Source organism: Haliotis asinina, chromosome 11 (assembly GCF_037392515.1).
Source record: "Haliotis asinina isolate JCU_RB_2024 chromosome 11, JCU_Hal_asi_v2, whole genome shotgun sequence".
NCBI classification, from domain to species: Eukaryota; Metazoa; Mollusca; class Gastropoda; order Lepetellida; family Haliotidae; genus Haliotis; species Haliotis asinina.
The window spans coordinates 12,071,219-12,214,140 of record NC_090290.1 but is presented as its reverse complement, the minus strand read 5'-3'; the positions used below and the strand labels follow the sequence as shown (position 1 = coordinate 12,214,140).

Below are 142,922 nucleotides of genomic sequence, written 5' to 3'. Positions count from 1 at the left end.
TAAGACCTGGCATTGACCGAAATTCTCAAAACAAATACTATTTGCATCCTATATTTGGACATATGGTCCACAGCATAACCATTACTCTTGGAGGACATTCCCAGATTTCACGGAACTGTAACAGAATATATGTCGGATACATCCGTCTCAAGACCTGACCCACATATACTCTTAAAAAAGGTAGGGGAACTGTACTTTTAATGTACGATCGTCGACACTGGAAGATATATGGGATTGAATCAATGTTGATACAATAATAATGGATGTTTTGAGAATGTATCACCACATGGATTTCATTCAATGCAAAGCTGTTCGTTCAGTTATCTCCCTTGTTAGGTGACTGGAGTATTTCATGGAAATTTTAGGTTTACAATTTTCCGTCAGTCGTGTGTGTTTTGACCCTGAGAACCCTGACCAAGCACAGATGCAAAAAAATTATCGGAAAAAATGGTCTACAGTGATTTATCGACCTGCCTGAAAAACGCCAAGTTTCATAATGATACCTCATGTAGGAGGCTCCCACGTTGTGCTCGTGTTTCCCATGCTTTGTGTTTCCGTGTGGTGATAACGAGAAATGATGCTGCATACACAAGATGAATGTCATTGTAACGTTCCTCAATGGGTCTTCTTTCAACCAGACTTCAAAGTTCAAGTTCCCATACGTTTCTCGAAGAGGATATACCCGTGCTGATATCACTATGTGATTTACTTTATCAGTCAAAGCGCTGGTCGAATGGTCTTCACAGCACAGATGATCTCATTGTAGCAAATTGAAACTAATGCCGAAAACCATTTGGGGGTGACTCGGAAAATATACATATGAGAAGACACAACCAGGAACCCAAACCAATGCCCAATAAATGCACACCATAAAATATACTCAAGACATCGGCTGAACCCGAATCAAACTTGTACGTAGAACTCGCGCTCACACTTGCTACATGCTATCAGGTTAAAACAATCAGGTGAAACCGTCATTGATTGCTACGTCTACAATATCAAAATGACCTGTGGAAAAATATGGAATTGGGAAGAACTGTGTGTGGCTGTGCGTAGGTGTCTGTGTGTGCGTATGTATCTGTGTGTTCATCTCTATCTGTGCGTGTGTATACGTGCGTGCTCAATTCAGTTCACGTGGGAAGACCATTTCTCACGTCCCTGTCTCGATACCGTGAGAATCTAAAACTCCTCAAACTGACCATATGTGTTATTTATTTGTAGTCTCGTCGGGTGAAACCTTTAATATCGTCTAAACTGCTCTCCCGCAATGAAACATTCACCCACAAAACTGTAATGGTAATGTTATTATGACCATTTGCCCAACCATCAATAATTCCCAATTTACAAGAGTAATTTTATTTACGATCAATAGCACAGCTTGTTTAAACAGTTTCCCCATAGTCTCACAAGATACCGTCGGCACCACGGTATAATGGCGGTTCATCAGGTGTCATTTTTTTACCAAATTGGCCAGCTTTAATCTATGTGATGTTTTAAAAGACTCAATAAATCAATGACCTAAGAGACTGGAAACTTTGAAATGGCAAAGTTGATTCTTTCACCCTCGCCGATGCTTTTAAATTCCGTGAAATGTTGATTGATGCCACGACGCTCTGATACAGTGATGCTTTTAGTGGTACTGTGCGTGGGCGAGAGGGGCTATGGACATTAATTGCTAACCCAATAACGGACGCGTTTTAGACGATTTGTTCCTTTGGGAAAGGCCGTTCAAACACGAATGGAGGAAGGGGCGATTGTCCATGTGTCACGGTGTACAACGGTAAGTGTCATCGACACCTGGTTGTATCCTCGTCCTAATTCTTGTCGTGGTCATGATTGCGTTCGACGTTAAATATGGCTGCAAGTACGTTCACCGCGCAACTCGAACTGTCGTAAATTGCCGGATTTTACGACATGATGTAAACCAATCCGAAGCAGATATGAGGCAGTGAGGCTGACACTAGAAGTCAAGTCGTTATCGTTTTACATCAAACATTACAAGGGTACACAGCATTTTCTGATATGAACATTACAACAAACAATAAGGTTGTGTCTCTATAGTAGCTTTGATATCACATTTGGGATTTTCTAACATCCCTGTCTCAGATGTGGAGCGGTGGCATAGCCTAATGGTTAAAGCGTTCGCTCGTCAAGCCAATGACCCGGGTTCGATTCCCCCCATTGGAAAGATATACGATTGGGGTGCTCCTACGCGTATACAATTCATGTAGTCGAGAGCGTCTGCGTTTAGACGGAACCAAGCTGCAAAATCGGTCACCAGATGGGCACGAGACGCCCATATAGCTGTTGTCCCAGAAACGCAATAGTTGAAGATGAGTGGCGTCCACGCGCATTAACAAGCTCGCTAACGTCACAGGCAGCAGTCTGACTTGTGCCTGCATCATGTCCTGGTTTCTACTTTCGGATTAGTGTCGAATGTGGAACTGCAGGGCTGTCAGCAGTCACAGAGTGCAACCAGTTACTGTCACATTAAACAAGATTAATTAATTTTCGTCTGCAGATGTGAGAGACGTTTTCAGAAAGTCCCACTGAGTCGGGCTAATCGTCAACGCCGAGTAGATCGTCAACGTAATTGAATGGCCGATTGTTGAGAACTCCCTCCTGTAAATGATCAAGAAAAAGTGATAGCTGTCGACAACGCCCTATGAAGGAAGTAAGTGAGTATGTTTTTACGTCGCTTTTGCGAATATTCCAGCAATATCACACCGGGAGATACCAGAATTGGGGTTCACACATTGTACCCACGTGGGGAATCGAACCCGTGTCTTCATTGTGTCGGGCGAACGCTTTATTCACTACCTGTAGGTTACAAGGCATGATTACCAGGACAGCCTCGGCGTAGCAATTGATACAGTATCTGCCCAGAAGGTCGCTAGGTTCGATCTCATCGTGGACAGTAGGCAAACAGATATTATTTCTGACTACCACTAGCACATTCACTAAAGCACGCATGCACGCACGCACGCACTCACGCACGCAGACATACACACCTCTCAGTAACCATTACGTAATGTTAAACCTCAGTTCCCCGTGGCAACCTTTGGCAACTGTGATCGCCCAACCCAGACCAAGAGCGAAAGGGGGTGGTGGGGTAGCCCAGTGGTTAATGCGTCACGCCCAAATGCCTGGTTCGAATCCCCACATGGGTACAATGTGTGAAGCCCATTTCCAATGTCCCCCGCCGTGATGTTGCTGGGATGTTGCTAAACATGGCGTAAAACTATATTCACTGACTCAATGAGCGAAACGGCTCTCTACTTTCTAAAACGATTCGCCCTCACACATTACACTTACGACAATTTTGATCGTAGCAACAGAAAACAATCATTGTATTAACGACAATACATACATTTGAGCGTAGATGAAATGACGTTCAGAAATATTGAGGTGTATGCGATATCCACACCGATAATGGCGTGAAGTCAAGAATATGTTAGAATGAGTTTACGCCGTTTAAAAAATATTCTAGCAATATCGCGATGGAGGACATCAGAAATGGACCCCACACACTGTACCCATTTGTGCAAGAGGGGAATCGAACCCGGGTCTTCGGCGTGATGGGAAACGCTTTAACCACTGCGCTTCCCCCACCACTCAGTCGTGAATAAATTCTGAGACAACATGCTTTAGTAACTCCTCTTTCACTGGATTGTCAGGTCCAGACTTGATTATTTACAGACCGCCGCCATATATTGATGATTGCGGTGTAAAACTAAACTCACTTACATGTTAGCATAATTACAGACTGCCTGGCTGGACATCGTCAGATAGTACTAGGAGTCTGGAACACTTTGACGAAACCCAGATCGGTGGTGCCAGTCGGAGGATCAGCGATACGGGATTCCAATATCCACTCTTTCATTGTTCTCTGAAGCAGCAAGAAGACCGTGCATAATTACAAGTCATCTCTCTGACAATCCCAATAACAAATACGTACACGTTGTAGACCCGATGGCATTGTGACAAGCACCATGGTATTGACACATCCGTATTATGTGTCTACAGCCACACACGACGTTATCAATAAAACACACTTCTCGAAATGAAATAACGCAAACGTGGAGATAATTACGTCACAACGCCAACTGAACCGATGACAAGTTCTAATTATATATCACAGGCGACAATGACGCCCTTGCTTAGACCATTGATGGTCTATGCCACTCTCGATGGCGAGATCTGGACAAGAGGGCCCTCCAATCGCGGCGCTCGGTCGCCAATGTGCACTACTGTTGTAAAGTGTTAAAATCACGCTATTCTGGCTAAGCCTTGTTTATACTGGTTCGCGAGGCAGGCCGCTATATGGAACCCCGTGCGTATACCAAACCAGGCGACATGGCTCTTCTCGGTTGTGGGCGGTCGTGCCATGGTAATATCCGCTGTTGTTGAGAACTAATCAGAAATCTTCCTTTAGACATCAGAACTGAGGGCGATGTGGCTGAAAGGTAAGGATTGTTTAAAATCGGATCATTTTTTTATTCTTGAGTCTAGTTCAAGTTTTCTTTCTCATAATGACACTTGTATTTACAGGTTGTATAATATTTGATATATTTACCGGCTTTTTCAAATGAAATGGAAATCCATTGCTTTCTCTTCAGCGAAGGATTTCCTCGACTCACTATTTTCAACATGAAAAGCAACAACATATATATTAAGATATCTATGACAATGTTGGTTTTGTTTTTAGTGTGAAGTCAAACAATTCTGTATGATTTCAGTACGAACTAAACACTGTATTCTCTTGGTTACTTACTTTGAAGAAAGTTTACTCACTCATGTAATACTTCAAGAACACTTAATGATTTGCATGTATGCTCGTGGAGCGAAATCGTACATTTGGTTGTGCTTTTAGCAGAGATTTTCTTACTAAAACTAAAAACAAAAGTATCTCCCAAGAAATTGATTTCTTCCCTCAGCTAAATATTTTGTTTGTTTGCACTGTTGGACAACAGGCATACTGTTGTGCAGCATTTGGCAAAATATTTGTTTAGTGAAGCTGTGTAGCTACGTTTAGAGCAGGATATGCTTACTTCGTGGACGTACGGTGTTATCACCACAGCTTTCCTTTTTGCGCCCTGGTTTTGACGGTAATTTAAGCGCACGAAAGTCATTTTTCTTTATTTTCATTTTTTCAGATAGCGAAGCATTAAAGACTATAACGCTAAAGAATGAGAATTATCATAGCAGTTTAATTATCGAAATATTAAAATATTACTTCGAAGATTAAACAGTACTTGTGTCTTTCGTGTTAACGTAAATCTATTGTTTATATGAAAACAATTGATGATGAAAACATAACATTGCTTTCTTTCGTATTTCGAAGATAAACGAATCTATAAATACGACGTACATATATTTATGCACGTTCAGATTTTGTGACAATGATTGCCGGGCTATAGATTTCCTTTCAGTTTTGTGGGTGACCCAAATATTTATCTTTTTTCGATGAATATAAACGAAATTATTCTATTCATCGCATTCCTGTACATGTTCTGCAGAACCATTATGGCAAGTTCCACATACCGTTTACATTGTTTGAAAATAGGAAAAGATTTTTCCCGAACACCCGGTGTCGCCAGTGATCCCGTTTCACTGCAATGCGCAATGGGGACGGCGGGGTGGCCTAGTGGTTAAAGCGTTCGCTCGTCACGCCAAAGGCCGGGTTCGATTGCCAACATGGGCGTAACATATGAGTCCCATTTCTGGTGTTCCCCGCCGTGGTATTGCTAAAAGCTAAGACCAAACTCACTCACTCACTCAGGCACATTGGGTCTGTTTCTGGAGACAATGGGCGTGACCATAGAGAGAGAGGGTGTGTGACAAGTATAATCGCCTTTTATGACAAGCATAGGTTGCTGAAGGCCTATTCCCGGACCTTCACGGGTATCATGCTGTTGACCACTAGTCTCTCCCTAAGTTGCGATTACCACAGGACATAATGATATTGTAAGTAAAACAGCCTTCTCTCACTCAAATAATGAAAGTACCCGTGAAGGTCCCGGGGTAGAATAGGCCTTCAGCAACCCATGCTTGCCATAAAAGGTGACTGTGCTTGTCGTAAGGGGCGACTAACGGGATCGGGTGGTCAGACTCGAAGACTTGGTTGACACATGTCATCGATTCCCAGTTGCGCAGATCGATGCTTATGTTGTTGATCACTGGATTGTCTGGTCCAATCTCGATTATTTACAGACCGCCGCCATATAGCTGGAATATTGCTGAGTGCGGCGTAAAACTATACCCACTCACCCACTCAAATAATGAAAGCGACAAAATATTTTCAATAATAGTTAGAATAAACGACATGGACAATTGCGTTGGCTGGATTCGACAATGAGTACAAATCACAGTTTGTCGGCACTTCACTAGGTTTCTATAGCATCCTCAATCAAGAATCCATTACTTCGGGATTTCCTCCCACGGCCAACAGGCACGCCGGGATATTACTGTCGAGATACAATGTCATACGTCCACCAAGTCACCAAGCCTCTCGACAAGTATGGGTTGCTGATGACCAGTTCTATTCCAGATCTTCACGTGTCCACCTAGTGGTAAAAGGGTTTGCTCGTCACGCCGAAGACCCAGGTTCGATTCTCCACATGGGTACAATGTGTGAAACCTATTTCTGGTGTCCTTCTGCCGTGATATTGCTGGAATATTGCTAAAAGCGGTGTAGAACCCTACTACCTCACTCGCATGTCAATTTTACTCCAATACCACTGAAATACGTTCGGACATCGTTTTTTCTCTCTCTCTCTTGTTATTTTTTTCTCTCTGATACACTGATAATTCAAACTGGAGATGTTCGCCCCTAGACAACCATGAAGTGGCTTGACAGCCTTTCTCTATCCTTTAATCCTCTAGAGCTGTCTCCCTGATCAAACAACCTTTGAGCAGAATGACTCTCTTCCTTATCTTTGTATAAACAGTCTGTTGAAACGTAAACTCAAATTGCTCGCCATAAAGAAGAAACTGACCTTTCTTTCTTTTTAAACAACGGAGAGTGTTTTATCACTCTGAATGCATCTATGTACGAAACATTGGACTAGCTAGTGTCGTTTATTCACAGTTCATATACTAGTAGGTGAATGAGTGAGTGAGTTTAGTTTTACGCCACACTCAGCAAAATTCCTGCTAGATGGCGGCAGTCTGTAAAAAATCGAAGCTCGACCAAATAATCCTGTCATCAACAGCATAAGCATCTACCTTCAGAATTAGGAACGGATGACATGTGTCAAGCAAGTCAGCAAGCCTGACCACCCGATCCCGTTAGCCGCCCCTTACGACAGGAATAATCGCCTTTATGGCAAGCATGGGTTGCTGAAGGCCTATTCTACCCCTGCGCTTCGCGGGTCCCCAGTTCATTGGAGGGAATATCGCACGGGGTTGACTGTTCCAGATTGAATTGAAGCGTGTATGTATCCACACTTCGAAAATGTATAAGGGAGGTCAAAAAGTTTGCAGAAGTCACAACCTTAAGTTGTGAAATGTTGTTATTTACAACTTTTAGAGTGAGTGAGTGAGTGAGTTCAAATTTAAAGTCACATTCCAACCATACAGTCAGGCATTTTATGAATACCATTAAGAAGTTGTAAAAGGTTATCCATCTGTAAAGTTATCCATAAATGTTGACTATGATATTATTAACAAACAGGCCACATTTGTCTGGATTTCTTTAAAAACGTTTTTTTTTTAACTTCTGTAATTTTGCGCGTTTTCTTTCCGACCAATTCTCAAGTTATAATTGATCAGAAAAATTATATCAAACTCTTTCATTATGGAAAAGGACATATAATTTGCAAGCCAAAATATGTGTCATTAGAGACGATGTTGTCAAGGTGTCTTTAACTGTACAACATTATATGTTTGGTATCAGTTTCCATGGAAACCTTATCACATTGAGCGTGGTGTGTAAATCACGTTCATCATAAGGTCAATGACGCGCGTGCCGCTTATTACCTCCTCCCGATCTTTTATATGTATTTCACGGAATTGAGAATTCATTACCATAGTTGTACTTCCGTTACTCACATAGAACAAAATCCTACACCCTATCTCTGTCTTACAGAGACCTAGAGACATTGCAGTCTGTGCAAAGGTAATTCGAGACGTCAGACAACAGTGTGTCTGTTCACAAATAATACGAATACTATTGATAATGGATTCTGTGGCGCCGGATAGCTAACTCGGAGCTATTCACTGGCGTATCACAAAGTCTTACCCCGGAGAACCTAAACTGCCTGTTAAGAGCAAGAAGATTGCAATTACATGACTTTTCCCACCGGATACCCATTTTCTGCTGGGTGAATTTGGAACAAATAGACAACGCGTATTGCATATTCTTCAATATTCGAATTGCAGCAAGTAGATTATGGGGATCTCCACGACGTTTAAAGCATTATACTCATGTAGACGTACGAGAACACATGGAACTGAGCTGGCGTCTTCCCCACCTTTCCTCTGCATACACCTTGTAAAAACATTCTCACAGAGCAGGATAAAACCCCAGGAGTACCAGCGCTTTTAAGATCATGCATGGATTCGATTTAGGTGCAAAATCCCCTTTTTAATACACCAGTTACCAAAAGCTGTGGCAATACACACACTAACACGCTCAAAAAACACAAACGCGCACATTCGCCGTTTGTTATGAGGCAATGTTATATGTTGTGTACCAATGTTTCCTCTGTTGCCCAGTGTGCCTTTAGAGGCAGCGAGTGTCAGCGTTATACGTTGTGCACCAATGTTTCCCCTGTTGAACAGTGTTCCGGTGATGTGCAGTATTTAGACTCTGATTTAGACTTATATTACACCAGTTTTTCGAATTGGTTAGACTGACCTTTTAATTATCTCCCTTTAGTGTAGAATATTCTGGCATCTTTCTCTTAGAATATTAGTTGAGTAGGTTATTTCTTATCGTACATAACATTCCTAGTCACCAGACGAAGAGTGTTGTGTGATCACCATACCCTGCCTAGTCCTAGCTGCGTGCTTAGTTACTGGTGCTAACGTGAATATTCGTTGCTTAGTTACTGGTGCTAACGTGAATATTCGGTGCTTAGTTATTGGTGCTAACGTGAATATTCGAACGTTAGAAAGCAATTGTCAGTTACATAGTATTGTCCAAGAGCGTCCGTCGTGGTCGTCGCTCTCGGGTGGTAGTTTAGGATGGTGGACAAGAGTAAGGGAGGACATGAGTCGGTGTTAGAGATGAAGACAGCAGCAGCCATGTTTTATTACTGTTTGGTCGAAGGATGGTCAAAATGGTAAATACAGTGGTAAACATGTGACAGAACGCACATCGGGAATGAATGGCCAGTGATCCCGATGTGGAGACCCGCTCTGTCACTTACACAAATTCAGAAGTCCGACGGCGATTCTTCATCGTCGACGTAGTCGTAGATGGGGCGACGGCCTTGGCCGACACCCCGACTAGACGCACAATCCGTCCACTTCTGTCGATGATCTAGTCTCCATGGTTGGTCTTGTGTCAGCTGCTAATCCAAATATCTGTCAGTACGTGGTCATGGCATTTACGACCAGACAAAGAGGGTGGTACGATGGTAAAGTTGATTTCCGATTACGGCCTAGTTGGTGGTATAGATGCTCCTGCTGAGATGGGCCTACCTATCTGCGCTTGACCATGGGATGTAGCCGAGAAGAAAGGCCAGTGCCAACACAGCTCACTAATTTCATCTGTGATTAATTAGTTAAAGCTGGCATGGACGCGTTTGCTAATTGCCTGACGCTTTGCTTGACAAGTTGTGTCATAAACAAGATACACTATGCATAGCAATTGCTCCTATACAGATTTCCTTAGTTAAGAATAAGTTTTGAAAAAAATAGAAATATATGAGGAAATATAAGCACTGTAACAGTATTGTGAAATGATTGTCCTCTGCTCTGCAGGTTATTTAATGCTATTTCAGTGCTTCAGAAAGTCAGATTTTTATGCTTACATATTTGGATATGTTTTGATTTGTAGCTAGTTTTTTTCTACAACTGCCATTTACCAAAGCAATAGCATTACCCTTGTTGGGGTCCGTGCTGGAAGCTGAATTGGGGAGTTCCCGTTTTGCCATACGTTTTTGTTCTAGATAAAATGTCAATGATGCGCGATAATCCCTTAAACAAAACTGGAAAAACTTACAGTCTGTTTCGGTCTAAAATGCACACCTCATATTCAACATAACTTGAACATTTTGGGTATAATTTCTTTTCATGGTAAATTCATGGTCTTCAACGTGGCAAGAAAGGTGTGAAGCTGAGCTTGATCTCGACGGTGGCTAGCTGAGTGTGTTCCTGGAACTGCTGATAACATCGCTGACGGTGCTGGCGGTTGCAGGAAAACTTGTTTTACAACATTTCCAATAAACTCGATCCCTTTTTGTGCTCTTAACCATATATTTGTGAACAAGATAGATTGTGTATCTGCTTCCACATGCATTTGAAAAGAAATGAATGCTAGCTTGTGTATTTGCCATTTTGCAATGAAGGAACCATGTCTACATTCTTTATATACAGGCACGATGACGGAAATAATCATTTAAATTAGCCTCGCACAATTTAGCTTATATAATTCGAGTTCACACTAATTAATTGCAAGAAATCGAGTCTGCCAAAAGCTCATGTCACCTAAATGAAACTATGGCTGTGAGAGCTATTTCTTATCGAAAACAAATATTTCTCGTCACATAATCAGAAATATTCCCGATGTGACGGTATTTTAACTCATTCATTCATTCTGTGAACATTCCAAATACGTACTTATATAAGTAGTCAACGTATCGTTTTCCCTTCGCCCAAATTGCACCAGCCGTCGATTGCAGAGCAACAGATTGTAGTTACAACGTTACAGATAAATCAGGATTCTCATTTACTTAACAATTATTACGGAAGCCCGCGGGTGCTATTTGTAACTCTTAAATTAAATAGCAGAGGCGCGAACGCGGCAGTCATTGTGAGAAAGCCGTATAACCAAGCTTGTGCCCGATCTATTTCACTCCGGGAGCTGCCTGTTGGTGGATTCACTCTCAAACCGGTAATCACGTTTGTAAAGAATTCAGAGAAGTTAGTGTTTACTTCGGCTGCGTGGGCGTGTGGGACGCAGAACAGTTGAATGGTTTGTGGATTTGTAGAGTGCATTGACAGGAAGACTTGGAGAGTATTGAAAGTATACAGAAAACACAAGATTGCGACTGTTACGTCGCGTATCTTCATTGCTTCAAGACTGCCTGCACTTACCTCTCCGTCTCAGTGTATGTATGTATGTATGTATGTATGTATGTATGTATGTATGTATGTATGTATGTATGTATGTATGTATGTATGTATGTATGTATGTATGTATGTATGTATGTATGTATGTATGTATGTATGTATGTATGTATGTATGCACACATACATGTATCCGTGTATTCCGTGTATTTTAACATCTCAGATCGAGATGACCACAGGGTGGTGGATACAAATGAGTGAGTTTACTTTACTGCCGCTTTTAGCAATATTCCAGCAATTTTACGACAGGGAATACCAGAAATGGGCTTCACACATCGCACACGTAGGGGAAATAGAACTGGACTGGACGAACGAACGAACGCCTTAGTCACTAGGGTACTCAGCCACGCCGGTGGGTATACAAAAATAACTTCCGTCGATCGTTATCGTATGAGTCACTATCTTCCAAAGTTTCAGACTCAGAGATTCAAAATGAATATGAATCTGTGAATGTTACCTTCCAGTCGTTTCTATCAGTGTGTCTGTCAGTCTCTGTCTTCCATTCACTTTCAATAGCCACTACGTCTTTAAAAAAGGTTCCATTAAGAAGACCGATGCAGACAATCTGGGATTACAGGGTAAATTGCCAGCGAATTATCCTACAATCAATGCAATCCCCAATTACAAGAGGTAAGAAATGTTCAGTGTTGAGAAACACCTTCATCTTAAGTCAATCTTCCATCTGGCTGAGGCAGTGAAAAACGATAAGCCGCCCCCGCTTCTTCTAATTAGTATTCATGCGTCGTTGTCCATATGGATGGGGTCGAGCTCGTCTCAGGCTCAGATTGTAATATCCGACACAAACAAGGAGCTCGTTTCTTCCTGAGCACTGTTGTTCTTCAGATTAGGACCGCTGTCTGTGAAATTTGGTGGATTGGGTTAGCGTTACTCGACTGTAACAGGTATTCGACAGATGCGTTCTGGCAGCTTCATTCTGCTGAAGGAGACTGAAAAGACATCATTGCATTCAGGCATGGGTTAACCGGGGTCTTGTTGGTCAAGGTACTTCATTCATCTATAATCACTGCATATAGTTGAACTCTTTAAGATGGAAACTACACAAATCAAGTTCCGTATGATTTGTATATGATGACATGAAATATGGTTCAATGATGCAGCCACTTACAAACTGACTAGACTGACACTCAGTCTCTGAATATGTATAATGGGGATTGTAACAAATAAAGCCAGTTAAATTAAATTGAAAAGGAGACCCAGTGACATGGGTGAAGTGAGGTGAAATAGGGTTTAGTCTCTGAATATGTATAACTGTGAAAGCTACAATTGTGAGTATCAAACTTTAAAACAAGCACCAGTGAGATGGAGATCCCGAACCTGGAGAAATTTGGACATACATGTTTTACAATTGCAGGGAGGGAAAATAGTGTGAGTGAGTTTAGTTTTACGCCGCACACAGCAATATTCCAGCTATATGGCGGCGGTCTGTAAATAATCGAGTTTGAACCAGACAATCCAGTCAACAACATGAGTATCGATCTGCGCAATTGTGAACAAAAATTAACGAGTCTGACCACCCGATCCCGTTAGTCGCCTCTTATGACAAGCATAGTCGCCTTTTATGGCAAGCATGGGTTGCTGAAGGCCTATTCTACCCCATGACCTGCACGTGTCTTCAGGGAAAATAGTCTGGTTGAGGGACTGTGAGGCATTTCCATGTTAGCAGGTAACACACTGCTGTCCATGCAAGTGTGAGGGTTGTATGTTACAGTGAGACTACTAATTTCAGTCGTCTCGTGAAATGATTAAGAGGGTCAGACATTTCGCGTAATAATGTGTAACAACAATCAATATACTTCATTTATTGTGTGAAATTTCATTTCATCTGTATGTGGAGGACAGGGGGTTGCGAGGTGTGGTTGCTGTGGACACAGCAAGTGTCAAACAAAGAAGGGAAAATGCTTCAGAGACAAGCTGAAGTGCAACAGTCACAATAGTTGTGTACTACTGCAGGTTTTATTATGCTAACCTACACGAAAAGCGTGCTTCGACAAAACCCTGCCCTCAGGAGTGACGATCGAAGGCCTGAACTACTGTACGACATACTTTACCGACCCTTTTGGCTGTTTCATGTCACTCCTTCAACTATACTAGCAAGTGTTCTTTTAAGATTTTTATAATATATGTATATTTTGCCATGAATGAAAAAACGATATGGACCCCGTTTGACCCTGGAGTCTACTTGTGGAGTGGAGTGTCACCGTGTCGCCATCAATCATCCATCAGCTGCATCAACAACATGGACGATAAATGATGCCATCAGCTGTAATTTGATGCCATATGTCTTTCCGATGCCGATACAATGTTTCTTTGATCTTCTCAGAATTATTTTTCTTCCTAATGGTCCTGATCTACATGCTGATGTGTGGGTGGGGTTATCGACAGGACAGCGGGTGTATTTCTGTATGATGCTGAATTAGGTTCACTGTCTCATATAGCGTACTCCATGTCTTTCAAAGTCATAGGAAGGTGTTAAGTAGCTGATGTGGATGTGACATGCGGGTATTAAGTCAGTGAAAGAGTGAGTGAGCGACCGAGTGAGTTTATCAATATTCTGCTGTATGTCGGCGGTCACTTAATAATCGATTCTGGACTAGACCATCCAGTGATCAACTAGAATTATTAAGTAGGAGATATTAAAGTTATAACTATTATGTAGGTGATATGGAAGTGATATACAGGTGTTGTGTAGGTGATATGGAAGTGATATACAGGTGTTGTGTAGGTGATATGTAAGTGATATACAGGTGTTGTGCAGGTGATATGTAAGTGATATACAGGTGTTGTATAGGTGATATGGAAGTGATATACAGGTGTCGTGCAGGTGATATGGAAGTGATCTACAGGTGTTGTGCAGGTGATATGGAAGTGATATACAGGTGTTGTGGAGGTGATATGGAAGTGATATACAGGTGTTGTGCAGGTGATATGGAATGATATACATGTGTTGTGCAGGTGATATGGAAGTGTATATCTAGGTAGACTCTAATGTAATTAGGTACCCATCAACGTAACTAGGTAAACTACTATGTAACTACGTAAACCTACAATGTAACCAGATAAAGTGTAAGGTAACTAGGTAAACAATATTGTAACTAGGTAAACTATAGCGTAACTAGGTAAACCGTAATGTAACTAGGTAAACCATAATGTAATTAGGTAAACCGTAATGTAACTAGGTAAACCGTAATGTAACTAGGTAAACCGTAATGTAACTAGGTAAACTATGATGTAACTAGGCAAACTATGATGTAACTAGGTAAACCATAATGTAACTAGGTAAACCATAATGTAACTAGGCAAACTATGATGTAACTAGGTAAACCATAATGTAACTAGGTAAACCATAATGTAACTAGGTAAACCATAATGTAACTACGTAAACCATAATGTAACTAGGTAAACCGTAATGTAACTAGGTAAACCATAATGTAACTAGGTAAACCGTAATGTAACTAGGTAAACTATGATGTAACTAGGCAAACCGTGATGTAACTAGGTAAACCATAATGTAACTAGGCAAACTATGATGTAACTAGGCAAACCGTGATGTAACTAGGTAAACCATAATGTAACTAGGTAAACCATAATGTAACTAGGTAAACCATAATGTAACTAGGCAAACTATGATGTAACTAGGTAAACCATAATGTAACTAGGTAAACCATAATGTAACTAGGTAAACCATAATGTAACTAGGTAAACCATAATGTAACTACGTAAACCATAGTGTAACTAGGTAAACCGTAATGTAACTAGGTAAACCATAATGTAACTAGGTAAACCGTAATGTAGCTAGGTAAACTATGATGTAACTAGGCAAACCGTGATGTAACTAGGTAAACCATAATGTAACTAGGCAAACTATGATGTAACTAGGCAAACCGTGATGTAACTAGGTAAACCATAATGTAACTAGGTAAACCATAATGTAACTAGGTAAACCATAATGTAACTAGGTAAACCATAATGTAACTAGGTAAACCATAATGTAACTAGGTAAACCGTAATGTAACTAGGTAAACTATGATGTAACTAGGTAAACTATGATGTAACTAGGTAAACCATAATGTAATTAGGTAAACCGTAATGTACCTAGGTAAACCATAATGTAACTAGGTAAACCGTAATGTAACTAGGTAAACTATGATGTAACTAGGCAAACCGTGATGTAACTAGGTAAACTGTAAAGTGTAAAGTAACTAGGTCAATCATAATGTAACTAAGCAACCTATAGCTTAACTAGGTAATATATAGTGTAACTAGGTAAACTCTAATGTAATTACATAAACTATCCTGTAACTAGGTAAACCATAATGTAATTATGCAAGCTATAATGTAAATAGGTAAGCTATAATGTAACATGGTAAAGTATAATGTAATTAGGTAAGCTATAATGTAACATGGTAAAGTATAATGTAATTAGGTAAGCTATAATGTAACATGGTAAAGTATAATGTAATTAGGTAAGCTATAATGTAACATGGTAAAGTATAATGTAATTAGGTAAGCTATAATGTAACATGGTAAAGTATAATGTAATTAGGTAAGCTATAATGTAACATGGTAAAGTATAATGTAATTAGGTAAGCTATAATGTAACATGGTAAAGTATAATGTAATTAGGTAAGCTATAATGTAACATGGTAAAGTATAATGTAATTAGGTAAGTTATAATGTAACATGGTAAATTATAATATATCTAGGTAAACCGTACAGTAAGTAGATAAATAATAATATAACTTGGTAAACTGTACTGTAAGTAGATAAACTATTATGTAACTAGGTATAGGCATCGCGATGAAGTCGTCAGAAGTCTGAAAGACCTCAGCCAAGTTCCGGTAGAAGACGATAGTTCCACGTTTGTATCAAAAGCATAAGAAACCATACTGAGTCAAAAAAGAAACATAACAAAATGCATTTTTTATGTAATGAATAATTATCCTCTGATGATACATCTATGTATCCGAAATGGGATCCCAGTCAAACCCATCCATTTGTCGTGCAAATGACGTTAGTGCCAAATCAGGTTTTGCACGCGCAGTCGATCACGTGATCTTCGCATCGAAGTTTTCTTGGCTTGCACGTGCTTGTATTGGCCTCAAGAATTGAAAAAACCCACTTTTAAACCACAGTTCTTTAAATGCCAGTGTGCAACGTGAATGTGCTGTTGGCATGTTGCAAGCGGGAAGATCGGTTATTAACGTCGCAAGAGCAATGGGATGCAGCCGCCGTACTGTGTATGACTTGCGAGGTTGTCTACAGAAAACTGACACCACTTCTGACCGCCCAAGGTCGGGTCGTCCAATCGTCCTACGCCACCTACGTGACAGATTTCTGCCGGCTACACGAACTAGGACTGAGATGTTTAGAGGTTGACTGTCCTCACAGATCATTCGAAATCGGTTGCGGGTTGACAGTCTCCATTCTTGACGTCGTGAGCCAATATTGACGCCGTTTCATCGACGTCAACGTCTGCTGTGGGCCCAACGTCACCCAGAGAGACCGGAATCTTGTCGTCTTCAGCGATGAATCCAGGTTTACCCTCAGATTCGCGGACGGAAGGCATAGAGTCTGGACGGTATGCCCAATGCTGTGTACAGGAAGTCGACAGATTCGGGGGCGGAAGTTGCATGGTGTGGGGGTGCTTTCTGTGGGAACAACCATTCTCGACTTCTGGTCATCCGTGGAAACCTCACAGCTGCTGCTTACCAGGTGCTCACCCCTGAACTCGTTCCTTTCATGGCGGCTCATGGCCCAGGTCTACAGTTCCAGCATGATAGTGCTCAGCCGCATACCGCGATTTTGACACGTAATTTCCTTCAAAACGCTGGAATCAACATAATGGACTGGTCATCGAGGTCCCCTCACCTTAATCCAATAGAGCACGTTTGGGATGCACTTGGGAGAAGGCTTCGTGGTCTTAGGAACCAACTTCAGAATTTGTAGGAACTTGGTGCTGCCTTGTAAGAGAAATGGCGCAGAATCTCCAACCACGTGTTCACAAGCATCAGGCAGTCGATTTGGCAGTGGTGAATGCATGGGGCGGCCATACACAATATTGAACTGAGAAATTTCGAATTTTTATTCTTGTGACTTGACATTCTGTATACCCATGTTTTGGAACGGCGGTTTAGCCTAATGGAACTGATTGTGGCACGTATATCGAGTACATCACACAGTTCTCAGTAATGAAATAAGAACAATTTAATCATCTTACCATCTCTCGTTCTTTTATATTGCCCTGAAGAAAGAACGTGAAGTTTCTTTTTTTGACTCAGTATGTTACACACTGAAGGTCTCATTACCGCCCTAGTTCTTGACACAACTTCCCCGACCTGAGGCGTTTAAAGCTAGTTGTGGGGGTCTTCGGGGGTAACACAATTCAAAAACAGACTTCTCTCAAAGTAAGTGTAATGTATAGCCACAATCCAACCATAAAAGACACGAATAGATGCGTTAAATCAATTGTACACACATTTGGATTACTACAGCGCGTACACAGATCCACTGCATAAAACATCTATGGGCTTTGAAGGCGTTGTACTACATTTATATTGGGCCTGAACCAAAGTGTCACCGCCAAGGATCTTCTCGATGGCAAGTCAGCAAATACGTCGGCGCCGTGATCGAACTTGGCACTGTGTGTCTAGTGATAACGAATTTAGAGCAAAATTCAATTAAGTGGGTCTTTCGTAGCTTAATTCCCCACTAAGGGAGGTATTCTGCATCTAGGGTTTCAATCACCGTGGCCATTGTGTCGAGGACAGGCTATAACGAGGTTCCGACAGAAGATCCGGTTTACAGCCTTCGTCTCACTATGTGGATATTCTGTTTGATGAGCATTGATAATATTACTTGATCAAACGAAATGTTTATGTATCATCGTGACGTACCGTAATCCCCCAGTTATACGTCTATTGTTTTTCCCACATAAGGTGTTACTCCCAAACAGTGTTTTGTTATGAGAATATATTAGGTGTTTTACATTTCCTGAATGGAAACGTTTATAAAACATTACATACCATAAGTTCGCGATTGTGGCCTTAGGTCGCTTTTACCAAAACATACAGCAATATGACTTTTTTGTACAAACCGTGTTTATTACCAAAACTATCATTAAATGTTTTACTTTACCTCTAAACTAACCTGATGAGTGAGTGTGGTTTTACGCCGCTTTTAGCAATAAGGCAGCAATATTACGGTGGGATGTACCAGAATTGTAACCAAATAGGGAATCAAAATCGGCTTGGCGAGAGCACACCTTAACAGCTACGCTACCCAAGCTTAATCAAACCAAACAAATCATTAGGACATAGGGCAGTATGTATGCACAACGCTGACGATGCTAAAATTACTTGCAGGACAAAATGTAAGCGCTGACTTTGCTGTTTAGTGCCCCTCTGTTCTTTCAAACAATAAAAAGTCGGGGTTTTTTAGCCTAGTGTTAGCAAGAAAGCCTTGGTCGATACTATCCGCATTCCTACACGCTGCCAGGCAACAATTCAAACCTGGACTTCACGTCACAGAGGAAAAATAATAATATTTCTGTTCACGTTCAAAGTGGGCCCGTGAAGGTCCGGAGTAGAATAGACATTCAGCGACCCATGCTGTCCATAAAAGGCGTTTATGCTTGTCGTAAGAGACGTCAAACGGAATCACTGACCTTTTTGACACATGTCATCGGTTCCCAGTTGCGCAGATCAATGCTCATGCTATTGATCACTGGTTCAGACTCGATTATTTACAGACCACCGCCATATAGCTAGAATATTGCTGAGTGCGGCGTAAAACTTAACTCACTTACGTCAGATGGGTTAAGGTATAAAACGAGGTATGAGTTATGAATTGGTAAGTTAGTGTTAGCATTAGGATGGTAACTCTGTCGTACAGACCCTGAAGCAATTATATCCAAGAATCCCACGCAAGTCTAGGAAATGTGGCAAGGCTAGATTTTCTTAGCTTCTGAAAATGAAAAATATCTCATTTCATTATATTATTTTTCTTTACTAGGGTTTTTTCAGTAAAATATGTTCATTTCAGAGACTAGTTGTTAGTCTCTAAGGAGGTAAGTGTTAGCAATAACGAAGAAAGACTTAGCAGTAAGCAGGTTAGTAATAGCAAAAAGGATCTAAGTGACAGCATGATGAAGTAAGTGTTAGCGATAAGAAGGTAATTGTTAACAACGAGAAAGTAAGTGTTAGCAATGAGGAGGTAATAGTTCACAAGAAGGAGGTAAGTGTCAGCAATAAGAAAGTAAGTGTTAGCATATGTGAGGGTTATAGTTAACAATAAGAAGATACTTGATAACAATAAGGAGGTAATAGTTAACAATAAGGAGGTAAGTTGCAGCGATAGAAAAGTAAGTGTTAGCGAATGTGACGGTAATAGTTAACAATAATGAGAAAACAGTTAACAATAAGGAGGTAATATCTAACAATAAGGAGATACCTGTTAACAATAAGGTGGTAAGTGTCATCGATAAGAAAGTAAGTGTTAGCGAATGTGAGGGTAATAGTTAACAATAAGGAGATAACAGTTAACAATGAGGAGGTAATGTTTAACAATAAGGAGATACCTGTTAACAATAAGGAGGTAATAGTTAACAATAAGGAGATAATAGGTAACAATGAGGAGGTATGTGTCAGCGCCTTAACAATGGAAATGACCTCTTTGGTAAACAAATCATAACATAATGGAAGAAAAAAACAGACACCCAGACAATTTTAATGATGCCAATCAATCCAGAACGCTAAGTTTTCAAGCACTCAAACTGTTTCCTGCAGTTATGTCACACGAACGTTAACAATCTATCATGTCTTTTAAATGGGATAGTTTAGTAACCACTGTGCACACAGACTTCCCAGATTGTACTATGCACGTTGTAAATATCAACTTTCGCCAGGTTATCTCATGGGACGATAATTCACTTACTAGGGTCTTGGTTTAAAAAGGGGCAAGAACAGCAAATATAAAGGGGATATTGTACCGCATTAGTCATTCTTGAATGGGATTAACAGGTGTGAAAACTCGATGGCCACTTCGGCATAAATCATTGTTTCAACGAGGCAATTACATATTCGCGGGTATTGTCACTTTGAACACTGATGCATTGTAGCATAGGTGTTGTTTATCATCTCATCTGGTACGCTGGTCTTTTCGGGCATGTTGATGAATTCATATTATGGCTCACATGTCTTACATTGTCATTATTGTATGTATGTAGTATATGTCCGGTTTCGCCTCTATTCCCCTCCAACGCATATCGCATGCAAAAACAATGTAGGCTTATTGGGATTGGAAAATACACCCCAATACTGTTAAATTAATCTTGCACGGCGTGATTCCACTAAGAAGCTATAACTGTGTTATAATGAAACGGATGGGAATAATGCATAAGCCTTCTAAATTGTAAAAGCTATAATGAAATACGGTCAAATTCACACTGTAAAATACTCGGTTGTCTGGTACAAATAGGCTTTAAACAGGGGAAAACGACATCATTTAAAGAAAGTTAAATCTTATTCAACTAAAATAATTCTGGTAGCAAAACAAAAATATCAGATCAGTTGATCACGCTAAGTGCTTATTACTTGGAATAAACACGAAACTACCACTCACGCAGCAGTATCATTACTTATACTCTAATTTTGTTAAATTAAGATAATTCTGGTAGTGAAATAAAACATTTCTGTCAGAAATTTCTGCTGGAAAAAAAATCCTGCCAGAAATTTCTGCAGGAAAAAATTCTGCCAGTAATTCCTGCAGAAATGCATTTTCAGAGCCAGTTTGTGAGCTTATTAACACATGAACACACTGGCACATGAACTTTTCGTGTTCATCTCCTTGAGATCTTTCCAATCATATAAAATATGTCTTTGTAGCTTGCTCCCTTCTGTGTGTCAAGTTAGGACTCGCTGGCCATTCCTAAGTTGTCCCGCCCGGACTTGTAACCATGCCAACAGATTCTGGAATCTGGACAATTTGAAGAAGGAAATGATTGTATTCAGCACATGGTCTGTCTGTTCATTAAATACGGTACAGACGTCGAGTCAGTAATCAGCCAAAGTGTGTTTGTTTTGGGTTTCCTGAGGGAACTATATATGCCACGATCCTTGGTCAATATTATGATATAATCTCTCGTCGGGGAAATCATACTCTTAGCCTTCAGAATTCTGGAGATATTAACATTATGAACTGTCAGTACTAGATATAATTTGTATGCGATTCGTGGGTTTGAGTAACATGCAACGTGGCTTTAGAAATATAAATACGATAGAGAAAACCTGATACAACAATCTCCGTCCTTCATCTTGGCAAAACCATCACTTCACACATTGAAACAGGCAGGATACAAGGAACGATTTCGTCTTGTTTCTAACCAAATCCTAGCAAATGAATGACATACTAGTAACTCTGTATAACCCCTCTGGGGTGTCTATTTGTTGTTAAACCATTACGGAAATTTATGTCCATTGTTCGAGGAAGTGTTTTATTAGCACAACTGATTAAGTGAACTAAGACAAATATTTTTATTTAAAAACATAAAATTGTACCTATTTAGTCTTCATCATGCTTAACACATTACACATGTATTAAATGCGGTGTAATCCGTTATGTCATCTCCACTACGGTAGCTATTTAAATAGACTCTGCTCGGACAAAGTCCTTGCAGAGTTTATTTATTTAACAACCTTGTAAGGTGTAATTCAGGCTGAAATGTTTGAAACAACAGAAAACAAATGCAAGGTTTCAAACACTAAAAAAATCTGCTTTTAAATCCCATTTATTACATTTTACTCATTGAACAGTTTAGTGAGTACGTAACATACGAATTCTTCTAATTGCATTATGGTGTTGTAAAGCCCCCGATTTTCAGAAGGCCACTGAACGCTCAAAGGAAGCACGGCGGGCGCAGACAGAACGTAGAGCCACCGTTATGAAGGTAGAAAGAAGAAAGAGCCAACGCCAAGGAAGGCTCACAACGCCACAGTAGTGTCGGTTGTATTGAATATGCTCAAAACCAAAAGCAGAGCACCGTCTTCATGGTTGATTGGTCGCAGGACGCAGAGTGGAAGGCAGAAAGAAGGTGGAACCATCGCCGTGGTCGCAGAATGAAGGCACAACGGCTGGCAAAAAGAGTACGAGTTCCTCAAAAAGGGCGTTTTCAGATAATTGTAGAATGACCCTTCATCTTCTAGACGCAGTTCATGCATTAGTTGGTTGTAGGCCCCGAATTGTATTGCATCAACTATAGGCGGACCCAGGGTTCTCAGTCTTCTTCTTCTTCTTCTTCTTCTTCTTCTTCTAATTAGAAGAGATGAGACATTGGGAAGGCAGAGAGGACGCCTATGACGTCTGGCATCTTACGTCGTAAAACAATGTTTTACAAAATTAAGATTAAGGAAGTGGTTTTGTCGCGAGTAATCAATATAAATTCATTTCTTTGTCCATGGAATGATTCTCCTACCACCATCTTCCAAATGTTTTCCTCATTGCAGTGAGTGAGTGAATTTAGATTTGAAAATGGTAGCGGTAAGTGAGCTAGGACATAGAAACTTGTATTGTGAGACAGCGAAAACAGTATGCTTGTGAACGTGGTGAAGAATCAATATAATATCAACGCCCACCCCGACACACAATGGCCGCTCCTGCACCGTAGGAAGCCATTAGCCAGCCTGACTAACGTTTTCACACCTGGAGACTAACGGTACCTTTGCATATAAGAAAGCAACTGTCACCAACTATGTCGCCTAGTCATTAACAGTGAAAGCCGATATCTTTTCTCTGTTGAATGACTGTGTGTATTTTTATACACGACCATTATCCGCATAGTAATCAAAACGCAAAGTGAATATTCACATAAACAATAGGCATGTAATTAGATACGCAAAACAGAAGTGAAAAGACTTTTTAAAAAAAACAAGCACAATACCTCTGAAGTATACAAACTCGTCAATTGCCAAATATGACTGACTTTGGAGAGCAATAATAGGGAATTTCTGCCACCCGAGACGTACTGACCAGATAGGAAAAAATGGCACCCTATGCACGCACATCAACGTGGACAGGCTCGGCAACCAGTATTTCATTCTGTTCTTCACTGATGAAAGTCGGTCTGTTGAGCGCTGCTGGAAGACAACGGAGAGATTGTGTTCAGAGGAGGTCAAGCCATATGGTGGACGGCATGTGATGGTGTTGGGAGGGTTTGTGGGGAGGAAAGGACGATACTAGTCATCGTTAACGGAGAGCTGACAGCTCACATCGACGCCATATTTCGTATAATTGCACTACCAGTTCTCCAACAGATGCCACGTTGTCCTCCTCTACCAACATGGCAGCACCAGGTCCAAATTGTACAGGACTTCACTTAACACCTGAGATGTCATCGATCGTAGTGTTCGATATCAACAACTTCTTATACCCTACATTAAATATCACCATGTAGCATCCAGCCTCCAAAATCCTACATCCAGCATCCTACACCCAGCGTCCTACATCCAACATCCAACACAATGCACCATACATTCAATATCCTACATCATATATCCAACATCCAACACAATACATCATACATCCTACATTATACATCTTTCATCCTTCATCCTTCATCCTACATCCAGTACTCCACAGCCTTCATCTTACACCTCACACCCTAAACCTACATTTAACACCATACATCCAACACCATACACCATATGCACCATATATTCAACATCCTACATCCAACATCCATCATCCATTATATACTTTCAACATCCTCCATCTTATGTCCAACATCCTACATCCTACGTCTAACATCCTGCATCCGGCACCCTACATCCTACATCTTACACCCTACATCTCATTCGATTCATCCAACACTTAACACCCTACATCCAACATCCAACAACCGACATCAACATCCTGCAAGCAACATCAAACATCCTACATCCCACTCCCTACACCTTACATCCTGCATTCTACATTCCACATTCTCAATTCTACATCCGACACCCTACATCCTACATCCTACATCCTACATCCCACACCCTACATCCAACATCTTACACCCCACACCCCACACCCCACACCCCACACCCCACACCCTATACCCTACACCCTGCATCCTACATTCTACATTTCACATACTCAATTCTACATCCGACACCCTACATCCTACACCCGACACCCTACTACCAATTGTTGTGGATAGTTAATATATCCTGTCATTACTAATCCTTCTAGGTATTTTTTAAGCGGGTTTTCCGTTTCTCAGATCAGAGCGTTCTCATCAAGGGGTTAAAATTAAAATCGAGTTGTTTCCGAGATCTGTGCTCTGTCTAGTACAAGAACCCACCCGAGTGACCAATGCTTGAGCAGAACACATCTGCCACACCCTGGATGTAAAGAGGCGTCACTAAAACTGCCCCGTCTGTGTCCTCCCGTAAATATCACATACTATTTTTAGCATGTTTGATATTCATGGAACCTTCACAGAGATCTTTCATGAGTGCTCGTATCATCTCCTTCAGTGCAAGAAGCCCGATATGAGCAACAAAGTGAGTGGGTGGTATTTCAGTCATATCGCGCCATGTCAGATAGACGTGGTCAAGCCATATGGTGGACGGCATGTGATGGTGTTGGGAGGGTTTGTGGGGAGGAAAGGACGATACTAGTCATCGTTAACGGAGAGCTGACAGCTCACATCGACGCCATATTTCGTATAATTGCACTACCAGTTCTCCAACAGATGCCACGTTGTCCTCCTCTACCAACATGGCAGCACCAGGTCCAAATTGTACAGGACTTCACTTAACACCTGAGATGTCATCGATCGTAGTGTTCGATATCAACAACTTCTTATACCCTACATTAAATATCACCATGTAGCATCCAGCCTCCAAAATCCTACATCCAGCATCCTACACCCAGCGTCCTACATCCAACATCCAACACAATGCACCATACATTCAATATCCTACATCATATATCCAACATCCAACACAATACATCATACATCCTACATTATACATCTTTCATCCTTCATCCTTCATCCTACATCCAGTACTCCACAGCCTTCATCTTACACCTCACACCCTAAACCTACATTTAACACCATACATCCAACACCATACACCATATGCACCATATATTCAACATCCTACATCCAACATCCATCATCCATTATATACTTTCAACATCCTCCATCTTATGTCCAACATCCTACATCCTACGTCTAACATCCTGCATCCGGCACCCTACATCCTACATCTTACACCCTACATCTCATTCGATTCATCCAACACTTAACACCCTACATCCAACATCCAACAACCGACATCAACATCCTGCAAGCAACATCAAACATCCTACATCCCACTCCCTACACCTTACATCCTGCATTCTACATTCCACATTCTCAATTCTACATCCGACACCCTACATCCTACATCCTACATCCTACATCCCACACCCTACATCCAACATCTTACACCCCACACCCCACACCCCACACCCTATACCCTACACCCTGCATCCTACATTCTACATTTCACATACTCAATTCTACATCCGACACCCTACATCCTACACCCGACACCCTACTACCAATTGTTGTGGATAGTTAATATATCCTGTCATTACTAATCCTTCTAGGTATTTTTTAAGCGGGTTTTCCGTTTCTCAGATCAGAGCGTTCTCATCAAGGGGTTAAAATTAAAATCGAGTTGTTTCCGAGATCTGTGCTCTGTCTAGTACAAGAACCCACCCGAGTGACCAATGCTTGAGCAGAACACATCTGCCACACCCTGGATGTAAAGAGGCGTCACTAAAACTGCCCCGTCTGTGTCCTCCCGTAAATATCACATACTATTTTTAGCATGTTTGATATTCATGGAACCTTCACAGAGATCTTTCATGAGTGCTCGTATCATCTCCTTCAGTGCAAGAAGCCCGATATGAGCAACAAAGTGAGTGGGTGGTATTTCAGTCATATCGCGCCATGTCAGATAGACGTGGGAGGAGAGCCCAAAAGGACACAAACTGCAGACGTCTATTTTGAGGACCAACTATGCTCACAGATATAAGATGATAAAACGCCAAGTCGGCTCTTCAACCTGCGGATCCTGGAACGGTTAATGAATGCAACTCTAGAGTCGATTCAGTGTCTTGAAAAACAGAGGAGTCATTGTTAGGCTAAGAACATTAGAAAAGACTTTGTAAAATAATAGTAAAAAGCTATGTTTTTGAAGCTTCAAAACATCATTGCCATGCTCATGATACAAAGTTCTGCAAATTTTACCGTGTGCTATATTCAATTGGCCGTCAATTTCAAGATGGCTGCCACAATCATTACAATAATTATGCAAACATATTTTCTTATTTATTTTCTTAATTATACCACGTGATATACCAAATGAAAGCTTGTCTCATAGGGCTTCCAAACAGATTGATATCATGACATATCTAGCTCAGTTATCGGTGGGACCTGACTAGATGTTTTATTGATGTCTGGTAATGTCTTTGTTCCGCCATTGTTCCGCCGATCTTCCGGTTTCATCAGCTATGACGTCGTGTTTGCGAAGAAAGACGGGAGGTTTGACCTGATTTACATGAATACTTTTGAAGTAAGATTATGGCATTATGGACCGTATTAATGACATGAAGTGTGTGCGGTAATGTACGCCTTCTGTTGATCTGATGCCAAACGCGAGAGAAGAAGGGACAACCACTTCCGTCTCATCAGACTATTTCCGCCATGGATGATGAGATGGTCCCTTAAAAGGGAATCTTTTCTGATACTACTATCAGAGCAACAATTTATACGTAGATACCTTACTGAGCTGTTCTTTCAAGAAAGCATTAGGCTGTTAGCTATATATAAACAGTTACAATTACTCACATTGTGTCCTTGTGTGTTTGTTTGGTCGTGGTTGTTGTACAGTGGTTGTTCTGTGAGTTTGTTTACTCTGGACTTTTAGCTAGCACAAACCCATATTTTGAAAATTGAACTTCCAAACTATTTAGTCCTTTCTTTCAGATAGAGTGGTTATTTTGATATTATTAAATATTTTTCACTTTGTTTGCACGTACAAACTTATGCCGGGGAGAAGTAACAATAACAACTGAACAATCATCCACAACGACTGCTCTTTACTGAACTGATTCTTCAGTTGATACCAAAATCACGGATATCAGTTCGGCAAATAAGTTAAACTGAAGCTTGTGGGACTTCCATTATCTTAAAAGGTTCACTGGTTTCTTTGAGTGACATTTAGAAGTTGGTATTATGAACAACGAGAAGATTTCCATGGTTGTGCAGCTTCTTCATTATTTATGTGAACGATGTTTGGGTGTAGATGCTAACAAAGTTATCACACAAGTTATCATGTCCCGTTATCAAGCAAGTGGTTATGGTGTTATCAGGTACACCGATACGTCGCTAACAATTACAATGAAGAACTTGTACACCCACAAAACACACCTTCTTGTTCAAGCAAGAGGTTACGGTGTTAGCAGCTGCAGCGATAGATCACGTGCATAATAAAGAACTTGTACACCCAACAATCTTGTTCAAGAACTGTCAAGAACTAAACAAATAACTCGTTTGAGTGGCATTAGTTAGAACTTGGAATGCAATAAATAAACAAACCTATATGGACGAAGAACTTCTTTATTCTGATGATGCAGAACACAGATTCTTGACTCGGTGTCAAGTTTGTATCAGATAGAAAACAGGGTATTATGTATACGGTACATACTTAACTAAAGCAACAAGGGCATTAATTGGGATATACAATGGCGATGTGATTACAAGGGGCTACATTTAAAAGCTATTAATAAGGGTTTCATGTAGAATCCAGCAGGTGGTTTCAGAATATATACAGACCTGTGAATTTGGCACATTGCATCAGTCCTTCCGCCCATTCATCCAAACATCACGCACTCAGTCACTTATTACACACAGGTGAATCTTAGTTTCGCTCTGATCATGTCATTTGTACATTTCAGTGATCTTCCTGCTGCTAACGGTGTACATATTACCCACTTCCGGTTTTGTCTTCAACATCCGGTCCAGTCCTGACCCCAACAGAAACCGGTGTGGACTGAGATGGATCAAAATGACAATTCATCCCCCGACAATGTACGCCAGTCGGTGTCAGTCAGCCACCGTGTACACTCGTGGATGCAAGGGAGGGTGTGAGTCCTACAGCAAAATAGATTATGAGCGCAATGCTACGAACATACAGAGATACTGCAGGTGAGCCTTTCTTACATGCCTGTGCTCAGAATCCCATTTGAGATCATTGTCAATGGAAATATGTGCGGTCACTCATTTCGCAATGTTCGATGTGACCGACATCATACATGTGCCACATGCAAGCCGTCATAACCAGCGTTTGAAATATCCACCGGGCCAGATGACCGGTTGTTATTGTACCGGGTTGGGAGTTTCAAATATGTGCAAGCCCATATGACCTTCAGTAAATTATCCTTCAATTATTTTTCAAATGGAATATTCCCCTTTCTTCTTTATTAACGTTCGGAAATCATCCATGATCCATCATTTTACAACAACTTACAGTTACACTGCCTGGTATTTCAGCGCATTGGCGTTGGAATGTCAACACAGGTCTAACAAATACAAACTCCTCCGTGTGCCATAGGCTTCGCTTGATATTGTAGAAACAGTGTACAATGTAGTCTAATTTTTCCTTATTGGTTTGCCTTCAACCAAATGGGTCAGGCAGATGTCATTCAGGGCCTGTAGATTTGAAAGCCTGCAGGTTGGCCAACTGCTGTAATTAAAGTATTGCAAATTCTGGTCTCCTTTTGTCACATCTTATACAATCCATTCCAAATAGTGTAGATATTTTTTTCAACCGCTTCATTTGTGACAAATTAAACATATGTAATAGTACTGGTTTACTTTCACTGAGGAAATATACATATGGAAATTAATTAAGCAACACCAAATTCAAAGACACATAAAAACTTAACAAAGTTTAACGAAGTAATTTTGATGATTGATTATTCAATTTTGATGTATTGACATACAGCATGAGCTTTTCATGGGTTGATATGACGCGCGTGAAGCTTGCACAGCGCACGTGCATTGCTTTAACCTCAACTTTCGAAAAATGCACTTTTTCCCTGGGGTGTTTACAAGCGCAGGTTGTCGATTGCATTCGGTTTTTCATTCATTTCAATGTCATGGCACGTAGGAAATTATCAGAGGCCACTCGTTGGCAAATAATCGGCATGAGGAATGCTGGTATGTCTCTAAGACAAATCGGGACTCAAATCGGACGACATCATTCCATAATTTCAAAACTTTTGAAAAAATACCGGGCCACTAATGAAGTTAAAGACCTGCCTAGACCAGGAAGACCCAGGAAGACCACAGTCCGGGAGGACAGAGCTTTACTGAGACTTGTACGGCGCAGGTCCTTCGACTCGAGCTCTCGGTTGAGACAGGAGTGGCTTCCAGGGAGACCCATCTCGAACAGGACTGTTCGGAATCGTCTGAAAGCTGCAGGATACCGGGCAAGGAGGCCAATCAAGCGACCCAGACTGTCTCCAGCCCATAAGGCAGCCCGACTGGCCTGGTGTAATGACCGTTTGCACTGGAACATTGCCTCTTGGAGGAAGGTCCATTTCTCAGATGAGAGCCGGTTCTTGCTGCACATGGTGGACGGTCGTACTCGGGTCTGGAGGCAGAGGAACACAGCAATGGCTCCACGGAACATCCAGGAGACTGTGGCCTTTGGGGGAGGTTCCGTTATGGTATGGGGGTGCATTTCCATGAACTGCAAGTTGGATATCATTACCATCCGTGGCAACCTTAACGGTGTTCGTTACCAACAGGAGGTTCTTGACAGGGCTGTGGTACCTCATTTTGAGAACCATCCTCTGGCAACGAGACCCATATTTATGGACGACAATGCTAGACCTCACAGGGCGCATGCTGTAAATGATTTTTTGCGGCAAAATGCAATTGACAGAATTCCATGGCCTGCCATGAGCCCTGACCTCAACCCCATTGAACATTTGTGGGACTTTATTGGCCGTCGTGTGAGGCAGAGAGACCCACCAGTCCATAATCTCAACGAATTGACGGCTGCCCTGCATGAGGAGTGGAACAGGATCCCCCAGAATCAGATCCGGAGACTCATCCAAGGAATGAGGAGGCGTCTGGAATCGGTGGTGCGTGCGCAGGGAGGACACACTAGATATTGATGAAAGTCGGTGTGCAGACTCTCAGATGACTGTTCTTTCTTTCCATGTGACATTTGTGTTAATACACCTGACAACAACGTCTGTGGATGAATAGTAAATTGTGTCCATTTTTTCATGAATTTAAGACAGTTTTAAGAATTTGGATTTCGTTGCAATAAAGCAAAGTCTTGATACTTTTTCCCTTTAAGTTGTTTGTCAGAGATCGTCTGTTGAATAAAAAAGTGTCAAACTATATCAACCCGGCATATTTTGATTGTCAGAACACTTCAAAGTTGCTCCAATAGAAAAAATTGGGGTGTTGCTTGATTAATTTCCAGGTGTATACTTCAAGTATGTAACACTATTTTCGACCCTGGAAGCTTTCCTTAGCTATGCAGAGCTGGTGACACAGTTACTTTCATGTATAATGAGGTATGGTCATACACCTTACTTTCGTGTATAATGAGGTATGGTCATACACCTTACTTTCATGTATAATGATGTGTGGTCATACACCTTACTTTCATGTATAATGAGGTGTGGTCATACACCTTACTTTCATGTATAATGAGGTGTGGTCATACACCTTACTTTCGTAGTTCTAGACATTTATGTGTATAACTATGCACACACCGAAGGTTTCTCATTAGGCCAGACTCCTCACATTTAGGAATAAGCGCTATTTTTCCAACCAATAGAAACCTTCGGTCACATGATGATGAGTGACACCTCTTGAACTCTTTCAACAAGTCAAGGTAAAATATGGGTTTATGCTCGCAGCACAGCTATGTGAGGTGGAACGAACAGTTTATCCAGTCAGACAGAGGGAAGGAAGTTAAAACATGCTGACAAGCTTGGGCAGCAGACGGACTGGATTCCATGGTCACTGTTCCTCTTTGTCCACAGTTTGTCCTTCTGGTGGACTCTCTGTGCTCTTGATCCTGTCTTTCAGCTCAGTCTTTGCTTGCCTGTCCTGTCTGCCTTAGAGGCAGATGTTCGACTGACACTCTGCTTATCTTCTCATATGTTGTACAAGCGTGACGTATCAGTGACAAGCGCAGATGTTCGACTGACACTCTGCTTATCTTCTCATATGTTGTACAAGCGTGACGTATCAGTGACAAGCACAGAAATAGCGTTACATTCGCCCTTTTCCCATTTATCAATTACCTATTCATTTGCATCATACCATACCTTCATTATTCCTCAAGTCGTTGTAGTAATGGCAACATGCACACAAGTATAGTGGTTTTCAAAAAGGTTCAAACCAACAAATAAGTGTCACTGTGGATTCACATCACTGTTGCCTTGTAAATAATAATGTATGAATTTACAAAGCCCTAAATACTCCAGGCACTCAGTGTCTTCTCTAAGTATTGTAAATTGTGCACAGTCACCTAAGAATATCATCAATAAATCATCAATCACCATCAAGGTTTAAAACTGATTTGGTGGTATTCAACAGCCCGAAGTCAATGCAGAACCTTTTTCGAAGATCTTACTTTTCCACTATACCAGAATAGAAGCAGGAATGTGGCCTAGATCTCCCGAACAAGTTCTTGGCCTTTTCTAAAGTACTGTAAGGAATAGGAAAAAGTGCATGCACTGCCCACCGGCACAAGGGGTCATCTCAAAGATATTTTGTGCTATTTCATGCGTGTTGAATATGTTTCATCTATTGATTAACATATTAGGTGTCTTTCTCTTATGAAGTTTATGCTGAAATATGTAAAATAGTATGAGACCTGATACCCATAGAAAGCATCATATTAAATGTCTCAGAGTATATAGTAGGCTTGACTGGATATTTTTATACATGCTAGGACATGTTGTGTACTACCCTGCTTTAATTCCCCTATGGGGTTACCATATATTGGCTGATATCTCCCAAACATCATCTGTTACAATCATCCTGGTTTTGCTTTTGAGAAGACTTTGACAAAATTCTCATTGCTCATTTCTGCAAAAATGTCTTTTGCAGTAAATTCCTTTTTTTCACGTTTCCTATCTCCCTACCACTGGAACTGTAGTTAGGCCAAACTTAGTTTAACGCATCTTTCACACTTTCATATATCATCTACATAAATTGCAGAGATAACGTGAAAAAGATATTTTTTCTATTTCTGACAGTGCTATTGTACCTTCCTTTTGTCAAGAGGTATTTCAATACAAACTTGATTTTTATATGAGGGTGGTCACCAGGGTCAGTTTTCATTGTTGCCATGTCTGTGCGGCCAGAAGACTAGGTCTTTATGGGAATAACAATTCAGCTTTCATACCTACTAGGTCCTGAATACTTCTTGATCGTCTCTTTATATCTAAATGATAACAGACTGTCATCTAACACAGCCTCGAATTTCTCAACTGCACAACACCCTTTTAAGTTGAAGGTGTTGGTAGTGTTTTTACTGGCACTGCCCTGTCTTTGTTAAGTCTCGCATACAACCTTTATAAAGGCTTTCCTCAAGATGGAATGGCCCACGCTTGACCTTTTCTGGACAAAAGCTTTTACTTTGGAGCTCAATGATCATGTCACTTGTCAGTAAGGTAATTGGCATGCTGCGTGTGTTCATCCAATGTTTTTCCCACTCATATAGTCTAGTAAAAGCAAAGTATAGTCAGTACCAATCAGTCCCTTTCCAGAAAAACATTCCTATTTGTATTACTTCCACTTAGAAAAACTGGATCATGGTTATTCTTCTCATGATAAAGGTTTTTTATGCATACTTGTATTTCCGTTTCCATTAACTTATGACAATAAAACATCCTTTTCCTCCTAAGTTCATTCATTTCTTTTAGACTATGAAAAACCTGCATGTTTATGATTGATACATCTGAGCCTGAATAAGTTAAATACCCGTTTTTTCCCCATTCTCATGTGGCATGAACTATGATTAACAGCCAAATTAGCTGTCATACCAAAATGAATGCGATTTAACCGCCCAACAGCATATTTCTGATTGACTCTGTACCGATTTATGATGCCAGGTGACTATCAACCCATTTCATTGAACTTTCTAACTTCTATTCCCGGAGGTAATTAGTGATCAGCATGCTGTCGTTTCGAATTTGGAACAGACTTGTCTGTCTTCATCCAGGACACGTTTGTAGTAGATGTGGAGGGGTTGAATACTGAAACTTTAAAGGGAACAAAAGGCAACAGGTTGATATTTGTGTTGTCACTGAAAGTCTAGAGCCTACCAGAGGGAGGCCGTTTCTGTGTTGCTGATTCAGACTATAACATGTTGTTGTTATTAGATAATTAAATTTAGACAGTTCTCTTACCTCAACACCTGTATGTGACAAGAGTTTTGACCGAACACAGTGGCACTAAGATTAGATTCACTTTATTATAATTTACAGCATGTTATGACCCGAAGTTTTGTTGTGTACAAAACGACTGTTTCAGTATGGAAACACGCAGTTTTAAGCTCGAAACAGAGAAGCACCATGGTGGCATTCATGAGTGACTTTGTACTCTTTGTCACTGACTCCATCTGTTTTTTTCTATAGCCTCACAATGATTCATGGCACTATACATCATCAACGTGAGTGGCAAAAGAACTAACAGATAGCTTCCTTTGATTCTCACACCATCTGTGCATACACCCCTATGTAAACATCCCATTGTACGACTCTGCTGTGAAGATCAACAGTATCTGTTATTGTTCCATTGTCTATCGTTACTAGATCCCCTCTTTTGAAATGGCATGATTAGGTTTGGCATTGTAGAGACATAAATGTTTTACGTTTTATAAGCATGGAAGTAACAACGGTATTGCAGAATGGAATTCTATATCTTGAACAATCTAATGTTCAATCACGGCCGCATTCTATCATGGGAGGAATTTCAGAAAAAATCTCCTGTTCTGTCCTGGATCTTTGAATAGAAGTGGTTAAGAACTTTATTGACCCCATCGAGAGAAAGTACCTTCTAATATGATAGCTGACTATGAAACTTCAACCACTTTACCATAATGTGATTTAGGAGATAAATATCATGTGTTGGACAATTTCCGGGTGGTATTGAGTATTTGGAACCGACGGCGTCAGCCGGAAATACTCAATAACACCCTGAAATTGGCCAACACATGATGTTTATCGACATTGTAAGCACAAAAAGTAAAGGAAAGTGTTTAACTGCTTCCACTTCTTTACATCGAGTACGGTACAGCGGTGAAGTGTCATCATCTCGTTCCCATGGTAGCATCTGGAGTTGCTCATTTGTGACGTCATTTTGACTTTACGTCACAATGTGATTTTAATGACGTCATCATTGTTGATGATGCAACAAAACAATTGTTTGTGATGTTTCTACGTGTCAGTACGCAGCGAACAGTCTTGCAGTTTCCGGGAATCAGATACCATTTGATCATGTTTTTCAACCAATCAGTGACTTTTGGTTTACAATGATTTATAAAACACTACAGACCCTTTTTTCCGAAAAAGTTCGATGAATTTACCATTAAAATGTGAAATGATCATTATAATTATAATAATATCATAAATATTTTGTTTCAAAATCATGTATTAATTCTTAGGTGTGAAAATTTTCACACCTCAAGTTTTTGTTTGTAGGGTGGTTATGTTCAGTGACTGTAAAACAGTGGCTTTGTCTTTTGTCTTGAAAAGTCACCTGGCGAAAAGGTATTCCTCTGATGTTTTTACTGAAGACTTATATTATATTTTTTGTACTTTCATCAGAGTAACAATCGTATGCTGTATGGTTCTTCTTTAATATCCGGGGTAGAATAGGCCTTCAGTAACCCATGCTTGCCACAAAGACCCGTGAAGGTCTCGGGGTAGAATAGGCCCTCAGTAACCAATGCTTGCCATAAAAGACGACTATGTTTGTCGTAAGATGCGACTAATGGGAACAGGTGGTCAGACTCGCTGACTTGGTTGACACACGTCATCGGTTCCCAATTGCGCAGATCGATGCTCATGTCGTTGATCACCCGGATTCTCTGGTCCAGACTCGATTATTTACAGACCGCCGTCATATAGCTGGAATATTGCTGAGTGCGGCGTAAAACTCACTGTATGGCTTTTCTGTAAACTATACGCAAGGAGAAACTAGTGTCATTGAATTTTCATGCTTCTATTTGTGTCAGTCCTATATTATCTTGAATGGAAATTTCATTCAAACATCTGAGAGAGATGAAAATGACCGAATCTGACATGTTTATAAACAAACAATAGGGCCAGCAAGTGTTCTGTATTGATACATAGATGCAGTGGTACATGGAATTTGCAGTCCTTTGATTTCAGTTTAATATGGTTCGTTATCAATCAGCCAATCAGAATCGTGTATCCCACAAAGTCGTGCTGGGATGTTCCAAACTGTATCAGTAATTGTCAACCAGAAACATTGTCATCTTCACATACTATTACGATTGTATGACGTCATGCTGATTCTGGCAAATTAACTTTCTGAAAAACTGAATAATAAGTTAGTAAATATCAGCCAATGACACCATCTGCCATGTTCTCAAAACTGTTACTGTTCAATTTATACGTTAATTAAAGCGTATTTTCAATGCCATGTTCCCAAAACTGTTACAGCTTTCACAGTTAAATTAAAACATATTTCCATTGCCATTATCTCACAAACTGTTACCGTTCTTTTCAAAGGTGAATTAAAATAAAATTTATTTTCATTACCATGTTCTCAAAACTGTTACTGTTTTTTCCAAAGGTTAATTAAGGCACATTGTCAGCGAAATGTTCTCAAAACTGCTACTGTTCTGTTTTAACGGTACATGAAAAATATTTCCATTGCCATGTTCTCAAAACTGTTAGTTTTTGAAAGGTAAATTAATTTAATTTAATTTAATTTGCAGCTGCTGCAGTCAAACGGAGGTTGCTTCCATCCGTAAACCTGCTCTACTTCCGTGTTCAGACGGAAGTGTACTCCGGATACCCGTCAAGATGGCCTTGACCTGTCACTGCCGACCTTGTTCAATGTCAGTTCAACAAATAGACATTTTCGACCTTCGGAGATTATTGGCGTCGAACTGGCCAAGCTCTGCTATATTCGGAGGCTGATGTTCGGAAGAAATATCCGTTCATGGATCACGAATGAAATGTATGATTTTGTGAACCATGTGTTTATGAACTAACATAATGTTATAATTTACGAACAGTATACATTGTGATTAGTAACTGATGTTATGGAAACGGCGAAAAAGGATCCTGTCTTGAAAAAAAGACCCACGGAACATTTTGATCCTTTGGCAGAAAATCACTAGACATGGATTGTACTGTTCTCACACATTTTGAACCAATCATAAAAGTATTGCCATACTTGGCAAAGAATGACTGGTTTTCGATCTTCAAGTTCGTGGCCAAGATGTGTTTATTGCTAATACTGAAAGTCCCTGAAATGGGCCCGTGCGACAACACACTGGCTTAACATGAAGTAGGCGTTGGTGTATATATAAAGACGATCATTTAAAGGCCAAATGTCTAATTCTCATAGGTATGAATATATCAAATGCAGTCTTGTCAATTTTTACATACTGGTCATAATTTAACTGGAAAACTGTTTAAAGCGGAGTTTAGGTTTCAAAGTTGATCCTCGCCAATTAGTTGTCACTGAACCACTAAAGAGTATGTTTGAACAAGATATTATTTGTTGATGTGCACAACCTGAAATTTGTGTCCATATATTTGTTACAAGCACTTGTTTATTTCAGAAACAGAAACCGTGTAACTTGACAAATCAACATTGTCCGATGTCAGCTTAACTGAATATCCTGAAACTAATGACATGTAGCATTTTGTCGTTTTTATTTCAGAATGTGTCGCACGAATATATTATTTTTAATGGCACTAACAGGTGTCCGTAGATTCGTGTTAATTTGATTGCAAACTGTGAGAACTGACGAAGACCCCACCATGCCTCACGTAGCCATGTGACATCAGTATCCATGGAAACAGCACAGTATGTATTAACTGTGGAGTGACAACAAATACTGTTTTTCACACCAGCCTCCATATGACTTTAACAAATAACAGGAAATAACTTTCCTTCAAAATGAAATAACTCAAGTACCCGTATCCATAGACACGATTTAAATCCATTGACAATTAATTAAATTGTGATGCCTGACACAAAGTGTGATATATGTTACCATGGAAACAATATATTGCTGAGTTCAAGGGAGCAGTTTAACAGAAACATTGAAACACTGTTTTTCGGGATAAACTGCATCAAAGTTTATTGAAATTAAAGATATATTGTTCCCCAGTCAGATGATGCTCTAGCTAACTTGACCTTGATATAATCTGAATCTTTTTGAAAACGATCTCAAACCTAACTCACTTTAAATAAGTTTAGATATTCGGATTCAGAGAAATTCAGACTTTGTGGTACTTTTTAGATATTTCTGCTTCGAGTTGTTTACAAGTGCAATTCATCTTTTCGACTTATCACAATTGTGGACTTACATTAGGTAAGTCTAGGAAACGTTAATCGAGGGCAAACACAGGACAAAGTAAACAACGTGGACAACGTCTCTGTCGGGCTGATGTGTACGGATTTCATGAAATTGTTGACGTTTATTAGAATTGTTAGTGCAGTTATCTGATATAATAATAATAATTATTATTATTATAGAAATAACCTTTTTTTCATTGCAGTATAAGCACAATTAGGAGATTTAAGGACACATTAAAGGTAAAAGTAGGAAACGTAAAGAAAGACAATTTCAGAATGTGTCATTTTCAGGGTTTTCAGGAATGATGTTCTCCATTTTGCAACACAAGCAAACACTGACCCAAGTTGATAGTTCAGGAGCTACAGATTATGGTAGAAAACATTTTGTGTATCCGAATTGTTTTCATTTTGACTCCTTGTTTAGATGAAATATGAAAGTTTGAACACGTCTGAGAGTTTTCATGTCATTATTAAAATCTTTTGTCCCAAACTAAAACATTCGTCGTTTCCACTGAGTCGAGGAGGAACTCGTAATGAAGCTAGTCGTACGATATTTAGATTATGATGTGTACAATGTTAGCATGTTAATATAATCCTAATTGCATGGTGACATGTCAGTTATTTTCATGATGTATATTACAATGCATCTACCCGAGCATGGACACAGACTGTGGGCGGATTCACTCGCCTGAATGCTGACGGATGTTGTAATAGTGCAGACAATCAATTTTGTGCAGTAATGAACATGATTCTAAGCAAACATGGTTACGCGAAGAAAAGAAGTTTAATGAATCCGTATGTCAACTTCTGTTTTTGCTTCTAATATTGTGACAAACTATAAACTTCATTAGATCTCACGTGCAGACTGTTCTCATTGGATTCCTTGCCAGCATACCAAGGTGAAGGTCACGCGTTGACAGGGGTTCACGTTCCAAGCCAATGTACATTTATTAATAAATATGTATGAACTGTGTGCTGATGACGCTGTTTCTGTTTGTTGTTCGTCTACATTCAGTTCACGGCAACCAAACAGTATGTTGATCTGATAAGTATACTCGGCCTCGCCTAATTCGACGTATATGACTTGGAATTGTTTCGAAGTAGTGGATTCACAAGAGACCCGCTCTATACTTACGTTGCCCTTGGCCTTGTGGTTAGAATTCACACAGAGCTACGAGACACAGAACAAGTTGGTTAACATTCTTTCAAAGGACACATGACAAACATTCACACATTGTCACGAAATATCCACACAGCACCACAGAAAACCAGAGGCAAAATTTCATACACAAAGCGAGAGGCAAACTTTCACAAACAAATCGATAGACTAAATTTTACACAGAATGCGAGAGGCTAAATTTCACACACGAGTAGTTAAACATTCTCCTAAAGCGATGTGGGCAAACATTCACTCAGAATGATGTGGGCAAACATTCACTCTGAACGGTTCACTCAGAATGATGTGGGCAAACATTCACTCAGAATGATGTGGGCAAACATTCACTCTGAACGGTTCACTTAGAATGGTTTGGGCAAACATTCACTCTGAACGGTTCACTCAGAATGGTTTGGGCAAACATTCACTCAGAACGGTGTGGACAAACATTCACACTGAACGGTTCACTCAGAATGATGTGGGCAAACATTCACTCAGAATGATGTGGGCAAACATTCACTCTGAACGGTTCACTCAGAACGGTATGGGCAAACGTTCTCTCAGAACCGTGTGAGTAAACATTCGTTCATGCTTTCACCACTTGGGATTTCGCACAATGAAATGTGACACACTTGAAGAAGCGATGTGTCAGAAGCATGTTGCCTGCTTTGTTTGGGTCGAGAACATTCATGAGAGGAACGCATATCTGGCAAACTGCCAGTCTAAGACTGCTTTATTCATGTGCCACAAATACGGTTCGGCTGCGCCAAATTGTATTTGTTCTACTGATGACCTGTAATTACACAGACACAGTGTCCCAGTTTCACAGTGAACGTTAATTACGTTTAAACTCCCAGTCTGAGAACCACTCCACACTGCAAAGTTTTCTTTAGTATCTACCTTTGCCTCATTAAGTCTTGTGTTATAGAGACAAATAAAGTATCTCATGTTAATATTCAAATGAGGACATCTAGCAGGACATACAACGTCAGTACACCAACAAGAGGCTACAGCTGATTACAAAATAGCCAGATAGCATGGAGTAAATGAGTTTAGGTTAACGCCGCTTGAAATAGTATTCGCGCGTGAGTGACTGAATTTAGTTACACGCTACTTTTAGCAAAATTCCAGCAATATCACGCCGAGGGACACCAGAGATGTGGGATTTCTGGATTGTCTGCTCCACTTTTGAATATATACAGACAGGTCGGTAATATAGGTGGAAGCTAATTAAATAGCACAATGTGCATCTAATATGTGTGTACCCGGTGGGATAAGTCATGTGTCTATTAACGCAGAAGATACGTTATTAATTCACAATCATTAAATATTGTCATCTATATTTAAAAGTTACATTTGTCTATGTAGACTAGATAAAACGTTCGTCCATACAAACACTGTTTTATGTATTTAGAAGTTATTTGCACCCACGCAAACTGTAATTACGCTTTATTATGCGTAGACGACACTCACATCAGTTTAGATGAGGTGAGGTAAGATGAGGTGAAACTTGAGAATATTTCCCCCACGTCGTGCAGGCGTGTGTATTTGTGGATGCTCGAACAAGCGAAGACTCAACCTGATTTTGTAGTGCTAGCTCACTGAGATAGCATGCCGCAGTTTTAACATCTTTTGGTATGAAGCGGCCGGGGATCGAACACGCGACCTTCCGTTCTTCGGGCGGACCTGTTTATAATGTCCCTATTCCACAGAAACCACGAATCTCACGTTAATCGCCACAAATTGACAAATTCGAGGATTCGCAGTTGAATTGTAATCAGTTAGTTAAGTTCTTAACTAATTCATAATATAGTCGTAGTTAGTTCTGGCAAGTCTTGACCAATCGGGAAGTATAGGAGAAAACACGCCTTCGAGATAGACAATGTAAACCGAAGGGGGAGGGATTTCCCGACCCCAATGGTTTTACATTGTCTACCAAAATCGAGGAGAAGTGTTTTCCCTAACATATATACCGTCAGTGATGGGTAATTACAATGTAGATGATCCTTTACTGAAGCTATATAACAATAACTGAAGTAAAATCAATGTAACTACAGTAACCCCCCTACCTTCGCCGAACTGGTGGCCGTGCGGTAGAGCCTCCGCCTACGGATGAGAGTACTGCGGTTCCAATCCCGCTTCGTAACACCTTTGAATTGTGAGTTTAATCTAATATTTTTCATTTGATTTCAAACACTCATGTATCATTTGAATCTTGATGCTCATATAAAGTTAGGAAAAATAATCCCTGAGAAGTGGTATTACTAACGAAAAGTAAAACCTGGGAAGCGGTCTTACTAAGGAAGAGTAAAACCTGTCCCTCCAAAACAAAAACCTCCAGTGCAGGTATTCTGTTGTTGACCTAATATATATTGAGAAGGACACTTTAGGTTTATATTTCTTGGGCGAAGTTTTAAACTGTTCAAAATTTTGGGCAGGAACACCCGCTTCCATAAAGTCGTAGTTAATTCGTAACAAATTCGCAATGCATTCTTACGCGTCTTAGATGAATCGTGATCAAATCGTATGCATTCTTCGATATTGTTAACTCATTCATTCAGCTTGACCACAGATCGACTACGAATCGGTCACGAATCCCATAAAATACACGCCGAAGACGGTATGAAGCAAGTGATGCCAGCCTACGAATTAGCTACGATTTCCGGCAAATTTGGTATCTAAAGAGTTGATTTGCCTTCAGGACCTAGATTTTCGAAGCTCTCTTAGCGCTAAGATAGTCGTACGTTAATCTTAATGTATGGTACTTACGACTACTTTAGCGCTATGAGAGCTTCGAAAATCTAGGCCCAGGTCATTAAGCTGCTGACGATTGTGCCACAAAATCCACGAATCAGCAAGATGGCAAGAAGTGTTGCAGGCAAAGGCAAGGGGACAGGTAAGAAAAGCAAGAAACCCAGGGAAGAAGAAGAAAGCCAGGGAAGAAGAAGAAAGCCAGGGAAGAAGAAGAAACCCAGGGAAGAAGAAGAAAGCCAGGGAAGAAGAAGAAAGCCAGGGAAGAAGAAGAAAGCCAGATGGGGTAGTAGGTGAAGGCATATTTTGAAAACATCTGTACCAAAATTCAGAGTAAAGAAAAATGGGCAGGCAACTGTTGAGATGACAGACCACAATAGTGGATACGTACCAGATTCCAGTTCTAATTCTAGGACATGTTATCCATCGCACAGTCAAGAGCCTCTGGAGTGGCGCGACCTCCAGCCAGGATACCACTATAGCTGGCCACATAAGAAATCAAACTGGGTGGTGTCAGCCACGGTCTAACCCACCACATTGGATCTCCTCCTTCGAAGTAATCTTCTTCTAGAAATCATCAGCTGGTGTTGCTCTTCCAGTTCCAGGGCCAGTGCAACAGCTGCTCTACATTGAACATCCATTTTGGAACTAATACCCAAACATCAGAGACGGCATTCACGAAGTTATCTATTCCTACCAGATTCGTACGTGAATTTTTCACCGATTCCACCTGGGTACAACGTGTGAGGCCATTTTCTGGTGTCCCCCGCCGTAATATCGCCGGAATATTGCTAAAAGCGGTGTAAAACCAAACTCACTCACTCTTCACCGATTCGTAACTGATTCCTAACATTCGTGCAATATTCGTAGTTGATTCTTGTGAGTCAGTGACAACAATCGTGCGAGTTCAACCGAATCCCACGAACAGCCTTAACTGTATCGTACCTGTATCGTAACTTAATCGTACAGCAGCACCAGCTGAACCAGAAAATGTGCGCAATATCATGAATGTTCACGAATGTTAAAATTTATCAATTTGTGGTGATTCGTTGGATTCGTGGTCTGTGTGGAATAGCGGCATTAGAGGCGGCATTAGAAGGAAGTTTGTTAAAGTCTCTTCTACGAAGGTGCATGTAGCATCTTCAAGATAAAAGCACCTTGGTTGGGTGAATTAAAAAAATAAGTCGGATAATCTTAATGGAAAAGACAGAAATAGTAAAGATTCAAAGTATTTGACTAGTGGGCTTCATGTGACATCTGCCCAGTATTGATCGATTTGAACAATCGGTTAAGAGTGTTGTGGACATGATTCCATAGTGCACAAGCAGTCACCATCGACCCGACTTGAATGGTAGATTGTAAGAGTGCTTCTTCAGACTCCGGAGGACGGTCTCTCTCTCTCTCCTCTCTCTCTCTCTCTCTCTCTCTCTCTGCATTTATTTATTTACTTATTTATTTATTTATTTATCTATTTATTTAACCAGTGAAGAAACCAAAACATGTGTTTTGTCGAAAAAATTGATTTGGTTTTGCTTTGTAGGTAAGAACCCGATACTGAATCACATAACTCACTTAATCCTATCTGCTAAGAGGTATATTAACAACTTGCTCTTTGAAAAAAACAATTCCAAAAGTTGACAATTACTTGAAGATACTGAAAGACAGGTTTACCACTGAAGCATTTATCTCCAGAAGAAATAATAATGGTGAAAGTTTTTTAGCCAAGTGGTTTCCTCTCATGCCTGAATTTAACCGGGAATGACTATTTAACCAAAACATGTTACTGACATTGAAAATTGATGTACTCATTGTACTCTGTATTGAGCCGACTAGTTGCTATGTACACTATGTTCTCATATTTTTGTGCTGACTATCTTTGGAGCAATGATTTTAAAAAAATAATTTAAAAAGTATTGAAAGCAACGAAGGTTAAGCTTAACGGGTATATTGGCAATGTTATCATTACATTGACACATATATGTGTCTACAAAGTACAAAAACTTACAAAAAAACTATCAGATCATGACAATCATCAGTCTAGACACAACAGTGTAAATGCAAATAGTTTTTGCAAGTCCAACTACAGATCATTGTGTTGCCGTTTAGGTAATCACGCCAGCAAAACGAAGCGATCATAAAATCTCTCTAAATGATCCGATCCGTGGGTTGTGCTCATTACTAAAATCCTAGCACAACAAAACGTTCGGCACGTTGTAACTATCATAGAACAGTGTGACCTACTGTAACTAATCACGATCTATAGATACAGTATTAACAGGTCTGTAATGCTGCCATTACATTACCAATTAATGTCGTTCATAACGACACATCATAACACATTTCACATTATTAACTTATTCAGTATACAATAAGATTATCATATTGTCCTAACACTAAGTGTACAGTCACATCATTACACCATTAAGTAATTTTAGCACTCTTTCCAAATTCTCTGAATAATGTCATTATCGCATTACCAAATTCATTTCATATTGCCATTATTGCATTACCGTCACATCCACAGGGAATGTCATTGTTACACCACTTCCATTATATAATGGCATTCTGACGTTACCTCCAGATTCAGTTTATAATGGTATTATTGCACTGTGTTCAACTCCAGTATATAATGCCATTATTGCATTACGTTCAAATTCAGTATACAATGTCGCTATTGCATTACGTCCAAATTCAGTATAAAATGTCGCTATTGCATTACGTCCAAATTCAGTATACAATGTCGCTATTGCATTACGTCCAAATTCAGTATACAATGTCGCTATTGCATTACGTCCAAATTCAGTATAAAATGTCGCTATTGCATTACGTCCAAATTCAGTATAAAATGTCGCTATTGTATTACGTCCAAATTTATACAATGTCGCTATTGTATTACGTCCAAATTCAGTATACAATGTCGCTATTGCGTTACGTCCAAATTCAGTATAAAATGTCGCCATTGTATTACGTCCAAATTCAGTATACAATGTCGCTATTGCGTTACGTTCAAATTCAGTATACAATGTCGCTATTGTATTACGTCCAAATTCAGTATACAATGTCGCTATTGCGTTACGTCCAAATTCAGTATAAAATGTCGCTATTGCATTACGTCCAAATTCAGTATAAAATGTCGCTATTGCATTACGTCCAAATTCAGTATACAATGTCGCTATTGCATTACGTCCAAATTCAGTATACAATGTCGCTATTGCGTTACGTCCAAATTCAGTATACAATGTCGCTATTGTATTACGTCCAAATTCAGTATACAATGTCGCTATTGCATTACGTCCAAATTCAGTATACAATGTCGCTATTGCAATACGTTCAAATTCAGTATACAATGTCGCTATTGCGTTACGTCCAAATTCAGTAATAGTCGCTATTGCGTTACGTCCAAATTCAGTATACAATGTCGCTATTGCATTACGTCCAAATTCAGTATACAATGTCGTTATTGCGTTACGTTCAAATTCAGTATACAATGTCGCTATTGCGTTACGTCCAAATTCAGTAATAGTCGCTATTGCGTTACGTCCAAATTCAGTATACAATGTCGCTATTGCAATACGTTCAAATTCAGTATACAATGTCGTTATTGCGTTACGTTCAAATTCAGTATACAATGTCGCTATTGTATTACGTCCAAATTCAGTATACAATGTCGCTATTGCGTCACGTCCACATCTATACCACACCACAGCACACAGTGGTAGGCAGTGTAAGAATGTTGTACAATGCATCTGCTTCCTAATGCCAGGCAGGGAGATATATCCTGAACAACAAAAGAAACGCAACTCTGTTTTTTTTTCAGGTGTTTCAATAAATATGAACGCGTACTTTCATGAGATTCAGTTTTTTCGAAAATTGCGTTTCTTTTGTGTTCAGTACACTGCAACGATCATCTATACAGACAATGATACTTTGTATAGTGTTAAGGAATCAATTGAATACTATCTAAAACATGTACAGTCCTTTATAAGCTGTGTAAATCTGGGTATATTGCTGCTGGGTTTTTATCCAAATTAAGGGTAAGTAAATACACGCAATCAAATGCATTGTGACCAAGTGACTGAAGCTGAATACGAATATAGCAACCACTTTTTGGTATAAGATGGTCAGATGTGATGACTTAGTTAATCGAGAGTCAGTGGATTCCAGCTGCTTTGATCGATGCTCATGATGTCAATCACTGGATTGTCTGTAGTGGTTATATATGACATAAGGTCTCAGGTCTGACAACACTTGTATCAGCTGCTCAAAAAACCAAAGTCAATATCGTAAAGGTTGCACCCCTTGACCGAGCACGTATTCGCAGGTTTAATATATGTCATACTTGGGATTTCACTTTCTTAGTAAAGTATAAATTCTAGTACTTTTGGGGGGTTGGAACCCGTAGCCTCAGAGTCAGGCACCTAATCGCCAGCACACAAAGTCAGCCGCCTAGCTCCTCAGCCACCGCGACTTCCACAAAAATCCCAAATATGACATATGTTGCATTTGACTACTTTCTAAATGGCATCGTCTTATCAAAGTATTCGAAGGCTTGAATCGATGATTCGATCCTGTAACTGTCAATGTTCTGTCCTTCCACACTGTGAGTACTCCTTGTTGTCAAACATCACTCTTTTCTTTTCTCTCACATAAAACTCAAGGTGAGATATCAACGAAATAGATGTTCTGTCGACCTTGAACTTAAGCTCTTTACAAATACCTGCATGCGATCTTCAGTGACGAATGGATTTGACCAAAATGCGATTCGCTTTGCAGAGGCACTTCATCTATGGGTTGAATCCCTATCCCTAAGTACATTCCTAATGACGAACCATATCAGTGTCCATGGGTTTAATCTAAGTGGGATTTGAGATTCGTTTCCGCCAACCTCTCTTTCAACACATGCCGCTTCACTCAGAAATGTCACAAAAATATAGTGATCAACACAGAAATAAACTAAATGCCATAACGTATGGTCTATGTGAACCTCAACCGTGAAGATCCAGGGTTAGAATACCGGCCTTCAATAACCCATGCTTGTCGTATGAGGCGACTAACGGGATCGGGTGGTCAGACTCGCTGACTTTGTTGGCACATCATCGGCTCCCAGTTGCGCAGATCGATTCTCATGTTGTTGATCAATGGATCGTCTGGTCCAAATCTGATTATTTACAGACCGTCGCCATATAACTGGAATATTGCTGAGTCACTCACTCACTTACTCACTATGTGGACCTCAATACAGAATGACAGCTTTTCGCAGGGTGGACCTGAGACAGGGCACCTGTTTGTAGCCATTGAAGTCTTTCCGGGACACTCTGTTGCACACTTTAGTAGCAATCTCCATCATGTTCCATCCGGCGCTGCCCCTGATGGTCGAGATGAGCTCCTGCATGAAGTGAGATCCTTCCACGATGTTGCGTAGGGCCACGTATCCAGGACACGTTGACATCAGCAGCAGAAAGTCTGCCTCGTCGGGGATGATTTCCACACGTCGAGGTCTTGGGACGACATCGGGGACGTCAGTCTCCAGCCCCATCATAAACTTGTCACCTTGGCATGCCTGTGGAAGAGAGGACATGTAAAAAACACAGACACCTCATGTAGACAGATAATCGACACAGACACTTCTTGTAGACAGAAGCATCATAGACAGATTCACGTCATCACAGGTACAGATAGGTTATGTAGATGGATATGTCACAGAAACAGACACTTCGTATAAAGTGATGCACACAACGTTAACCTTATTGTACGTCACTGAAACAGACACGTCATAAAGTAGGACATTTCGTGTAGACAGACACATCACAGACACAAAAGCGTCATAGAGACAGACACGTCATTGAGAAGAACCGTAGACCGTAATAGATACAGACCCGTCATAGGGGACATTTCATAGAGACAGACACGTCATAGAGAAGGGCATATCAAAGATAAACGTCACAGAGAAAAAACACGTCATAAAGACCGACACGCCATTTAGACAGACACGTCATAGAGACAGTTTTGAAATCTCCCGCTTAAAAGCACTCTTACAAACTACCGTCATAACCATTTATCTGTCCTACTAAGATAATCACCATTTCTAAAGATAATTTCAGCTGAAATACGTGGCATAGGCAATATATTTTATCGATGTCCAGACAATAAGACAAGACAATTGTCCAGATGGAAATTTGCTTTATACGATTAACATTCAAAACACATACCACGCAACAAAAGGTACATATACTTAAGGCCACACAAACATACACACGTGTGCCAGATATTACTAAACTAGCTAGCAACAACGCACAATATATGAGTTAAAGATGATTAACAGATAATAATTCACGGCTCAGAGTTAAAAAGTGGTGACATTAAAACCTTTGCTGAGGAACATTAGCACTAAAAGTATATTCATATAAAAGTTTGAAACAATTGATAAAGTATTGTAAAATGGTTAAAACATTGAAATAATTCACTTAAAACACTGATGCCTGCTGGGATGAAAGAATTTCGAACTCTCTTTGTTCTTATGTCGGCGTGCGCAGTTGACGGTCAGAAGGAAGAAGTTGAAATTCAGGAAATAGGAAATGGGTGCTGACTCTTAAAATTGTAATGCTCTCTTTTCAATTTGCTGATTGTAAATAATGCTGATATCTTGCGTATCGTAGAGGCATAACAACACATTATAATTTATCATCTGCAACTCCAGATGTTGTCATGAGTAATATTTATGGCATAAACAACAATTGTTATGGAAATATAGACGTCAGAGCTCCAGAAAAGCGTCACGAGTTTCTAGTGAAACAGATGGCACTGGGCGTCAAACTAAAGTAACGGTGAAATGACATGAATTTATAAATGGAAATCAGAGCATGCTGACAAAGAGTATTGATACCTAGGTCGGTTTCTGCAAACAGAATGGACAAATAGGATTTGTTTCTGTTATAACTGTTTGCCTGGGTATGTCGGAAGGAAAGGTGCACATTTAGCAAGTATACGCAAGACACAGATGTGGTAGGAATCATACCACATAAAAATATGTTCATGTTCGAAATTAGATGTACATAAAGTGGTCTATCAGTATTATAGAAACAGCAAAGGGACACAACGTACTTACGGCTGATTTAACAAGTATGTTAACTATTTCCCCTCATGAATATTTGGATTAGGTCGTTCGATTTCGGGGACAATTGATCAGTTCATGGGTACCGTCACTGGCTTAGCCAATCAGAAAACGACATTTATGTGTGAAGTAAGGTAAAGATTAACATCTGGATTCCCATCGTGTCTGCCGTTCATTACAGCACCATATCGCTGGGTATTTATACAAATGTACAATCAGTGTACAATGACATGGTCTCATTACATTCATTTTGTCCTTTGTCCTACAGTGCATGAGATTTATCCAAATTGCTGGTCTCGATGGCTACAGGTATTTGACATGTACAAACAAACTTGGCATCGTTTTATTTGTAACTCACATTATTAAACACACTACTGTAATACTGTTGTAATACTACTGAATGCAGTTTTGGAGCCTGATATATTTTGCAGCTGCATGACAAGTCTCTTCTTAGAGTAGTTTAGAGGTTAGAATATCCCTACATAACTTTAAAATTGGTTCTTTCAGGAGAGTGAGTGAGTGAGTTTGGTTTTACGCCGCTTTTAGCAATATTCCAGAGATATCACGGCGGGGGACACCAGAAAATGGGCCTCACTCATTGTACCAATGTGGGGAATCGAACCCGGGTCTTCAGCGTGACGAGTGAACGCTTTAACCACTAGGCTACCCCATCGCCCCTCTTTCAGGAGAAATGAAGACAATGGTATAATTAGTTGTATCTGTATAAATTGTAATTTTGGAGCTACTGAAGATGAATACATGTTTTTATGCAATATACAAAATATAATGAAATTCGTCAAAAGTACTTGCCGCAACTGAATGCCATGCCTCAATGTGAACAAAGCATGCTAAACGTACTACAATCCAAAGATTCCCATGTTAATAAATCAGTTGCTCTGTTTTTGAAACACCTGTTTAAGCATTATATTTGAAACTAACACGTGGCATTGTAAAATGTTGTATCTGTTAATTGTATTGTAGGCCATAAGGTAAACATTACTGAATAATTATCTGTCTGTCTGTTTGTCTGTCTGACTGGTATTGACACTGGTACTTAAAATATATTTGAAGCTTCGCAACAAACATATACTTGTCACGCAGTTTAACGGACAAAGGGTATAACAATCACAAAAATATATTTTTGAGACTACTGTCGATATTATACATTACATCTTTCTCTAATTTCAGGTAAATTAGTGACTGGCGCCAGAATGCTACGTCGTAGAATGGCGTGAGAGTTAATAAGTACAAGATGAAGCTCAGTTCTGCTTTAGAGGAAACAGTAACACTACATATTCTACTTTCATGTTGCATGGGCCTATAAATATGGTACAAACTGGTGCATGCATATGTTAGATCGATTTTCTAAGCCTGTGATTGGCTACTCCATGGTGATGACCTGGGGGCAGGTTATGATGGACTACTTTCCTGATGACAATTTATTGATAAGCTGACCTCCTACTCGTGTCAAACATCTGTACAACTATGTTTTATTTTCATGACGGTAACTATAAATAGCGTAACAGTTTCATTCACTCCGTGCAAACGAGAAAGTCGTGAATAGTGAACGTAACTCCAGCAGGGGTTCTATATATCTACATGGAATATCCTAAGTTGAGCACTGAACTTTCAAATGCTGTTTATGGGTTTTGATGTAAATCTGCTTACTGGGCGATAAATATGCGTGGAAAAAACACCTCCAAGGTCAAAGTCCCAGGTATTTTTCATCAATTATGAACATTTATTTATTGAATCGAAGTAAAATGTCAACATAAATACGACCAGCTGCATTGGTTCAGTGCTCAGGGTCACTACTTCATGCAACCGCACTGTTGCCAAAATGAAAAATGTCATACAAAATGTTGAGGGCCGTCGCAAGGGCAACTAGGACTTTCGATAACAGTTCTATTGTAAATGTCTCAAAGATACATTTTGTTGTATGCATATTTTAGGGATACATTGCGTAACATGCAAATCAAATGTTTACAAACACGGACAGGAAAACTGTTTAAAGGTTAAGGTCAAGGTCACATGAACAAGACTGATAATTTCCTTTCAAGTCAAACGTTAAGGCCAGCTTTTCAATAAAACTTATAACGTACTGACAGACTGTACACTGAACTACAAAAGAAACGTCGTACATGTATGTGTTGCAAACTGTTTTAGTTATGTGGAAACATATTTCTTATTTAAGGTTGAAATTGAAGGAACTGTTTTGTCCTGTTGATTAACAAGTACTCCAGAAACATGTTTGACAACACATGGTGCCTCATGATGAGGTCATGTCCTTGACATTCAGGGTTGAAGTCAGTAGCGTGTGTGGCCACCATTTGCGTTGATAACTGCCATGCAATGCCTATACATGGAGTGTATCAAGTGGTTGATGAAGGCCATGGGGATAGCATTCCACACTCTGAGAAAACCTGCCTTGAGTTCTGCAGCAGTTGTCGGCCTTGGTCGAAGGTCATTCATCCTTCTCTGAATTTCATCCCATAGGTGCTCAACTGGGTTCAGATCTGGACTTAGAGCAGGCCAGGGCAATGTGCGGATGTTGTGCTGTTGGAAGAAGTCCCTCGTTATCCTGGCTGTGTGAGCACGTGCATTATCCTGTTGAAACACGTGGTTTGGATGACGGGCGAAATGTGGCACAACGTGCGGTCTTAACACTTGATCGATGTAACGGACAGCAGTCACTCCATTTCCTCGACCTGGACCAATATTCTGGAAGACCTGGGGTCCAAGTTTGTGGTTCAGTCCAATGCCACCCCAAACCATGATGCTTGGTCCTCCCCACGAGTCCCTCTCCGTAAGACATGCATCAATGTACCGTTCACCCCTCCTTCTCCAAACTCTAGCTCTGCCATCTGCCACGAATATGCAGTAACGACTCTCGTCTGAAAAGATGACAGTCCTCCACTGCTGATAGCGCCAGTTCCGATGTTGTTGGGCCCACAGACGACGTTCCCGACGATGTCGAACTGTCAGGACAGGACCCTGAGCAGTACGTCGACAGGCCAGGTTGAAAGTTCTCAGCCGACGACGAACTGTTGCTGCAGATATGGGTCTGTTGTGGGTTCCAACAGTCGCTCGAGCCGATTCTGTCGCTGTGCGGAAGCGGTCCTGCAAGTACTGCCGATGAAGATGACGATCTTGACGTGCTGCTGTTACCCTGGGACGGACACTCTCGACCGTCCGAACACTACATTTGAAGTCGTTGGCAATGACCCGTGGACGTTGACCAACGTGAAGACGTCCAATAGCTTGTTCCCTCTGATTTCGAGTCAAACGTGGCATGGTGACAGAGATCAGGAATCGAATGACAGGGTGATGGTTTGGGGTCCTTTTTATACCCACTAGACCAGGGATTTGCACGTGCATCATGCTTTTCAGAATGTTGCGTTCGAGAGCATTACCATGTTCACGGAAAGGGTATGAGTTTGAATCCTACTCAGAAATCTCATTTCTTTAAAATGATGTTATGAATGGTCAATGCCATATTTGTAATGTTACAATAGCATAAACTGTGAGTCAACCTATCAAATTCCACATCAGGTGTGAGTAAGATGACTTTGAAAAGTGCGACGTTTCTTTTGTAGTTCAGTATACTTACAACTGTGCTTATAACGTACTTGCAGACTGCACTTATGATGAACTTACAACTGTACGTATAACGTACTTACAGACTGTAGTTATAATATGCTTACAACTATACTTACAGCGTACTTACGGACTGCACGTATAATGTACTGACAACTTTGCTTCTAACGTATCTACAGACTGTACATGTACAGTACAACATACTTACAGACAGTGCTTTTATAACGTATTTACAAACTGTACTTACATCATACTTAAGACTGCACTTATAGCGTACTTGCGGCTGAACGTATAACGTACTTACAGATTGTACTTTTAGAAACTCGTGTTCGTGCTTTAGTTAAAGGGGTGGTTTGGTGGCGTTGTAGGTATAGGTTCGCTCGTCACGCCGAAGGCACAGGTTCGATTCCTCATATGGGCATAATGTGTAAAGCGAATGTCTGGTGTCCCCAGCGTGATGTTGCTGAAATAATACTAAAAGCGGCGTAAACCTAAAGTCACTCACTCACTCACTTTAGCCATAGACGTTCTGGGCCAAACTGTACTGTACTGCACTATGCATGACGGAAGGGCAAACTGTATTTCTTCAATAACTACATAATGCCAGAATGATATATGGTGGCCGAGACTGGACAACGTTTTCTCGCCTTCAGTTACGACCGCGAGTGAGCGACAAAGCGATGTCCCTTATCGCCCACCATAGAATAACCCGCAGGCATAAAGGAAATACAGGCAAGATCGGATTGTGAGAGAGGTTGAATATTCTTACAGTCAGGTACTACAACAAAAACAAACATTACCTGTATGAAGAAGAGCTTGGGTTTGCCAGCCAGGGAGGGACAGTTGCGTGCCTGGAAGGGGTAGGTGAGGGAGGAGATGGCGATGTCACGGCAGTTGACCCCGTACACTGACCCATTATTATTTTCTGACCCATGGGACAAGATACAACAAACAAAACAGCTATATTGCGAATGATCCTCAGCGCAGGCGATCACATTCGACTGCCGCAGCATCTCTGTGTCGGTGAGATTGTCTTTCTGTTGGACCTGGAATCCTATGTCTTGGAACAGCTCGCGCAGCCGTCTTGCATCGGTATCAGTACCATGTCGAGTGGCTAGTCGCTGGTCCGGAGGGAGGTCAGTGCGGTCAAAATCTCTGTTGTTGATTATAAGACACAGGCCTTTGACTTCGGTGTTCATTTTATAAGTTGACATGTCCCGGCATAACTTTTGGGGACGTGCCCTGTCAGGTATGGTTTCGACAGGGTCGGTACCTCCTTCTGGAAAAGCATCAATGACGGCCATGCTGAACAAGCGCTCTACATTAAACCCCGTCTCCGCTGACACAACAACGTGTTTGATACGCCCGTGTTTTGAATCAATCTCCTCGACGTCAAACACACCCCTTTCAGCATCAGCGACGTCTACGTCTGCTCTGTTACCAACCAGGAACACCTTTGCTTTGGGTGCCTTGAATTTGATTGTTCTGGAGAATTTGTTCTTGATGGATTCTCGAGAACTCTCATCTGTAGCGTCGTAGAGCTTCAGGACAACGTCAGCATTCCGGAGAAGACGACTAAACAGAAGACGTATTTTGGGGCCGTGAACTTCGAAAATATTCATCTCAGCAGTTGTCCACGGAGCGGTCACTCTTCTCGCCCAGGTTGATGAATCTCCCATAGCCATTGTCTTCAACTTCTTGTCTGCCGTAAACTTCCTGATTAGGGTCGACTTGCCCACCGAAGCCCCCAGAACTACAATCTTAACCCCCTTCCTCTGCACATCCTCAATTTTAGAGTAACCATTTCGACTAGGTTTCCCACCCATTCTGAAGAAGGAGTTGTGACAGTGGCGTTATATCGTTTCTACGGTTGCATTCTGTTACTTGCAGAATTCAAAACAAGTGGAATTTCCACATATGCAGTCTCTGTGTGAATGCCGGCTTTCAGCTTCCTCGTATCATCTCCTACATCTGAAATAAAAGAAAGGGCGGGTTACAGTATGCGAAATTACTTCCGGGTCAGCATCACATCTCGACCTATATCCTACACAATAGGATATATTATTTACACATCAAAATATCTAATGTATATATCAACATAAATCCTGTACACATCAACACACCTCCTGTACACATCAACATATATCTCCTACTCTAGACTAAGGCTCAGTCTCTGAACATATATAATTTTGAGAGTAACAAACAAACCCATTTTAATTGAAAAGGAGCCCTAGGGAGACCAGAGATTCAGAACCCGAGGAAATCTAGACTTGCTCCATTTAAAACTTTTCACTGCAGAGAAGGCTTGGCATTAGGCAAAATATCCTGATTTAGGGACAGTGAGACTGGGGCTACTCCAGTCTATATACTTTGCTCAGAATTGGGCCTGGAAGTTATTGCTGTTTCAAAGTTGAAGGTGGCTCTAGTCCTTTCAGGTGTCTTTCCCACACATTGAAAATAGGAGCAGGAAAAGATATCCTACCTTTGGTGACTTACTGACATGGTAACATTTGAGTGTCACTTTGACATGAAATGCAACAGCGCAATTGGAGCAAAACAGGTTTGTTAGGATTAATATATTTACATATCCGTCTGTAACGGGCGTATTGATCAATGTTCTGTCAGATATCTCGCAGTTTCCTGCATCATCTATCACTTATTTCAAACCCTCTCACTATAACACGACGTTTTCAAACCGTACAAGCCAAACCTCTCTGCAATGCTAAAAGCCCATACGAAGTCTAGATTTCCTCTGGTTCAGGTTTGAATCTCCGTCCTCACTGGGGCTCCTTTTCACTTTAAAAGAAATTGTTTTGGTTTTTTTGTTTTGTTTTGTTTTGTTTTTGTTTTTTGCTGGGGTTTTTTTTGTTGTTGATTTTTTGTTTTGTTTTTGTTTTGTTTTTTATTTTATTTTTTTTTTTAAATGTGTTTTTTTTCTACCAACATTCTAAGTATTTAGAGGTTCAAGCATTAGTCTATAACAGTCGGTGCATTATACGTTGTTATGCTGAATAAGTGAATAAAACTAAGACAGTGTCAGAAAGACCATTTCACAATAAATACTCAAATCAGAGTGTGTTTGTGTGAAGGTCCGGGTTAGAATATTGACATTAAGTGTAGTTGTCGTACAAGGCGACTAACGGGAAAGGGTGGTCAGGCAGGTTAACTTAGTAGACATATGTCATCGGTTCCCAGTTGCGCAGATCGATGCTCATATTGTTGATCACTGGATTGTCTGGTCCAGACATGATTTACAGACCGCCACCATAAAACCGAAATGTCGCTGAGTGAAGCTTAAAATTAAACTCACTCTTGAATTAATCAGTGTGATATGCGACAGTTATTAGCTTTCTATCTGACGTGGCCCTGAAATATCTGTACCAGACAATCAGTGATTGGTGTCACTCTTAATGACCCATGTGGCGATGACCTCCAATAACAACATCAAAGAGACTGACCAACTGGTGTGCAAAGTCGCCTTGGACGTCCACCCAAGGTACGCTGAGGTGCTTACTGACGGAGGAGAATATTTGCAAAATTCCAGCACTCATACAGACACACTTTCCATGATTTTAGAAAGCGTCATGTGTTTATGAGGATCTATGTTAATGATTACACGGTCATTGAATGCGTGAGCTTTCTTTGTACTCGCAAGCATTGACAGATAATATCAAACATACCGCTCAGTATCGTCATTCTACAGGACACTTTTCAAAAGAGTCGCGACGACCGCGCAGAGAAAATAGTTTAGCTTCCATTGAAATACACACGGAAGAGAGACCCACAACACAAACACAAACCTCTCCGCCATTACTTGGCATATAAATTTAGCTCATACGTCAGCTTCAGGCTAGTCCATTATACAGACTCTGAAAGAAAGGGCACAGTGTAAAGTATGGAATGGAATTTGGAATGGAAATAAATGGAATATACTCATCTAACACTAAACAAACCAGAGTTGTGACGGCCTCCAAACCAAAACTAAACTGACAGTAAACAGTTCAGGAGACACTTTCCCTCCAGCTTACACCCCTCCAGATGGACGATAAGGCTAGTGGCAAACAGAGTTGTGGCAACAGCCTGTCTCACACTCCCTCAACTGCTTTATTTTCCACTGTGTCCACTTTAAAGCCTAACATAGGAATCTCATACACGATATGTAAACCATTTTAATTCTGGACATCTTGTTCTTATTATCTACATAACCTGGAAAGTATTATTTAAACTTGTTCCCCCAGAGTTATGTGCCTTCGGGCACGTGGTGGATGGGCCATGGCTGAAGAGAGAAACTGACACTCATGTCTCCTAGCTTATATCAGTGACCAGCTGTTAATAAACTGTCTCAGCATATTTGAATGAAGACTTGTTTACAAAGAGCAAATTTGTGTCACTCCAAACTCCATTCAAAATTTCATTCCATCATTCCAATCCAAAATCCATTCCATACTTTACACTATGCCGAAAGAAAGTCCACGCAAGTGTAGAAAATGAGGATTTCCACAGCTTCAGGCTGACAACGAAGAAAATTTCATGACTCCTTTTCATTATATTTTGTTAGTTTTTACCAAGAACTTTTTTTTTGTAAAATATGTTTATTTCAGAGAATCTAGTTGTTAATCTATACTGAGGCATTACCATTTGGCGTTCCTGGGTGTCGGGGGTTTGTAGCTGGGCGAGCAGGGGCGAACTGGTATTAACTGGTTTCCTTTCAAAACAAAACCCCAACTAATACATTGCATCCTTTACGTTATCAGGTTCTGCTCCAAAGTATTAACTGTAATAATGGACGTTCCAGAAAATAACTGAACGTCCATACGTTGTTTCCTTTCATAGAAATTATGCATGAAACATTGTCTGAACAAACATGACTCTAACTTATATAACTTTTCCCCTCCAACTCTTTAAGGGTTGAATGGTTGGTACCCCTACCTAAATAACATAGCTCTGCCAGAATGCGACATGATACATAGGCGGGTCCGGGAATTTTCAGTGTGTGTGTGTGTGTGTGTGTGTGTGTGTGAGAGAGAGAGAGAGAGAGAGAGAGAGAGAGATAGAGAGAGAGGAGTTCAAACCCCTGAACAACAGTCACACAAGCACACGCACACGCACAAGCACACGCACAAAACCCCTTGGATCCGTCAGTGTCCAGGTAGACAAACGCGTCTGTTCTACAACATTTACAAGTTTAAAGTAACGATTAAAAAATGAGAATGATAAACGTAAAGAAAGAGAGCCGAGAAACTTTCATCATTTTCACATCAAGATTTGCATGGAGGTTAGCGACATGGCCATCAACCCTGAAACCACTCTCGTCACATACGTGTATGCGTACACATGAACCACTCCACCGGGACGTAAAATGAAGAAACACTATGTTTGAATACTTCATCCACTATAAACTACATCACGCCTTTTCTCCAACTCACATAAATAAAATCGACCTAACGCTGTAAAACTTACGCAATGTTCGGAACTGTCATTTTGTCCAAAGCCCGCTCTTCTCCTTTGACCTTTGAAGTGTTTCACGAAAAATGTCAAACAGATTGCTTCACGTCAGTAACATGAAAATGTTTCACAAACGCTGTGATGATACTGTCATACTTTGGTTAGAACTCGAGGCCACGATGACTAATCCGTCGGGTTTACAGCCAGCTCTTACTGAACATCCTGGGTGTATATAAATAGACTTCTAGGAAAGCTAAGTTCCCTGGGAGTAGGTGTCATTTTCACTCAGGCCTTTGAAAGAGACTCCTCCCAGTCCTGGCTTGAAATTATCACATCGCTTGATCAGTAGACGTCGTGCCCAGCGCTACGGTCGTAGTCGACATTGTTGGCTTGGGAAGGAAACACAGACTGGGATTTCCACATGCGTCACAGGTTGATTACAGTATATATAAACACAGATCGACATGTTGCCTGTCGGTATAACGGAAGTAAACTCTTTGACCTCTGTAAGTTCAATTATACTGCTTACGCTGGGGGTGGTGTCAAAATATTTTTACGGCGTAAACTGAAAACATCCTCATCACATTTTCACTTAATACACAGTTATTTTTTACTTTTTAGCTGGCTTATAGCTTCATCCCGCAGCACCGGTATCGATCACCGCTACATGACGATGGCATGGAGCTAGTCGAGCCTGTTCTCTGTGAAGAAAAGTCATAACAGGATCTGACAGTAATGCACAGTATGACCTAAATTTCAATCGCGGTTTTGTCAAAGCATACACTGCTGCAAAAGGTTCGGTTGTAGTGACCTTAACGCTGACAAGTATTTCAGATATGAATCGGACCGGACACAGTCACTTGTGGATTTGACACCGAAACGTGGGTCGCACTATTCATCTATACACTGTTGTCCGTCCTCATTGCCTAACTGACTACACAAACTTGTAAATGCCCCTCAAAGAAGGAGGGAGGGGGTATGATTTTACGCCGCAATCATATGTCCCTGCAATACAACGGCTGGGACACCAGAAATGGACTTCACACATTTGTACCCACTGGCGGATGCAGGAATTTTGAAAGGAGGGGGTTCTACGGGTTCGAGCCCCTTGACAAACACGTACACACACACGTACACACACGCCAGCGCAAAAACGGGTCACTATACCCTGGATGCCTGGATGGGACAAACTTCCGTAAATATAGTCAGTGGCCGCCGGATCCACCGGAAGTGCAGATGGTTTTGACTGCAAGTCGCAACAGGCGTCGCACTTATGATCGTCTCTGTGACACTTGAGATGAGATGTTGACTTCCTGTGAGTGAGTCGCATCGGAAGATAAGCATCACGACAAAGTGACTCAAAGGCTATACAGATTGTCGCAAAGTCATCCCAGTCGGAGAAAGGATGCAAATGTTTACAACAGCACTGAATAGTTGTTTGAACATAAAGTTATGAGCTCGTTCATTACAAATTCAAAATACGTTTGTTGACATAGTTCCTTCTTCGAGAAAACATCCACATGAGCGTTGATCAAGCACTATCCACTTTTTGATATCAATAGATATTATTCTGACTTAAAAAAACAAACTAAACTAAAACTATAATTGTTTTAAGATTTACTTGTACTCGCCAAATCAGTCAGTTGTATTTATCATCCTCTGGTGATAATCCTCGTTACGACGTCTTAGTACATAACAGGACCGTTGGTCACACGTAGAACACAGCGACTTTCAACTGACCAAGGAATCTCACGCACTGTCATCAAGTTCCAGTTTTCTCAGGGCTTGCCCAACGCCGGAAATTACTCCCCGTCCATTTGTGACGAATGGACGTTTTGATCTCACGATGTCCCCTCAGGGCAGCAGCCCGCAGCCTCTCTCTGATGGCACGGGCGGAGTGTTAGACTCGCTGGGGCTCATAGGAGGACGTCTTGCCAGACGGATTATGTCATCGCTATCATTGGACCTCCTCGGTCTACAAGGTCTTACGTCCCACACCTTTGCCAGTGGTAACGTGAGTGAAAACTGTGGTCAATGTTCACGTTACCATCGGTGTTGCAGGACATCCCTACACCATGCATGCCAGTAACTTGCCATGGTGTATATCCTGAAGGTCATCGTCTTGACATGCCAAAAGGTAGTCTTTTAAATCACAACACGAAACAGTAGTGCCCATAAAGCAATATAAAAATTGTGCTTGGCACCCTTGCAACACGTAAACATACCATCCAAAGAATTTGACATATTGTGTTGAAAGATATGCGACACGCCGACCCCGACCCATTTAATAGTGAAAAACAGTAGCAGTTTGATTAGTGTAAATCTGTAAATCTATCACTACTGTTTTGTCGATATGTAGCCACAACTCCAATGAAATCTGAGTATCACAATACAACCAACATGTTCTTACATACAAAAAAACATGATTTTCCCAAATGCAGTATGATTGTGCGTGATAATTTCACTATTTAATGTGCTATTTGCCAATGGTTTTTCATTACCGTGAACAATTGCAAGTAGGAGGTTGTCAGAAGCAGAGAGATTTCAAATTATTTGTTGCCACACAGCAGAATATCCTCCAGGGCAATCAGAAAGCAAACAAGGGCTGCCATTACAGCGTAGTCAGGACAAAATGCCCACACTCATCAAGAAAACTACCGTCCACGTTCAGGACGTTCCCCTGTGACGTCACATCGTGAAGACAGAGTACTGGTGAGACATTTACTATCGGCATCCAGCACGGTTCATTGGCTGCGAAATCGCCGTCTTAGGTCCAGGACTGCAAAATATCGCTTAACATTGGCATCATATGGTAGTGTCGGAGTATGATTTGGTGTCAAGCCAGAAGAAACTTGACTCTGAAGCCATGGAGAAGGACCCACTGATCCGATGAAACCCGGGTCATTGAATGTTAGAGTGCGAGTCTGGAGGCATAGAAACACAGCCTATACTCCCAATCCTTCCATTGGTTCCTTTCGGGGGAGGCTCAACAATGATTTGGGGATGCTTCTTGCATGATTGCAAGTTGGACTTTTAAGTGATACATGGCAGTCTGACAGGAGAGTCGTACACCCGGGAGGTGCTGGATCCTATTATAGTTCTGACAATGACACTCTTGCCTCTGGATCATATACATGGACGCTACATCCCACCGTTCGATTACAGTGAACAGGTTCATCCAAAACAACGCTGTGTGTAGGATTGAATGGCCAGATATCAACCCTAACACATTTGGGACCTCCTAGTACGTCGTGGGCAGCCGAGGGACCTTCCTCTACAGAACATCGAGAACTGGAACATGCATTACATGAAGAATGTCACAGTCTGACTCGAAGGGTTGCGGCTGTCATCCGGGCTTGTGGAGGAAGAAGGCGCCACTGACTTTCAGCTCCTGTGAACACCCTATGTGACCTCTGTGACAAACTCCCGTGAACACCCTATGTGACCTTTTGACCAACCCCTATGAACACCCTATGTGACCTCTGTGACAAACTCCCGTGAACACCTTATGTGACCTCTGTGACAAACTCCCGTGAACACCTTATGTGACCTCTTGACCAACCCCTGTGAACACCCTATGTGACCTGTGACAAACTCCCGTGAACACCCTATGTGACCTTTTGACCAACCCCTATGAACACCCTATGTGACCTCTGTGACAAACTCCCGTGAACACCCTATGTGACCTCTGTGACAAACTCCCGTGAACACCCTATGTGACCTCTGTGACAAACTCCCGTGAACACCCTATGTGACCTCTGTGACAAACTCCCGTGAACACCCTATGTGACCTCTGTGACAAACTCCCGTGAACACCCTATGTGACCTCTGTGACAAACTCCCGTGAACACCTTATGTGACCTTTTGACCAACCCCTATGAACACCCTATGTGACCTCTGTGACAAACTCCAGTGAACACCCTATGTGACATCTGTGACAAACTCCCGCATTTAATGTTAGTTGATACTTGTCACTTCCATGGTTTCATGCAGTATTCAATTTCATGAAAATTACCTCATTTGCATGTCATATTCTGTAGCTATAAACGCGTTAGTGAATTCGTCAGTTCTGGTGTTCTTGTATTGCCAAATGTTTGTTCTCTGATATCTTTAATATCTGCACCTTTGTGTGATGTTTTCTTTGTCGTTGCTGCAGGATTACCATATGTGTTCTCCCCGACATCCAGAACGAGGGGAGCACGGGTTGATGTACTCTCGATGTTTATGTTCAATGAGCCCAGAGCGTCATTTATGAGTGAGGTATACGTAAGATAAACCAAGATATAGTATGACCAGAAATTATTGGGAATTAAATGATTGCATTTTTTCAATCATTACTCACGTATTAAATGTGAATATTAGCAGAGTATAACTCCAGATTCAAAGACACGTGAACAGCTAGTATTTTGTCAAGTCACCGTGACCAGCAGTGCAGGCTTCAGTGTGGTGACGCACTCTACTGATCAAAGAAGTTAGAACGTCGTGGTCCGTGCTGTCCCAATATCGGACCATCTCTTCTTTCCTTTCAGCAATATTTGTTAATTTTTCTTGTTGACACTTCCCTTCATAAGTTCCGAAAGATTGTTATTGGATTTAGGTCAACTCTATAGCTTGGCCAATCTAATAATATCACATTTTGGGTCCAAAACCAGGCCTGTGAATGTTTCGAACGATGTTTGGGATCGTTGTCCTTCTGGAAATTCCAAAAGTTTCTATAGAACACGTGAGAATACACAGAATATACAGAGAGGCGTTGCCCCTAACACACAGATTCCACCCAGTGTTCGAAATAGCCACCCACCACCGACCCGGAGACCCAGCGCCGGTTGTATCTAAGGGGCTGTTTCAAATATGTGCAGGCCTTCATGGCCTTCAGTAAATTATCTGTCAATCATATCCATGTGAAACTAACAGTTTCACTTCCTGGTATTTCAGAGTGGACTAGGATTGTCAACACCAGTCTGACAAATACAAACTCCTCTGTGTGTCACAGGCTTTGCTTGATCTTGTAGGAACAGTATGAAACCGCGTACAGTCTGTATGAGTCAGAAACGGGTCGATGAATTGTAAATTTTATCATTGTACAAAAGTACCACATAAATATAAATAGTACACGTTTGGGGGTATCAGCAAGGGTACTGACAAAGGTTCTGGAACAGAAACATTGTGAGGGTGATGCAAAGCAGGTAGAGAGCGTGTAAAAAATCACACAAACTTAGGCCTAAACCATTTCGACAACTTTCAAAGGAACCTAGTAAGGCAGTCTATCAAAAGGCTGTATTGTGAAAACAAATACATGTCGCTGAAAAATTGTATAGAGGCATTTGAATCACGAACACAGCCTCAGAGGATCACTCTGGTGACTCTTCCAATCTTTCGCGTATCGTTATAAGAAACATTCAGGGGAGAATAGGTCAGCACTCTGTGAACGCCCTGATATCGCTCGCTTAAAAAAAATCACAGGATAATAAAGAAGAAGCGCGAGGAAGGGTTCGAGCCAGTGTACTTGGACGAGACCTGGGTCAATGCCTCGCACACTGCTAGCAGTCAGTGGGTACCCGATGGGGGTGATAAGCGGTCACGTAGAAAGATGCCTCTAGGGAAAGGGGAGAGACTAATCGATCATTCTCTATGCTGGTTGCTCAGCAAAGGCTCTCTCCCAAGCTGCGACTTGTATTCAGGGCAAAGTCCACAGATAACAGAGCCTACCATTCCGAGATGAATGGTGCGGTTTTCCTCAGTTGAGTTAAAAACACGTTGGTACCAGCTCTACCAGAGAAGTCTTTCATCATAATGGACAATGCCCCATACCACAGTGTGCAGGACCCTGACAGTAAAGCCCCGACTTCGAACAGTCGAAAAGATGATATGATATCATGGCTCGATAAATTTCAGAACGCACGGCCTTCAGAGGCCACGAAGCCTCAGCTATATGAGATCGTAAAAACCCACAAAGGTGAACATTTCGACAAAGCTGAGTTAAATAAAAAGTAAAGGTCATATTAGGATATTATGCCACTTCCACCCTATCACTGTGACCTTAACCCCACTGAAATGATATGGGGTATTGTCAAAGGAGATCAAACACAACTTTTAGATTAACTGGCAAAAATTGTGTCAACAAGGTAGCTAACGTCATTGAACAAGGTTACTGGTCTCTGGATGGCTTACAACAGGCAACTGTGGCACCACTTGTCATCTCTTTAAGTCGTGACCATGACACTACGACAGACGTAGAACCGACAGGTCTCCCGAATAGATTTTGAGATGTCCCACGCCATGACTGGCTGTTCCGTTTCTGCGGTTTCACCCCGTCGCGACAGATAACAACTTGTGTTTTTTCATTGATGATAGTTTCTTAAACAACTTGTTTGGTGGTGTCCGGAAAATCTTCAAATACACGAAAGCTGTTGGGTATTAGCAAATGATGAAAATGTGCACTATGCATATTTATGTGGCAATTTTGTACAATGATAAAATTTGCAATTCATGTATCCTTTTCTGACTCAAACGGACTGTACAGTGTAGTCTATTTTGCTTTTATTGGACCTGCAGATTTCATTCAGGGCCTGTCGATTTGTAGATTTAAAACCGGCAGATAGCAGCAGGCCCTGGTAAATCAAAGTATTGCAAATTAACACTAACACCACACCGCATATTAAAATTCGGACTGTACTTTGGGCCCAAATACGAAGGTTTTTCAGTTTGTTTGATCCAGAATTTCATTTTTTAGGAAACAGCCACACAAAACTTTCATCTGAGAAAATCACATTGTCCCAGTTATAGTTTCTATGCTGTAAACGCCAGTTCAGCTTTCGCTCTTTTTCTTCAAGTTTGAAAATGGAATTCCTCGACTTTTCTGCCAATCCATTGCATGCAGCTCAGTTTTAATTGTCTCCTTACAGACAGCCACAGATCCTTTATTCAGTCATATCCAGTCTTAAGTGTTCTAAACTCCTTCGTTTGTTTTCAGAAACAAGAATACCAAGCCGTCTCCTGACCCCGACAGTAAAACTTCTGGGCCTACCTGCGCCTCACTCGTGCTCAGTGCCCTATCCATTTGCAATATTTTTCAAAACACGATAAACAGTGGACAAAGGGATGCCTGTCCTACTTAAAATCACTTAAGATGATCCAATACCCTTGTTAAAATACTCTAAAATCAACATCCTCTTCTCTAAAACACCCATATATACTGAGAATCACTGAAAATGTCGTCTGCTAGCATGTAAACAAAGGGGGATAACTCTTCACAAAACACGCACATAGATTAGGAATTAGGAATACGTATGCATTTCACTGTGTGTATTTGTGTTTGTGTGTGCGTGTGTGTATTTGTGTGTATAGCTACTAGGGTGTGTGTGTGCGTGAGTGCGTGCGGGTGTGTACACACTTATCATTTTCGCTATGTAGATACCAGGCCTATATTGTATATTGCATATATAGTATCAGTTTCGTTGTGTAGATTCTCAAGCTATACACAAGAACGGTCTGCAAAGTACAATGTAAGCTACATACACCTCACTCAAGGTCAACCCTACTATTTGACGGTGGTTTGCAACAAAATCTATCTGGACCAGACAATCCCGTAACAAAACCTTCTTCGCATTTTGGATACAATTAACCACATGCATCTCCCAATCGCTCCTCTGAAACCATCCCTTTGGTCGCCCCTGACGACTTACATTTCTCAGTAGGTCCTAGTAACAGTAATTATCGATATTGATTACAATGACAAGAAATTGGTAAAAGAAATCATTCGATGTCAACTTTAAAACATCATTATGGCATTAGTCACGGAGGCTAATGAACAGTGAGCTGGCAAACCATTAATATATCTGGCTTATCTTGGATTCGATCCCTCCACCGTTTAGATATATAGGTTGTGACACGTCCATGAGAGGTGCATTGTTGACGTTTATTTCTTTGATGTTGATCGTTGTCCCGACCAGTTCTACTCAATGTGCTGAATAAACCTGAGAGAGGAAGCTTGATCAGTGGTCCGCGCTCGACCACGTCGAACCAAAAAATGTTAGGACACGGTACTTGTGCTTACTAACAGCTAGCCTCTGAAACGAACATATTTTACTGAAAAAAGTTCATAGTAAAAATAACATAGTATAATGAAATGGTGCCCTGAGACTTTCTTAATTTTCAGAAGCTTTCGGGTCTGCACGACAGAATAGTTCTTACCCCGAATAAGTATGAGCAGGCTGGAATTTTAAGATGTGATCCACACGCACACGCACACGCACACGCACACGCACACGCACATGCACACACGTGCAGATGCATCGCTATATACATAGAAACGGAATAATCTTGTGTGGGTGAGGCGGGTTTTCCGCCGCTTTTAGAAATCTAATGCAAGGAATATCACAGCGGAGAACGCCAGACATGGGTTTCACACATGGACACTCATGTAGGAAATCGAACCCGGGTCTCCGGCGTGATGAGCGCACGTTAACCACGGGATAGGCTAGCCCACCACATCAGTAATAATGAATTCATCGTCAAAACTCTGTCACCTCACCTAGCTCTAATAATACCATGATAACGAATATAGCATCTACAATACTATATCCTGTAAATCATCAAATCCTGTGATCGAAATCACGAACAACTGCGACTGACGCTGAGTACATGAGGCCCGAACGCGAGTGTCAGTGACTCATGCAGTGAGTTCAGTTTTACGCCGCACTCAGAAATATTCCATGGCAGTTACACGGTGTCAGTCTGTAAATAATCGAGTCTGAGACAGACAGTCAAGTGATCAACAGCATGAACATTGATCTGCGCAACTGGCAACCTACGACATGTGTCCGCCAAGTCCCTTGTTGAGAATCAAACCCAGGTTTTGGGTGAGACAAACTTTCTCATCACCCACGACTGATTCTAATCGTTCAGTCCTGTACAAACATGTACTGGCCACGCCCACCGCTTGCTGCAAATACAGCCTTCAGCTACCTCAATGGTACAAGAACCATCAGATGTATCATATGGTACATTTCTGTAGTATCCCCTCTCAACCACCCCAAAAGAATCCTTGGATGGTCATAAGCCATACATATATGGCTTCATTACAGACAGCAGAATATATCATACATCCAACAACTTCCACCTGAGATTTGTCAAACGATACCTACTGGCAAACAAGGACAAGTCAGTGAGTCTCACCACCCGATCCCGTTAGTCGCCTCTTACGACAAGCATGGGTTACTGAAGGCCGTCAAAATTGTAACCCGATCCTTCGCGGGTCGAAAATCAGTAGTGCAATTAGCTGTTGTCATAGTAGTTAGCCGTGCTTGTTTTCTGTGTTTGTGTTGTTGTCGTTGTTCTTGGGAAACTACCAACAAGAGATCCATTGTGGCAATCGATGTCACTGAATATCAGCAGGTGCACATTTATTAGTCGACATCGGATCGATGGACAACCAAGTTCATTATTTTCTGTGGTCCGCCGTAAAACTAGAAATGGGTTATTTCCCTTCAGTCGATACAACATGGCTGTGCCTGAGCGGTTAGGGGTTGTTCGCGATGAACAAACAGGTTATTTCGACTTCGAGCGTTTATTCAGAGACTGATTGTGTGATGCATGATGCAAAACACCCAGCATATAGATAAATTGTGACGATAACGTTTTCTGGCAGTAGATTTGGATGGGGAACAATCAAAGTTCCACAGGCACATGTGATGATTTTTTTTCTGGAAAGTTAGAAAGTGAAATATGCAAGACAAGACAAGAATAGCGTTAAATGTTTCCGTTGTAAAAAGTACCAGTTTATCAATAGTTTTCTAGCAGACATACTGAAATACTGTTATGCTTCTGGGAAGTGATGTTTTGGTTATACTCCTAGGCCAAATGTAGAGATATCATGAAAATCAAGGTAATATGATACACCCAGCCTTATCACCCATACTGCATATCTTGACCATGTTGAACACCAGTGCTTGTCACCACACATTAGACAATGTGATCAATTCTCAAGCAGTTTTTTTATGAACATATGGACACTGTTTCAACAGTGAACTGAACCCAGTTAGTTTTTAGTAACCTGATACCTCCTCTAGCTATTTCCACATCAACAAGAATTTTTGGAGGGTGGGAGGTGTCACACTAATTACTGAATAACATGTTTACTGCTGCTGAGAGATCCTAAAAGATAGGCACTTTTCTAGTAATTGGCCTAGGACTAGTTATTAGAAATCATGCATAGACTTATATAGTGTAACATATTTCTGACCATCTAAGAATGAATTTGTTTGTCATTGTGACAAGATGATCGATGTTCTAGGTGTTACTTACTAATTTGCACTGGTTCGGAGTTAAGCAGTATGTACAGAGCCCCGTCATATGTCAGGGATATTGCTAAACGTGTCATACACAACAACCAACTAAACAAAACAAATATACAGTGGGCTCTTTAGTGTTTTGACATGATTATTGTGTATGATTGGATGTCGTTAACAAGATATCTCTGCTAAAATAACTTAAGATCTCCTGATTCTTTCATATTATTTTTTAATCATAGGAGGGATCAAAATTAAGGTATTTTTCCAAGTGTGCCTCACGTGCACTGTCATAATTTAAGTGTGCCATTTTATTTTTAGATGTGCCATAAATTCATGGTCTGTTAAAATGAACTTCTAAACATTTCATGACTTCAGGTAAATGTAGAAGTTGTAATTGTTACATTTACTAATAAATCATGAGTAATAAAACAATGCTTGGTATCTACTTTTCTTAGTTTACTGTCCTCAAACTTTGAAAAGACACTGATGATTAGCTGTCTGTCTGACCTGTACACATCATCATTAGTCATTGTTCATAATGTCACTTTATATCGTGAAAGATAATAATGGTCCAAACATTCATTAATACACCTTCAAACAAGTCAAATGTGCTATAAGTGCATGCTGATAAGAATTAACTGTGCCATTTCACTCTTAGCCGTACCATATGTACAATGGCACTAATAATTTCGATCCCTTCATGGGTTCTCAGTTCCATACATTTTTGAACAGCAATATTTACTCGCTCAATAACAGGGTATGTTGCATTTATAACCCAGACGGATGTTTTTACTAATGGCTAATGTTGATATTGAAGTTATTTTTCATAAGTTAGTGTGCTGATTTGTAGTTGTTCATGGCATGAGATATGTAAGACCAAATGTTTCTCAAGTGTAAGAGAACCCATAATACAAGGATAATGAAGTTAATATTAAATGACAGATAAAAATGTTTTCGATAACATACAGTGCCTTGTTGCCTTCCAAATTAATGCAAGGGCAAAAGGCAAATCCTTTGCGAAAATCAATTTTCTTTGTAATCTGTTCTGAAATTAAGTTGTTTTGGGTGGGTTTTTTTACTAACCAATACACTTTGTTAAGAAGGACTGTCAAATGACTATGTTCCACTATGCATTTGATTTTACCCCAAGCTACAGGGGTGTCATTGTCTTGTCTTGTGGTACAGCTGTTATGGTAAATATTGTCTCGATGTGATTCCTGTGAACAATTTTGATACTGACTTGATAGTGGCAATCTGATTCTGTCTTTCTAAGCAAGACCCTGGTGCAAATCTGCATGAAATATTATATGCTTCAGCAAAGCACATGTGTCATGATCTAATATGATTTACTTCATGAGATATTTTCCTTCAAATGCAAGTAATTTTGCCCTAGATTGTGCAGCTACATAGTTCCTCAAATGTGTAACAGGGTTATGGGTACAGTCTGTTCATAATTTGGAAACTATTTTGAAAAAGCAGTGGAACAACCTATAGCTCTGTCAGTCTGTGTTTTGCTATAAGTCAGAATCAAAATTGCTTGTAAGGATTCATATAGACATCAGAATATAACAGTTGGAGCATTTCAGTTTAGTGTGAGATCATGGTAAATCCATTTAGTGCACCTTCTCCTCATGAAAAATGTGTACTACTGTATCAACACACCTGACAATTGGGTTAGAATTGGGCTTCAGTTGCCCATGCTTGTCCTAAGAGATGACTTACTGAATTGGGTGATCAGACCTGTTTATTAGGTTGACTCATGTCATCGTATCCTGTGTAACTGCGTAGGGTAGTGGGGTACCTTGTGATAAAAGCGTTCACTCATCACACTGAAAACCCAGGTTCAATTCCTCATGCAAACTGTGAAGCCTATTTCTGGTGTCCCCTGCCATGACACTGCTGGAATATTGCTAAAAGCAGCATAAAACATTACTCACTCACTCACTCCCCATTCGTGCAGATTGATGCTTGTACTCTTGATCACTGGATTGTCTTGTCCAGACTATTATTTACAGACTGTCACCATATTGCTTGAATGTTGCTGACTGCTGCATTAGACAACAAACCAACCAACAAAATAGCATCGGTGTATTTTTAGTGGATAACGATGGCTAGCTGTATTGAATGGTGTCGTTCCAGGTGAGTTGTTGATTCCTGGGAGTCGACGACCTGACGGGTCATGGAGGAAAGCGAGGAGAGTAAAGGAAGGATATGTTCCTCAGGAGGAAGTACCCGTGTAAGTGTGAATGGCCCAGCCAGTGTATCAGTGTATGAGAAAAGGCCTGCCCAACCATCCAAGACGGGCTAGATTTTTTATGGGCGGTCAAGATTTAAAGCTAGCCTGCCCAATGCTTTCATAAGAAAAATTGTAGATGTTCCCTACGTCTGAGTAAATCACCATATCTTGGTGTCTGTCTTCATGCCTGGTCTGGTTCATACTATTTGGGCTGGTAGCATTCAGAAGTTACTAGACTGATGTCTGCCTGGCTTTTGGGTTTATTTCATACACTGGTTATCAATGATTATAATGACAGATTCTGATGTAGGTGACTTCATCCCTGGTCTAGTGCATGGTCATCTGTTGACTGGTGATTCAGTCCGTATAGTCCGTTTGGCTCAAATGCGGATTGATGTATTGCAGTGTAACTCAAAAACTAATAAACACAACGTAAACACTGATCATAATCAGAACATCATTCCAACTCTGTCAGGCTTTTGCTGATTTTTTTCCCTAAATAATAAAAAAGGTGTATAACAATTTATCATTAAAATATTGACACAGTTCACTGTTTATTATGAGGGAGGAGTGCAGAGAAAGGCACAACCAGGTGTTCAAGAAAAGTGCCGAGAAAGTTATTTCTTCATGAACCTGTACTGTGCTGTCTCCATGCTTTCTGGCTGTCCCTTTCTCTGCACTACTCCCTCATTACAATCAATCTCAATCTCAATCTCTTCAATGCTTCTTACTTACATCTTTCCCACAATCAGTCTACCAGTGTTTACAATTAAGAATAATGCTCAGATTCTTCTCCATATTGTCATAAACTTGAATGTTAAATATAGAAATTATTGAGGCCATTGATCCAAATACCACAGATTTCAAAGATTACAACCCAGTACCCGCTTCAAATACTACACATGCCAGATTCTTCACATTTACCAATACACACCTCACATTACGGCAGCCATTGAAGCCCCGCCATGACTACAGACGTACCTCTACCAGTGTGTCACATAGCTGGAATATTGCTGAGTGTGGCATAAAAGTAAATTCACTCGCTCACTTTCCGATAAGTTGGTAATAAGTATGGAAAGATTGAAGTGAACACATGCAATGAAGATTCTCTGTTTCACATTTGAACCCCAGGGGGTTGGGGTAGCCTAGTGGTTAAAGCATTGTCTCACCCTGGTTTGAATCCTCACATGGGTGTAATATGTCAAGGCCATTTTAGGTTTTGCCCACTGTGATATTGCTTGAATATTGATAAAAGCAGCGTAAAACCAAAAAGTCAGTCAGTTTGGAACCCCACAGATTGTTGAGAAGATCCAGTTTGGATGGCCTCTCTTGGCACCATATAGTTGGAATATTGCTGAGGGGCATTAAACAACAAACAAACAACCCCAGGCACTCTTTCTTGATATGTCTTGTTAATACTTAGGTGGTTAGAGTTATGTCCCTTTGATTTTCAACTTCTGATAATTCAGCTCAGTCGATAGCTGCCATACAAACATGAGAAAATTATCAACAATGATACAATGTATATCAAAGTAATAATATATGTCTAAGAAAGGTAAATTTTAACAGATAGCTAACTTGGCATGTCTGTTTTGAGTCCAGGGAGTTTCATTTGTGACTTGGGGGTCCAGAGCATCAAATAAGGGCATCAAGTTGACCATACACATATTTCTAAGAATTACTGATGTCATGTCGTTTGTTTGTAGTCAGCACCTATTGCTATGGCTTGGGTGGGTTCAGATTTTCTCAACCCATGCTTACCATGAAAGGCGACTATGCTTGTCATAAGAGGCGACTAACAGGATTGGGTGGTCAGGCTCGCTGACTTGATTGACACATGTCATTGGTTCCCAGTTGCGCAGATCGATGATCATACTGTTGATCACTGGATTGTCTGGTCCAGACACGATTATTTGCAGACCACCACCATATAGCTGGAATATTGCTGATTACGGCGTAAAACATGTATGAACATAAGTACGTATCTACGTATGTTCGCATGTATATGTTGCCCCACTAATACCCTTGTGAATGTTGTAGATATGAGAATAAAGGTGTCCAGTGGATGAAGAGTCGTCCTGACCATCCAATCGGTCTGTCTCCAGATGATGTAGAGAGACATCAACAGGCCAAGGAGGGAGAACTGCCCCAGGCTCCTATGTCCAAAGCAGCCAAGAAAAATGCCAAAAAACGAGAACGAAAAAAGATGTTGGAACAACAGAAAGTAGATGAAGTTTTGAACTCAGTAGAAGACATTCATATTGCTCCATCGTCCCCATCCAAATCAGCTGAAATGCCAGAAAAGAAAGACTCTAAATCAAGCTCCAAACAGAGCAAAAAGTCCGAGAAGTCCACAACGAAACCGGAAAAGCAAGACAATAAGGTGCAAGTGGAGTCAGCACCAGCGACAGGCCCATCCAGCACTGCCACAGATACAGTGAAGAAGATCAGGAACCTGAAGAAGAAGTTGAAACAGATCCAGGAGCTGGAGGTCAAAGCCAAGGGCGGCTCTGAGCTGAGTCCAGAGCAGAAGGAGAAGCTGACGAGGAAAGGGATACTTGAAGAGGAACTCAGAGCATTGGAGGATGCGTCATGACAACTAGACTTCTGAAGGAGGGACCGTCAGGTTAGGATTCAGACAAGTAGAATTTGAATTGTAACAACAAACTGTTTAAATCATGACAGAAAGACTGCTAACTAAGCTGTTTTGTGCTGTTTTCAAGTCAGGAGTATTGAGAGAAAATATACCACTATTTGGTCACACATTTAAATACTATGAAATAAAAATGTTAATGAAATTAAATAATCAATAATGAACCTGTTGAAAAAACTGCCAAAAATAAGATTGTATGGAATGAAAAATAACATTTCTTTCAAAAAAGGGTCCAATGAACAGTGATTGGCAACGTTGTGTTATATCTTTACTTGAAATAGCAAGTTTGTGTTTGTAAAACACGTAAGTATAACACACAGAGGTTTGAATTTAAAGCCATTATTGAGACACATATCATATTTAGACACAAATAAATTTATTGTTTTACATTTTTAAACATAATAAACTGTAGATATATTTTGAATGTGATGGTTAATATTGAAAATCTGCACAGTTAACATTGTAAAAAGATACCAGAGTATTTGATTGGGTACACCACAAAATATGCTGTCATCAAGATCAGATAGTTTAGTTACATTTCCTCCCTGGCAAGACCAAACCTCCAGTGGTTACTGTTGATGAAGATCTGCTTTTGATGAGATCAACACAAAGAACTAGGTTCCGCTGTGTTAGCAGTTTACTGTGGAGAGGGGTGATGAGGTAGCCTTGCAGATATCTCCAGGGCATACATTCTGATAAGTCTCCACTATACCCTGGATGCATCTACGGCCCTGCCCTACGAATTTATTACCTCCCTTGGCTGGCTTTTTACCCAATCAGGTGTCTATGCTAGGAAGTTGAGCGAACTTTTCGCAACTTACTTTCCCTTTTTAAATTACCTAACTGATTAAACTTGACAGAACCAATGATGTAGAGGTACTCTGAAAAGGTAGAAAGGGTTTGTGCATGTATTTTTTTTAAGTTTCGGACCTGTCAATTTGTCTGCATGATTTCCCTCAAATCCAAGTCGCACTGCAAACAAATTTTCGCAGTTGCAACTGCTATCTTTGTTGACACTGGCAAGCTCAGTTGTAACGGCAGCTTAGCCGATTGGTTACTGTGAGAATGCGGAGCCAGCTAAGGGAGGTAATAAAATTAACTGTCCGAGTCATAGATACATCCATGGTATAGTGGAGACTTATCAGAATGTATACCTGGAGATATCAAGATCTTACTAACTCACTGTGGAGAGGTCCATGCTAATAGTTTCATGGTGGTAAAGACAAGCTGTAACCAGTGTATGAAATCAGCCAAAACCCAGTCAGACATCATGGTTGGTAACTTCAAAATGGTACAGGCTGAAAATAGATCTAAGCAGACCAGAGACCAAGACATGGTGAAGTTACTCTGATGTATGGTCCTTTTTTCATACACTGCTGTATCACTTCAAACTGTGTCCCTCACAAAACTAACAATCCATGGCATAACTGGAAGACAGTTCCAGGTAGCATTAAACTCATTCATTCACTCACTCAACAATAATCACAAAAAATGATTCATATGAAAGCTCACTGATCTACTATCAACTATATTCTTAATATGAAATTATCTTTCATGTCTTTCAAGAGATGAACCATACTGATAGAGAAACTTGTGACCATAGTCACCTTCATGTTCATTGTGTAGTTTTAACTCTTGTGTTAATGAAAAAGTTGTAAAGATGATTGGATGGTGTCATACTTATTTAATGGTTCCAAGTGACTAAACATCAGCAGCTGACGCAATCAACAAACTACAGGTAAACAAGGATAAGTTGAACCAGTGCATGGCAATGACCAACCCCTTTTGCTTTGTGAAAGGAAGATCAGATGTAGGCTAATGCACATGCAGTGCATGATGATGAAATTGTTTCTGTGCGTAGATTCACACACCTTGCTCATAAGACTCTTATGTGGTGGTTTTGTCAAGTCAGTAATAACACTACACTGTTTGTGGACAACTTAGGGCCTCGCTCACAAGTGCAAGTGCCAGTGGACAGCACTTATACGTGGTAGTATGGGTTAACTGTTGGTGCTCAACTTATCCTTGTTTGTTAGTATAACTAGTTAAGAAATTTTCTGTAACAAATGAAATGTATTTTTTTATATCACAGGTACCAGGTGGTAAATACACTTGTACTACAATGTTTAGTTCATCTGGACAGCCTAGGGTCCAATGGAGTTCTGTGTTGTACATCTGTCAGTCTATTATGTTCGTTGAAGAGATGGCATTGAATCAAAATTTAGTGTCCCATAAAACAAAGCATAAAAAACATAATCTGCAAAATCTGCTTCTAATTAACACAGATAGTATGATTGTTAAATTCAGGAAGCATCAAGTTTTGAAAATATTGAGAAGCATATTTCAGTTTTCAGTCAAGACCCGTTTTTAATATCATTAAAGACATTAAAGAGCCAAAGTAAAGCATACTTACTTCAGATTTCTAGGTAGGGCCATGTTTTGAACAGATGTCAAGAGCAATGTTTTTCTTTCAGAATAGTAGAATCAGTCATATTATGAGCAAACACCCGATAATTTTCAACAAGTTGCCATCTTTGTTTATAACAGTTGGTTGGCTTCTGAAACAATGCCTCTGCAGGCTACATATATGTAAAGTGGGTTGGGTTGGCGGCAAGCATGTGTAAGTTTTGCGGACCAAGTTGGTGTGATACTTCTTTTTTGTTTATCATGGGTAGCTCATTTGGTCCAGGTCCAGGTCCAGGTCCAGGTCCAGGTCCAGGTCCAGGGCAGTATTACTCACTGTTGTGAATCTCATAAGAAAGAGTGGCTGTGGGTAGCCTGGTAGTTAAAGCACTTGCTCGTCACATGGAAGACCTGGGTTCAATTCCCCCACATGGGTGCAATATGTGAGGTCCATTTCTGGTGTCCCTTTACCCACAATTGTGCGTCTGATAACAAACAGTGGCAATGGGGTAGCCTGGTAGTTAATGCATGGGTTCAACATACGAAAGACCCTGGTCAAATTCCCCGCATGGCGTCCAATGTATTAAGCCTGTTTTGGTGTCACCACTTCCAGTGATATTGCTGGAATAAATATCGCTAAAAACGCGAAACCTTACTCACTTATAACAGAGAACAGAAATTTAAAATGGTACAATGAGGCTAAAGTTTCGCATGAAGTTAAGTGTTAGCTGAACATAAGTTTCAAGTGATGATTAACGATTTTAATATCACATGTTATGGGTGGATCCAAGAATTTTGTAAGCAGTGGGCGTGCAGGGGGTTTGAACCCTCTGAACCCCCTTTGGCACCATCCATGCAGAAAATTAATCTTCAGAGTGGTTCTGAGTCTTGTTTTTAGGGGTGGTGGTGTGGTGGTGGTGTTCGAACCTTCTGGATCCACCCATACACGTTCATTTCATGCAAATGACAGGAAGATGGGCATGATGAAACAAATTAAAAGTGCAAGAAAGACATACATATTTACATACATGTTCATTCTTTCACTGCTTGAAATATGAGAATGTCGTTGGTAGTGTTACATGGATAAGATTTGTTTAGTGACAAAAACATTGTCCGATGTAATCCAGAAAGTATGTTCGATGTTTCAGTCGTCAAGTACATTGTTGTACTGTCTGTATGTCTTGTACTTAGAGACCTCAGTCAACATTGATGTCCCATGATATATACTGCCTGGGACAGCTGTTCTTTGTTTTGTTATAATCGTGGTGTTCTTCATTTACAATCATCTAAGACACATATACTGTCAAGTAAACTGAGACAAAGTAAAACATTTTTGCAACGTTTGATTTCTGTTGTCTGTCAAAATGTGGTTTCTTTACTGTCTACATATGCCATAGTTTGTCATGGAGAGTTGTTTCCCTTGCCTCTTGCAGTATCTGCTTTTTTTGTTATTTATACATTATAATCGATCATCAGAGAGGTAGTCATGTTTATCGGAACATGTCCTGTGAGACGTATGGGACTTTCAGTTTTGCTACATCAGGGTCCACTTGAACAAAGCAATTTTAGCACTACAACTATCTTATGCCTATATTGGAGAACGGGCATTACAATAACTGTAGCGCTAATATTGATTTGTGCACGTGGGCCCAGGAATGTGTATCTATGGATCTGTCCGTCTGTACCCTAGTCTTTGGTTAAACAATATTTGATTATTGATACATGTACAGTCTGCCCACTTTTGCTCTAAACATGGATAAATGTGACCTCAGCTGGCACTAGATGTTGCTGATGTTGGGTGCTCAAACAAATCGCCATCACTACTTCCTATGTTAAATGGGTGCTTTGTTACCATAGTGGTTAGATTGTTCGCTCATCACACCGTTGCACAGGTTCAACTCCCTACAAGGGTTCAATGTGTGAAGGCCATTTCTGGTGTCCCTTGCCATGATATTGACGGAATATTGCTAAAAGTGACGCAATACCAAACTCACACAGACTGATGTTCAAACAGTACTAGCAATACTGCTGAGTATTCAAAGCCCATTCATTTGACTGGATTTTGAAATTCGAACTGTCAGCTTGTGGGTTTGTCAGCGTCGACTGAGGGTTGTAATGCAAACCACAAGACCCTTTCCTCCTGACGTATTACAGTCCATCTGACTGAACTGCAATCCAACTAAGAAACTAATAAACATAACATTCTCCATGAATCACTGATCATAATCAAAACTTCATACAAACTCGGTGAGGTTCAACAAATGTTTTGCTGTTTCATGAATTATCTGCTGTGGGTTTACAGGAAGTAGAGTCTGCATCTAATTGATGAAACATGCTTTGAAAACAACTTACAAGAATCATGACAACATGCTTCGGATATATTTATTTACAAATCATACAGAAACACCACATACACATACTGATCAACAACTATACTGACCCAACATCACAGAGTATAATTTATATTTGAACCATGGTCCCCATCCACATATCCTCATACAGAAATACGACAGGTCTTAACTTTATGAAAATTTAATGGATCAGGGCCTACACCCAATGATCTAGTCTATAAGACTACGTCACACTGAAACTGTCTTTGTTAGCCGGACACATTTCCTGGTAGAACAACAAATTGTTTTCAGATAACTTGGGTGTTCATTTATTATTAAATATTACAAGAAAACATTGAAAAATACAAGCTATGATATGTTTTTCAATTTCAAAGATACATACCAATTTTGAAGTCTGACATTGTTCAAAGATTGCCTAAGATCTTCCAACTCATCCAGATTCAACTCGCACACTGAAAGCTGTAGGCATTATTATCCCACTGAACCACTTAATTTTCAACTCCCACGGGAGTATACATGTTTACATGTCATCTTAATCCAAAATAGCATTCCCTTGATACACTTGCAGGGGTAACTGGTGTCAGTACGTCAACATGCTGTATGTACAATTAACACCATGGACCCATTCACAACAACAGAAACATTACCAGAACAGAACAGCACAAACAGACTCTTAACATGGGCGTTCCATACTGTACATCGATCACTCAACTGCAATATTGTATTTGTGAATAATTATTCATATTTTTTATTTCATTGCAAACCACATTTTCTACTCACTCATCTTTGAGATCTAAGCAATGTAGGACCTCTCACACGTTGCTAAAATGGCTGGGGACACCATAACAAATCTTCAATGGGGAACACAGATTAAATTTCCAAAACTCTGAGAAGTAATCATGTTCACACTTGATTACAAAATTTAATACCTGACTTAAGTTACAATTTGTTATTAATATATTTCTTGTTTAATGGACATTCTAGAAGATGGTGAGTCAAATGTGCAACATACAACTTCATGGGTTACAACTTCTTGTTTATTACATTGAGCGACATTTTGATGTAGATTCTTTCTTTCAACTCTCAGTAAGAATCTACAGTGAAACATCGCTCAACGTAATATACCAGAAGTTGTAATCCACAAAGTTGTATGTTTCATATAAATATATTTCTGTGACAAGGACTGGAGGTGGCAGAGACCTTGTTGAGTACTCAGCAAATTGCCTGCTTACATATCCCACATCTTGCACATGGCAGGTATGTTGAGAACTGTCCCAAACACTTGATTCATGGAAGCACCAGCTGAATCAGTTTTCTATTCACCTGATGGAAAAAACAGCATGCATGTTACTTAGATTTACTGTTTTCATTTATTTGTTTCTTTGTATGATAAGGTGTGTGCGGTTTAACACAATCATCCAAACTCTGGAATATGAATATGATAGTGGTCTGTAAATGATCAAGCTCAGATCAGACAATCAAGTGCTCGATATCATGATCTCCAATAACTGGGATATGATGACGTGTCAAGCATGTCAGCAAGCCTGACCACCTGATACGGTTAATCGCATCTTGCAACAAGCATGAGTTGCTGAAAAACAATCTAATCCAGATCTTCATGGTGTCCTTTAGTACTTGCAATGCAATATGTTTCAATATCATTTGCTACGCACCAAATACAGTTTCAAACTCATTGTTAGTGTTTCACAATTACACATTCCTATTCATAACCTGCAGAAAGAAAAACATCAAATGCCCTGACCAGTGAGTTCTCTGGTCAAAGGTCACAATACCTCAGTCAATCTTAGAGTTTGCAAAAATGTAATTTTCTGATTAAAATTGATATCTTATACTTATCCTGACTCATACATAAGCCAAATACCACATACAACATAAATTTAGTTAAAGGACCAAAATAATTCAAAAACTTATCACCATATTTGGGACCCCAGGTGCCTCCAGCCTCATCAGGCAATGAGGAGAGAGTAACAAGCATGGCTAATCATGTGACTGATTTGGCGCGAAAAGGGATCAAGGCTTGTTTGACTTCCATGGCTAATACATTGAGACTGACATGAGTAACAATATCAGTTACCCAGTATAACACAATTCAAACTTAATATTTGTGATGTAGTCAAAACTACTAATAACATTTGGATGTCCTTTATATTATTGTACATTAATAGTTTTGAGAATGTTAATTGGTCTTATAATTGCATCTGCATGACTTTTAAACTGTATGAATGAAAAATAGATTGGTGCCGGCACTCGCAGGGATTAACAAAACAAAATGGAGGATGCCGCTGTAGACGCTTTTTCTTGAGCTTGAAACCATTGAGCAACGTCTTCAATTTGGAACCATTTTCAATTCATCTCTTGTACTATCACATCTGGGTCCTGACAGTGGCCAGTGGCATTGTTTCAAAAGAAAGGAAACAGTAATTTCATTTCCTGAAACTATGTGTTTCAATGCGTGAAACCACTTTCACAATATATACAGGATATCATTTGTGTGCCCCTGTCATAGTATGTTTATGACACAAGTGCCTAAATGTTCTTGTGCGAGAGCGAGGGATGTACCAGCATTTAGGCACATGTCGTAAACATAGCTTGTCATGGGTACGAATATAATATTCTGTTTATTACCGAATTCATTAAATTGAAGAAATTAAACCCAAACATACTTTCAAACATGGACTGGCTACCCGCCACCGCTGCATGCAGAACACAACGTCACAGAAGAACCGTGACGTCATGGCTTTGTTCATGACGTCACATTACCATGACAAAGTGATATTTTGCCTTTGCCTTCGTGAAAAATATGAACCCTGATATGTTCACCCTCATAGGTAATAAATTGCAACACATACTGCAATATGTCAACGCATATCACAATATACTGCAATACGAAAATAATGGCAATATCCAACCCTACTAGTGGAGTAGGGACAGTGGTTAAACCTGTATCAGCTTGACGTACTTTTCCTGTAGGCATACTCCAGTGCACTTGATATTGTCCTCATGTCAGTCTCAATGCTCTTGGCCCAGTTCTCAACGTCACCAATTTCCTGGAAAATAAAACTGTTCTTATGGAATCCACAGAATTGTGTTCACAGTAAACAGTGTATGAAATATGCAAGAAACCTGACTAGCAATGTTAACAAATAGCGTCAGACCCTCTGATGAGTCCAGTTCATTCATCAATGGTCTGATGGATGTCTACCCAGCCCCTGTTGCTGACTGTATATTTGCCAATGATCCATGGATGTCTACCCATTGCCAGCCCCTGTTGCTGACTGTATATTTCCCAATGATCCATGGATGTCTACCCATTGCCAGCCCTGTTGCTGACTGTATATTTCCCAATGATCCATGGATGTCTACCCATTGCCAGCCCTGCTGCTGACTGTATATTTCCCAATGACTTTGACTAAACTTGTGATATGTGACACATCACAACTGTCTGCTGTTAACAATTTTACGTCTGTTAAAAAAATAATTCCAATGCTATTTATAAGAAACATTAAATCTGAAATGTGTCTTTAATTTTTATTCTGTGGGTCATGTGAATTTTCAATTGATCAGCCAGGCATCTGAAACGTACAGGACCCAATGTCCTGTCACAACATTCATGAACACTGTTGTAATGAGAACATTGAGCTAGACATCATGGTTGGTAACTTCAAAATGTTGCCTGCCCAAAATGTATTGAACCTGGATAGAAACCAAGATATGGTGACTTTACTCATACGTATGAAGTATATCTAACATTTTTACCAGGCCATCAGGCTTGCTTTAGACTGTCTACCTGAAATCGAGTCACTTGGTTGACAGTTATCATCATACCTATCAGAATTTTAGGAACGTAATCGTACTATCAAAAAATGTTATGAACACTATAGGGAGTGACAGTTTTGACTGGTACACTCACAGACATTCGGTATATGTATACTCATGAAACTTTGTCTTTCATAATTTGTGACTTTTTCCTGAAAAACTGCTGACAACATGGAGCTGAATTATGACCTGTAAGCAGGTGTAGATACTCACAAATTACCGACCCATGAAGGTCCAGTTTAGAATATTGACCTTCAGTAACCCATGCTTGTCACAAGGAGCAATAAACTTGATCAGGTGGTCAGACTCACTGACTTGATTGACACGTCATTGGTTCCCAATTGGGCAGATCGATGCACATGCTGTTGATCACTGGATTGTCTGGTCCAGACTCGATTATTTAGAGACTGCCGCCATATAGCTGGAATATTGTTGACTAAACTCACTCACTCACAAATTACCAGTTTGCTAAAAACAGAAACAACCAAGTCAATGTACCTAACTCAATCCCAGTGTTTGTTATAAGTATATTTGTAAACAACTCACTTTCAGAGCTGTATTGAAGTCTTCGACAAGTTTGAGCCATTGCATGGTCTGTTTGGAGAACTGGGCAGCATTTTCCTGCAGGATCTTGGTCTCTGTGTTTAATTTCTTCTCATTTACATAAGCCTGAGCAACACTGAAACATTATCAAGATACATGGATCTCCAGTTCCAGTTAATGTGTATTTTAAAAATCTTTGTTCCATTCAGAGGACTAGTGCAGGGATTGGGAAAGAGAACTTTGACAATGGGCCATTTTCAGGATTGTTAGCCATTTACTGAATTTAGAATGGACCACTGTCCTTGTAACAATAGTAAACTTCAAAATTTTAATGGGCTATTTTTCATCCTAATGTACAAAACGGCCCATGGCCCCTGCCTTCTCCAATCCCTGCTAGTGGCCAACATATTTCACTAGCACAGAGCATGTACATTTACGTTATATTATCAGTACTAATCAGTTCAAAAAGGTCATAAAATTGAAACCTCAAGAACTTTTTCCGAGTGAGAACTACCAGTATGAATTTTTGTCCTTCATCTTGTCCTCAGGTCTGCTGCATCAAAAAACTAGAGGAATACAACCACTGGCAGACAAGGATAAGCTGGATGGGCGCACAGAATGTGTTGACGAGCAGTAGGCTGTGCATAGCAATAAGCAAACCCATTTGGTTTGTGAAAGGAAGAGCAAATGTAGTGCACGTGCAGTGCATGATGATGAAACTGATTCCAGGCACAGATGCACACGCCTTGCTCGTAAGACTCCAGGGTGGTCGGTGTAGCAACTACACTTGATCACGGACAACCTTGGCTCACAATGGCAAGCACCAGTGGGCAGCACTCTGCATGCTAATATGGGTCAACTGTCAGGTTGGTGTTAAACTTATCCTTGTTTGCCAATACATATCTTTCACATGGATTGAAAATATCCTCTGATGGAAATTTCGAACAGTAGTTTATACAACAAACAGACATTACTACAATGTTTCTACTGTACAAAGTATGAATTTGAAAATATGAAAACAAAATAAGACAACCAACTACCAGAGCAACTACTTCCATGGGAAGCCATCTTACCCTGCATTCAGATGATCGACCAGAACATGGGACAGAGCCGTTGCTGCTACAATGGCATCCTTCTTTCTCCTTTCTGAAAACAGTCACAAGAGACAAATTAAACTCAAAACACTGATCATCTGAACTGAAGCACAGTGGAAACCCTCTTTGCTGGCAAGATTCTGATATTGAGGACACCAGCATTTTTTGCCAGTATACAAGATGAACCTGTTTAATTGCAGGACTTTTCCCTTTTCAACCTAAGGATGATCTTCCATGTGCAGTAAATTGTGTTGATAGTCATCATATTCTTCATTCATCAATCTAGCCCACTTGACTGTTCTAGCCGTCTTGACATGGTGAATGACTGACAAATTGTGATACAACAACAAATCTATAATGCAAGCGACTCATGACACTCACCAATTTACCGAACCCATTTAGGCCTATCCTTATTCATGCATCTTATATCAGGCAACATCAAAGAGTAACTTCTTTGAGAGGCATTTAGTAATACCTACGCCGAAATGTCACTTTCAATGCAATAAAGCTGAATATCCATAGAACATGTTTTCCTTCAGTATCAAAGAGCTTAATGCTGATGGTAATCAAATATGCTGCTGATACATGTTCAGCCAGTTAGCAAATCAGCAGGAGAGCCAAGATACCTGATGGTGTTATAGAGCATTAATTACTGTACAAACAGTTAAGTGGGCAGTCTCTGCTGTACTGAAATATGGAATAGACTGACGATGGATTAGCAGGCATGTGAATCATCATAAATTTACTACCTTCTGCCGGGATAAAATTCTAGTGCCGATATTGAAAGCATGACGGATTGGAGGGCTGCTGGTTTAGAGGGCTTCCACTGCTTAGATACAGGAGAAAAAAATTCTCACCATTAATACTACAGGCCTACAAGGTTAACTCAAGCCTCATTTAACACTGATGACCAGCTAAACCACACTCCTTGTTTTATCCGTTCAGAGATAAGAGTATAAAGTAATAACAAGCAATCAAGGGATCTAAGTGTCTCAACAGATTATTAAATAGTATGTGAGTCTAAAGGCATATTTTCACCTGATTATGATGAAAACAAAGTGGACCATCAAAAATGTGGTTCCTTTGAAACATCCCAAAGAGAAACAACTTCCAGCAGTTGTGCACACATTTGTTTTGGTTGAAGATTTTGTGATCAGATAATTCAGCTTAGCATTAACTGCAGATTTCAAAAACAAGTCTATGAGGACACTGGTGTCACTACTAAGGACCACTCATAATTTATGGCTAGGGGTGGTGGTGAAGATTTAAAATGGGGGAAGGGACAGAGACCAATTTTGTTCACATTTTGAGGTAGGAGCATGATCAGTTTTGTACACTCACTTCCTGGAGCGGTGTTCACTGATTCTGTACATGACAAGCAAGGGGGTCACTTGATTTGTATATCTGTAAAGACTTATCTGTAAAGCCCCTATCCACTCTAAAAACTCAGTTACCAGATAAGGAATATATATTCAGGTGATATTATTTGGTAAGAACGATATTTTAGGGGGGGATACGTGCGGAAGTCTTGACCCAACACCACCATCCCCTCCCCCATAAATTATGAACGGTCCCTAACAGTTATCAAGCAGGTGATGTACACATACTGAAATGTTCATCGACAACTTACAGACTACTTATTGTCTTATACACAAACAACTGAAAACAAGAAAAAAAACAACATCTGACTCTGAGAGACCCAGATGTGAATTGGTGAGGATCTCTGCAACTAATCATCACAACCTTGAAGTTCTTTTCTGGACTGCTGTCGAGCCTGGTGCTGCTTCACGAGATTGGACAACATAATTATCCTGAGTTAGCTCTCAAATGCACATTTACGTTGTGAAAATGGGTGGTAGTCCCGTAGTCGATTTCTGCTTCGGCAGACAGCCGGAAGTATCTAATTGAACGATACTACAATCTTAACGACAACTTCCAAACATCCAAAACATCTTATAATATATTTCGTCTAAATCGCACAGTGAGTCCTGTAAATGTATCTCATTATTTCTGTAAAACATATGTTATTATATCAATATATTTATTTGTCCTCTTACCATCATTATTTGCAACTTTGAGTTATAGTAAGATTACAATATCGAAATCTGAACTGCAGTAGTATTTTTACATTAAACTGGTTCCATCACTGACATTTTAAGGAGCCGGAGCCCAGTCAACATTGAGGTCACTTTTGAAACAAGCCAGACGAATGCAGTGAGTCACTAATTACATAGTATGTCCGTATACCGTCTCCAATGTTATCTGTATATTGGTTCACGCACTTTCTTCCCTATTTCCATGATATCCAAATAAGTATCTTGGACTCGTGACACATGACTCGTGACATGCAGCAACCGAATTTATATTGATGTAAAATGACTAAGAAATATTGTATTTCAAATGGACAAAAATAGTTAAGGATATATGTAATTTTTGAAATTATAAATAATGAACTAAACACTTACTGACGCACTGATAAAGTATCAATCATAAAAATACCAATATCCCTAACTTATTTTGTCCAGTATATATAAAGTTTATTGCATTGTTCTGACTGTATGTGAAGCTGTATGTATAGTATTGGCCAGCGTTCCACATTGGGACTGAAACCGGCTAAAAACCACTTGAACCCACAAGTCCTTATGGCCGACAACTTTTTCCTCCCCAATAACTAACGGGACTATATTTGAGAACTTCAGTAATGTTTAGTTTTCATCTCGATCGGCACATGTCTGTAAGTGAAACGACCACCATTATTGAGGAAACAATTTAGATTAGAGATTTTTCAAACTCACTGAAACTTGGCTCTTGACATGGATGTTGATTTTGTGGTAAATAGATAGATAGCCAGATAGACAATATTTTATTACCTTAAAAGGAATAGTTTTAAAAAGATGAATCATGAAGACCAGTCAGTCACTACAAATGAATTAAACTCTTTGACTCCGTTTGTTAGTTGTCATAGTTTTGGTTTGCAGTGAATTACGTATAGTGCAGCTAAAATATATGGACTTTATGTACACACATTTTGATCAGGACCCATAACTTTTGTGGTTGTGGGCGATTAAACTTTCGGTTTTTCGGGGTTAATGGCAAACACTGGTTAAGCTTCACCAGTTTCAGAATTCGACTCCACCCCGTGTTGCAGACGTTAGATGTTCTTCATGTGAATTCGTTCTAAACAATTTGTGACAACACATCAATACATGTTTGCATTTAGCTTCCTAAATAACACGCAAATGGCAGACAATCCGCGACACTTCGTAACTTCGTTGTATTTCTGAAAATGGAAAATATTCCAAATATGAGTGACGTTTGAAAGCATATATTAAACAGAGGTGAGGATTTTTACAGTATTGTGGGGTGAGAGTGGGTGCACGCTCCGAGGAATTTTAATGAATGAACTTTCGGGACAAAAGCGCAAGCACGCACGCGCGCGCGCGCGGGCACACACATACATGGATATCGTTCCGCCCGTGTGAAATTGCTGAATAGGTGATGAATTGGTTTTGCAAGTGAATGAAAGAGTCAGAATCGTTTCGATGAGCGAGCGTGGTTCTATGTAATAGAGTGGAGCCGTTGCAGCAGTAGAGTGTGTAGACGTAATGCACGATAGCTTGCCGTCATGTCAGCGCTCATGCCAGACGATTGTCTGTGAAGCCTAATCTCATCTAGAGATTAGTTGATCGCATGTTCAAGCGTAGCCACTTTGTCCCTGAATATATACAATTTTAACAGAAACAAATAATACCTCTTAAATTGAAAAGAGCCCCAGTGGGATGGGAGATTCAGAATCTGGGAACCTATAGGCTTGCTTACGCACAAAAGAATGGGTTGGGAGCATGGAAAAACAAAGCGGTTTAGAGACAGCCTGAGCGCTGTCTGCAGTATGGTGGAGAGAGTGCTTATGCTTCATTGTTCAAAGGATTATCGATTGTATTATCATCAAATTTAAGTGGATAATATCATATTTCGTTAACCCCCGCCGCGCGTTTAACGCGAAGTGGGATAACAGTATTAGGACCCGTACGTACGTACGAACTGGAACATCTTCAGAACCATTGACTACATTCTTTTAATATATTTGGTACCTAGGTTCACCACTGTATAAGAAAGAAAGGTACTATTTGGTCAAGGTCAGGTTTGGTGACCTACATTTCAAAGTCACAGAGAGACTTATCATGAGATATCTGAAGAATCGTTCACTGGATGTTCTTCATATTCGACACCAAGCTTCATCTAAGGGAGGCGCAGGGCCCAGTCGATCTTGGTGAAAATCAAGTAATTTTCAAGGTCATGACGACACTTTGACGATTTCACGTTAAGATTGACTGCAATATATCTCAAGAACGGTTCACTGGCTTTTCTTCATAGACTTGGAAGAATTCTCTGAATTTTTTGTGTTCCGGGTTTTTTTCAGAAGCAATTTATTTATTACTATTTTTGCATATTTCATACACCATGACATTCAGTCATGAGTCTTGACATTATTAATTTTGTGTCTTTGAAAACCTACAGATCAAGATATCAAGAGAGGTTGACTGGTCATGTGTTTGTTGACACGTGACTTCATCTTAAACTGCGACCTTCACTTTCACTACTTTTTAAGGTTTATTTGATAATTTGATACGTGGGATCGTGTCACCTTATAGTGACAATGCTTGTTTCAAACAATTATATTTAAACGGCAAGAAAATCGGAAGTGACGCTATTCATTTTGACGCATCTCATTTGGTTTCCTAAGCACTATATCCGGATCTTCGATCAGCGGATCCTGCACGCTGTAGGAAGACGATTCTTAACAGCTATATCCCGGAAGTCTCCGAGTAGTGCCGTTTAGATAGGTTAGACTATAATGGTCCTTTGTCTTTATTGTTGGAGTCCAAGCCGGAGAGTTACTGAATGTAAATTATATTTTTGTATTCAAGCAATCCCAGATTTTGCATTGGTTGGTTCAAATGGACCTTATTGTATATTGTTATGCTATGAAATATCGTGCATGACCCCATTGTAAACACACTGAAACCGCACTGCTGTTAGACGTATACCGCATTTAGGTGCATTGACAGGTTGGGGTGTGTGGGGGAGGGGTGAGAGTGTGAGAGATCCGTCGGCACGGAGAGAGCATGCGTGGAAGTTGCTAATGGTGTTCAGCACAAGGAACGCAGCAGTGAGGAATGCACCAGTTATCAGTCGCAAAGGAATATACCAGTAGATAGTACACCACTGAATATTCAAGGTCAATTAAACATTCAACACCTAGTTGATCGTCCATCTGACACCTTGGGACAAAAACAACATTGCAGCTGTTATTTTGATTGTCATCCAGAGACACTAGGTATTTAGCCAATTCCACTATCAGATTCCCGGTATCTGAAGATTTTTGTAAGGCTTGTTCCCAGAGGCGCCATGTGCCCATTCACGTCGTACAGTATCTAGAAATGTATGCAACGTTATGTAAATAATAATACGTGAATGTAATTAACTGTATGTAATTAACCTTACAGTTACATCACCACTAATTTAAGCTTTATTTTAACATATATAAAATACGCACAGATTGCCATTTGAATGAGAACAAAAACATCAACATTGTGCAATAAACACTTTTAACAGTTTTCACAATAACCATTGCTATATCTTACATAGATAGATAGATTAATAGATAGATAGATATAGATAGATAGATTACCATATTAAATGAGTGTGAATAAGATCAAAAACGTAAACTCTGCGAGTTTGCCAAACATAATTACGCAATTTACCAGTTATTCATCAGTATTAAATTCTCAGTCAAAACAAATTCTGACAAGAGCTTCGAGAAATAAACATGACTCCCTCATCGATATATGTTTCGTAGTCATGATGATTAACACCAAGATCGCTTACGTCGAGAGAAACTAATTAGTGTCTCACAAGAAAACAATTAACTGTGTTGCGACACGAGAGTCAGCCAGTGGGATAGTCGAATCAGAGAAAGGGTCGGTGAGACATATTACCTGTGTGTGACTAACCCATACACACACGCCTAGCGGAGCATCAAGGGAGACAACTGCGACACTGACCTCATTACGTTTAGCATGGCGGCTTATGTCGGGGCTCTGTGCCCTTGTGTCTACATTCTCGCTGCACTGGCGATTTCTAATGGCTTTAACTTGGACCCTAGATTCTCCGTTATTAAGAGAGGACCTGATGGTAGCTACTTCGGATTTTCTGTAGCCGAACATCAAATCGTCTCCGAGAGCGTCGACGGCAAACCCGAGGATTTACCCGTTCAGGAAAATGTGTAAGTTAGCATTGTGTACACAAGTTCGTGGGATGGTCGCACCCCCTATAGACGTGTGTGATAATATTTTATTTGTGCGCATCACATGCCTTAATATTTTTCTGCATGCATCTCGAAGCATGTGCGCTATTGTTGTGAGGTTGTTTAGCAAATGCTCACACAAAATGCCGGATCAGTTCACAGATGTCCCGATTCATTGTCAAGAGACAGTGTCAGGTGTCAAAGGTTGAAGTTCAACCTACCCGTGCGTGACAATGTTTGACCAGTGACCCTCAATCCCCTACATGCTGTTAAATGTTAGAAAAGAAAAAGTAGGGGTCGTCCTGTCACATTTGCATCATAGGTGTTTTAGATTGTTAGACAGGTAGAAGACAAAACTAGGAATAAGGTATCTTGAAATAAAATAAGCGCCGAAACTCAGTTATTGAGAAGTGCATCGGTAAGCGAATTTCCTTGATTTGTTACCTCAGCCAATGGTTGTGACATTTGGCTTAAGATGTCCACATGCCCAAAGAGGTTAATCCCTTCAGCAAGCCGACAACGTAAGGATGTCATCTGTGAGATGACTCCACACCCTGCTACAGTTTGTTCAGGTCTCAATACAGTCACAATGTATACTTTTACCTATACAAAATAATTAAGCTCAGTGTTGGTCAGTATATTGATATTTGAGTTTATAGATAAATATTAACATTTTTAATCAATGACACTTCAGTTTCATAGTGTGCCATCAGACCCTAATTACGTAACTAGATGTCCGAGGATGTTCCATTGCTAAAATTGCATTCTCATTTTCAAGTTCAACTTGAAGTTCAACATTGGTCCTAATTTACTGGTATTTTTATAATCTTCACCATTTCAAAATAAAAATTCATTTCACACATCTTTAGCCTCAGTCAGGTGCAGTATCTGGAAAGAGTTCCTTCCGTTCCCCCATATTCTTTCTTCTGCAGATTAGCAAGCAATACTAAGTGGTTCAACCCTATATGTTGTACTTCATTTGGGGGCTTTTGGTTATTTTTGTGAGTCCTCTAGTAATTGTTGTGTTAGGTTTTGTTAATAATTCTATTATGTATCAATACATGGTGAAATGGGAGGAACTTGAACCCAGTATCTTTCAGCAGCATGTGACTTCTGTAAATTCAACTGAAAACAATGTCAAAAGATCGGTTCTTTCAGCTAGATCCAAATGGACTGGGGACATGCTGCATATTACAGTGTAGGAGGAAACCTCTGTTTCCCATTATATGAGGACATAGACAGATAGGATCCTTGCCATAGAACCTGAAACCCTCTGTGATAGAGGGTAGTGCTTGATTGCCATTGACAGCCCATGTATGATAATTACCACGATTACCCCATGTCCAGCAAAGGTAAATTACCGTAATTAACTTGGGCCATGTAAGAAATCACGATGAGATAAGTCAACAAGGCATGGATAGTGCTAATGGCTTGTGACACACTTGGCGAGGTATGTCTGTAGTCAGGGAGGGGCTTCAATGGCTGCCGTAATGTGAGGTGTGTATTGATAAATGTGAAGAATCTGGCATGTGTAGCATTTAAAGCGTTGTAGTCTTTGAAATCTGTGGTATTTGGATCAATGGCCTCAATAATTTCTATATTTAACATTCAAGTTTATGACAATATGGAGAAGAATCTGAGCATTATCCATAATTGTAAACACTGGTAGACTGATTGTTGTGGTAAAGATGTAAGAAGCATTGAAGAGATTGAGTGAGTGAATTTAGTTTTACTCAGCACTCAGCAATATTCCAGCTATATGGCGGTGGTTTGTTAATAACTGAGTCTGGACCAGACAAGCCAGTGATCAACAGCATGAGAATCAATCTGCACAACTGGGAAGCGATGACATGTGTCAACCAAGTCAATGAGCCTGACCACCTGATCCCATTAGTCGCCTCTCACGACAAACATAGTTGCCTTTTTATGGCAAGCATGGGTTGCAGAAGGCCTATTCTACCCCAGACCTTCACGAGTCTATTGAAGAACAAATTCTACGGTATACATTTAATGAAATTTTCTGTTCAATCTGAAATGGACACATTGAGGACACACAATGTTAGGCTGTGGATGAATACTAGTATTTGAACTTTTGTAGAGTATACCAAGCACTTCTAAAACCTGCATACTGTTATCTTTGTAAGTACTGAATTATGTTTACTAATTGAATTTCAAAATTCAAAATTAATTATTTGAACGAAGAATTGATTTTAAAAATTTGTGATATGTTGGTAAATATATTGATATCTCAGTCAGGTTCTGTCATTTTAGTCATTAACATAGCAGTTACCAAGGTAACCACAACAGTGAATGGTGTCATGTTCAAATAAAACAGGGACAAGGACAAGTCTACAATGTTAACATTGCTCATGGTTGGTCAAGGTGACCTGTAGATCTTTGTTCATGGGGATGCTACAAGGTACCGAACATTTGGTGCATTGTGATTCAGTGTGACAGAGTTTAAGCATCCTGTCAATGGGTCAGATACTTATATATGTGACAGAAGTGTATTATTAGTTCTTTACTGGTCATGAGGCGCATGGGTTGATGTACCCTTGATGTTTGTTTATGATTCCTGAGCCAGACGAGTACATTGAAACATACCTCACTTGAAAGTGGGATACATTGAAAACAAGTCAGAAAACAACATTTTTGTGTAAGGTATGATAAACTGTGCCATTTTAAGGTGGCAGAAATTATTATTTTTCAGCGAAATGTTTACTGGTCTAAACATATTCAACATAGTGTTTTATGGAATGGCATCAGTCAACAAAATAGTTTTGAGATAGGCTTCAACTCAAAAATAAAAAATGTCGAAAGTCAAATGTATTGTGTTCTCATTAAGCATATAATTAACAGTAGGAATTTAGCTCTTCTCGTCGACTAGTGAAAATCCTATATGACCAAATAAGATTTCCTTCTTGACTATCACGTTTATTTATAATGTCGATGTGAACCGATCAAAGCTGAATATATCATGTACTAGTGAAATCAAAGTTAATTAGGATAAACACCATTCAAGTTCAAGTGAAAACTCTTTAAGAAACAAGAAATTAAAAACTCAAAGTAAATATTCTTCTATAGTGATGACGAACAATGAACTGAATTCGTGAATGGATTTAGTTCAGTGGACCAAATCTCTGAGTAAATTGGAACTGTCTTACTTCCAACAGGGCACAAGGTCGGAATTTTGATCCTATTGTGTTTCATAGATAAACACATTAAGAGACTGATATTATTTGGATATCAAACATTAGTCATTGTTCGTCTGTCAGAATAAAAATAGCCATTTTAGATGGCGGGATTGTTTCTCAATGGGCGCTAAATGATCAAACCAGGTATCACTACAGTTTAGATACTGTGGCACACAATGAACAGAGTCATAATCCTCATCCTTTTCATAGCCTCTTGAAACCAGCATTCGTTGCTGGAGGTATATCCTTACCCTGAAGTGGTGGCTGGGTAGCCGAGTGGTGAAAGCATTCACCAATCAAGCTGAAGACACGGGTTTGATTCCCCACATGGGTACAATGTGTGAGGCCCATTTCTGGTGTCCCCATGATATTTCTGGTGATATGATATTTGCGGCATGTTGCTAAACGCAGCGTAAAACTAAATTCACTCACTGACTCACTGGTACCTTGAATCCCATCGGTCACGTTACTGACACAAGACTATCTCCAACAGCAGGTACAGTATTCTTCACCATTCTTAATCATCAACTTTATTGCCCAATAGTATAGTGAGAAGCTCATCAAATTCTTCTAAATAATATCTTTAGAAATGTTACGTCGACGGCAACAGCTGAATCTGTTTCAAATGAGAACATGTGGCCATAGAGAGAACATGCTTTGTTGACAGTACCGATCGATCTATCTATTATGTTGTCGATCATTTGGACAACAGAGCCATCAAATAAGGAAAAGGCTTGCAGAATAGTGTGCTTTCTGCATGAAAGAAAATATTCAATTAGTTCACTTGGCCGTCTCGATGGATTATCAGGTCAATGGTTTTGCAATGGCAGTGGGATGAATTTAAATTGTTACAGGATTCGAGAATTATGTCAGATGTGCCGCTGGATTCTATTTAATGATATTTAATCAGTTTTTATTCTGTTCATTTGGGATAAACTCCTGATATAAAACCTTTGCAGTTTGGAATTCCAAATTCTTAAAAATAAATTAATTTACAACAAAATATAGATGGCAGCCTTGACAGTTAATATGTGACTTTTCCAACAGGGAAAGTTTCTGATAAAATAGGATGGAATGACTGCAACATTTTATATGAACATTTGTGACAACCCTGCCAAGAACTTGTAATATAAAACTGTTCCGAAACTAATGTTTTTCATCTGACCAGATGGATATTGACTTTAATGACACCACAGAGAACGAAAATTGACAACAAATCTGCCAGTCTTCTATTATCTTTAAGAATAAGTTCTAATGTTTATTTGTTTTTTCAATGGGTCATTGCTGTTTAGAATCTGGGTTTCTTTTTTGGTGATGAATGTTAGCTGTAAAATGATCTGCTCAAAACAGTGCCATATTGCTTTGTTGCTCTTTCTCATGTGCGTGACAATATCAGCATGGGCTACAGATCAGTGTGGGTCATTACTGAACTCCCTGGGGAGTATTATTTAGTGAATAACATCGCACAATGAGGAATTAGATTATTTCCACAACTGAATGAATTGTGATGGGCAGATAATCTCAATTTCTGACTTTTTAGTTGATGATTGTTTTATAAAGAAACAAAGTGTCTGAAGTATCAACCATGGAGACCAATTGTTTAGATGATGTAATATATTCAGTTGTGATGTTAACAATGGATGATATCATGTATAATAGCTTGCATAACAATGAAGAAATATGAATGCATGTGCCTTCAGCTGATGGCGTTTAAGAAACGCTAGAATAAACATGCACAAGAATCAGAAAAGTACCGATATTGCATGCATTCACTCTGCCCATCCCACACAAACTACATACTATCTGGCATACTGTTTGGACCCTCTTTTACTAGTTAACCAGCAGTTTACATGGTAAAAGTGAAACCAAAATGCATAAACATATTACAAAATAGCTTTAACAATAATTCCAAAAAATAAACTGAAAGTGTTTGGTAATGAGGCCATATGATACTGGGTAATTTTCAAGTGTTGATTTTTAAGAGCAAGTTTGTTTCTAGGGAGCTCCTGTAGAATGTTGCTGAGCCGCTGTAGACATTCATCATTGTCAATACTCCATCTGGATGCCAGACAGTCCTGATATCAGGTGTATGAGGAACAAGCATGGGCCATGTTGATAGCGTTAATAACTCATGGCGCTTCCATACCGATACAGTGTCAGTATGCCAGGCTGATAGGGGATGGGAAATGTCATCTTACCAGGTCTTTTCATTCTTTGGCATTCCTGAGGTGATAGAGCGATGGTAGCCCAGTGGTTAAAGCATTTGCTCATATTGCTGAGGCCAGGGTTTGAATCCTTGCAGGGGTGCTGTGTGTGCAAAGTAATGTTAGAATATTGCTGTAAGTGGTGTAAAATCATGCTTGCTCACAATCTTTCTTTCTCACTCTTTTCTCACTCACTCTCTAACTCACTCAGTCACAGAACAAGGCCATTGCTAGTTTGTCCAAGGTGTGCGTTCAGGTATAATCTGGCTGATCACTGCAGGGTTACAAGATAAAGGGGATCACTCACTCACCTATTCACTCCTAGGCTAAGTATAAATATATGAAGATCTATGGTCTTAAGATTTTTATCCATGAAGTGTCAGGTTATTTTAGTGAATCTTTGCTATGATAGACTGGCTGAATTCCAGAGTGACTTCATTTCAGTACCAGTGACTAAGTGACAGTGTCACTACAAAATTTGTGAGTGTAAATCTGACTAATGAGTATTACCATCCCTGATAGTTATTTGATAGCACGACAATATTCAGTATATCTGCAGTCCTGGTTACGCGGATAAGAAATTTATCTTCCACAGATCATTTAGTCAAATCAGAAAAGAGTACATGCAGATGATATCGAACTTGGATGAAGTTCAGTTGGGAATATCTTCATGATCATTTTCAGAATGTGAATTTTCAAGGACCTTTCTATTTGTCTAAAAAATTATTTAAGGATGTGAGCAGAAAAGTCTTGGAAGCAGTGACCAAACGCTGTACCTGAAACATATAAGACTAAATGCTGGTTGTTGGTGAAGAATCTTTGTAGCAATTCAAGTTAAACATAGAAGGTATGGTTACTTGGACCAGATAGTGGTGTTTTTATTCCATAGAACAGGTGTTATCTTGTCTGGTTAAAACCATGGCACTTTCAACAGATCTAAGGCCAAGAAGAGATGCATATGTTGTATGCTTTGTGCGTAGGTAATTTTGTTTTTTATTTTCAAAATAATAAGTTTGTTTAGTAAATATGTTTAAGATTAATTTGTTTTCACCTTAAAGGCGTGCAATGGTTCTTGAATTTCAGCTCCAGCATCCATATTGTTTCCAACATGTCCTTTGTACAGTTATAAATTCACATGGGGATCCAATCAGTAGGATGTACGTGATGACAGTGGGGGCTATTTGGCTAAAACTGTCCCCGGAAACAGTACACTGTTAGAACAACAGAGTGATGTCCCAGAATTATTTATGACTGAGTAGAGCCAATATCACTGGTCAGCTGGGTCACTGGCTTGAAACTATAGGAGGCCTTTGGACATTTTTGTTGGCTTTCAGCCAAGAGCTAGCTGCTATATACTACATTCCTCAAGGTAGTTTTGAAGTCATGGTTGTATTTGTAGTTTTTGATGGATTTTCAGATCATCAAATTAATTTAATTTTGTAGACAATAGTAACAATTAACAATTTTTTTCTCTTATACAGTTTTAATCAATAAATGTCAAATATTTTACAATTTGTATCTCTTATTATGCAGTTGTAATCAATATTTGTCAAAAATTTTACATCTGTGAGTTCATGTTGCAGATATGAAATAGCAATCACATGTACTCCTTTGAAAATTCAAAAATATTGTTCAAAATGGTTAGAATGACCTAGAGTGTTGAGTACTGATGTGACGCATATGTTTACGTTTGGATATGATCGAATCTCCACACCTCCCACAAACACCCCCTCAAATACCAACAGTCTGTGTCTTCTCCCTAGCACCATCTGATGAAGAGATTCACCCACACCTCGTACACGAAATGGCTGATTCAGTCAACATGTATGAGTAGTGGTTTAGTCAAGACGGTAATTCATCCTGAAGTCAGAACATGGTTCCTTGATTGCGTCTTCTGATGGTAAATCTGTTTGGTAGCTGGCCACTTGCCTTCTCTTCCCCCCCCCACCCCCTTCTCTCTCTCTTTCCCCATCCCCCCTTCCTTCCATGCATGTAGTAGGGAAATCTTAATGTGATCATAACTGCTCCTTAGTTTAACAAAAGAGGTTTTAAGTGCTCTCGGGTCCTCAACATAGTGTTTATAAAGTATTTAACAACCTGCTAGAGGAATGTAAGCATGGATTATGGTAGATAAAAGACTCCATTAGCTTGTGCTATTTTATAAAGAGGTATGAGCAAAATTGTCACGGCATTGGTTCACATTTCGCAAAGTATCTGATGAACAATCATTGTCACTTTCAGTTTATTGTTAGCTGCCATCTATGTAACTGAATGGTTCACTACGCGGCGTGTGCATAGGTTGATGCTCACAACATCGACCACTGGTTTGTGTGGTCTAGACTCCATTGGTTGAATTATTGGTGTAAGCGACTTCACATAACAATAAGGAGTCTTATTGGATGTCAGTGTTTAAACAGTGGGGTCGAGGCCTGGGTTCGATTCCCCACTTGGGTAGAATGTATGGAGCCTATTTATCATGTTTATGGTGTTCCCTCTCCGTGATATTGTTGGAATGCTGCTTAAAGTAACTCACTCACTCACTCACTCACTCACTCACTCACTCACTCACTCACTCACTCACTCACTCACTCACTCACTCACTCACTCACTCACTCACTCACTTGTAATAAGGCCGTAGGTAGTTTATCTAAAATGTGCATTCAGGTACAATCTTGTTGACCCCTACCGTGTTACAAATTAAAAAGGGATTTTAAATGTACAGAAGTTTGTGCTGTTGAACCGATCAAAGAACTGATAAAGTTTAATTTTTCAAAATTAAGGACTTCAAATTTTTAGGCCTTTCTTCAGTCAGTCTTAGTCTGTCTCACACTCACAGTCCCTGAACCACATTGGACCCGTGAGGATAGGCCATCAGCAACCCATGCTTGCCATGAAAGGCGACAATGCTTGTCGTAAGAGGCAACTAACGGGATCGGGTGGTCAGGCTTGCTAACTTGGTTGACACATGTCATCGGTTTCCAATTGCGCAGATCGATGCTTATATTGCTGATCACTGGATTGTCTTGTGCAAACTCGATTATTTACAGACTGCCGCCATATACCTGGAATATTGCTGAGTAAAAGTAAACTCACTCACTCACTCACCAATTGTGCAGATCACTGGATTGTCTGGTGCAAACTCGATTATTTACAGACATCCGCCTTATAGCTGTGATATTGCTGTGTGCGTTGTAAAACTAAACTCACTCACTCACTTAGTCTGTTTGACAGTCCCTGAACCACATTGGTTTTCCCTACTGCCCAGCCCTATCTACAGTGATAATGCCCTAAAATGGCTAAATGAAGCAAGCCTAGAATTTCTCAGCTTCTGAATCTCTGGTCTCTCTGGGGCTCCTTTTCAATTTAAATGGGTTTCTTTTGTTAATATCAAAACTATATATATTCAGAGATGAAGCATTGGTATAAAACACTCTGTATCGAACAATAGTCAGTGACTCACATATTTCAGTATTTTTGACATTTTGGAAACAAAATTAGACATACTGCACCCATGACGTACATTCACCCATTATCAGTTTTTAGGAAGGATGAACATCATTGTGAAAGCTGACTCCTGCTGTGTCCATCCCCATTTCCTGGTTTAAAGGTTACTGTGGTCCAAGGCAGAGATGATAAACCCTGGTGGCTGGGTGTTGGTAGATTAACCCCTACAATCACCTTATTTGTTCAGCTTGTTGCCATGGAGAGATGGGCCTTGAAGGGGTGTAACTGACCACTGGCTATATATTTACTTGACCAGACATACATGATTAGCTGTTTGATTATGTTTCCTGCAGAAAATGTTTAGGCCGCAGCTATGTGCTCTTTTAATTTTGTCATTATTGGGCTCCCTATGTTATAAGATGAAATTGTTTTATTTTTTCTTTGATTTATTAATTGTATGAGGTAATCTTTACCCAAACTCACTTTTAATGTTTTTACACTAAACATATTTATCATACAAAGTAAGTTTTGTGCTTACTGGATTCGGTCAGGTGTCAGGAAGGTTTCTTTGAGATGTTTTTGGTGGATATAAACTGTTTAGGCCTGAAACATTTACGGTTCCTTTCGAACACTATTACTGTTATTATTTACACTTATCTTACACTTACTATAGAGCTACGATGATCAATGGCCCTAGTGTACAATATCTTGAAGATTTAGGCCCAGCCCATCACATCGTACTAACTATAGAGTGGTCGCAGTGTAAAAGTTCATTTACGATCATGGCTCCGTCATGTCATTCTTTTGGTAGAGTTACGATGGTTACTACAATCTGAATGAAGATCAAGGCCCCACCACTACATGTTTGCTATTGAATTCTGACAGTCACAGTGTACAATCTTCATGGATTAGACTGAAAGTGATCTAAGCAGTAAGTAGGTGGTAACTACCATGCTTAGAACAGACTTATCATGGTTGCTCTTTGTAGTACTCTGACATTTTCATGTAGCAGGGCCCTTGGCCAGCATAGCACCAAAACAATCGTAATCCCATACATCACCATAGACTTCCAGTTGTAGTTCTACAATAGCTTTGTGGAACAGGCAACTGGTCTATAATTAAGTTGATTATGGGTTGTGTCTCTCAAAATAATACCTAAACCCGATGACACATCTCTGTGACCTTTACAGAAGTGACCTGGGTGGGGAGATGGTACACACATCTGCTTCAACATACAACAGACCCCATATCAACTTAGAGTCAGTCAGTTGTTGCTCTTCTTCCAGGAGAGACAGGACAAGGAGAGAGGTATCACCTTTCAATTACACTGATAGCTGCAAAGGCAGGGATCCCCCACTGATAGAATTCCAGGTCATTTGATTCCATAATTCCTGGTATCGGGTATCAGGTTGGGTGTGTTCTGTTGGGGATATCAGCTTGCTGTTGATTGGAGGAATCAACTGCATGTGTTGGTAGAATGCATGGAATCCTGTCTTGGAATTTTGGGATATGATCATGAATTTGAGAACATTCTTAAAGTTTGGTTAGAGATCACTTGTGATAGTGGGATGTATTGCAATGAAATGTTGTGATGATAATTGATATATTTTTGTAAAATGTTGTTTTAGTTAAGCTTTTTTATATGGCTGATTAGTTTTATATTACTGATGTGTATTAATGATAAATACTTCCAATCAAAAGTTTAGACTCACTAGTGTAAATATAACCACTTACTTCAGGCATCTGAAACTAAATTTTGCAAAATATTCCATATTGTTTAAAGATGCTGTTTACACCTGAACTGATGTATTGTGAAACAGGCACATACCACTGACATATCATTGTAATGAGTTCAGTAAATGATAGAAATATGTGAATATTGTTGAATTCTTAACAAAATCATTACACCAAAGCTCAGCTATTCACATACACAATATTTGCACATGCTTTTCAGCAATTTGAAGCATAATAGTCCTGCAATTAATCTGCACAAGATTGGTCCCCCCAGGTTAGTCGAAAAATCAATCTTTTGTGTAACCAGATATTCATTATTCATACATAACACATAGTGATATGTTTTAAGTGAGTTGAAACTTTTGATGGAAAGTATATATTACTTATTTGCATGTGATGTTTTTAGCAAATTTTGAATTTTTTTTATTTCCGGTAATGTCGCTGGTTTACACAAAATGTGGGCATCACACATGGTACCCATGTGGGGCATCAAATTCAGACCTTCATCTAATGAGTGAAAGCTTTGCCATTAATTCTGCCCCATCACCAATCCTAGCTCACAGTTCCAAAACTACATAAATTCTCCTTTCACCAAGCCCTTTCTGCAGTTCTCCAAATGAAGCAAGTCTAGGTTCTGAATCTTCCATCTCACTGGGTTTCCTTTTCAATTTAAGTGGAATTTTCTGTTTCTATGCCAAACTTCCAGCCTGTGCATTAATTCTGTCTGCTGCTTGTGATGTTAGCAGTGATTTTACTGTTGACATATGCATTAGGACATTTTGATGGGTTGTATTCTGTGGAACTTTTGATAGCCTGTTGTTCTGTATCATTACCAATACTATTTGTGTAACATGTCTGTCATAAACCAGGAGACGGACCAGTATGAACCGTGTTCAGCTCATGGGGAGAACGTAGGAAGCTGATATGAGGGAGGGGATTGGATAGAGCCTCGTCATAACGCCAGATAATTATGATTAGACAGACTAGTGTACAGGGAAGGTTACGAGAAATATCATTCCTTTCATCACACGACACTGATGAAGTTGGCAGGGTTCCAGAAAGATGTGGAATGGTTCTATGTTCCAATCCATATTTGGAGGATACTGAACTGATATATTTTATACTGATAAATGGGAGGTTTTTTGGAACATTTGGCAGGGGAGGTGTGTTGTTTCTTGGGGGAAGGAAGGGGACTATTCTGGGTGGGTAGGGAAGAAGGGAGGGTGGAGGGAAGGTGTTCTCTTGTGAGTTGCAGGATTAGAGTTAGTATGTCAGATTTTCATTTCATCAGATCATGCATTTTGACTGATGTTGTCACTTAGAAATACAGACATGTGTACCTTCTCCTTCAAACCCCATCATCCCCAGTCTCTTTGTTACTGGCCAGATAATATGATTTGTCAATATTTCCACATGAAAACATGGACAGTTGCCATAATTGCTTATTGATAAACTTAGGAATGATTTTGTTTTGTCAGATGTAAACTGACACATGTTCCAGTTCAGCACAAATTGCTTTATGACCTGGTTCAGTTCACTGAGGGTGATACTAAAAGCTCAGTCAGGGAAAGCAAATCAGCTTAGATGTGATTTTGTGAAGGTGATGTGATCAATTTTCCGATTCTGGTGCCGTTAGCGTGATGGGTCAGGCCTCCTTGTGGTCAGGACCTCATTTAGATCCTCTCCAAACCCTCATGGCGGAACAATATGATAACTCTGTGATTGTTGTAAAAGGCATCTAAATAGATCTTATGGTCATGTGACATGATGACATCGTTGCATGTGTTTATGTCCCAACTGAGTGGAGATGCTCATGATGTCAACCACTTGATTGTCTAGTCAAGACTCAATTATTTACAGACCACCACTATAGAGGTGGAATATTGCTGAGTGTGGCCTTAAAAAACCAAGCAATCATCCTGCTGACATACTAAGATATAACTGGATTAGTGTTTTTATGGATAACATTGAAGCCAACTCAGCTCACTCACTCACTCCACCATCCTCATTGTTATGACATCAGTCTTACAAACTTTACAAACTGTGATGATCTGAGGGAGGCTCAAACCAGAATTGCCATCACAAAGAAGCACATTTTATGAGGACGAGAGGTGTATTCAATGCACACAAATATTTAGCTATCTAGTTATTCAGATATGTCAGCACATCCATCAAGGAATGCTGCCCGGTCTATCTGATATATCCATGAGTTATCAGTTTATCTTAGACTTCCTACAAATTTTATGACTAGCGTCAGCAACTGTTTCTAACTGTTGGCATTCTTTGTAAAGTCATGCGCTATGTATCCTATATTCTACCTCTGTTCCTAGATGAAAGTAAATCTGTGTTGTGCTGCAGTACTTGCAGGGGAACATTAACAGACGTCTGTCTGCTGTCTGCCGTCTGCTGGCTGACTGTGACAAGCTACTCACCATGATACCCTTGACATTAAGCCAGCAGACTTGTTCTGGTTTCTTTCTCTGACTAGACTGATCTGTAGGTTGAGTTGTTTTAGGGGCCTTTGTGGTTCATTTGATTGAAAACAATAGGACATGGATGATCAGCATTCAAGAACTTGTTGAGTCAAATTTAGGAGTGCAACTTAGTTCATGACAAGTTCTGTCCATGTCACTCTAAACAAGAATTTGTCATGCATGAAGTTGTAGGTTTCATTTTATGAAAAATATGGCATTCCATAAATTCTTTTGAGTAGTATATGCACTAAAAACTATAAATCAAGCAAATTCCAAATATATCAGCATGATGTTAAATGTGTAGTTCGTGTGGGGTTCATAGGTCAGGAGCATGTCCAGCCGCTGTAACTGAGAGGTTCTGAACGGGAGAGAACACTTGCTGCTGTTCATTACTTCCACAAGCCTACTTCACTGGATGTGAAACTGCCATTATATAACAATCTTCCTGAAGAGCAGTCTTTTACTAGGTATTCAGAGTCACAGATCATGGACAATGAATTATTCATAAAGCTATTTTTCTTCAGTGTAATAATTTTTTGCGTATCTGTGCTGAATAGAAATGACCTTTGGGAAGGTTTGCTTAAGAATATACATAAAGAGAATAGTAGGACAATTTGATATATTTTTTAAAATTTCTTCAAGACGTGTAAATATGTTTCCCTATGACTAAAATCATTGTTTTGAAATATTTACAGAACATGAATATGTTTGGGAGGGACCCTTTGCTGATGTTTGAATGTAGGGACCGATGCAGATAATATCCTGCAATAATGGTTTGGTGTTACTGTACGTGGTTTGTTCATAGATGCTCTGACATCAATATGATAACTAGCAGGGTAATGTTCGAAGATTAAACAATAGCTGACACATGCCACTGAAAGTTAAAGCATGGTGATAATGTGGATCTGAGCTAGTGCCAGTATCAATGTAAATTGATCTCTTCTTCAATATTGTATTGTATGTACAGACATGAAGAACAAATCAGGTTTGTCAGGCCGGGGCTTCCAGGTCAGACCAACAAATTCTTGCTCTTTATCGGCAATTTTTCACAAGAAGGGACAGTGGGGTAGCCTAGTGGTTAAAGCATTCACTTGTCATGTCAAAGACTTGTGGTTAAAGCATTCATTTGTCATGTCAAAGACTTGTGGTTAAAGCATTCCAGTGTACACGATGGTGTTTCCAAGTAACAGGACGTTGGGTCCAGTAAGTTTCAGATGTCTGTCTGACCCACTGATAATTCTCAGGACCCACAGAATAAAGTTCATCAAACATTTCACATTTAACATTTCTTATAATTGGCACTGAAATTATTAACATTGTATGATAACAAACATAAGATTTCTAAACAGCAAACAAGTGTCACATGCCGCTAATAACAACTTCACACAAAGACGTTGTGAAAACATTTTATCAAGTCCAAAAAGTGTTTAAAACTTGACTCAACCAGCCTAAATTGCTGGACAGTTCAATAAGGTGATGGAAAAAGAAATTAAGCTATTTTACCTTAACAATTACCAATCACAAATGAATGAAATAAATTGGTGATTCCTATTTAACCTTGAGGTTTACTTTGTTCATTAATTATTTATTTATGTTTTTTTTGTAACTTTACTTCTTTTCATTGAAACATGTTGAACAATAAGTTCATAGTTGATAGTTCAATCAACATAGTATCTAAACAATGGATATTACAATTCAGTAGCTGATAGTTATGACTTTACCAGAAGATGTGTTGTTCAGGTAAACAGGCAACAACATATTGACCACTATTTCATGAATGTAATCACAAGTAAAGAATGAGGTATATCTGTCTATATTATATGCTCTGGTTACTTTTCTCTTGAAGGTCTCAGCAACCCATGCTTGCCGTAAAAGGCGAAAAGGATCGGGTGGTCAGGTTCGCTGACTTGGTTGACTTATGTCATCGGTTCCCAATAGCGCAGATTGAAGCTCATGTTGTTGGTCACTCAGGATTGTCTGGTCCAACCTCGATTATTTACAGACCGCCGCCATATAGCTAGAATATTGCTGAGTGCGGGGTAAAACTAAACTCATTCACTCACTCACATTTCTCTTGATAAATTGGAATTGTAGTGGTCATTTTGATAGTTTGCACTTGTTAATTAATTTTAATATTTTCCTAAATTATTTAATCAAGTAATCCTTAACTGTTAAAGTAACCCTGGATCTGTTGCCAGACCCACTAAACCCACCCAACTGTGTAGTCAGGGTACAGGGCCAGTATATGTACCTGCTACCTCTGTACACAGTCTCAGCTTGTCCAGGCCACAGAGGTGGAATGCTCTAATCCTGCTGACTCTTTTGTCCAGGAAGTAAAGAAGTCCGTTTGAACAGTCCGAGTGGCCAGATAGCAGCTGGGTTTGTGGTCTCTTGTATACATCAGTGTGCTAGGTTTGTGGGTAAACTGACTTGGGGATTCATATGATGTCATTAATTTGTGCCACAAATACTAGACTTGTTTGTCAACTTTTTGTGTGACTGTCAAATATGGGAGTCCTGAGACCATTGGAAATTATTTTCTGGAGGTTATCAAAAGAAAAATGATTTGTTGATTGACACTGACAAAAAATGTCTTATGCCAAACTACTACTGTGGAGAACACATAATCTCAGACAGAACGTACAACACGCTATATGCAGATAGAATACAGAGTAGCAGACAACAGAATGCCGAGAACACAAGACTTCCGACAGTGCAGAGCATGAAACCACAGGCAGAATGCAGAGCACAAAAACATTGACAAAACTCACAGTACTAGACCTCAAACAACGCAGAAAGTGAAACCACAGGCAGCATGCAGAGGACACAACCTCGGACAGAATGCAGAGAACAAAATCACGGAATGCAGAGCACAATACCTCCGAAAGAACTCGCAATACTAGACCTCAGACAGAATGCAGGCTAGCATACCAACAGAATGCAGAGCACAAAACCACAGAGAACAAACACCTCCATCCAAACTGCTGACAGAATTAGATGGAACCCTGTCATCACAACAAAACGCAGAACATCATAACAGAGACGGCAGAGCTAAAAAATCTGAAGAACAGATCACCAAAGTAAAGACAGAACAGCTCCCATGACACAAGTCTGACAGACCAACCGACAGAGCATCACCAGACTGCACCCATCACACATAGTCCAGACAGAGCACTTGGCTTCCCCTGGCTCCAATGGTCCAGATGTTGTATATCATCAATAATAGATATCACATCGGCCAAGCATTCTCTTGGACATGCTACGCCTGTTCTATATGTCCGGCCAGGTAGAGACCTGTCATACACACATGTTACAACTCTCTTGTTTATCCACATATAATTAATGACCCCATGATATTTACTGACGTTATAGCAGACAGACCCCTTATAGCACCGCAAGCTGGAACCAGGCGATACTAGGCCACTGTGTTATCTACCACCAAAGAGATTCCAGGAATAACTCTTGGAGATAATCGGCATGTAGTGATAGGAAACAGAGATTGGACACTTCAGTTCCGCAGTTACATAAATAATCATAATTGTGGAATGTACAGGGAAAAGATGATAGTTTTATCTGTCTTACATAATTTCATCCTCAAACGTTTGAAGTCAGGGCTCTTTAACCTTCTAAACTATAAGACAGGTTTCTACTAATGTAGATAAGAAAGGGTGTTTATAGTGTTTATGATGTAATGCTCCATTAAGAAACTGTGCCAGTATTCAAAAAACTACAACTAAATTCATGTCGAATGCATAACAAACTCATACATTCCGGATTAAAAGGCATATGAAAGCCGTTTGGGGCTATGGTTGCTGAATTTTAATAATACCTCTTACACATGTAATGTGTTATTTCATTGGTTCTTGCAAGTGTTTTTAGGAAAACAAAGCAAAAATGTTTTAGAATGTGTTTTTGTCTGCATTATGATTAGACTCAGCATGTCCTCTGTATTTTCACTGAATTGTGGTAGAATTTTGGACAACCAATCCACAGTGTATTATTTCTGAAAATGTAGAATTATACAACAGTTTCTGGAACAATAAATCACTTTTTGAAATCAATTATAACAATTGATTTTTATTGGTTTTTAACTTGACATCCATCCACTACATGAATTAGCATACTACTTAAAATATTTTAATGCCCAATAAACCATGATAAACACTTTTCATGTTACTGTTCAACATTAAGTAGTTTCAGTCATGATAGACAAAGATTACATGTAAGAATCATTGAGTAGTATCTTTCAAGAAATTGGAACTTGGTATTTGTCAAATGCTTGCATCAATCTCATCTGCTGTTAACACCACCACTGATAACCTAGGCTTACGAAAGTCCCAAATACAATAAATATCTTTTTTAATCACAAATCTGCAATCAAATATTAGCATTTCGTTGTATTCAGAAAAGACTGTACTGTTGTCTTTTCTAGACTTGCTGATTGTCGAATTACTACCTTGTACTTATCTGTGGATTGATCATGCAGTACAGGCTTTTAGAAAGTCTATTGCTGACCCTGCATTGAGTCAGCTTAGTGAAGTGTGCTGTAATATTTCAACAATTCAGGTGCAATTCTCTGGTAAACTGCAGCTGTTACAATCTCACAAGGCTTCGATACTGCTGTGTGTGTTTGTTGCATACGACACACAGACAGAACACACTTTGAGGAAATTGTGATGTCTTTATAGTGAAATCTCAATCTTGTTCCTCTAAATGTATTTATTCTTTATACTGGGGTGAAAATATTGGGAAAAAATCTTACACAACATGTTTTCTTATTAATTCTCTAAGATTCTACCTGAGGAAGATGTTGGTAAGAACTGGTCTTCAGCAAGTGCTTGGTGTAAGAGGCTAATTAACCGGACAACTTTCAAGATGCCCAAGAGGTACTGATGTCCAAGATTCAATCACTGGATTGTATTATCCAAACTTGAATATTTTCAGACCTCCATCATTTAGCAGGAATATTACTGCGTGCGGCAAACATCAGACATCTCCAAACTCAACATTTGAAGCGTGTTCATATTTGTTTAATACATCTGCACTGTATGGAGCTAACTGTTTGCAGGTGGCGGTGTTATGTAAATATACACCCACTTCAAACTGTTCACAACTGGACTTGTTAAAGTGATATATCTGTTTTGACAAACCCTTTTTATCAGTAAGGTAGTTTGTGAATGGACAGAAAACATGCGTGAATTTCAAATGCAGGTGTTGTTTATTTTAGTTTGAAATCTTATCATGTTTGAATACAGTTCATAAAATTGACCTTAGAAGGCTGTATGTTCTTAAATGCTTTTGTAGGAGATGAGTAATTTGTGCACTGAGAAAAGGGACTTTTTCACAGTTAAAAGGTGTTGTTTTAAGAATAAGTCCAAATGTGCTGGCATTGCCACCAGCCATTGACCATTTCTTCATTCGTTGAAAGTAGAGGAAGGTTTCTCTTGAATGTTGTAATTTGTGGGCTGATAAGTCTTCATACTTTAACATAGATTACCAACTAGTCTCTGAAATGAACATATTGTTCTGAAAAAGTTCATCATGAAAGAAAATAAAGTGAAATATAAATGAAGGTATAAAGCAGCAAGCTGTATACACCAGCTTAATTGGCATGTGTGTATTGTGTAATGTAATTTATGTAGACTTCATGTTGATCGTATACAGACTTTCAAGGGCAAAACATCCTCTCAATTCAGAGGAAGCCTTAGGAAATATTTATTTGTTAATCGGATCATTCATAGAGGAAACTATCACTTAAGGAACCTTTCACAAGGACGTCTTGTACATACATCTTCACTTCCTGTTTTGTCGCGCACGATGCTCCATTGATATATAACATCATCCCCTCTTGCCAGCATTCTTTTGTTTTGGCTTAATTGTGCCACCATTGTGTTGACTAAGCTAAATGGGATGAGTTAGGAATGTGTCAGGTCAGAGGTCACCTACCTCTGACATTCATATCCACGTCTGACTGTAGCTTGCACATTATCACTGAACCAGGGGGTCTAACACTGACATTGCTCTACCAGTTTGCTTAGGAAAATTTATCATTTTGAGGCAAAAATATATTATTTTGAAGCAGTTTTGTCTAATTGTTTTAATGCTTGTATTTGTGATATTTTCTGTAGTATTTAGTACGCAGGTTGTGTTTGTAGATGAATGAAAAGGGAGATTTACTGGAATATTTTAGCAAGTTTATGCTGGGATTACTACAGTGTGCTACACACAGTACCCATTTTGGCAACTGAACCTGGATTTTTAGCAGACTAAGATAACACTTTCCCCACAAGGCTAAATGACCAATATTTCTCTTAAGTCTACCTCCTTATGTTATACTTTATAGGATGTAGTTTTCTAGTTGTTGCTGTTGATGGTGTGACATATTTTTATCATGATTTTACTGCTATGAATACCAGACAACTACAAGGTGACCTTGACCTAGTTGAGGTGAAAATAGATCACCTGAGGCTCTGTGGGGAGCACTTTGGGTAAACAATAAATGACATTTTATGTTAAACAATGACATTTTCTGGATGGGCTGCTGTCCGGTGTGTCATTAATCAGGATTTTGGGGTTCAAAACCTTTGCCCTCCATTGTGACAAATAATGTACGATAAATAAATTAGTAGTATCAATTAGTAAATTAATTAAATATATTTTCTTGTAAATATACACTCACAGATGCATCAAACATCATGACGATATAGATAATGATAAGACACATTGTCAGGAAATATAATAATAGCCTATTCATTGAACTTAAGCTTAGGGCGTCTTCCTGCATTTCCAAAGAAATGTTAAGTGGACCGCAAATCGGAACTAGCTTTGCTCCAAGGCTCTAATTAGTCTGTCACACAGTCTAGATCTCAGGTTCTGAATCTCCCATTTCACTTAGACTCATTTATATTTTAATATTATTTGTTTCTATTCAAATTAGGCAAAGCCTACCCACATGTATCAATCCTAACCCAGTTTATATTTCTTGTTTCACAAGAAAAAAGGGAAATATGTTTTGGGGTGTAATTGATAAAACAGTTCAAGAATGAAGTAAAATTGTGCATCAAGGGCATTTTCTAACACTGCATCAACCATATGGTGGTTGGAGTTTGGGGAGAAGAATTGTGTCCTTTCTCTTGGTGTGCTTTGTGAAAGAAGACACCTGTGAGAGAGGAGACATTTTTGAAAATGTCACTGTGACGGGTAAAAAGCCAGAAAAGGTTACTGGATGCCATCACTTCCTGTTACCAATTTCCTGACAAGTAACAGAAAGAATTAATGTTCCCATATTTACATAATTTTTTTGTATTCCCAGAAATTCAAAAACTTGAATTCAGTCTTAAAATGACTTGACCTGCCATGAAGCAAACTTAAGACTCCATATGGACTTGACAGCAATGTATGTGTGCCCTTTTTGGGTGGAATCAATCCTAGAAAATTCTTCATTTGCTTGGGGAGTGTGAGGGTTTGGCTGGTATGCTGAGAAAAATCTTCCAGCTTTGGAAACAGCTGGATGAAAGTTCTTACATGTAGATGTGTCGGTTCCTGTGAGGAAGGCAAGTCAGTGGGAATGGCTGTTAGCTCTTTTCGTTTAGGTCAGACCAATTTTTTGTTTTACAGATTTTTGTCCTGAGAAAAACTATATGCTGGGGAGGGAAAAAATATAAAAAGAACAAAACGCCTGTCATAGTAATATTCCTTTTAGATATTTTAAGTATTTGTTGGCATTTTATGAAGTGTATGAAAGTATATGAAGTGCAAGAAACTATCTTTAAACTGTTTTCCTTTTTTTTGGCCAAAAATTACATTAGAATTATATTTTTTGAGTGTTATTTTTTGTTTGTTCTTATCCTGAAAAAAATATGACTGTCAGACACGTAAAACAAGAAATATAATTGGTTTGGCCTTACTGAAATCTTCAGACTCTAAAGACATGTGAACAGAACTGTACAAGTCAATGTTTATTTCAGTATCTCTGAGGAGTGTTAGGTAGGAAGGTCTGTTTTGTATTTTTCTTCCAGGCTTTTATGTTACTGAAATCATCAAGCTTTGAAGTCAGCACAACGGAAGTACATATATGTAGATGTGCTTTTGGTTGTCTGTAGGATTGTTACGTCTTTCTGTTTTCTTTGTCTGACTGTGAAGGACTGTTGTTACTGTCATTGGTCTTTGTTGTGCCATGGGCATTGCATTTGTGACTCTTTATCAGAGCAAGGTAGTACTCTGTAAGTGTTGTCTGGTACATTTTGAACAAATGTCTGGCAGAATTAATAGTAGATTCTTGCAGTTGTGTTCATGACATCTGACATTGTGTTTGGGATGAAACAAGACCAACCGTTTCTGATCGCATTGTTGATCTCCTGGATGTTTATCGTGGCAAAATGGGTATGGGGTAGCCTAATGGTTAGAGCATCCACCCATCAAGGTGAATACTGGGTTCAATTCACCACAGGGGCACCGGTCTATTGCTAAAAATGGCATAAAACTTTTATGATGGCATATGCTCCCTCTGTTCAGTTAGTGAGTACAGCTTCATGGTTTTAATGGTGGTTAGGTGTCTGCATAGATATAATTTTGGTAGTAACAAAAAATTCCATTTAAATTTTGAAATGGAGCCACAGTGTGATGGGAGATTCAAGGGAAATCTAGACTTGCTTCATTTAGAGCTTCTGGGCTGGGGAAATAATGTGGTTCAGGGACTGTGAGACGGACTAGACTAGTTTCTAAACTGTTGACTCCAGACTCTATCCTGTGTCAGTTTGTAAACAATTTTTGTTGATTTGTTATGCTATTACCTAAAAGTACAAATAGTGTCTTTCATTCCCTGATCTTATTTAACAGCTCTACCATGTGCTAAATGCTGAGCTTTGTAGTACATTAGCAGGTAGTCATATGTATAAGTGACCCATGCATGCTCAGGTAGTCAGTAGTAGTGAGGGAAGTGTATCTCCTCTAAGTTCCATTTTCTACTGGTTAGGTGATTGACAATATGATGGTTCTGGCAGTCATGAGATCATACTTTCAGTCCAAGAACCTTATTAATTTATATTCACCCAGCTCTTAATGATTATGAAGTGAATAAAAACAACATAAAAAATGCATTTAATAACACAAGGAGGAGGATTAAATATGCTTTTGTCACTTTGGGCAATATTCTCGCAATATTGTACCTGGAGACCTAAAAAGGGGTTTGCACATTGTTCTCATAAAGGGTTGAAGATCTTCAGAGTTGTAGGGGCTGAGGGGTGCTCCAGTGATGAAAGCATACGCTCGTCATGACAAAGACACAGGTCCGACTCCCCACATGGGTTCAAGGTGTGAAGTCCATCTCTGTTGTCGCCCACCGTGATATTGTCTGAATATTGCTAAAAGCAGCATAGAACAACACACACTCTCTGGCTGAATCGGGAGCTACCCAGCTGTTAAGTAGTAATACAAGTCCCAGTGAAGCAAGGCTAGATTTTCCACAGGTTTGGAAAGTCTGAATCGCCCACCTCACAGGGGCTTGTTTACTATTCAAAGTCCGTTTTTTGTTTCTTTCCAAATTCTATTTCAGAGTCTGTTAGTCTATGGGACATAATGAGCTCTTACTGTTTGTGTTCTCCTCAGTAGAATTAGCTGAACCTTTCAACACACTCAGTGATGTTAGTTTGTTTAAGTTTGTCTAGCTGTTTGGTCTGATTCACAGCAGCTATCATATATGTTGACATGTTGACATTGTTGAAGGAGCAAACAGCCCTTCACATACACTGATTAAGGTTCAAGCATTGTCCTCCAAGCCAGGTTGTTTGGTTTTACAGTGAACCCATACAATGAGGCTGACCTCACTCTGGTGCCTGTGATGTAATCGTTGCCATGGAAATTACAGTGCCCTTATGCGCTGACCAGCCCCAATTGTTTCCATTGTTCTGTCTAGATGTAATTATAGACTGTGATACAATTAGCTGTCCAGCATGTAATAATAGTCAGGGACAACAGTCGGCTGTTAGATAACATGTGGCATTTACTGCCCTTTGTTTTGATTAGTGGGAAATTGTGTATAAACTGTACTCTTATGTTTTTTGAGTTGTGTAAATATTTAGTTCTGTTTGGCATGCAGTTGTTTCCGATTTTGAATATGTTTAGGAAAATGTAAATTTGTGGCATTTGTCAGTCTAGGCACATATGAAGCTAGTTTTCAGATCTATGGCTTCAGAGACACGAATCTTTAATTTGGTGTTTGGGTTTTGATCAACATTTAAGTAAGTGCTTATGAATTTGACATCCATGAAGATCTAGGTTAGACCTGGCCTTCAGCTACCCATTTTTTGGTTTCACAGTTATTTTCAACTCTCTGCGCACATATGCAGGACATGTAAAAATATCCACAGGTGTATTTCTAGTGTGATCGTATGCTTTACCAACAGTTTAAATATTTTGGTTGCAACTGCATAAAATTAGAAACAAGTTATGATTTTTTTAGTTGTGAGAAGGGGATGTGCAGCAAGGACAGTGCTGGTGAAATGTGTTTATGAAAAAGCTTGTTCATATGAATTAAGCTCTTTATTTAGCTGATCCCAGTCTTTGTGTCATAAATAAATTGAGATGATTTGCATTCGCCATAAAAGTATGTATTTGTTTAACTTTGTGGGTTTTTTTAGATTTTTTTTTACAATATCATTAAAGCATACGACCAAACTGGAAACACACTCGTGGACTAGTGGATAGTTTTACACACCTTCGGATAGACACAGCGAGTCGAAAATTAATGTGTAAAATATTAATGTGAAACCAGCAAATGCTTGTACACAGGATGAAGGGGACTGGACAATTGCCATGATTGCAACTCAGCCTATACAAACTGTGTTGCTTATGCACATCAGTTCTCATGATGTCCATCATTGGATTGTCTGGTCCATCTAGATGAATTATATGAGAGCAGCAATCAAATGACCAAAAATAAATTTTCATTTTATGTGCAAGGATGTTTGTTTGAGATGCTGATAGACTTACCCCCATTATGTGGGCTACAACTATCAGTGTACTACATACCACATTTGAATGTCATGTCACATCAGTAATTATTACTACGACAAATTAACAGTCAACAGGGGGTTCCATATTGTAGTGTATCAGTCACTTAGCTATAATATTATAATCGTGAATAATTATTCGTATTCGTTACCTAATATTTAGGATACATATCATATTCGCCACATAGTGTATTCGTTGCAACCCTACTATTTACCCATAAACATGTAAGGGTGGTTAGGTAGTCTAATGGTTAAAGTGTTTGCTTGTCACAATAAAAACCGGGGTTCGACTATCCTCATGGGTGCTATGCAAGAAACCTGTTTCTTACATCCCCTACTATGATGTTGCTGGAATATTGCTAAAAACGGCATAAAACCATACACATTCATTCATTGTAAGTATATTAAATATTATAATGTGACAATGCCCAAAAAACTATATCATTGTTCATCAATAATGGTGGAAGTAAGCTAATATTTGCTTGTTACAGATTGTTGGGTTAAGGTGACCTTCATTCAGACCCTTCCTCATATCAATAAACTGGCCACAAGGAATATGATAAAGATTTATGAGATATAATTGCGATGATTAATCCGTGCCAGTGTGGACGACAAGACTGTTGGGTACTCACAGATTACGATTATTTTGTCCAATAAAATATTGGCAGCATTGTTAATTCCTTGATAGGGTCTCTATGGCAACAGCGGAAGGGGCTATTTTTTCAATAAACAGTGATCATAGTGGTATTAATTCAAGCAGAATTTCCAGGCAACAACTCTAATGTGTTGTTATGTTATGAGATTGTGCCTCGTTATATCTCTAGTTAACTTGACAACTGACTCACCTAATTCTTTGTGCATGGAACTACAGAATTTGAAAACATATGATCATTTTGCAATATCTCCTATTCATCTTCACTTATGCAAATTTCAAAACGTCATACAAATCAGTGAAGAGCTAGGGTAAAATGATGTTAGGATAATGTCATGATGTTTAGGATGTTTTGTGTGTGAAACTTGAGCCACTGGTCGGGTAGTCGATTAACAGTCTGTATGATCTTTGTCTTGTGAGATCATCGAACAGCAGTCTTTAGGATGATGCTACAGTGAGCTAGAAATGATGGAAAGAGCTACGTTCAGAGTAGCTGATTTTTGTTTTTTATTTCTGGTATTAGAACCAAAACAATTCAGCATGTTACTAGTCCTCATAATAGCAACAAATAGAAAAAAACACGTAATAATTGTCTTTCTACTGGCAAACAAGGACAAGTTGAGCACCAACCTGACAACTGACCTGTATTTGGATGTATGAGTGCTCCCCACTGGTGCTTGCCATTGTGAGCAAAGGGGCCCCAGGTTGTCCACGATCAAGTCTAGTGTTTTCCTGACTTGCTACACAGACTATGGCATGTGCAGCTAAGTGTGGAATCAATTTCATCGTCATGCTTGGCCAGCGCACTCGCCTTCATCTCCTTTACCTTTCACTAACCAAAAGGATTGCTGATTTCTATGCACTGGCTATTTCTCAGAAACTTGTTTTCTGTGCCGGGCCAACTTATCCTTGTTTGCTAGTAATAGTCCTTGTCAACTAGTGGTATATTGGTAAGGAATGTGATCAGATTATGATGTCAAGATGTTATGATCCAAGATTTTATGATCACCTTTGTTTTTGATAATGCTTGGATTAACAGGGCTTTGAAAGTTTGATGAGTTGGCATAATACACATGGTATTGTAAAGTTACGCATTGTTGGTCGTTGAGTATAGTTTGACGTGTGACTGTTGTTAACATCTGGACACAAATGTGTTTCTGGTATTACAGGGTTCTAATGTGATTGTGAACCTTGTAGGACCTGACAGCTTGTGTTGTGTACTCCCCAGGGTGCTGAGAATTAAAGTGAGTGCACAGTAGAGCACTGACTGAGGCTGTAATGGTGTTAGTCCACTGAGTGAGTGAGTGAGTGAATTTAGTTTTACGTCGCACTTAGCAATATTCCAGCTATATGGCGACGGTCTGTAAATAATCGAGTCTGGACCAGACAATCCAGTGATCAACAACATGAGCATCGATCTGCGCAATGGGGAACCGATGACATGTGTCAACCAAGTCAGCTAGTCTGACCACCCGATCCCGTTAGTCGCCTCTTACGACAAGCATAGTCACCTTTTATGGCAAGCATGGGTTGCTGAAGGCCTATTCTACCCCGGGACCTTCACGGGTGTTAGTCCACTGAGCAAACTGAATTAGAACAAAGCCCTTGCGAAATGGAGGCATGATGGAAATATGGTAACAGAATACAATAGATGTCAGTTAACACGTCACATTTAGAAAATATCACACAAGTGTGTTTTTATATCAAATAGATCATAACATAATTTGATAAAAGTTGAGACCTGAATTTTTTCATTCAAAACCAATTTTTTAAACTTTCCAATCTGCATACAGTGACGAATGTATTTTGAATGCAAAGAAGTATTGCTAAACAGCCTTAGTGGCAGAGATAAGTGATGTCATTTGATTATGATGTCATTTATCAATGATGTAAAAATGGTCTACAGAGCATTGTGATGAAAGGATGTGTCGCTTGATATCAGCAAGCAAAATCGTCAAAATAAGCTATTTGTGGCTAGTAAATGATTTTGCTTAGCGTTAACCTGGTATTTAAACTTATTCTTGCCCTTATTGTGTTACAGATTGTTGATTGGAGCACCAAAAGCCAATTCTGAAGTTCTGTTACAAGTGGAGAGAAGTGGCGCCATCTACAAGTGTCCAGCAGATAGCACATTGGAGGATGACTGTGAACAGCTCAAGGATGCACCATTCAGTTAGTTGGACTTTAGTAGTTCCTTTAGAATACACACTTGATGATCCAGGCTAGAATCGATCTTCAGTAAGCCATCTCTTATGTTGCAACGTACAGCATTGGGTGGTCAGGCTCACTGACCTGGTTGACATGTGATCAGTTCACAATTGCATAGGTCGACGTTCACACTGTTGATCACTAGCCTGTCTGTGTTTTCCGAATCTGTTTATTTACAGACAGCTGCTGTATAGCTGGAATGTTGCTGAGTGTGGCATAAAACTAAACTCACTCACTCACTCACACTTTAGAACACAGTTTACTTTACTCATCTGTAGCATTTAACTTTGTTTCAATCATAGGAGAGTAGCATTGTAATTTGTATCTTTGCAGTTATTGAACGTTAATAGTGTGTTTTGGATCTGTTTACATTGTGCCTGGTGCAGTTAACATGTCTGGATAAGCTAATGCTGTATTTGGTGCAGTTAACCTTGTGTCTTTTGATGGCATATCCTTTGAACATGTTGAATGGCTGTTATTATTGTAGCATAAATCGGTGTGTTTTGATTGGAAGAGCAGAAATATACAGGGCCGATTAATGAATATTGTAAATATGTAAACTTTTTTTTTCAGATTCTTTACCGGACAAGGAAGAAAATATGACGGACCAATGGCTTGGCGTCGTGGTCCAGAGTCAGGGGAAGGGACGAAACGTGTTGGTAGGGGTCATTCTGTATGGACAATTATCTGTTGATTCTCTTATATTGAGGTGGAGGACAGAACACAGTAATATCACAAATTTTTCTACTATTACAAGGAACAGAGTTTGATATGTGAAATTTCGTCAGGGGTGATTGAGATCTTGTACTCGTTGTGCATACCCTTTATGAAAACCTTGTCATAAATTCTGCATTATAGCATTTGTCACACCCAAAAATCCTCTGGTTTTCATTGCAAGTCCTCACTACTCTTAACCTTTTATAACTAGTTGTACAAGCAATAGGATGTTGCTGCTTGGTAAGACAGTTATGTTTTGGCTTTTTCTAGACACGCACAAAAGCTTCCTCTGACAAATCAACTCTCCAAAAACCTGAAATACTGTGTTAGGTGTGAATTAGCGTCATATATTTACAGTTGGTAATAATTATCAGAAAAGCTTTCAATATGGTGCTTGGAGTTACTTCCCTTTCCATGTCAATTTATATTGCTTTTCTTTTCTTGGATTCTTTTCATGGAAAAGGAACTCACATTTAAACTGTATTTCGTATTTGGTACAGTTAGGGCAGGTGGTCTGTGATTTGAGTAATAACAAAGAAATGCCTACATAGATTTTCGATTGTTTGATGATGATTGTTTGTTTGTCAGACCTGTGCTCACCGCTATATGCGAAGCAACTATGGGCTAGGAATGTGCTACACCCTGCTGCAGTCCTTGGACTACCAGGAGAAGTGGCGGCCATGTTTAGGACGTCCTGTGGAACAGCTACATCGGCAGTTCGGTGTGTGTCAGGCTGGCGTCAGCGGCATGTTGTTGAAGGTAGGTAGTCAATGCATATGTCATGTTGAGTTGTGCCCCTTTGTTGTGTCAGGACCTGGATTATTGCTGAGTGCTGCTTTACACAGCAAACAAATCTAATTTCGGTATAAGATCTCAATTTTTCTTACAGGATGATGGTTTCATCATGGGAGCTCCAGGGTCGTTTGACTGGCGTGGCGTGATGTTTAAGGGGAACATGAGCGAGGTGCTCGGAGCAGACAAGTCCTTCTACTACACTCCAGTTCCAACAGAAGGGAACTCCCCATCTCCCACAGAACCCAAACCTCCTGTGGACAAGTACGCTTACCTGGGTGAGTATGACCTGAAAAAACCAAGCTGGTCTGAAACAGTTGTGATGAGTATGTGAAAACGTGCTGTTCGATGTCCTCGGTAACCAGTATTTTAGCTCTGAATGCTATAATTCTGAAACTGATCTTTGCGACAGGTTGGAGATAAATTAACATTACCGAAAGTGTAAAGATGTAAATGCAGTGGAAGTCTTCTAAACCAGCATTTTTGGGGACAGGGAAGTAATACCGGAATAGAGGTAGTGTATGAAATAGCATCGGCCCAGCAACCCACTGCTTGCTAACTACACGGCAGGCTTACAACTTTATTTTATAACCAGCCCTGTGTGCCAATACAATTTCCAAGGGAATACATTGGACCATGTCATTGACTACAGGAAGCATTGCGAAAATAATTTACAAATGTGGTACCTACACAAAACCTGTTCAGTTCATGATCAATCAAACCATAACTTCCACAGATCAGACTGCCCATTTATCTAACACTAAATGTGATTGGTCTAGAGAATGCTTTCAGCCAATGAACAGTGTTGTTTCTTTCTGATAGTGTGTAACAATCACACATCAATTCATTAATTACATTACTTTAATCTCTTATCTCGGTTTCCTGTTTTAAATACAGGGCTGCTTACATGTTAACAGGGCCAGCAACAATTTTCAGTTATCAGCCCTGTGGGCTTCCTGGGTATTTTCGAAGTTTCATACAATGATAGAGGGTGTGACGGTTTAGAGAACATTTCCCTTTTCCACCTGAGAATGATATTCCGTGTTCCGTAAAATACAAACAATGTGTTGATAGTGATCATATTCTTCATTCATCAATGCAGATAATACTACCCAAATGTACATGTACAGTATATTTTCAGTTTTCTTTATGATTCATGAAACTTAACTGGTCTAACCATCTCGATGCGGTGAGTGACTGACAAATTGTGACACGACAAGAGACTTACTGACACCAGACATGCATATGACCATAAATTAACTAGCTTCTGCCGGGACTAAAATCTAGTGCCAATGATGACAGCATGTCAGATTGGAGGGCAGTCGGTCTAAGAGCTTCCGCTGTATTTTTATACGATTCAAGTGGCAAGTGGTTTAGTGTCCATGCAACGCTCAATATGTGATATCACATTTCATGCAAAATGTGTAAGTACATGTTTATTTGGTGGTGTTTGAACTCCTGGGCATAGCAGGACTTGAGTTGAGTCCCTAATGCTTGGTGCCCTGTCCATGTTTGCAATATGAATATGTTGGGTTTTTTTTTAGCACATCAAGCACACTTGGGGCTTTCATTTGAGACATGCAGCATTTTCAACAGATTATACCATTCTCCCTCCCACTTGACGAGGGATGGTCGGGTAGTCAAGTGGTTCAAGCATCAGCTTGTCACACAGAAGACCCGGGTTCAGTTCCCCACATGGGTACAATGTGTGAAGTTCTTTTCTAGTGTCGTCCACCATGATAATGTTGCAATATTGCTAAAACTCACTTTTACTCACTTTTACTATCTTACTTTTACAGGCTACTCTGTGACCAGTGGAGTATATGATAAGTCGAAACAGAAATACTACATAGCAGGTGCTCCCCGCTCTGGGCAGACGGGAGAGATTGTCATCTTCTCACAGATCCCAGGACGAAATCTCCTTTATGCTGAAAACCAGATCATTAAGGGCCAGAAAGACTTCTCATCATTTGGACATGACCTGCTGACGATTAATTTGAACAATGACCAGTAAGTGATGTCAATTTTTCCCAAAGATTTTTTAGACTGTTTTATTACGCTGACATGCAGTGACACAGCTGATGTAATGTACAGACTAACTCCTCAGTCAACCTTGATACTAGATGATGTTTTCCAACAACAACTCATATTTCCTAATTTTTTATCATAGTGTTATGTTGGTGTGTGTATGTAAAAAAAATTAAATGTTTCTTGTGCACATTTTTTTCAATAGTGACGAGGGCGGTACGACTTTATTTTTTATTTTTGATAGAGAAAAAAAGTGACAAGGGAGGAACACGTATTTATGTTTTTTCTCTCATAATTTCAGCTAGAGAAGTCAACCACATGTTAATGAATGAACACTTGTTCCATCAGACTTGTTCTTACAGACACTCATTCTTATAGTGAACAAGTGGATGATCGGGACACGGCCAAATCAAAATCTTTTTTTTTTAAATGGGAAAAAAACTTGTTACACGCACAAAAAAGTGACACTTTGATGCCTGAGAAACTTTTCTCTATTTATATTTATCCTCAATGTAATAGCCATATAATATGTTGGTGCGAAGTTATCACAATGCACATGCTAATGTCTATGGTATTACTCTACTTACAACTGCTTAAATATCTTACGCAGCCTGAAATGACAGATTTATTCATAAATCAGTGAAGATGGCAGATCTATATATCTGAAATAAGTCCAATAAATAAGTATTAGTAACTTGTTTTTCCTGAAATATACAACAGCTATATCATAAAACATAATCACTATGTACAGAATTCTACCCATTAATACATCTGTTTCATTTGATAATACTTTCAGATATGATGATCTGATAGTCGGAGCTCCATTCTATCATGATACCAATGTTGGTGGCGCCATCTATATCTATCTGGGTGGAGGAACTGCGGTAAGTTGCAAGAATAGAGTTACCATGGTTACCAGTGATAACTTTTTGAAAAATGTTACATTTTGTGCCAGTTTGTCTTCCTAGGTACAGGGGTCAATTTAATTTTGAATTCTTTCTTGCCCAACTGCAAGTGTAAACATCCACTGGCAATAAATAAAACATTTAGCGAAACAAAAAATATATATGCATCCATTTTGTGTCACGCACACTTCATTTCAAGACATGAGTAGACCCAATTTCATTTTGATTTCTATGAATAATGCAGACCAAAATTATTATAATTATTTGTAACTGTCAGTTGTCTTGGCCACAGTTAGGGATCCCATCAAAGGGGGAGTAGGCTTATGTATAAAAAACATACCATTTTGATACTAATTTTAAGGGTTAAGTTAGGATGATTTGTAAATGTTCCTTGCCATCAAGCACTGTCAGACAGCAAATACTTACCCTGGAGTCTGGCTATCGTATTATTTTGCAACTGTAGGTGACTTACCTCAGATACCCCAGATGTCTATAGCAGTAGCAGTTTTTGTGGTTGTAGTGATTGTTGTTATTATTTTTTTTTTTTTCTTTTTAAGTTGAACAAGTACACAGATCCCATCGTGATCCTCAGCCGACAGATGAATGACCAGGAATGTCGGGAACTTCAGTGTGAACATGCCAGGTTTGGCTTCAGTCTCAGCAAGGCCGGAGATCTGAATGGAGATGGCTACCAAGGTGGGCTATAGCAGACCCTGTTATGGGTGTAGTATGTGGCCTTTTAGATGTCTGGGTTATTGTAGGTGCCCTGTTGGGAGCCTGGTGTAGAGTATAGCCCTGTTGGAAGTCTGGGCTGAGTAGGTGCACTTTTGGGAGTCTGGAGTAGAATAAGAGCCGTGTAGGGAGTCTGGAGTAGAATAAGAGCCGTGTTGGGCGTCTGGAGTAGAATAAGAGCCGTGTTGGGCGTCTGGAGTAGAATAAGAGCCGTGTTGGGCGTCTGGAGTAGAATAAGAGCTGTGTTGGGAGTCTGGAGTAGAGTAGGGGCTCTGCTTATGTGAGGGGTAGAGAAGGGGCCCTGTTGGGAGTCTGGAGTAGAATAAGAGCCGTGTTGGGAGTCTGGAGTAGAGTAGGTGTGCTGTTGGGAGTCTGGAGTAGAGTGGGTACAAAAAGACATTAAGCACCACTGATTCACTCAGTAATTCCAAGAAAGTGTTATGTTCTGAAGTTTATTCTCCTGGGATTTTAGCTATGATGATTGTATTTCAGACTTTGCTGTGGGTGCTCCATATGAAGGGAACGGAACGGTCTACATCTTCCATGGCTCCAAGAAAGGAGTCGTGGAGAAGTATGCACAGGTGAGATTCTGGGTTTAAAGAATTGCCAAGCATTCTTGTGGCACAACTAAATGGGTTGGGGCATTAGACTCATTGATTAATACCTGGATGGCTTAGATCATAGATCACAATATCAATCACAACATTGTTTGGTCCAGATCTGGTTATTTTCAAGCTGCCACCATTCACCTGGAATATGGACATGTGACTAGAAACAAATAACATGCAGTTGTCATATTTTAGTGCCTGCAAAGTAGAAACTAAGAAACAAACCTTTGAAACAAACCTATCAAACAAAAGTTTTTATATACCATTGTAAACCAAGAGTCACTATGTTCTTTAATCTGATTGGTTGAAAAACATGATCGAATGGTACTCAATTCCCAGAAATAGTAAGACTTTTCACTGCATATTGACATGCCAATATGGTAACCACCGTTGTGTTGTTGCATTGTCAACATTGGTGCTGTCATTCAAATCACATTGTGACAGAAAGTCGGAATGCTGTCACAAACGAGCAGTTTCAGATGCTGCTGTGGGAACCAGCTGAAACGGCAAGCTGATGACACATCACTGCTGTACCCGTACTCGCTGTCAATGAGTGCAGACATTAAAACTTGTATGAGCATTTAACTTTCCTTTTATGTTGATAAACATCATGCATTTGCCAGTTTCCAGGTGTTATGGAGTATTTGAAGAAAAGAATACATGTTGAACTGACTGCATGCTTCAAATACTCAGTAGTATCTATATCTCCTAAATCAAATATGTTTCAAACTAACCTTTCATTACAGAGAATCCCAGCTGAAGACGTCCCTAGTCCTAATCTGGAATCATTTGGCCACTCTCTGTCTGGTGGAATGGACCTGGACGGCAATGGTTACCCAGACCTGCTGGTCGGGTCGTATGAATCCAATGAAGTTTCACTGATCAGGGCGCGACCAATCATCCATCTGATTTCAAATGTGACCCTGGCACCCGAGATGATTGACCTATCCCAACCCCCATCGTGCCAGTTTGAACGTGATGTTCAGAAACACTGTGTTCAAATTTCCATTTGCCTCAGTTTTAAGGCTGAGCCCCAGAAAAGGTGAAAATGTTTAGCTTGTTGACAACTGTTTTAAGTAGAACACTCTCTTCTGGCAATAGATTTGCTGACAAGTGTGATTTGTTAAACATGATCATAATGGGAGTTGGGGATTATGGTTTTAGGAAACAAGAAGTGATATTTTAAAGAATGCTTTCTAGCTTTAGACTTTGCTTGGTGCATTGGAAAAAATTATTGTGTGTGCTCAGAACAGTGAAAACAAGCTGCGCCTATTATTGACAAAAATTTCATTCATTGTTTTATTTCCAGCTTTACGAACCGACCTAGAATTGTCTATAAGATTGAAACCGAGAAGTCGCGAAGTATTTCTCGAGTTTTATTGAAAAACCCATCAGAAGCTAATGGCCGCATAAAGGAAGCCATTTTGACCCTTCGCCAGCAAACAGACCCTCGGCCAAGGTGCACCAAGGAGATTGCTTATCTTGAGGTGGGTAGATCATCCATGGTCACCATTTTGCACATGCTATATTCCTTCATCTCTCATCTTGGATGTCATTGGCATGCAGTGCTATTTGTACTCAGGTAGGGAAATCACACATTGACTAAAGTATCTAGCAGCATAGGAGAAAACACTTCTCCTTGGTTTTGGTAGACAATGTAAAACCGGAGGGGGAGGGATTTTCCAACCCTGATGGTTTTACATTGTGTACCAAAACCGAGGAGAAGTGAGTGAGTTTAGTTTTGCACTCAGCAATATTCCAGCTATATGGCAGCGGTCTGTAAATAATTGAGTCTGGACCAGACAATCCAGTGACCAACACATGAGCATCGATCTGCGCAATTGGGAACCGGTCAACCATGTGTCAACGAGCCAGACCACCCGATCCCGTTAGTCACCTCTTACGACAAGCTGAGTCGCCTTTTATGGCAAGCATGTGTTGCTGAAGGCCTATTCTACCCCGGGACTTTCACGGATCCCGAGGAGAAGTGTTTTCTCTATCGTATATACTGTCAATGATGAGTAGTTACAATGTAGGTGATCATTTAATGAAGCTACATAACAATAACTGAAGAGCGCGTATGACAGACTAAGAATCACACTGGGGTGCACGTGTGGAAGGTTGGTACAATAGCCAAACATCAGTCAAATGTATCATGTCTCATGATGTTGTTTGGTTATTGCTGCTTTACTTTTTGTATTTTCATAAGAGACGCGTGTTTCAGGACTCATTCCAAGACAAACTGAACCCACTGATCTTCGACATCTCCTACAAGTTGGAGGAACGGCCATACACACGCCCCACACCTGGACAACCCCTGCTCAACATCAATGACTACCCCATCCTCGCTACGGCTGGGGCAGAGATGGAGACAACAAAGACAGCACTCACTACCATGGTATGTAATAAACACTAGTGCTATTCTTGTGATTGAAAGAAGGATTAAATGGTATTGCTTGTAGTGCATGTATTTGTTATAAAACTTCATTAATTAGAAAAAAAAGAGGTGAAAACCTTTAAAACTGGTGATTACATTAAGAATGTACTCAATTTGATTATAATCAATAACCACTCTCCACAAGTCCTCTGATAATCGATAGTGGATGTGGTTTCCAATTCCCAACACTAACAAACACAAGATCTTAGCCTTGGTCAGTTTGCATAGAAGCCCGTGTTAATTACAGGTTATAACAGATGGCCAAGTGTTGTGGCTTGTCTTAGGATATGTCTTTGTACTGTCATGGCAGGAAACAATCACTGGATTTTCTGGTCTGTTATGATGGTGTGACGATTCATCGATTCTTGTCGATGCATCAAACCTCTGGCTGCTGATACATAGAATCAATACAAGGTTTTATACTGTCGTACATGCATTTTACTTTGAATGTTGCCGAATTGCAATATCTGTCGAGAAAAAAGATTTACTTTAGTTTGATAATAAAAATATATGCTAACTTATTTTCGATTAGTTAACGTTTCCTTGTTTCAAGAACTGTGTCGGACATAGCACTCACATTTTATTAACATTCACAAAGTCTATGTAAAAATGTAATTATCTCATTTCTGAATGAACATTGAACAACGCTGATGAAATTTGATCAAATGCTTTAAAATTGCTTTTGTACTGATCATTAGGAGTTCTATAGTTGGTGATAGAATTTTGGAATAGATTTTAGTATTGCGATATGTATTTTATTGCCACCATTGTGTCGGAATCTGTAGCATATTGCAACTTCAGTGCACAATACTATTACAATATATCATCATGACTAAATTTTTTGTATCATGATGTATCGTATAACTTATTGTCTGCTATTACCTAATCTCTTTCAAGCATTTGTCATATACCTTGAACATTATTGGTGCAGTGTGACACATCAAACAATTGGATTAGGTTGTCAGGCAAGTAGGACTAGTTCCAGCCTGAAATCTTGGTCACTATAACATTAAACAATGTTTGTAGAATATGTCAGTTCAAAGGAACTTCTAGATTTGGTTTTCTATTTGGAATAAAAGGCTAACCATTTAGCATGTTGAGAATGTAGCTTGCCCTTTATTTCAGGTGGAGTTTGTCAAGGACTGTGAGGGAGAATGTAACAGCAACCTCCAGTTTGAGGTTAATCTTGACCTACCAATGTAAGTTACATATACCCATCAGTAGTCTTTTTATCTGAGGGGAGGGGCGGTGAGGTAGCCTATCAGTTGCATTTCTGGAGCAGAACTTCAAAACCGTTTACTATTTCTTCACCAAACTGGGCACATACCTCTGGTGGTGTACTGGTGCCTTTTGGTAGTTTTAGAATTCTGAATGAAATATTTTTTTCCATTTCCATGGCAACAAGTCCGACTTTGACAGAATTTAGTGCTCTTTTCTGGGCCAGAACTTCAAAACAGTTCACTATTTCTAATCTTGGCACAGATAGATGTTGTAGTGTACTGGTGCCTTTTGGTAGGTTTGGTTTTTGAATAAAATATGTCTCATCGTCTCCATGGCAACAACTTTGGCTTTGACTGAATTTGGTGGTTGTGCTCTTTTCTGGAGGAGAACTGTAAAACCTTTCAATATTTCTTCCTCAAACTTGGCATAAAAATTGGTCTGGTGCTATACTGGTGCCTTTTGGTAGTTTTAGAATTCTGAATAAAATATATTTTGCGTTTCCATGACAATTAGTTTGACTGACTGAATTTGGTGGGTGTGCTCTTTTCCGGAGGAGAACTTTAAAACTGATCACTATTTCTAAACTAAACTTAGCAAATAGATAGATCTTCCTGTGTACTGGTGCCTTTTGGTAGTTTGGTGTTTTTGAATAAAATGTATTTCTGCGTTTCCATGGCAACAAGTTTGACTTTGACTGAATTCGGTGGTAGTGTTCTTTCCCGGAGCAGAACTGTAAAACCTTTCAGCATTTCTTCCTCAAAATTTTTGCTATGGAAATGATTCGAACTTAGTCTAAAAAAACGTCATGCTCAGAGAGTCTGCGAATGGGTGACCGTGATTTGGCAGCTTGACTCCTGAGTGTTTCTGGGGCTGCAGTCCTGCCCATAACAAATCACATGTGAAACATGTGGTCTCACCTTAGGCAAGGCAGTTTGTTCAAAGTTGCCTCTGTCCACCCAGCATAAAATGGGTACATGTGACTATAGCCTGGGGTAATGATAACCAGATTCTGATTACAGAGTCCAGTGAGCACGTAGTCAGATGGATACTAGGCGCTATATTAATGAATTATTATTAATTATTGTCATAATGCTCATGCTATCCACTAAACTGTCCTGCCCAGACCGATGTTTCATAGATGCAGTGAGTGGGTGAGCAAGGTTTCGTGCTGCTTTCAGTAATATTCCAGCAATATCATAGATGGACTCCAGAAATGGACTTCACAATGTGTGGAACTGAGCTCAGGTCTTTGCTCAGATAAGCAAACACTTTAACCAATAGGCTACCACATAGTTCACGATCAAGTTGGGTGATAAGTTACTGTCATATATTATCATTAATATTGATAAAGATATGACATTGTTGCAATATTTTTTCCTTTACAGGGATTCTTCAGGACGTTATGTTCTGAGCCAAGGTGACCAGGATGTGATTACACTGACGATGACAGTCCGCAATGTAGAGGAGGCAGCCTACCTGACGAGGGTGTACATAAAGAAGCCAGAGACACTGCATTACCAGGGGCGGGACACTCTAGACGCAACCAACAAGGTACAGACTCCAAGTCATTCTGGTAGTCTTAAAGAGTAGACAAAAATGGCCCCTTCAGTAGAATTCCCAAATTGGCCATGAGGGGTGGAATTGGTCCTTGTGGGTATTAAAACTGAGTGAGTGAGTTTAGTTTTATGGCACACTTTTGTGGCATCAGTGATGATGGTTTGTGATATAGAATCCAATAAATGTTGGGAGTGATGAGGGCAGACAGTGATGATAGCACCATTCACTCGCTGTAATGCCTCATAAAAGATGAATCTTAAACCAACCTTTGTAGATCCAGGTTAGAGAACTGGTCTTGTTGTAAGAGGCAAATATTAGGATTGAGTGGTAAGGTTTGCTGACTTGGCTGACACATGTCATCAAATGCCAGCTGTGTAGATATATGCTCATGATGTTTTATCATTGGGTTGTATGGAGACCACCGCCATATAGATCAAATATCGGTGCATGTGGCATCAGACAACAAACAAACAAATGGCAAAAAGGCATATGTTTTTTCCTGAATTGCACATTTACCCAGTTTGGGTTTTATACAAACTCTCTGTAAATGCCAACTAGTCAACTTAGTAGTGAAAAACCCTTGAAGGTCCCGGCGTAGATTAGGCCTTCAGCAACCCATGCTTGCCATAAAAGGCGACTCAGATGGTCGTAAGAGGTGACTAAAGGGATCGGGTGGTCAGGCTCACTGACTTGGTTGACGCATGTCATTGGTTCCTTATTGCGCAGATTGATGCTCATGTTGTTGATCACTGGATTGTCTGGTCCAGACTCGATTATTTACAGACCGCCGCCATATAGCTGTAATATTGCTGAGTGCGGTGTAAAACTAAACTCACTCACTCACTAGTAGTGAAAAATATTCACACATTGAATTGCGTTCCCAGGACACTGATGTGAAGTGTGACACTTTAAAGACCAATGCTTCCCTCATTGAGTGCAGTGATATCGGCAACCCACTACCCAAGGATAACTTCGTCAGTTTTATGGTAAAGCTGGATCCGTCCAAACTGCAGCCTTCACAGGAGGACCACCAGCTCATCATCTGGGCAAACACGTGAGTAGCTTCAGTTTTACATTCATCCTACCCCCATCAAGATTTTGTGGTAGAACAGGTCTTCAGCAACCCATGGTTTCTAAAAAAGACGACTTTGTTTGTTGGAATAGGTGACTAATGGAGACAGGTGGTCAGGCTTGTTGACTTTGTTGATGCATGTCATCGGTTCCCGTTCGTGCAGATCACTGATCATATTGTTGTTCATTGGATTGTCTGGTCCAGACGCGATTATTTACAGACCACCCCAATATATCTGGAATATTGCTGAGTGCGGGAAATACTAAACTCACTAACTCACTCACTCACCCGGTAGGGTAAAACCCCACTGACAGACACACCCAGAGCTTGTTGTACGAGGTTCCAAAGGGACTGGCAACTCGGACTCTGGTAAGGTTGACTATTGGTGCTTCCTTAACTGTTGCAGTTTTATTGTAGTACCCTACAGTATTGCAATAGTATTTGTGACAGCATTACACCAGTCGTAAGGCAGGATAGTTACCTGAATCAGTATAACAGAAGTGAATAAAGTATTGTTGCAAATTTACCTCCCTGTCTCAAAAGAAACCAAAGAGAAGTAATCTTATCTGACGGCCAGTCCTTAAATCTGAAGTCAGTCTTTGCTTCTGATCTAATGACAATCTATACTGACCAACAAAAGAAATGTAAGTTTCGAAAAATGGCAAATAAAATAAGACCAATAAAAACCAATAAAAGTAATGTCTCATGTTAATGTTTGTTGTTTTTTGTTTTTTGGGGTTTTTTTGTTGTTTTTTTTTTTTTTGAAAGCTTCATAAAAAGCCAGCCTTGCACTTCTTTTTCTGTTCAGTATATTTGCACCTGTTTAAACTGCAAGTGTTTTGGATACTATCAGTAATACCATTATTGTTCTGTATCTGTGAAATATTTCAATGCTTGGACAAACGACTGAAATACATCAATACTTTTGTTTCACTGCTACTCACTGGTCAGTGCAGCTGTTATGGTGCCACCATCTCAGTGACATCTTCATTAGGTGGAAGATTATTAACCTCGCGTGTTTAACACCAAGCAGTGTTATACCATCTTTAGGGTATACGTCCCAATAAATCTCCACTATACTCTGGATGCATCTACAGCTTGACCTGATGATTTTATTACCTCCCTTCGCTGCCTCCATATTCTCACAGTAGCCAATCAGCTAAGCTGCAGTTACAACTGAATTTGCCAATGTTAACAAAGATAGCCGTCTGTTTGCTGTTAGGTTTGGTTGCAGTATGACACAGACTTTGGGGGAAATCATAAGACAAACTGACAGGTTTGAAGGTCTGAAACAATGTAAGCAAGAACTCCTCCTCCCTCTTTTAGAGTACCTCTGCATCATTTTTGTTGCCAAGTTTAATTGGCGAGACAATTTAAGAAGTGAAAGATAGTTGTGATTGGTACACTCAACGTCCATGTGTAGACACCTGATTCGATTAACATCCAGCAAAGGGAGGTAATAATATTATAGAGCCGTACATGCATATAAGCTATAGTGGAGATTTATCGGAACGTATACCATGGAGATATCAAGGTAGTGATATACTTGTGTTTCAGTTCTTGTGTGGGTGCAAGTATAATCCTGAGTAGTGGTTGACCCATGAAGGTCCCGGGGTAGAATAGGCCTTCAGCAACCTATGCTTGCCACAAAAGGCAACTATGCTTGTAGTAAGAGGCGACTAATGGGATCAGATGGTCAGACAATAGTGTTGAGTGTGGCATAAAACTGACTCACTCACTCACTGTGTAGTGGTTCATACAATGTTTACTATGTTACAGATCCAGCACAGAAACAACTCCAGAAAATGACCTCTACACGATGAGTTTCCGTGTCATAATTATTGCCGAGATGACTGTCAATGGGTTGGTATATTTCATTTTGCTGGAATTGGCATTGCTGAACTATGTTAACCACTACCCCTGACCCTTATTGTCAAGGCACATCAGTAAGACCCAAACATCCTGAAATTGCTGATACCACAATCTAGACTGGAATCTGATTCTGACTGGACCCTGCCTCCATACCTAACATGAACCAGATCTGACCCTGAACCCCTACCTAACCAGAACCAGATCTGACCCTGACCCCATACCTAACCTGAACCAGATCTGCCCCTGACACTCATACCCCAACCTGAACCAGGTCTGCCCCTGACCCCATACCCTATCCTGAACCAGATCTCCCCCTGACCCCATACCCTATCCTGACCCACATCTGCCCCTGCCCCCATACCCTATCCTGAACCAGATCTGACAGTGGCTGTAAGCACTGATGACCACCAAGACCAATGTAGACCAAGGCTTAAGGAGATGGGGACAAGATGGAGAAAACCGTCATGGCTAGATACAGATCCTCAATTCTTTCCAACAGGTTTTATTTACTTCTCCATGCATTACAGACTGCATGTGAGTGTCATACCTGATACAGACTGAGGTCAGTTTACACATCTCCCCCTTGATTGCAGAGTATCAAGTCCAGATGACCCCATCATCTTCAGCGGCAATGTTCGCGGAGAGAGTGCTATTAAGATTGAAGATGAGATTGGACCACCAATCAACCATACATTTGTGGTAAGTGAAACAGTTAAGAGAGTCTTTCTTAGTTATAGTCCCGGGGACACAATACCCTTTAAGTGTCACATTAAACCAAATATACCACGTCAGGCCCCAGTTGTGCCTGTGAATGGGTGAGTAAGTTTAGTTTTGCACCATTTTAGCAGTATCCTAGCAATATCTTGGCTTGGAACACCAGAAATGGGCTTTAGACATTGTACCCATGTTGGGAATCAAACCCAGGTCTAAGGCATAACAAGTTTACACTTTAACCACTGTCCCACCACAGATATGAGGCCTGAGAGTCAGTTGAAATAGTCACACTGGTCTATATCAGGCACTGTATTGTACCCCTGTTATATACCCAACTCAAAATATTTAAAGGCCCCAGTTGTCTGCGATGTGAAACGGACACCTACATAGTTATTTACTTGAGTCAAAAATTCATCTCCCATATCAGGCCTCAGTTTTCACAAAAGAGACAGAATAGCCACCTATACAGGGCCCCTGTTATATATTCTACTCAACATAATCCACATATCCACGTGATGTTATATCTGCCACCTACACAGGGCCCCTGTCTAACCGCCACCACCAATGTTATGCCTCCGTTATCAGCGTTGGTAAACACAACGGTCACATAGGTTAGTATGATAAGCTAACCTTACAGCTGACCATCACCCAGCGTAGATAGTAGTATCTGTCTGAACAATGACAAGACCAGGCCACATGTACAGTGTAGGGATGAAAGGGTGAGAAACCAGCTGTGTCATGACACATACACAAATTGTCCAAGTTTGAAAAGGTGCCACTGTGGAGGCAGACAGCAGACTGAGGTTTTGGAGGTAGGATTATTAGATTAACTGAAGCAAGCAATGCTGGTCAGTTATTAGTTCTGCAACTATTATTGCACACCAACGACACAGAGAATCTCACTGTTAAATAGGCCATACATGTAACAGCACTTTACATCAGAAATAAAGAAACTATGTCACTTGTGGTCACTGACCTCAATGTTTGAAATTGTAGACAATTTCCTTGTTATTTAGTTTTTAAAAACTGGGTGTTTTTTGGGTTTTTTTCAGGTGACAAATTTTGGACCAGGCGTAGTATCTCGATCTGAGCTAACCATCTACTGGCCTTACCAGACAGAGAATGGGGAACCACAGGGAAAGCACCTGTTGTATCTGATGCAAGCACCACAGGTAGGTGTCAGTCCTGTAAATACAATCACCTGCTGTATATGAAACAAGCACCACAGGTAGGTGTCTGTCCTATAATCAAAAGCACCTGCTGTGTATGATGCAGGCACACCAGGCAGGTGTTTCTCCTGTAAATACAAGCACCTTCTGTATATGATACAAGCACCACAGATAGGTGTCTCTCCTGTAAATACAAGCACCTTCTGTATATGATACAAGCACCACAGATAGGTGACTCTCCTTTATTACAAGCACCTGCTGTATATGATACAAGCACCACAGATAGGTGACTCTCCTTTATTACAAGCACCTGCTGTATATGATACAAGCACCACAGATAGGTGACTCTCCTGTAAATACAATCACCTGCTGTATATGATACAAGCACCACAGATAGGTGTTTCTCCTGTAATACAAGCACCTTCTGTATATGATACAAGCACCACAGATAGGTGACTCTCCTGTAAATACAAGCACCTTCTGTATATGATGCTGGCACACCAGGCAGTTGTCTCTCCTGTAATACAAGCACCTTCTGTATATGATACAAGCACCACAGATAGGTGACTCTCCTGTAAATACAAGCACCTTCTGTATATGATACAAACACCACAGATATGTGTCTCTCCTGTAAATACAAGCACCTTCTGTATATGATACAAGCAACATAGATATGTCTTTTCTGTAAATACAAGCACCTGCCGTATCTGATATATAAGCACCACAGATAGGTGTCTCTCCTGTAAATACAAGCACCTGCTGTATGTGATGCAAACGCCACAGATCTTTGAAACATGGTTTGAGAAGGATGTCCAGAGTTTTGTGTTGAGTTAAGTCTGATTTATGGTTTTAGAATGTTGATTTTCCTCTTCTTATGCAGGTGATGAACGGTCCAGCAGAATGCATCATCACTCCCGAGATCATCAACCCACTGGAGATAAAGGTAACAGTAAATAGACTCACTACTGGCACATGTGATACATCAACACCACCAGTATCAAATCAGATTTAACTCTAAGTGAGAAGTTTTCAATTCGCACCAAGACACCATGTCAACAGTGAGACATATTCTTTAACAGAATCCTCCCTGGAACAGTTGACACAAGACTGGTACTGATAGGTTACAAATAAGTAAAGGTGGTGATGACAAGGGCAGGCAATGCTGCGACTTGGCTGATAAAGTAACTCTTAGTGTTGGTATTGGCATACAACCTGCAATACAGTACAGCACTGTGCTTAAAAAAACCCTTAAATTCCAATACCAACCATAACATACCTCAAGATGAAAACAAACATTTTAAAATATTTTGTGAAATTCCACAAGGTTTTTTAGTGTTCATTTGGAAATAAGATGATGGAAGTTTGTGAACTTTGTGAATGTTTATAACATGTCAGCGCTATGTTTGACACAGTTTCTGATGCAAGAATTTCAAAGAAACTTCTGGAGGAAAAATAGTGTGCATATATTTCAGTCATCTCTATATTTCAAGTCTTTTGAGCATATGTCGCAATTTGGCAATATTCACAGTAAAACATTGATCTAATGTAGCCCATTTAACGTGGCAATGGAAAACTTTGTATAGATTCACTGTATCGGCGTATGGATTGATGCTTCAATGCGAATCAGTGAATCATCTCATGACTAGCAATTATCTGTGAGACTGTTGTTTTCCATCTTAGAAGTAATCAGGTGCTAGCTGTTGGTTCATTCTCTCCATGCAGACGCACTGGAGTAAGATGTTGATGACAAGTGTTTGTTACACTCACTCAACCACAGTTAAATCCAGATTACAATGATCTGCCAAACTGCCGTTGTAACTAGTTGTAGAAAGTGGAATATTGCTGTTGGCACGAAGCTACATGCTTTCAACATGCTTGTGTGGTGAACAGCTAAATTGTGTTGTCCATAATTAAACAGGCTTCAGTGATACAGCTAGAATGTTGTTGAAATGGCATGAAATAACATGCTCTCACTAGCTTAGCATGAACAAAGGAAAATGTTGTGTTTATGAGACAATTCACTGGTTATTGTCACTCAGAGGTAGGATGTGGATTTGATGCCATCATGTGGTGAATCGTAGACATTTTTTACTTGAAATCACCGTATTTGCGGTATTGTTTACCACCTGATGACTTGTTGGTGCAGCTTTCCTTCCACATTAAAACACTGTAACACTACACAGAGACGCTGTACCCAACTGCTCACTCACACACTCGCTTACTCTTCTGGCCATCAGCTGCAGACATACATATACATATTTTTATTGTTTTATTTTTCAGAATATGAGTAAATGTGATAAACCAAATAATTTTTTTTAGCCATGTGTAGGGTAGAGAGTAACATCACTTGCAATGCATTGTATGTTTGGCCATACCAGTGTTGTTACTTTTTTTCATTTTAATTTGTTACCAAAATATCAAGATGGAGGGAGGCTTTAATTGAAATTATGGTTTGTTTGGAAGATGATGAAAATCAGCAGCAAGTCATTAAAGAAAATGTCAGGATACATGTTCTTATGTAATTTGTCCAAACAAATCAAATTACTAAAGGGTTGTTCTAATCATGTTTTTTATTCATATTCCTCTAAGTTCCATTTCTGTCAAACTGTAAAATGTGATCAAACATTGGTTTGGCAACACGTGCCCTGAATAGAACTGGTTTCCGGGCAACCTGTTGCCTTGATGCCATAGTATAAATGACTGGAATATTTTAGTGCCTCTGACAGCTTTACAGACAACAATGTGCAGAAAGAATGGTTGTCTTGGAGAGAATAGCTTTATACCTGTGTTTGAATAGATATAACATGTTGTTTATGACCTTGATCATTCTCCGTCTCACTGTCATACCGTTTATCCATTCTGAATGAAATCAGTTTGGGCACTTTTTGGGTTTACATGTTACATTAACTGAGAGTACCATTAAAGAAATGTTAGTATATTTCAGATTATACATGCTGACCTGTAAAAATGTCAGATATTCCATACAGAATTGTTTCCCTTTGTACACCAGGATCAGCTGATTTGTGGGTTCAAATCCTTGATGTGCCCTGATTTTGATCCTTGGCGTAGTTTGTCCTCAGTACACAGTTCTGAGTCTTCACAAAGAGAATGTTGAGGTCAAGGTTGTAAGCTTTAACATGAATGATTTGTTTGAGAAAACTGCATGCACGCCTGTCTTAGACAATCTCTTGCTTGCTGCCCGTGTAGACTGCAATGTTTGCTGTGTGTGAAATGTGATTTTGAATGTTCTTCCAGGTTAATCCTGACTTTAACATCCGCCAACCATCACGGAATGTAAGTGCTTAGACTAACTAATGATTTCATGCCACTTATATGTCAATCTTTATATTTTTCATTTCATTCATAGTTTAGTGGGCTGAACGTAGATTGATGTATTATTGTTCACTTGGGCAAGTTCCTCTTTATTTTGCTTATGTAGCAGTTATTCCATGTCTCAGTATGTGTGTAATCATTATGTGGTTGATGTCTTTGGGTTTTGGAAATGTATATTCCTTTATTGGTGGAATCCAGATGTTCTGTTATTATGTCCATGATAGCCTTTATTGTTGTGCAGTAGCTTGCATTTGTTATTTTTGGTTGATACCGTCTCCTTCCCATCTAATATTGATGGTTACTTTGATTTCCTATACCAGTGTTACTGTGTCTTCATTTTCTGTTATCAATGGTTATCTTGTCCTTGTAATCCTTTAATATGAAATTGCCCTGTCCTTGGTATCCAATAGCAGCAGTTATCCTGTCTTTGGTGTCCTTTATTAACAGGTTCACCTTGCGTGGATGTCCTTTATATATTGTTACCCTGTCCTTGGTATCTTTTATCAATTGTTGTCCTGTCCTTTGGCTCCTTTATCAATTATTGTCCTTTCATTGTTATCCTTCATCAGTTGTTGCCAATCCCTGTCCTTGGTATCCTTTGTCATTGGTAAGCCTGTCCTTACTTTATCCTTTATTGGTGGGTTGCCCTTTCCTTGTCATCCTTTAATGTTTGGTGCTATGTTAATGCCATGCCAAGACAGATGTAGGTTAATAATAAGAAAGATTTGTGTTTACTTAACTTCTTAACGTGGTACATAAATTCTTGGAGTGATACATGTTAAGGATTAGATAAAATTTGGCATCAGTGTTGTAAAATGTTTAACATGCACGATGTTCAGAAGTAGTGCAGTAACCTCAGGGAATCACTGCTAACCCTCCCAGCATGCTAGATCACAACCACAGTAACAAAGTGTAACATGTTTGTCTACATAGTTATTTTTTTGTTTGGCATACTGATGTTAATGATATCTGTGACATGTTTCTAGTCACGAACAGCAGCCATCCCCGCCCCTGCTCCTAGCCCTGATGCAGCACCCAGTCGGAGACGTCGGGCGTCAACGGGGGCAGTTCGGGCAAAGAGGAATGACAATCGTCGAGATGTTGTATTGGTAGGTGACGTGCACAAAGAGATAAACCTGGGATCCGTTTCTGCAGCATTTCGGCATCAAAACTATGAATTGCCACTGACAAATCTAGGCCGCGTCCTGTCAACCTCAACTATTTGAAAATGATGCATCCCAAGAAATACAAGTGCAGTTTAAGTAAATTGAATGCAATACGTATTGTCATCGTTTGACGCAGTCGTGTAGAGGACTGTTAGGTGAACCAGTTTTAATCCACATACAGTAATATGCCTGACTGGTTGTTGGAATAAGTTCAGCCATTCAAAATGTATGCATAAACCTCAAATGCGGTTTGATATTTTCCATTTCGAATGTGCCTATAAACTTTTTAACATCTTTGAAACATTTGGGCATGTTACAAGAATTGAATGGTTGGAGTGTATTCGGAATGCAGTAAAATATTTAAGAATTCAGTTAAGATTTCCAGGAATGGGCAGAAATTTTCATTCAGACAGCATTCCAGTTTAGTCTGTGTCAAGTATGAAGATGGTAATACATTTTGGTTTGCTGATTGTAATAATTAGTAAGACCTGGTCACTGAAAAAAAAGTAGCATTTTTTATATCATTTATTCCAGGACTGTCGGCGTAAAACAGCCAAATGCCATCAGATCAAGTGTAACATTGGAGAGATGTCAAGGAACGCCTACGTGGAAATAAAGATCAGAGCCCGTCTCTGGGAGAGCACACTGTTGCAGGTGAGAGGGATATATGGTATATCCCTGGGGAGAAGGGAAGTGGGGAGAAGATGAGAGAGATCAAAGGGGAGGAGTGAGAGAGTGGGGAGGAAAGAGAAAGGAGTTAAAACTTACCAGAAATTGCTTGTTAGTGTTCTGTCTTTGCAAGTTTGAATAAATGTCAACACTGTAACATATGACTGTGTATCCTCTGTGTGAAGTATGACAATGTATGTAATATGACTGTATATTCCCAGTATAACATATGACAATGTATCTAATGACTTTCAATTCCCAGTATAATATATGTCAGTGTATGTAATATGACTGTGTATTCCCTGTATTACATTCTGTCTGATATGACTGTGTATTCCTGTGTGACATATGACAATATATGTAATATGACTGTATATTCTCTGTGTGACATATGACAGTGTATGTGCTATGACTGTGTATTCCCTTTGTGACTTGTGACATTTTATGTGATATGACTGTGTTTTCCCTGTATGACATTAGTTATTTAATGGTCACAAAGGGAACATGCATTAATGTACCTTCGATGTTTGTACATTTGGAACATAAAGAAACATTAAAGGTACATCAACCCATGGAAGAATTTAGTCTTCCATCGATTTGTATAGGGAAAACATTGATAATTTTCATACATGATACGTGATTGTGATTCACCGTTTTTCAAGATTAAGAATTACTACCATGAAATACCAAATATGTCAACTTTACTATCGAGGTACACTGAACATAATCAGAAAAAAAATAGTGTGACATTGTAAGTGATATGACTGTGTACTCCCTGTATGACATATGACATTGTATGTGATACAGGACTACATGAACGTTGGAGAGGTGAAGATCCGGTCTAAGGCTGAATTGTACATTGATCCCGCACTCAACATCGAGTCCAAGGAAACCACCAACGAGAATTATGTGAGTACAAATAGATTCTTATGATAAGTAAAGTGGACTTTGTGTAGTATTGGTGCTTTATTGTTTCCTTAAAGGTCACATGCAATGCAAGACACATCTTTGCAGATTCTGATACCTTTTGTTATGGACTTATGGAAACAAATCATCAAAACGGCAAGTTCATCTTATAAAGTTGAAAAACAACTTACAGATACAAATCATCAAAAATACAAATTCAACTTATAAAGTTGAAAAATAAGTTGATGAAAAAAAGCATTCGAAGTCGCAGTTCAAACGATTCACTAATTTGCTCCCAGCGCTAGGGGAAAAAGTGGTTTCACCAGCTGTGCTGTGCTGCACCTATAGCGCATGTGCAGTGATTAGGTTCATGCGGTTTGAACCGGGATAGCGACTCCTACAAATATAGCAAGCGGTGCACGCAAGGATTATCACTAAGGTTGACGTTGGAGAACAAAAGATGTTTCTTTTGATTACATGCATCTTTGGTCTGCAGTAATAAATATACACTGGTCCCATTCATGCAGATGTGCAAGCCAAGTTTTCAAGAAATTGCAGCATTAGAAATGCTAATTCCATTGCTAATAATAGTTCATCTTGAAAACTGAAATTTTAATGCATGTCTATGGGAACATAGAAAACATGTTGATTGTGACAAGCTGGGTCTGCCACTGACAAAACTCAGTGTCTGCCTGCATGTCTGCTAATGACAATATCCAATACACAACTTTAGTCATTGACCACATGCAATTTGAACTGAACATTTATCTGGCTATACACCATAAACAGAAGGCGATTTATGGGACATGCACCGGGGTTCTGCCTCCGTTACATTATGTAATTACAGCAGACAGGCAGGTGTGACTCTTGTACACATGACATTATATCTGTGGGTTACAAACAAAGTGCATCCAGTTTTCCCAGATGACTGGATCAGATGGAAGCCGGTGCAAACTCAGATTGTCAGTTTCAAGTCCTGTCTTGTACTTGGACAAAAAAGTTTCCATCCACGCAGTAGTTCATCATCTCAGCATTTGTTAATTGGTTTGAACACGTATTTACAAAACCAAACATCTCTATAGACATTATTTATGGATAACAACTTTTGGATATGATGTGATGTTTCGGTATATATGGATTCTTATACCATTATCACTTATGCTTAACAGTGGTATATATGAATCCATATTGAACAGTCGTATCATATACAATAATAGAAGTTGTTATCCATAAAAAATCATACTTTCTTGTTATTCACCATCATCCCAAATGCCAATCAAACAGTCCATCTCTATATCATAATCACATAAATCCCATGCTGCAGCATCTGCATTGGCTGCCTATTGCATTTCGATGCAAATACAAGATTGCAACACTTGTGTTTCGCCATTTTGATGGTTCACTACCGCCATATCTGTCCTGAGAACTTTCTACGTATGAGGCTCCACGAACTCTTTGTTCTTCCAGTGAGAAACTGTTAAAAGTCCCAAAATACAACATAAAGTCAGCAGGAGAACGCTCTTTCAAATACAGTGCGACCTCAGTCTGGATTGCTCTTCCAAATGAATCCGCAATTCCCCTTCTCTAAGTTCATTCAAGACCGGTTTAAAAACATTCTCATTTAAACAGGCTTTTCCTTAATGTGTCCTTTTTCCATCCAATTTTTGTGAGAGAAATGCACAAAGAGTCCTTTCGGAGATTAACGCTATATGGTCTTTGTTACACTTGATTGTACACCCACCCGCTCTGACTGGGTTCGGTCTCCCGGATGCTTCATTTTGAGAGAAGTAAACCCAAAATATTCCAATTATACGCTAATAATTTTGTTTATTTGTTTTTTGACAATCAGCAATGTATGTTATATGTCATGAATAAATGATAATTGTGTTTTAATTATGTTAGGTTTTTGATTACATGTGACCTTTAAGCATTTGTTTCATCAATGGCAATCAGAGATTTAAAGTAAATCTTTGCCAGTAGCCTACCTCAGAAACATCCCTTGTGTCTAGAGGCTACAACAGTAGCTATCCTATATTGTGTCCACAGGCTGCCACTATAGCTATCCTATATTGTGTCCACAGGCTACCACTATAGCTATCCTATATTGTGTCCACAGGCTACTACTATAGCTATCCTATATTGTGTCCACAGGCTACTACTATAGCTATCCTATATTGTGTCCACAGGCTACTACTATAGCTATCCCGGATGTGAAGGAACAGAAGACAGTTGGCCTAGAGTGGTGGATAATTGTTGTGGCTGTGTTGGCCGGAATCATCCTGCTGGCCGGACTCATTCTGCTGCTCTGGAAGGTAATTGTAGTCATCATAGTTATAATTAGATAACCTAATGCTTAAAGTTAGCTCCCGTCTCCCTGCCTCTCCTTACCACCACCTGTCATAGTGCAGACCCGTAGCCCTTTTCCCTGCCTACCTCGCTCCGTCCATCGTTAGTTGCTTAAATATTGCTAAAAGCACTGTAAAATCATACTCACTCTCTCACACCCTCTGTCCATCCTTCCATGTGTCTCTCCCACTGCCCGGTAACTGACAGAACCTCTTGTCATGTTCCAGCTTGGATTCTTTAAGAGGAAGAAGCCGGAGGACATGGTGACTTACCAGGGAGAGGTGAAGAAGCAGAAGGACATGGACGAGGAAGAACAGTGAATAACACAAGGCCAAGACAACAAAGAACCATGATGGAAGAACTGACTAGGGCTGTAATGATGCACCCAACACCTGGTGTTTGCATATCACAATACCGTGCAATAAATCTCGTATCAGGTGATCAGTTACTGATGCACAGTGCTACAGCTCTGTGGAAGGGAGATACGGAAATGATATGAAGATTGATTGTGAAGTGTTAGAGGTTGCTTGCCACTGGTTAGTGAATTGACTGAAGTCTTTAACTATTTAAGCCCCAGGTTAGTTTGATGGAAATGTTTCCTTACATCAGATGTGAAAGTTTCTTGTAGCATGTGTCATGGTTAAAAGTGTGTCATTACAGTCCTACAGAGGGCGCTACGGTATTACCAGGACAACAAGGCCCTAGTTACGGTTGTCATGGTGGGAGTACATACAGTTTCAGCTGTACATGTGAAGCACACAATTCAGCAGAAGTGTAGAAACTTTTAACAGTTCAAGGCTTCTTATGAAACCTGAATGGGACTTTCACTTCATTATACTTGTGGGGATACTTGTGAAAGAATTTTGGCACAGGTTTCTAAGGACTTGTATTCCTTGGACACAAATATGGGCCTTAGGTTTCAAGGGGCCAAACAGTTGTCCCAGTGTAGTGCTTGATATTGAGATCCCTTGAGGAGGCATTGAGTTCTGTGTGGGATATGAAAGTGCTTGAAAAATCTTTTGGAAAGTGGAATTGTTTATTTGTTTAGTGCATCAGAGTAGCCTTGATTCCTGAGCTGTAGGCTTTGATCAGCCATGTTGGAATGGATCAGCACAGCTTTGAATCAATCAGCCTCTCTTTAAAATCATCAGCCTCTCTTTGAATGTATCAGCCTCTGTTTGATATCAAATGTATATTAACCATTATTGTTTGTTGACAATGAAATTAGAAGATGCTCACATTTAATTCTGTGTTTTAACATAATGCAAGACTTTCATACACTTGAAATCTTGTATTGTTCCTAACTTCTTACACCAAGATTTAGCACTTGTGTAATAACTGAGCAGTATTTTGTTTAAATAAAAACTAAAGCATCTTTTGAAAAAAGTAAGAGCCCAAACTACCCAAAGAAAAACGCAATTATCCACCAATGTTTGTGATTAGTGCAGGCCAGAATCAGATCACTTTGGTAGATTGGCTTCCAAGAGGAACTGTTTTCTTAAACACAAACTATGTATGCAATTTGTTCTTTCAAACGACTGTGCCTTGGTGTAGTCTTTCAATATCTGTATGTTTTCAGCTAGTTAATGAGTAGAGACATATTTATGTATTTAACAGTATAAGAAAAAACTTGTACAAGAATTCAACCACCAATTCCTTTGATGATTTTATGTATATTCAGCTTGGAGGCACTTGTGAAGCTTAATTGCTTTTTAGAGGTATTAATTAATGTACAATATTTGACATATTAATGTATGTGGGATGTAAATGTTGCCAAGACTCTTAAAAAATAAAACAGCAGAGTCTTAATACTTTGAATACAGTGATGTCATCTTCATCACTAGCTTGTATCAGAAGCTGTGTGCTAACAATTTGAAATTTTTTATGTTGAATTATTGTATGTTAGTATGACAATGTTGGTGATTTAGGGAACAATAATATTCTACCAAGTGCTCAGCTATTTTATAAATATGTTAACACAGTGTTTTAGCTAGTATGGATTTTGTGTTAATTTTTGACATATTGG

General features: G+C 39.8%; 5 protein-coding genes across 8 annotated transcripts; 3 read left to right on the top strand and 2 right to left on the bottom strand.

Annotated features, from left to right (window-relative positions):
- The first annotated feature begins 4,388 nt into the window (after window positions 1-4,388).
- LOC137256460 (uncharacterized) lies at window positions 4,389-36,564 on the top strand. The gene is made up of 3 exons (XM_067794301.1): window positions 4,389-4,466; window positions 28,309-28,558; window positions 36,360-36,564. Exons 1-3 carry the CDS (start codon window positions 4,454-4,456, stop codon window positions 36,562-36,564), a joined length of 468 nt encoding a protein of 155 aa, XP_067650402.1. The 5' UTR covers window positions 4,389-4,453.
- Window positions 36,565-43,793: 7,229 nt separating this feature from the next.
- Window positions 43,794-58,519, bottom strand: LOC137255718 (caspase-3-like). Of its 2 annotated transcripts, XM_067793214.1 has the most exons (3): window positions 58,033-58,519; window positions 53,373-54,543; window positions 43,794-47,424 (listed from the first exon to the last, which is right to left on the bottom strand). In XM_067793214.1, the coding sequence occupies exons 2-3, from the start codon at window positions 54,396-54,398 to the stop codon at window positions 47,098-47,100; spliced, it is 1,353 nt and encodes a 450-aa protein (XP_067649315.1). In that variant the 5' UTR covers window positions 54,399-54,543; window positions 58,033-58,519; the 3' UTR covers window positions 43,794-47,097. The 2 variants fall into 2 exon arrangements, with proteins under 2 accessions (XP_067649315.1, XP_067649316.1); XM_067793215.1 differs by lacking the exon at window positions 58,033-58,519 and having other exon boundaries at window positions 53,373-54,688.
- An 8,981-nt stretch (window positions 58,520-67,500) lies between these two features.
- LOC137256307 (partner of Y14 and mago-like) lies at window positions 67,501-76,940 on the top strand. Its single transcript, XM_067794066.1, has 3 exons — window positions 67,501-67,565; window positions 70,449-70,545; window positions 72,586-76,940. Exons 1-3 carry the CDS (start codon window positions 67,520-67,522, stop codon window positions 73,139-73,141), a joined length of 699 nt encoding a protein of 232 aa, XP_067650167.1. The 5' UTR covers window positions 67,501-67,519; the 3' UTR covers window positions 73,142-76,940.
- A 1,026-nt stretch (window positions 76,941-77,966) lies between these two features.
- On the bottom strand, window positions 77,967-85,353 carry LOC137255902 (biogenesis of lysosome-related organelles complex 1 subunit 1-like). Of its 2 annotated transcripts, XM_067793487.1 has the most exons (5): window positions 85,170-85,353; window positions 83,406-83,478; window positions 82,336-82,468; window positions 80,933-81,020; window positions 77,967-79,275 (listed from the first exon to the last, which is right to left on the bottom strand). In XM_067793487.1, the coding sequence occupies exons 1-5, from the start codon at window positions 85,228-85,230 to the stop codon at window positions 79,268-79,270; spliced, it is 363 nt and encodes a 120-aa protein (XP_067649588.1). In that variant the 5' UTR covers window positions 85,231-85,353; the 3' UTR covers window positions 77,967-79,267. The 2 variants fall into 2 exon arrangements, with proteins under 2 accessions (XP_067649588.1, XP_067649587.1); XM_067793486.1 differs by lacking the exon at window positions 77,967-79,275 and having other exon boundaries at window positions 80,919-81,020; window positions 85,170-85,341.
- Window positions 85,354-89,494: 4,141 nt separating this feature from the next.
- LOC137255779 (integrin alpha-PS1-like) lies at window positions 89,495-142,310 on the top strand. 2 transcript variants are annotated; one of them, XM_067793308.1, is made up of 25 exons: window positions 89,495-89,712; window positions 116,486-116,616; window positions 117,226-117,311; window positions 117,958-118,128; window positions 118,259-118,439; window positions 119,961-120,171; window positions 120,986-121,073; window positions 121,652-121,790; window positions 122,319-122,407; window positions 123,181-123,476; window positions 123,744-123,921; window positions 124,659-124,832; window positions 125,997-126,070; window positions 127,478-127,643; window positions 128,534-128,703; window positions 130,501-130,584; window positions 131,187-131,292; window positions 132,360-132,479; window positions 133,357-133,419; window positions 135,732-135,770; window positions 136,796-136,918; window positions 137,510-137,629; window positions 138,452-138,553; window positions 140,737-140,862; window positions 141,124-142,310. In XM_067793308.1, the coding sequence occupies exons 1-25, from the start codon at window positions 89,507-89,509 to the stop codon at window positions 141,214-141,216; spliced, it is 3,336 nt and encodes a 1,111-aa protein (XP_067649409.1). In that variant the 5' UTR covers window positions 89,495-89,506; the 3' UTR covers window positions 141,217-142,310. The 2 variants fall into 2 exon arrangements, with proteins under 2 accessions (XP_067649409.1, XP_067649410.1); XM_067793309.1 differs by lacking the exon at window positions 135,732-135,770 and having other exon boundaries at window positions 141,124-141,298.
- Window positions 142,311-142,922: the final 612 nt, after the last annotated feature.

Bases quoted from the DNA above. Each gene is read 5' to 3' on its own strand.
- LOC137255902 (XM_067793486.1), bottom strand. From the start codon at position 85,230: ATGTTGTCCAATCTCGTGAAGCAGCACCAGGCTCGACAGCAGTCCAGA. The intron at 83,479-85,169 runs GTTGTGATGATT...GACTGTTTTCAG, and splicing joins GTCCAGAAAAGAACTTCAAG to AAAGGAGAAAGAAGGATGCC. The intron at 81,021-82,335 runs GTGAGTTGTTTA...TTTATTTTCCAG, and splicing joins ACTTCAATACAGCTCTGAAA to GAAATTGGTGACGTTGAGAA.
- LOC137255718 (XM_067793214.1), bottom strand. From the start codon at position 54,398: ATGGGTGGGAAACCTAGTCGAAATGGTTACTCTAAAATTGAGGATGTG. The intron at 47,425-53,372 runs GTAATGTTTGTT...TCTCTTCCACAG, and splicing joins CCAAGCTCTTCTTCATACAG to GCATGCCAAGGTGACAAGTT.
- LOC137255779 (XM_067793308.1), top strand. From the start codon at position 89,507: ATGGCGGCTTATGTCGGGGCTCTGTGCCCTTGTGTCTACATTCTCGCT. The intron at 118,440-119,960 runs GTGAGTATGACC...TTACTTTTACAG, and splicing joins GGACAAGTACGCTTACCTGG to GCTACTCTGTGACCAGTGGA. The intron at 137,630-138,451 runs GTGAGAGGGATA...TATGTGATACAG, and splicing joins GGGAGAGCACACTGTTGCAG to GACTACATGAACGTTGGAGA.
- LOC137256307 (XM_067794066.1), top strand. From the start codon at position 67,520: ATGGCTGTGCCTGAGCGGTTAGGGGTTGTTCGCGATGAACAAACAG. The intron at 67,566-70,448 runs GTTATTTCGACT...GTGTCGTTCCAG, and splicing joins TGTTCGCGATGAACAAACAG to GTGAGTTGTTGATTCCTGGG. The intron at 70,546-72,585 runs GTAAGTGTGAAT...TGAATGTTGTAG, and splicing joins CCTCAGGAGGAAGTACCCGT to ATATGAGAATAAAGGTGTCC.
- LOC137256460 (XM_067794301.1), top strand. The intron at 28,559-36,359 runs GTGAGCCTTTCT...TTTAATTTGCAG, and splicing joins AACATACAGAGATACTGCAG to CTGCTGCAGTCAAACGGAGG.